At 42.7% G+C, this 123,325-nt stretch overlaps 2 protein-coding genes and 1 long non-coding RNA gene across 8 annotated transcripts; 1 reads left to right on the forward strand and 2 right to left on the reverse strand.

The window, feature by feature from the left end:
• Positions 1 to 51,218: 51,218 nt before the first annotated feature.
• On the reverse strand, positions 51,219 to 56,729 carry LOC138759218 (uncharacterized). Its single transcript, XR_011354659.1, has 2 exons — positions 56,661 to 56,729; positions 51,219 to 51,834 (listed from the first exon to the last, which is right to left on the reverse strand). It is a non-coding gene; the product is annotated as an uncharacterized lncRNA (long non-coding RNA).
• nat9 (N-acetyltransferase 9) lies at positions 56,175 to 79,495 on the forward strand. 6 transcript variants are annotated; one of them, XM_069929295.1, is made up of 9 exons: positions 56,175 to 56,238; positions 57,478 to 57,587; positions 61,352 to 61,492; positions 62,753 to 62,812; positions 64,746 to 64,840; positions 65,672 to 65,775; positions 68,895 to 68,941; positions 77,255 to 77,363; positions 78,918 to 79,004. In XM_069929295.1, the coding sequence occupies exons 2-8, from the start codon at positions 57,491 to 57,493 to the stop codon at positions 77,320 to 77,322; spliced, it is 612 nt and encodes a 203-aa protein (XP_069785396.1). In that variant the 5' UTR covers positions 56,175 to 56,238; positions 57,478 to 57,490; the 3' UTR covers positions 77,323 to 77,363; positions 78,918 to 79,004. The 6 variants fall into 6 exon arrangements, with proteins under 6 accessions (XP_069785396.1, XP_069785397.1, XP_069785394.1 ...); XM_069929291.1 differs by lacking the exon at positions 56,175 to 56,238 and adding an exon at positions 56,408 to 56,517; XM_069929296.1 differs by lacking the exons at positions 56,175 to 56,238; positions 61,352 to 61,492 and adding an exon at positions 56,404 to 56,517.
• Positions 70,169 to 113,857, reverse strand: LOC138759216 (polycystin-1-like). Its single transcript, XM_069929290.1, has 10 exons — positions 113,601 to 113,857; positions 111,648 to 111,802; positions 98,015 to 98,127; positions 97,176 to 97,317; positions 96,482 to 96,607; positions 93,083 to 93,257; positions 91,541 to 91,828; positions 84,543 to 84,677; positions 77,695 to 78,009; positions 70,169 to 73,823 (listed from the first exon to the last, which is right to left on the reverse strand). The coding sequence occupies exons 1-10, from the start codon at positions 113,700 to 113,702 to the stop codon at positions 73,116 to 73,118; spliced, it is 2,259 nt and encodes a 752-aa protein (XP_069785391.1). The 5' UTR covers positions 113,703 to 113,857; the 3' UTR covers positions 70,169 to 73,115.
• Positions 113,858 to 123,325: the final 9,468 nt, after the last annotated feature.

Genomic DNA, 123,325 nt, shown 5'->3' on the forward strand with positions numbered 1-123,325 from the left:
CCATAGGATGATGGTGGTTCCTTTCAGTCAGTTTGTGGGGTTTATACCCCTCTCCTCAGAAAGGAACAGCATATGTGTGAATGGATTTAGGTGAGTAGGGGGTTGCAGAGATCCAGACGCACCCTCTCGACATCCCCTCCAGGATCCAGTGAGTTCCAAGTCGGCTGGGGGAAGTTCTGTTGCAGTGAATAGCCAGACCAAGCTTCGATGCAAGGGATGCCCTTTCCGTGTTTCACAGCATGTGTTTGCTAGATGGCCATTGATCCCACGAGAGTGTTCGTCCGCCCTTTGACAGGCCTCGTTTTTCATCCTGCAGGGTGTCCAGCCACCCTCCGCACCAGGCAAGCCTGGTGGGTGAGCCAGTTGTCGACCACCCGACCATGCTACTGGGCTACTAGTAGCACTCCGACCAGTGAGGTGACAGAACAATGCTCAGATGGACAGTGACAAACTTTATTGGACAATAAAAATGTTTTGGACAGGGAAGAGGGTAATTGGTCATGTCAGGGAAGAAGATTTTTGGACAATGAAGATTATTGAAGAGGGATCCTATTGTAATCTCAGATTATAACAGGATCCAGATGAACTAGAAGGAGAGCTAAGGGAAAGCAAATAGAATTTAATTCAGACAAGTATGAGATGTTGCACTTTGGAAGATTAGACCAGGGCAGGACTTGCTCAGTGAATGGAGTCCATTGGAGTATGTTGTAGAAGCACAGATATTAGATTGCCGAAAGCTGCAACATAGGTCGGCAGGGCAGTGAGGAAGGCGCATGGGCCTTTGTCTGTCATAGCAATGAGGACAGGAGTAGGGACAACATGCTACAACAGTATTACGGTTCCGGCGACCTGAGTTTGAATCCGGCGATGTATGTAGGGAGTTTGTAAGTTCTCCCCTGTTTTGCGTGGGTTTTCCCCGAGTGCCCCAGTTTCGGCCTAAAAGCATACAAGGTTAATTAGGTGTAACTGGATGGCACAGGTGTCAATGGCCAGAATTGGCTTCTCCTGTGCTGTGACTAAAAACATAGATAAAAATAAAAATGAAAGAAAAATGCTGGGGAGACCACACTTGGAATATTATGCACAATTCTGGTCACCCAACTATAGGAAAGATATCATTAAGATGGAAAAGGTGCGGAAAAGATTCACAAGAATGTTACCTGGATTGGTGGGCTTCATTTATAATGAGAGGCTGGCGAGGCTGGGAATTTTATTCACGGAGTGTAAAAAGCTGAGGGGCAGCTTTGTAGAGGTCAAGTTTGGAGTATTATGTGCAGTTCTGGTCTCCAAATTATAGGAAGGATATTAATAAGGTAGAGAGGGTGCAGAGAAGATTTACTAAAATGCTGCCTGGATTGGAGTATCTTGAATACAGAGAAAGATTGAGTAGACTGGGTCTTTATTCATTGGAGTGTAGAAGGTTGAGAGGGGATTTGATAGAGGTATATAAAATTATGAAGGGAATAGATGGAATAGATATGAATAGGCTCTTTCCCCTGAGGGTAGGGGAGATTGGAATGAGAGGTCATGTTAAAGGTTAGGGGCAAAACTTTAGGAGTAATATAAGAGGAAGCTTCTTTGCTCAGAGAGTGGTGGCTGCGTGGAATGATCTACCGGTAGGGTTAGTTCTGTCATTTAAGAGAAGATTAGATGAGTACATGGATGTGAGGGGGTTGGAGGATTATGGGCAAGGAAGTGGGTAGGTGGAACCAGTGGAGTTAACATAAATCGGTGCGGACTAGAAGGGCTGATATGGCCTGTTTCGTACTGTAAATTGTTATATGGTTGTATATGTGAGGTAAATAGGCATTGTCTTTTTCCCAAGGTCAGGGAAAACTACAGATTAGAGAGAGGGGAAAAATTCCAGAGGAAGTGGTACATGCAGATATGTGATGCCTAAAAGAGGTGTAGACAGATACAAGGATTGGAAAGGTTTAGAGGGATATTGTCCAAATGCAGGCATATTTACACTGGAATAAAATCTCCAGTGTCCTGTCCTGCTCCACCTGTATGGAAGAGAAAGCCAAGTGCGTGAATGCTTATACTCTCCAGACACCTGAGGAAATTTGGCACATCACTTTACTAACTTCTACAGATGCACCCAGTGAAAATACCCTGCCCGGATATGGCAGCACAGTTGGTTAGCGCAACGTCTTCACAGTTGCTAGCGATCAGGATCACGGCTGGGGTACAAATCCCGCGCTGTCTGTAAGGAGTGTGTACATTCTCACCGTGTCTCCATTGGTTTTCCCGGGGTGTGGGTCCAGTTTTCTCCCACTGTTGGGGGGGGGGGGTGTGTTGCAGTTCAATGTGGAGTAGATAAGGTAGCATGGACTCGTGGGCCAAAATGGCCTGTACCATGCTGTATGTCTAAATTTAAAATTTAAACCTTTCCTCCCCTCCTCTCCATCTATATTTCTTGCTGCCTTGGAAAAGCATTTAATGAAGAAAAAGACTGATTACACTCTGGCCACACTTTCTTCATGTAAGATCATGCATTTATGTTTATGTAATGATATAATCATTGTATTAATCAAATGTAAGATTCAAAGGTAATTTCTTTCCTGCCATTCTCAGTCTCCATACTATATCATGTTGCTTTTGCAACTGACCCCTCTCTGCAATTCAACCCTTTTTTGTTGTACTAAGGATGTGATGTCTAGCTGGACTGCTCACAGTCTCTGCACCTGGGCACACGTGAAAATAAAGTTGGACTTGAATGTGGTTGGCACGGACAAGTTGGGCCAAAGGGCTTACTTTTGTACTGTAAAATGCAATGATTTTATTGACACCTGCTTCACGGTAATCTCAAAGCATCAGGTAAAACAGATGGTCACTTTGTGAGGTCCATAGATTTCCCTGTCCTTCAAAAGATACTTTATTGGAGCAAGATGCCTTAGGATGCCTGCTGGTGATAGCAGAAGTTATACAAGTAGACTGGCTGGTGAGCTGGCTAGTTGGCTCAGTTGGTTAGAGCGTGGTGTTAATGATGCCAAGGTTGCATGTACGATCCCCATGAGGGCCAACTAATTCTTTGGGATGGCATGCTTCCACCATTCGAAATATACTGGTGTTAATTGGGCAGCATGGGGAGGAGTCACGTGATGGAGTAGTGGCCGGTCAGGGAATTCCAGCCCTCTCCCGAAAAGTTTAAAAAAAACACACAAAGCACAAAGGTACAAAATTAAAATTTACAACAAAGTAAAAATAAAGGTGAGAAGAAAATGGCAGCGAAGAGAGAAAAGTCGAAAACAACGGGAAGAAAAGAGGAAGAAAGAACGTCGGAAGAAGAAGGTGAAGGCCTTACCTGTCCAAAGAGGCCCGCCACGGAGAGAGAAGCCCGCTCCCTCAGGTCAGTGGAAGTCCCGGGCTCGGGACTTTTACTCGAGTAAAAGTGCGCAACCGTGCATGAAAAAAAACACACTGACGATCTCCACAGCTGAGAGAGACAGCTACAACACAGCAACAGGTGCAGAACATAGAAAATAACGACAACAAGAAAGAAGAGGGTAAAAAGAAAACAAGGAAACAACAGATGGTCAATCCAGAGGAAGAAGAAGAAGAACAGAAAGAAGTGGAAGAAGAAGAGAAAGGCAAGACAATGGATGTATCTTTTTTTAAAGAATATACAGTGAAAGAATGGCAATTACAAGAATTTAATGAGATAAAAAGAAGAATTAAGAATGCAGAAGAAAAAATGAATAAAATAGAAATGGTCATGTCAGAGATAGGAAAAAGAGTGGAGAATATGGAAGAACGAGAAATAATTGTAGAAATGGAAGTAGAGGACTTAAAAGAGAAATGAGAAGAATCTAATAAAAAAGTTAAAGAGGCACATGAGCTGTTAGCTCAGAAGATAGATATAATAGAAAACTATAATAGAAGAAATAATATAAAGATAATGGGCCTTAAGGAAGATGAAAAAGGCAAGAATATGAGAGAATTTATAAAAGATTGGATCCCCAGGGTCCTAGGAAGACCAGAATTACAGGAAGAAATGGAAATAGAGAGAGCACATAGAACTTTAGCCCCGAAACCACAACCGCAGCAAAAACCAAGATCCATTTTAGTAAAATTCTTAAGATATACAACAAGAGAAAATATATTGGAGAAAGCAATGAAGAAAGTAAGAGAAGACAAAAAGCCACTGGAATATAAAGGTCAAAAATTTTTTTTCTATCCAGACATAAGTTTTGAACTCCTGAAGAGGAAGGAGTTCAATACAGCAAAAACGATCTTATGGAAAAAAGGATATAAATTAATGTTAAAGTACCCAGCGGTACTTAAAATAGTTATTCCAGGGCAACAAAACAGACTATTCTCGGATCCAGAGGAAGCAATAAAATTTGCAGAACAACTACAAAACAAGCAGAGAGATGAAGACATGTAATGAGAGTAAAAATGACCATGAACTATATGCATGTGTGTATTGGGGTATATGTGTGTATATATATATATATATATATATATATATATATATAGTGTGTATACATGAATGTATCTGTATTTAGAGGAAAATATATAGAGTATAGACAAGAATTAATAAGGGAGGGAAAGGGAATAGAGGGAATAAGGAGGAAATTAAAAGAGTGACCTTTGTTACATATGAAAATTGAAATCTTTTCCGGGGGGGCTGGGTGGGGAGGAGTTACGGTCACTGCAAAATCAGTTGACGTTTGCAAGTGAATTCGCAAATCCAAATGGAGAGGGGAGATGTGGTTGCCCGACAAGGGATAAAGGGCAACTCAGGAGGGGGAGGGGAGAATGGGGTTAAAGAAGTTTTAAATAGGAGAATAAGGAAAATGTTTGATGTTTTAGAAATGTTGTCTTATAAAGTGTTCAAAACAAGAAAGCAGAAATGGATAAGAAGGAAAGGTGATGATGGAGAAACGGAAAGGGAAGATAAACAAAGTATGAAATGGCTACGCTGAACTATATGACTAAATATTAACGGAATACATAACCAAATCAAAAGGAAGAAACTGCTAAATTTACTGAAAAAAGAAAAAAATGATATAGCATTTGTGAAAGAAATACATTTAACTGAATTGGAGCACAAGAAATTAAAGAGAGATTGGGTAGGACACGTAACAGCAGCGTCGTATAATTCAAAAGCAAGAGGAGTAGCTATATTAATTAGTAAAAATGTGCCAATTAAAATTGAAGAGGAAATAATAGATCCAGCAGGGAGATATGTAATGATAAAATGTCAGATATATTCGGAGTTTTGGAATCTACTCAATGTATATTCACCTAACGAAGAAGATCAAAAGTCTATGCAAGATATTTTTTTGAAGGTAGCAGATACGCAAGGGAACATATTAATAGGAGGGGATTTCAACCTGAATTTGGATTCAAATATGGACAAAACTGGGAAAAAAATTAACAGAAAGAACAAAGTAACCAAATTTATAATTAAATCGATGGAAGAAATGCAACTTTTGGATATATGGAGGAAACAACACCCAAATGAAAAGGAATATTCATATTATTCGGGTAGACATAAAACATACTCAAGAATAGACCTATTTTTGTTATTAGCTCGTATGCAAGATAGAGTAAGAAAAACAGAATATAAAGCTAGAATATTAACGGACCATTCACCCTTGATATTGACAATAGAGTTAGAGGACATCCCTCCAAGAATGTATAGATGGAGATTAAACTCCATGCTACTTAAAAGGCAGGATTTTAGAGAATTCATTGAAAGACAAATTAAAATGTATTTTGAAATAAATACGGAATCAGTGAAAGATAAGTTTATACTATGGGATGCAATGAAAGCGTTCATCAGAGGGCAAATAATAAGTTATGTAACCAAGATGAAGAAGGACTATAATCAGGAAACAGAGCAGTTGGAAAGGGAAATAGTAAATATAGAAAAAGAATTAGCAATGAAGGAAGATACAACTAAAAGAAGAGAATTGGCAGATAAAAAATAAAATATGAAACACTACAAACATATAAGGTGGAGAAGAACATAATGAAGACAAAACAGAAATATTATGAACTAGGGGAAAAAACGCACAAAATTTTAGCATGGCAGCTTAAGACAGAACAAGCTAAGAAAATGGTATTGGCATCAAGGAAAAAAGACAAACAAATCACATATAATCCAACGGAGATCAAGGAAAACTTTAGAGAATTCTATGAACAATTATACCAAACTGAAAACGAAGGGAAAGAAGGCAAAATAGATGAATTTTTAACTAAAATTGAACTACCAAAATTACAAATAGAGGAACAAAATAAATTAATAGAACCATTTGAAATAGTAGAAATACAAGAGATAATAAAAAAATTACCAAATAATAAAACACCAGGAGAGGATGGATTCCCAATAGAATTCTATAAAACATTTAAAGATTTATTAATTCCTCCCCTCCTGGAAGTAATCAACCAGATTGATAAAACACAAAGCTTACCAGATTCATGTAAAACAGCAATAATTACAGTAATACTAAAGCAAAGGAAAGATCCGCTCGCACCAGCATCATATAGACCAATATCATTACTTAACACAGATTATAAGATAATAGCTAAGCTATTAGCAAACAGATTAGCAGAGTATGTACCTAAAATGGTAAATCTAGACCAAACTGGATTTATTAAAAAAAGACGCACAACAGACTATATTTGTAAATTTATTAACTTAATTCATGCAGTAGAAGGGAGTAAAGCACCAACAGTAGCAGTTGCTTTAGACGCAGAGAAGGCCTTTGACAGAGTAGAATGGAATTATTTATTCAAAGTATTGCAAAAATTCAGTTTACCAGAGAAGTATATTAATTGGATTAAAGCATTATATAAGGGGCCATTGGTGAAAGTGACAGTAAATGGATATATATCAAAGCAATTTAACTTAAGCAGGTCAACACGGCAGGCATGCCCACTATCACCCTTATTGTTCGCGTTAGCTATAGAACCACTAGCAGAATTGATAAGAACAGAAAATAATATAAAAGGGATAAAAATAAAAGACAAGGAATATAAAATCAGTTTATTTGCGGATGATGTTATAGTATACTTAACAGAACCAGAACTATCAATAAAAGAATTATATAAGAAATTGAAGGAATATGGAGAAGTGTCGGGTTACAAGATTAACGTAAATAAAAGTGAAGCAATGCCAATGAATAATGCGGATTTCTCAAAATTTAAGAAGGAATCACCATTCAGATGGCAAATGCAAGCAATAAGATACCTAGGTATACAAATAAATAAAAACCTCGGCCATCTATATAAACTCAATTATTATCCACTAATGAAAAAATTACAGAACGATTTAGAGCATTGGAAAGATTTACCATTAACACTAATAGGAAGGATAAACTGTATTAAAATTAACATTTTCCCAAGTATATTATACCTATTTCAGGCATTGCCAATACACTTGACAGAGAAATTCTTCAAGGAGTTAAAGAAAATAATAAGGAAATTTTTATGGAAAGGGGGGAAACCGAGGATAGCACTAGATAAATTAACAGAATGGTATAAACAAGGAGGCTTACAACTGCCAAACTTAAAAAATTATTATAGAGCCGCACAATTAAGATACCTATCAGATTTTTATCAAACAAGGGAAAAGCCAGATTGGACTAGATTAGAACTAGATAAAATTGGGGAAAAGATACCTGAACACATATTATATAAATGGGATGAAAAATTCGTACAACGTAGGAGTTCTCCAGTATTACATCATCTACTCAATATTTGGAAAAAGATTCATGTAGAAAGGAATAAAACAAATTACCAATTACCAAAACTAATATTGATGCAAAATCAGTTAATCCCTTTTACAATAGATAACCTTTCGTTTAGAGAATAGGAGAAAAAAGGATCAAAAGAATAGAAAATTGTTTTTCAGGAAATAGATTATTATCCTTTGAACAAATGAAAGATAAATACAATATAACTCAAGATACAGTGCTGACATATTACCAATTGAGATCCTACTTGAAGGACAAATTAGGAAGCAGTCTGAGTTTACCAGAGGGAAGTAACTTTGAATATGTGATTGCAGATACAATGGTAATCAAAAGATTTATAACAAATATGTATACTAAACTGCAAGAAAAGGAGAATGAGGAAAAAAATGGTAAAACTAAACAAAAATGGGAACAAGATTTAAATATAAAGATGAAAAAGGAAACATGGAAGAAGTTATGTTCTGGAACGATGAGAAATACAATAAATACGAGGTTACGTATGATACAATATAACTGGATACACAGGCTATACATTACACCTCAAAAGTTAAATAAATGGGACCCAACAGTATCTGACAGATGTTTTCGATGTAAAAAAGAAATGGGAACAACAATTCATGCAATCTGGACATGTGAGAAAGTAGAAAAACTTTGGGAAGATCTAAACCAGATATTAAATAAAATTACAGAAAACAATATACCAAAAAATCCAGAGATCTTTCTCCTAAGTAACATAAAAAACAAAGAATTTGGAATTGATTTGGATGGTGCACAAAAAAGATTTGTTAAGATAGCTCTAGCCGTAGCAAAAAAATGTATTATGTCAACCTGGAAATTGGAAGATAATTTGAAAATACAACAATGGTATATAGAAATGAATAAATGTATTCCATTAGAAAAAAATAACATTTAGTTTAAGAAATAATATTGAAATATTTGAACAAATATGGGAGCCTTACATGAAACACAATAGAGAAAACCTACCGGGGACATTCACTACCTAAATTAACGAAAGGAGAAGGAAATGAAAAGAATTGACTCAGTGGAATTTCTTGTTTATTTTTATTGAATGACAACATTGTTTGACTGGTTTAATGTATCTTAGATTTTGTACTTTAAATGGATGGGGGGGAGGTAGGGAGGGTGGGATGGGAGGAGGGAGAGCGGGGGGATATAATGGCACTGTATATATTTGAAAAGGAAAATGTATGTATCATGCTCAATGTGGTTTATGGTGTGAAAAATAAAAAATTAAAAAAAAATTGGGCAGCATGGACAGTGCAGAGGCCTGAAATAATGACCTGGAGGCATGAATTCACCTAATAATATAAACCTATGAATAAAAGTGAATAACAACAGCCATGTTATTGTTAAAAAATGCACCTGGCAGCAATAATTGCTGGTCTTGTTAACAGTGCCAACATTGTCTGAATGAATATGAATATTTCATATAGTAAATCTTAAATTCTTCCCAATAGTCCTCTTGCAACAAGCCAGCCTACGAACCATTGACGTCAATCATATCAATTCTTCAGAAGGAATAATGCATAAAAATAATAACTTCATTATTTCAGAGAGAAGTGTCACTTCTCTCTCTGGGTGACACTTCATGTCATTAATGATGCTCATTTTATGTTCAGCCAAGATGTACTTAGCGTTGCCATGGTATTTCACTTATATGCTTAAAAATAATAATTTGAAAGCAGCTGGCTCCCTCAAAGCCATTTGTAATGGAAATGATGTAAGGCAGCCGATTGAAAGTAATGGGACTCGAAAGGTCTGCAACATTTGAGTCAGTAATGTGACCTTGTCCTTACCTCGATAGGCGTGAGGGCCCTGAGAAAACTCAACTTCTGTTGCTCCACACTGAAACAAGCAGAAGACTGATCGGGATTTGGAGACATGGGTATTTTTACCTACACCTGCATTTGCACAGTCAGTTTGTTTACAGTTCTTGATGAGTTCATCATCCGGTTGCACAAGTGCAACCTGACAAAGCAGTGTTCTCCGGTTCTCAGTACAAAGCCCACAGACACACACAGACAAGCAATATACATATGCAGGACAAATATACATCTGTGGCGGCTATACAGCTACTAAAGTAATACAGACACACATGCCAGACTAGTCAACTCAAGACTGAATTTATTCAGGTTTTACAACCCTCTTTTATACCCCGCATGTCCCGGGCTTTATGAAACAAGGTGGGATGTTGCAACTGGAATGCTATCGATCCACGGGACCGGCAGGTTTAAATTGAACCTTGTGAGTGTCCTGTGCCTTCCGGCAGGAGACTCAATGGGACAACGCGCTGTTCTCCAGCATGCAGTACCGCTCCGTTAGGTGAGTATTCACCTGTTTGTTTATTTGTTCCATGGCCCGCAGAACCTTGCCGGTGACGGTTCGCGACACATCTATAAATATATAATAATTTCAGTTTACAGTTATGGGTACAGAAATTTATCAGCCTGGCCTGCAGGAATAGAATCTCAGGGTTGTATGTGATGTCATGTATGTGCTCCGATAATAAATTCGGACTTTGAACTTTAAGGCACTGGATAAATCAATAGACAAAAATAGCATGCATGTGCTTTGACCCTGCATGTGGTAATAGTGGCCTGATTTGTTCCATGAAGAGAATAGTCTTCCAAAGGAGAGCTGCATCTTCACAGTGGACTACGACATCAGAAGCAATTCATGTCTGACGGTTTTCCAATTTTACAATGTCGATGACACACTGGGACGACATCTCCGGGCAGAGAAATAGAGTTAACGTTTCAGGCCGGAGCCTCTTCAGCAGATCTGGAAAAGTGAGGGAATGCCAGCTTTGTTTCTTGTTCCACAGATGTTGTCTGTCCTGCTCAGGTTTTTAAGTATCTGTGGCATTTCACTTAAAGTTCATCCCTCTGCTTGTGGGCACCATCCACAAGATGCACTACATTTCTTCATCAAGTCTTCACCCACAGCATTTTTTAAATCCTCAACCTTTACTGCTTTGAAGGCCAGGAGGGGCTCAGAGGCTGGTAATACAATACAGACAGTATTTTAATGCTTTAAGCGGGTCTGCAAAGATAATCAGATTGATTGACCTACGTCCTGTTGCTCCTTCATCACACCACCTGCTACCATTTACCTTCCAGTAGCACCGGCCACAATCCTTCAGCTGCCTCCCCCGTTCCACTTATCATTGGTACTTTTCACTTGCTTCATCCTGTGAGAGATGAGTAAAACTAATATGAAAATATGAGAGATGAAGAAAGCTAGTATGGATATATGTGTAATGAATAAAGCCAGTATGAATAGGATAAGGGTAGATAATAGAATGTAGGAAGTAAAGTTTTAGTCTGAAAAGGGTCTTCTAGCCTTAGAGAGAGTCAGCAAGTTCTGCATATGTAATTAGTATTAGACAGAATTAGCAAGTTCTGCATATAAGAGTTAGTAAGCCCTGAGGGTTGGGAAGGTGTGAATAAGGACAATGACATGATGGGACACAGACAGGATACCCCCTGGTCCTCCAAGTTCACAGAAACAGCACGTAGGCAGACAGGATTGCCTAATGCCAAACTCATCCAGCAGGCAGAAGAATGTAAGGGGGAGGGTGCTTCTAGACTGAAATGAACTGTATAAAAGTTGGGTGAGCCCCAGTGTGTGTGTGTGTATTCCCAGGGTAAGGGGAAGCACCCAACTTTGCATTGTTGTATAATAAATGTTCTTTGTTCTCAATTTTTGTCTCGAGCAAATTCTGTGAAGGTACTTCTGTTTCTCACAAATGGGGGCTCGTCCAGGATCCCACTCCCTCCACTGACAGAGTGCCCGACGACGGGGGTAGGTGCACCCCGGCTGATTCAGCTGGACTCACGGACGACAGGTGACTGGTCAGTGGATGAAGTGAGTGATATCCAAGAAGATGCATTGAGAACAAATGATGGGAGGACATTAAGGAAGCGCGCTAGGAATAGCTACTGGATCCTGGTAAGAGGAATTTTACTTACCTGTTAGTATGGGAGGTGTGAGTAGCAAGGGAAATAGTCCTAAGGAAGGACGGGACGATCAGATAACTAAGCAAAGTCCGTTAGGATTAATGCTATCTGATTGGGGTGCGGGGAGAACCCGCGGGAAAGACAAACAGACCATGGTCAGGTATTGCTGCCTGGAATGGGTTAAAAACCCGATAAAAGGGAATTCGGTATTTTGGCCAAAGTTCGGATCCAATGAGAACTGGATGTGTCAGGCAATGAACATCTGGCTCTATCAAAATCAAAGACATAATATTGAGAGCAGAGAATATGCAGCCTGCTGGCTCAGTGGATCGGTTGATCAACTGGTTTTGAATGAAAAGGAATGTAAGGACAAGAAGGATGAGGAACCTTTTGTCCCTGAAACACAAGGATGGGATGTGTTACATTCCCTTCCTCCACCTTATGCTCCTCCTATGCCGGCTCCTAATCTTTCCCCTCTCTCCTATGCTCTACCCTTCTTCACCTTCCCCTCCTCCCCCACAGCTAAAGAAAGGAGAAGAAAGTAGGGGTGGTATGATGACCCGTTCACAAAGTACTAGATTACCACCTCAATTGACAAGAGAGGGAGGAGACTTTGATTCAGAACAGTGTGAGACCCTCCGGGAGGGAAGGGCAGAACCCTTTGATTCATTTCCCTGAGAGCAGGAATCTAGATATTATAAAGGAGAGGATAAGCCAGAAATTAACTGGATGAGACCTTTACGGGAAGTTCCCGTGGGAAGGGGTCTCAGTTTTATAAATGTGCCCCTGACTAGTACGGAGGTGCGTAATTTTAAGAGAGAATGCCCAATAAACAGGAAGGAAAGGCTAAGATTTTGATGCAGGCAGTCAAGGAAGTCGTGGAGGGACAGCAAGGAAAGGGTAGGGGCTGTGTGCCAGCTCCTGGACATTGGGAGGAGCTCCGGGAGTGGGAGAATAGAGACCAGAGCAGGAGCAAGGATAGAGGGGAATTCTGGGGACGACGACCATTCCCGGGACCTCGTGGTAATCCCGGTAGGAATTGGGAAACAGGAGCATTAGTTTGCTACCCATTGTAAAAAGGAGGGACATTTTAAGAGAGAATGCCCAATGCGAGCCAGGGAGACGCGATCTTACGCACTGATGGAAGCAGATTATGAATTGGGGGGGGGGGTCACGGTTCTCAGTCAATACACACCGTGGGGCTGCACGGAGAACCATTGGTAAATTTAAGCATAGGACCCCACAGTGACAAGATGACCTTTTTAGTAGATTCTGGGGCAGCCCGGTCTAGTATTTTACAACCACCCGAGGGTGTTAAGATAAAGGGGACAGTGATGATTTCGGGAGTAGGAGGAAGAGATTTTACGGTCTCTGTATTAAGGGATGTAAGAATACAAATGGGAGAGAAGATAGTAACGGAGGACATTCTACTAGTTCCCCAAGCTGGAGTTTGTTTGTTAGGACGAGATTTACAGGACCAATTGGCTATTGGCACCAGACCACAGGAATCAGGTATCGGGGTTCAATTGTATGTATTAACCGAGGAGGATCGGGAACTAATAAATCCTGGAGTATGGGCAAAAAGAAGCAATAGAGGAGTGTTAGATGTTCCTCCCCAGCAAGTTATTTTAAAAGATCTTGAGCAATTAGACGAAAGCAGTATCCAATTCCGATGGCTGGCCGAAAGGGGCTGCAGCCAGTAATTGACCAGTTGGTGAAAGATGGTATACTCGAACCTTGTATGTCACCTTTTAATACCCCTACCCCTGAGGCTAACGACCAGTACATATCCAAATATTTAAAGGGACTTTCTGCCTCTCTATACGAATTAAAATGGAAGGGTTTATTAGCTTAAAACCCACCCCTGGAGCATCCTATTCATTTTATTAAATCTGTTGATTGGGTATATGTAAAAGCATGGCAAGATCACCAACTAAAACCTGTCTGGAATGGCCCCTCTTGTGTACTTTTGATTACAGACACTGCAGTGCGAATGAAAGAAAAGGGGTGGACTCACATAGAACGAATTAAACAAGCTGCTGATCCACGGACTAAAGACATTGATAATCTACCCTCCACCTGGCGTGCAGTCCTTCATCCTTCTGATCTGAAAGTTACACTACGCCGGGAAAAAGTGCTGTAATGTTGTTTTTATCATTTGCTGTTTTGTTTACTTGTTGGTTCCCAATTTTTGGGAAATCACCAAATTGCTCACAATGTATTAAGTCCTCCTGGAATAGGGGCAGCAGAGGTGACAATTATTTACCTTTAGAATGCAGACAGGGTGCAGGTATAGAGTATAGTCATAGTGGGGTATGGGTTAATATAGGATCCCAACATGGACCAGGGGAACAGAACGGCCCTAGGGGAGTATACTTGGTTTGTATTCTGGCCTCTACAGATATTAAAAAGAGGAGTTTTAAAGAGATAGCACAAAGAAGATGGTGGGACAATGCCAGACAGAATGTTAGTCAGGATTGTACATGTAGCATAGAGTGAATACATATGCTAATGTTCACAGACAGGGCTGCAACTCACAGGTTCAGTGACAGGAAACACCCCTCCCCAACTTGGTCTCCTGTAAATCATCCTTTGGGTCACACAGACATTCGGAATGTTAAGAACCACCATTGTAAGAGGAGTTCCAGTTGTAAATGACGTAAGCTGCTCCAGAACACCACAGCTGCTTGGGATTTAAATCGTTTAATCAGACTCCAGCCTGCCTTGGAGATCATCACCGAACGGACAGTGATGGCCCTGAATTTATGGGCTGAAGAAAGACGACAGATATGAGCCACAGTTCAACAAAACCGCCTGGCTCTCGATTACTCGTTGGCTCCTGAAGGCAGCGTTTGTGAAAGACTGGTTAATGACAATGCTCACAACGGTCAGGCGGTTAAAAACACTTCTTCAGGAGTTCGAAAATCTTCCCATGCCCAGGTTCAGACTTGGCAACCTTGGTCTGGTGTGGGATGGACTAGACTTTTTATTGGTAACTGGAGTCTGATACCCACAGCCCTTATAGCAGCTGGACTCGCTATTCTGGCCATTATGGTGCTCCCCTGCCTAAAGACTTGTGTGCAGTATTTAATTCAACGGACCCCTCGTCAGATCACTATAACCCAAAGGATGTATGTTTCCCAAATTCTGTCTGATGATGCTGAGACTGCAGTTCGTTTACTGACTCGCTGGGAAAAAGACCAAGTTACATTCCAGTTGAGAATTCACAAAGCGTAGCTAAAAGAAAAGTGAGGATTGTGAGAGATGAGTAAAGCTAATATGAAAATATGAGAGATGAATAAAGCCAGTATGAAAGGATAGATAATAGATAATAGAATGTAGGAAGTAAAGTTAGTCTGAATAAGATAAGGGTCTTCTAGCCTTAGACAGAATTAGCAAGTTCTGCATATAAGAAGTTAGTAAGCCCTGAGGGTCGGGAAGGTGTGAATAAGGACAAAGGCAGGTTTGTGAATAAGGACAATAAGGACAATGACATGATGGGACATCGATAGGATACCCCCTGGTCCTCCAAGTTCACAGAAACAGCACGTAGGTAGACAGGATTGCCTAATGCCAAACTCATCCAGGAGGCAGAAGAATGTAAGGGGGAGGGTACTTCTATATTGAAATAAACTGTATAAAAGTTGGGTGAGACCCAGTATGTGTGTGTATTCCCAGGGTAAAGGGAAGCACCCAACTTTGCATTGTTGTATAAGAAATGTTCTTTGTTCTCATTTTGTCTCGAGCAAATTCTGTGAAGGTACTTCTGTTTCTCACAGTGACTTTACAGACCATGGAGAATGCTATGCACATTTCTCAATTAGGTGCTAATTGAAATGATGTCATGAAATGAACAGACCATTATCTTGGAAGAACAACCGGAGTCAGGTTGTCTTTGTTGGACTTTTTTTGCAAGGCTTTTGACATCTAACCATATAATCATATAACTGTTTATGGTGCGGAAACAGGCCACGTCGGACCTTTGAGTCTGCATTGGTTCACTTGAACAACTCCACTAGCTCAGCCCTCCCACTCTCTGCCCATAACTTTCCAACCCCCTCACCTCCATGTACACACCCAACCTTCTCTTAAATGACAGAAGGGTCCCTGCCGCTATTATCTCTTTTGGAAGATCATTCCATTCTGCCACCACTTGCTGAATGAAAAAGCATCCTCTAATATTTCTCCTAAAGTTTTGTCCCCTACCCTTAACTCATGCCCTCTTGTCCCAACCTCCCCTGGCCTCAGGTGAAAGTCTGTTTATGTCTAGTCTATCATAATTTTAAATACCTCTATCAAGTCCCCTCTCAGTTGTCTATGTTCCAATGAATAAAGTCCCAATCTCCTTAATCTCTCCCTGTAATCCAGATGCTGTAAGACAGGCAACATCCTTGTAAACCTTCTCTGCACCCTCTCCACCTTATTTATATCCTTTCTATAATTTGGAGACCAGACCTGAGCACAGTACTCCAAACCAGGCCTCACCAATGCCTTAAACAGCCGCAGCATCACCTCCCAGCTCCTTTACTCTATACTATGATTTATGAAGGGCAGCATACCATATGCCTTCTTAACCACCCTGTCTACATGGGAATCCACCTTTAGTGAACTCTGTACCATAACCCCCAGGTCTCTCTGCTCCTCTGTGTGCCTCAATACCCTCCCTTTAACTGCATATGTCCTATTCTAGTTATCTTTTACCGAAATGCTGCACCTCACACTTGTCTACATTGAATTCCATCTGCCATCTTTCAGCCCACTCTTCCAAACAAACCAAATCCTTCTGTAATCCAAGAAAACCTACCTCATTATCCACCACTCCCCCTATTTTCTTATCATCTGCATATTTACTTACCCAGTTGACCACACCCTCCTCTAAATCAAATTAATATAAATGATAAACAACAAGGGACCCAGCACCGATTCCTGAGGCATCCTGCTTGTCACAGGCTTCCAACCTGACAGACATTTGTCTACAATGACTCTCTGCTGTCTATCTTACCTCTGAACACATCTCATTACCTCCCTACTAATTCCTAGTGACTGAACCTTCCTTATTAACCTTCCATGCGGAAACTTATCAAAAGCCTTACTAAAATCCAAATGGATCACATCAACCTCCCTACCTTCATCCACCTTTTTTGTCACTTCCTCAAAAAACTCAACAAGGTTCATTAAATATGATGTTCCCTTTACAACCCATGCCTGGTGCCCCTAATCAATCCCTGCCTCTCCAGATATGCGTATCTCGAAGAATACCCTCACCAATGAAGTCAAACCCACTGGCCGATAATTACTTGACCTATACCTAATGCCTTTTCTAAACAATGGAACTACATTTGCAACCCTCCAATCCTGCGGCACCACATTCTCCTCCAGTGATCATTGAAAAATCACTGTCAGTGCTCCTGCTATGTGCACCCTGGCCTCCCATAACATCCTGGGAAAAATCTCATCAGGACCAGGAGATTTATCCACCTTTATTGACCCTAGAAGCTCCAAACCCTCACTTTACTAATCCCTATCCTCTCCATAACTAAGCCCTTTGCCTCTCATCTCATATAGCTCAATGTCCCTTTCCCTCATGAAGATGGATGAGAAAAAATTGTTTAATATTTCTCCCATCTCATACGGTTCCTTACATAGTCCACCGGTCCCATCATCCAGTCGACCTATTCTATCCTTAACCCTCCTTTTACTGTTCACATATCTGAAAAAAAAACCCTTAGGATTCACCTTCACCTTATTAGCTATGGACACCTCATAACTTCTTTTTGCCTTTCTAATTTCCCTCAAGGTTCTTCCTGCAATCTCTTGTCCAGAACCAACTTCTTAATTTTACCAGAAAACCACAGCTTCCTCAAACCTTTGGTCTTTCCTTTTGGCCTGACTAGAACATAAAGATCCTGTACTCTCCAAATCTCACCCCTAAATGCCCTCCAAATTTCCTCTTCATCCTTTCCGGCAAAAAGATCAGCCCACACAATCTCATTTCTCCAAATTTAGTCTTCCCCCACTTGAAGACCTTCAACCTTGGACTTGACCTATCCCTTTCCATCATTAAGCTAAAGCTAATGGATCCATGATCACTGGATCCGAAGTTCTCTCCAACACTCACCTCCATCACCTGCCCTATTTCATTCCCAAACAACAGATCTAACACTGCTCCCCCTCTAGTGGGCATCTCAACATATTGCTGCAAGAAGCAATCCTGAACACATTGCATAAATACTAAGCCATCCTGCTCCCTTACTGACTGCGTTTCCTACTATGTTTGGAAAATTGAAATCCCCAACCAACACCACCCTATTTCTACCGCACATCTCACTTGTTTCCTTGCACATTTACTCTTCTAGTTCCCTTTCCCCATTTGGAGGCCTATAATATACCTCCATAATAGTAACCTCACCCTTCTTATTTTTTAGTTCCACCCACACTGCCTCCCTCAATGAGCCCTCCAGTCTATCTTGCCTCAGCACCGCTGTAATATCCTCCCTGACAAGTAATACCACACCTCCTCCTCTTACTCCACCAACTTTGTCACATCCAAAGCAGCGAAATCCTGGAATATTTAACTGCCAGACACAACCTTCCTTCTACCACGTCTCGCTAATGGGCACAAACATCATAATGCCACTTCTCAATCCACACCTGTAGTTCATCCAACTTCCTTACTAGGCTCCTCGCATTAAAATAAATACATCTCAGGGATCTCCTACATCCAACCTTCTGCCTATCCTCCTCTCTACCATTTTCACAGTTGTCACTACAACATCTTTTTACTACTTCCTACTGTTCCTCCCTCAAATTATTTAAACATGCCTCTTTCTTTAGTTTACAAACCCTCTCCCTGCCTAACTTGAAACTCTGTCCCCAACCATACTAGTTTAAACCCCACCCTGACAGCCCTAGCAAATGCTCCTGCCAGGAGACTGGTCCCTCTGGGATTCAGATATAACCCATCATTTTGATATAGGTCCCACCTCCCCCAAAAAAGGCCCCAGTGGTCCAAGAACCTGTCTCTTACTCCAACCCTTTAGCCATTAGTTTAACTTCCACCTGATTCTATTTCTGTCCTCACCGTCACATGGCACAGGAAGCAATCCAGAGATTACCTGCTTAGTGGTCCTCCTTTTAAGCTCCCTACCCAACTCCCTATACTCATTCTGCAGGACCATTTCCTGCTCCCTTCCAACATCATTAGTGCCAACATGTACCACACCTCAGGCTCCTTACCTTCCCCTTTTAGGATGTTCTGAATGCGCATAGTCACATCCCAGACCCTGGCACCAGGGAGGCAAACCACCATTCGGTTTTCCTTATCGCGTCCACAAAATCTTCTGTCCATCCTCCTAACCATTGAATCCCCTATGACTTTCACCCTTTTCCTTTTATCCCTACCTTTCTGGGCCATAGAGGTTGACACCACACCTCTGCGCACCTTAGTCTGACTATCCCCCTCCTCAGTACTCAAGATGGAGTACCGATTTCTGAAGATTACAGACTCGGGTGCTTGCACATGAACCTGACCCCTACCTTTCCTCCTCCTAACGGTAACCCACTGCCCCTCCTCCCGTGGTCCCTGTGCAACCACCTGCCTGTAGCTCTTGTCTACGATAGCCTAATTCCCCCAAATCAGAGTGAGGTCATCGAGCTGCAGCTCAAGTTCTCCGACTCGGTCCCTTAGACGCTGCAGCTCAGCCCACTTTGTGCATACGTGGATGTCTGGGAGACGTGAAGACTGCATGACTTCCCACATGTGACACTGAGAGCAGAAAACTGCCCTCACTCTCATCCTTCCTCCTTCTCCTCACACCTTATTAAATTAACTGTGAATATCTTACCTCAGCCTCGTCCTCAGCCTCTGCTCACCAAAGCTTCTCAAGCCAAAGCCTCAAGGACCCACTCCTTCACTGTGTTACTCACTCACTGGGTCGCTCACTCACTGGGCCGCTCACTCACTGGGCCGCTCATTCACTGGGCTGCTCACTCACTGGGCCGCTCACTCACAGGGCCGCTCACTCACTGGGCCGCTTACTCACTGGGCTGCTCACTTACTGGGCCGTTCACTCACTGGCTGCTCCCTTATACTTACCTTCCTTTTATTGGCCCCTTGACCAATTAATCCCATGTCCTCTCATAGCTCCTCCTCCTCTCTGTCGATCACCCGAGCGCAGAACCTCCGCCTCCTCTGACTCCTCACCCGAACCTGTAGCAAAGGTCATTGAGAGGTTTGTTTACCTAAAACAACAGAAGGGAGCAGAAGACTATCTCCTATTGTTTGCTGGAGAAGGTGGGGGGGGGGGCAGTTTGCAAGTGAGAGAGAGAAGGACATGTGGTTGGCATTTGGAATCTCAGATGGAGAGAGACACACAGCTGCAACAAGCCAGGAGAAGCTTGTTGGAACTGAAACAGATGCTCCAGAGTGGCAGATGGCTGGAAGTGCTATCTGTCTGATGTTTCTCTTGGAATAAGTGGAACAGAAAGGAACTCTGTGATAGCCTGAAAGGAAGAGGTTATCATCTGGAGAACCCTGATGGGGCAAGTTTCATCAGTGAGACATTGAGGTGACTAATGGGGGCACCTCACTTGTGGAAATCCTGGAACAACAAATCTCTCTCTGCAACTCTAGAAGAACCTTCCTGAGCGGTAACTATTTACCTTTTGAGCACCAAAGCCTGGTGAACTATATATATGTTAAATTCTGTGCACAGTATAAGAATTGCCTGCAACCAGAGAACTTGGAAGAACGAGAAGTGAGATTGAACTGTGAACCAAAGAACTTTTCTTAAATTTACACAAATGTTACATACACGTGCGCTTAAAATTAGAAGGGGGTTAAGTTGGGTAGTTAAGTTAATAGTGATAAGTTAAAGTTTGAATCTGTTTTCATGTTTAAAGATCATTAAAAACAACTTTTGTTTAAGTAGTTTAAGTAACCATTTGTCGTGGTGAATATCTATTGCTGCTGGGTTTTGGGGTCCTCTGGGCTTGTAACACCATTGGTAATGTTGATCCAGGGCCTACAGTAGATATTCTCAGAAGCAAGTAGAAGGGATCACTTGCTGCTTGTAGACAGAGTGTTTTGTGCCAGATGCTTGTCTTCAAATACTCTTTTCCAGTATCAGCTAAATACAATGAAGATGCATTGAAGGCAATGGGGAATTTCATCACAGTGTAAAAGATAGAGCTTCCTTGAAGATGCCCACTCCTCCCTCTAACTTCTGGGAGGAGTGGGCATGCCTGATCCATGCCTAGCCAAAGTGGGGAATGGACATTCAGGGTGGTATTCCAGACCATGCATTGCCCACACTAATTATCCACTCACCTACTCCATTCGCCATAACACATAAGCAGATGAGCCTGCAGTTCTCAAAGTGGTCTCAATAAGCATTTTAGGACCTACAAAACTGAAGTGAAATTCAGTCTTGAGGGTCTGCAGCATTATCAGGATGTGAAAGGGTAACCATTCAGGCCCAAATCGCTCTCACTGTTGGTTTTCCGATGTCAAACAGGATTGTTTTTCCAACCCAATCTATCCAGGAAGAAGTGGCATTAGGCAAAAGTATGCCGATCGCCGCCACTTTCTAGCTCCAGCACGAGGAGGGCTGCCATCTTCCGGGGACGAACATGCCACGGCATGGGCACCGCCATTATGCTCCCAGACTGCGAGTCAGTACGGGCCAGACCACAAATCGACACTGGCTTCCATGGTATTGGATCAAAACAGCCCGCATCAACAATGATGAACATCTCGGTTGATGATCAGGTGACGAGATGCCTTTTTGATGGCGGGAGCACAGAGACTTTTATCTCCCAACCCCAACACTGTGCAGCGTCACTCGCTTAAAGCAAGGCCAGTAAACTGTAAAGCCTCAAAATCCCACTCGGCTGAGATTCACAGCTGCACCACCATGACACCGACCATGTGGGGGCACGACCTACAGAGACTTTAAGCTCTTCGTCATGCCGCATCTCTGCGCGTCAGTGCTGCTGGGGTCAGACTTCCATTGCCACCTCAAAAGTGTTACGATGTGGTATGACGGTCCCCTGCCTCCCCATGATCTGCAACCCACAGTTCGCAAGCCAACCGTCCTCCTCTCCGACCAACCCCTGTTTCCCCACATCCCAAACCACACTCTCTTCCCCCCCACCACAGGCCGACATGCAGCCTCTCCACCCTCCACATCAATCCCCCCCCCACCACTGTTCACCAACCTCACCCCCAACTGTAAACCAGTCACCACAAAAGGCAGGCGATACAGTGAAGGGGACAGAGCATTTATTAAAGCTGAGGTGTGGCAGCTTTTGAATGAGGGGAAATCATCGAGGCCAGTACCAGCCCGTGGAGAGCTCAGGTAGTGGTGGTTAAGAACATTGAAGGTTGATTGATCACAGCCAGGCCATCAACCGCTATACACAGCTGGATGTGTACCCCCATCCCGTCCCCACATAGCGGATATGGTCAATCAAATCACCTAATATTGTGTGTTCTCCACGATAGACCTAAAATCAGCCTACCACCAGCTCTTTACCCATCTGGAGGACATATGGCATATGGCCGCCTCTATCATTTCCTCAGGGTCCCCTTCAGTGTTACCATGAGAGATGGACTGGAAATTGGACAAAAATGATCTGTGCATCACCTTTTCCTACCTGGATAATATTAAGATCTGCAGCCATGACCTGCAAGATCACGACGATGACCTCCAGAAATTCCCCATGACTGTCAAACACCTCAATCTAACCTACAACATGTAACTTCCCGCCTGGTGATTCTTGGCTGTGTTGTGGAGAATGGAGTCACTGGCCCCGACCCTGACCCTGACCACATGTGTGTGCCCCCTGCTAGAGCTCCCCCTTCCCCACAGCCTCAAAGCCCTGCAAAAGTGCTGCTGGGGTTGGACTTCCAATCATGCGGACAAAGCCCACACCCTCATCATGTCCACATCCTTTCCCCTGATATGTGGGGCCTGGACAGCCTTCTGTGGCATAAAAGAAGACAGAGCTAAAGTTGTAACGTATGTGGTGGATGAATCTGCCCCATTCCAAATGGAGAGCAACACGTTGATTTCACCCTGACTGCCACCCTTAATAAGGCAAGTTGGCCCATACCCTCCAGGGTCCTGAAGTCCGACACTCCTCCATCAAGAATGTGAGAGATAATAGAATATAGGAAGTAGTATGAATGAAATAAAGAATAATAGACTAGGACTAGAGGAAGTTAAGTAAGTGCTGAGTAGGGATGAATTCTGATAAGAGTGTGAGGAAGGGTTACGCAAGTACAATAGAAGAAAGGTCTTAGAAAGACTTAGCAAATTCTGCATATAGAATTAGTAAGTCCTGGGGGTTGAGATGTGTGAATAAGAACAAAGCCAGATTCATGAATAAGGACAATGACATGATGGGACCCAGACAGGATACCCCATGGTCTTTCAAGTTTACAGAGCACGTAGGCAGACAGAAATGCTAAACCAATCCAGGAGGCAGAAGAATGTTAAGGGGGGGAGGGTACCTCTACACTGAAATGAACTGTATAAAAGTTGGATGAGCCCCAGTATATGTGTGTATTCCCATGGTAAGGGGAAGCACCCAACTTTGCATTGTTGTACAATAAATGTTCTTTGTTCTCAATTTTTGTCTCGAGCAAATTCTGTGAAGGTACTTCTGTTTCTCACAAATGGGGGCTCGTCCGGGATCCCACTCCCTCCACTGACAGAGTGCCCGACGACGGGGGTAGGTGCACCCCGGCTGATTCAGCTGGACTCACGGATGGCGGGTGACTGGTCAGTGGATGAAGCGAGTGATATCCGAGAAGAGGTATTGAGAACAAACGACAGGAGGACGTTAAGGAAGCGCGCTAGGAATAGCTACTGGATCCCGGTAAGAGGAATTTATTTACCTGCTAGTATGGGAGGAGTAAGTAGCAAGGGAAACAGTCCTGGAGAAGGACGGGAAGATCAGATACCTAAACATAGTCCGTTAGGATTAATGTTATCTGATTGGGGTGCGGGGAAAACCTGTGGAAAAGATAAACAGACCATGGTCAGGTATTACTATCAGGAATGGGTTAAGAATCCGATAAAAAGGAGTTCAGTATATTGGCCAAAGTTCGGATCCGACGAGGACTGGATGTGTCAGGCATTGAACATTTGGCTCTACCAAACTCAAGGAGGTAATACCGAGAGCAGAGAACATGCAGCCTGTTGGCTCAGTGGATCGTTTGATCAAATGATTTTGAGCAAAAAGGAATGTAAGAACAAGAAGGATGAGGAACCTTCTTCCCCTGAAATACAAGGATGGGATGTGTTACATTCCCTTCCTCCACCTTATGCTCCCCCTGTGCCGGCTCCTATCTTTCCCATCTCACCTACGCTTTACCCTTCTTTACCTTCACCTCCTCCTCCACAGTTAGAGAAAGAAAAAGAAAGTAGGGGTGGTATGATGACCCGCTCACAGAGTACAAGATTACCGCCTCAATTGACACGAAAGGGAGGAGGCTTTGATTATGAGGGTCATTCAGAACCTTTGGAAGGGAAGGGCAAAACCCTTTGATTTGTCTCCCGGAGGGCAGGAACATAAACATCATAGAGGAGGGGATAAGCCAGAAATTAACTGGATGAGACCTTTACGAGAGGTTCCCTTGGGAGGGGATATGGGGGGTCTTGGGTTTGTAAATGTGCCTCTGACCAGTACGGAGGTGCGCAATTTTAAGAAGGAAATGACCTCTCTGATAGAAGACCCTCAGGGATGTGCAGAACAATTAGATCAATTTTTGGGACCTAATATATATACCTGGGATGAATTAATGTCTATCTTTAAGACTCTATTTACTTTAGATGAGCGTGGAATGATTCGCCAGGCAGGGATTAGAGTCTGGGATAGGGAACACCAAGGGGGACCAGAGGCAATACCTGGAGAAGCTAAATTTCCCCTGGTAAACCCAAATTGGGATAAGACTACTAATGATGGTCGCATGCAAATGGATGAGTACAGGGTTAATCTAGTAAAAGGAATGAAGGAGTCTGTTCCAAAAGGACAGAACTTTAAGAAGGCATTTGAGGTTCCCCAAGGTCCAGAGGAGACCCCCTCTGCATTTCTGAATAGATTGCGTGCGGCCATATAGCAATATGGGGGGTTGGATATAGGATCCCCAGCAGGTGAACAGTTGGTATTGACGGGCTTTGTTACTAATTCAGCCCCAGATATCAGGAAGAAATTACAAAAGACAGAGAATTGGCATGAACAGGGAATAACACAGCTTTTACAGATCGCACAAAGGGCATACGTCCAGAGGTCTGAAGATCAACAGAAAGGAAAGGCTAAGATTTGGATCCAGGCAGTCAAGGAAGTTGTGGAGGGACAGCAGGGAAATGTTAGGAGCTGTGTGCCAGCTCCTGGACGTTGGGAGGAGCGCCAGGGGTGGGGAAGTAGAGACCAGAGCAGAGGCAGGGGTAGAGGAGAATTCCGGGGATGACAACCATCCCCGGGACCCTGCGGAGACCCTGGTAGAAATTGGGAAACAGGAGCATTAGTTTGCTATTATTGTAAAAAGGAGGGGCACTTTAAGAAGGAATGCCCAATGTGAGCCAGGGAGACGCGATCTTATGCATTGATGGAGGCAGATTATGAATAGGGGGGTCACGGTTCTCAGTCAATACACACCGTGGGGCTGCACGGAGAACTATTGGTAAATTTAAGCATAGGACCCCACAGTGACAAGATGACTTTTCTAGTTGATTCTGGGGCAGCCGGTCTAGTATTTTACAACCACCCGAGGGTGTTAAAACAGAAGGGAGAGTGCTGGTTTCGAGAGTGGGAGGAAGAGATTTTACGGTCCCTATACTAAAGAATGTAAGGATACAAATGGGAGAAAAGATAATAACAGAGGATATTTTACTAGTTCCCCAAGCTGGAGTTTGCCTGTTGGGATGAGATTTACAAGACCAATTGGCTATCGGTGCCAGACCACAGGGATCAGGTATCGGGGTTCCATTTTATGTACTAACAGAGGAGGATCGGGAACTAATAAATCCTGGAGTATGGGCAAAAAGAGGCAATAGAGGAGGGTTAGATGTTCCTCCCCTGCAAGTTACTTTAAAAGACCCTGACCAAGTAATTAGACGAAAACAGTATCCAATTCCTATGGCTGGCCGATAGGGGCTGCAGCCAGTAATTGACCAATTGGTGAAAGGTGGTATACTCGAACCTTGTATGTCACCTCTTAATACCCCAATTTTACCTGTCCAAAAACCAGACGGTACCTATCGATTAGTGCAGGATTTGAGGGAGTTAAACAAAATCATTCTCACCCGTTATCCGGTTGTACCTAACCCCTATATGATAATGGGTAAAATTGATCCCCATAGTAAGTGGTTTAGTGTAGTTGACCTCAAAGATGCCTTCTGGACCTGTCCATTGACAATAGACAGTAGGGACATGTTTGTATTTGAGTGGGAGAATCCTTTTACAGGACGGAAAAATCAAAACCTGTGGACGGTCCTTCCCCAGGGTTTTACAGAATCCCCAAATTTGTTTGGCCAAGTTTTAGAACAGGAACTAGATGAGGCCCCTCGGAGAGAGAATTGTCAATTAATACAATATGTTGATGATTTATAAATCACGGGAAAAACGTATGATGTGGTTAAACAATACACTGTTGAATTTCCGAATTTCCTAGGGAACAAGGGTCTTAGAGTGAGCGAATCAAAGTTACAATTTGTTCAATCTGAAGTTAAATACTTAGGTCATCTGGTTAGTCAAGGAATTAGGAAGATAAGTCCAGAGAGAACATGTGGTATTCTGCAGATCCCGCCTCCAAAGAGTGCTCAAGAAATTAGAAAATTCCTTGGTTTAGTGGGATACTGTAGAATTTGGATTGAGAATTATTCTAGCCTGGTCAAATTTCTTTATGATAAACTTGCAACTCTAGGGAGTGAAACTGTTGTCTGGACGGAGGAGGAGATTAAAGATTTTACCTTGGTGAAACAGCGTCTTATTAGTGCCCCAGTTTTGGCTTTACCCGACCTAAATAAGCTATTTGATCTATATACCAATGTGAAAGACGGTGTGGCCATGGGAGTATTAACGTAAGAGAGGGCAGGCTTTAGATAACCAGTTGCCTTTCTGTCAGAAATTTTAGATCCTGTTTGTCGTGGTTGGCCAGAATGTGTGCAAGCAATTGCAGCCACTGCTATTTTAGTCGAGGAAGGACGAAAGATTACGTTTGGTGCCCCGATGTTAGTTCACACCCCTCACACAGTCTGCACCATTCTCTTACAATGTGCCGGGAGGTGGCTTACTGATTCTAGAATTTTAAAGTATGAAGCGATTCTTATGGATAGGGATGATTTGACACTGATTATAAACAAAGAACAGAATCCAGCTGCCTTCTTGGTTTCTCCAGATTCTGATTCTTTCCCAATAATTTAGAGCATGTATGTTTAGAAGTGATAGATTTACAGACAAAAATTAGAGATGATTTAAGTGATGAACCTTTACAGGAGGGTGAAAGATGGTTTATTGATGGATCTTCCCGCTGCATTGACGGCATTCGTTATAGCGGGTATAGTGTAGTGGATGGGAATGAAGGAGTTGTGATTGAAGCCGGTCATCTTCCCGGTCATTGGTCGGCACAATCCTGTGAATTATATGCCCTCTGTAGAGCTCTCCAGGGTTTAGAGGGAAAGGTGGGCACAATCTATACCAACTCAAAGTATGCTTTTGGTGTAGTGCACACCTTTGGAAAGATTTGGAAAGAGCGGGGAATGATAACTGGGAAAGGACAAAAGTTGATCCATGAAAACTTAATTGTTCAATCCTTAGATGCTCTTATGTTACCTGAGGAGATAGCTGTAGTTCATGTATGGGGCCATCAACTTATTGACAGTCCTGAAGCACAGGGGAACAGATGGGCAGATGAAGCTGCCAAACAGGCTGCATTCACAGACAAAATAGACATGCAGCTGTTACTCCCCACCCCACATGAGGTTCAAAAGACTCCCATCTTTTCACAGGAAGAGGAGGTTTATATGAAAGACCAGGGAATGTGTCAAACTGCTGACGGGTTAAGGTGGACGGCAGAGGGACTGCCGTCTGTACTGCCAAGTACTGAACAAAGCCTTGGGTCGTCAGATTATTGATCAGCTCCACCAGCAGACACATTGGGGAACACAGGCACTTGTTGATGTTTTTGTACGGTCCTTTAATTGCTCAGGAATATACACCATAGCCAAGCAAAGTACTCGGGGTTGCCCAATCTGTCTGCGAGTGAATAAGAAAGTCATGCGCCAGGTAGTGCCTGGAGGTCGCGATATAGCCGTACACCCGTTTCAATGACTACAGATTGACTTCATGGAATTACCTAAGATAGGGGTTTATAAATACCTCCTGGAGATGGTGGATCATTTTACTCGATGGGTTGAGGCTTTCCTGACCCCTAATGATCGTGCTAGCACCGTTATCTGGATATTACTAGAGTCTGTTATTCTGCGTTATGGCATTGTTCAAACCATTGACTCAGATCTTTTTTTTAAAAATTTTTTTATTTTTCACACTATAAACCACATTGATCAAGATACATACATTTTTCTTTTCAAATATATACAGTGTCGTTTTCTCCCCCCCCCCCTTCCCATCCCACACTCCCTACCTCCCCTCCCATTCATTTAAAGTTCAGAATCTAAGATACATTAAACCTGTCAAACAATGTTGTCACTCAATAAAAATAAACAAGAAGTTCCACTGAGTCAATTCTTTTCATTTCCTTCTCCTTCTGTCATTTTAGTTGGTAGATGTCCCCGGTAGGTTTTCTCTATTGTGTTTCATGTATGGCTCCCATATTTGTTCAAATATTGTAATATTATTTCTTAAATTATATATTATTTTTTCTAGTGGAATACATTTATTCATTTCTATATACTATTGTTGTATTCTCAAGTTATCTTCTAATTTCCAGGTTGACATAATACATTTTTTTGCTACAGCTAGGGCTATCATAAATCTTTTTTGTGCACCATCCAAATCAATTCCAAATTCTTTGTTTTTTATGTTACTTAGGAGGAAGATCTCTGGGTTTTTTGGTATATTGCTTTTTGTGATTTTATTTAATATCTGGTTTAGATCTTCCCAAAATTTTTTCACTTTCTCACATGTCCAGATTGCATGAATTGTTGTTCCCATTTCCTTTTTACAGCGAAAACATCTGTCAGATACTGTTGGGTCCCATTTATTTAACTTTTGAGGTGTAATGTATAGGCTGTGTATCCAGTTATATTGTATCATACGTAACCTCGTGTTTATTGTATTTCTCATCGTTCCAGAGCATAACCTCTCCCATGTTTCCTTCTTTATCTTTATGTTTAAATCTTGTTCCCATTTTTGTTTAGTTTTACCATTTGTTTCCTCATTCTCCTTTTCTTGCAGTTTAATATACATATTTGTTATAAATGTTTTGATTATCATTGTATCTGTAATCACATATTCAAAATTACTTCCCTCTGGTAAACTCAGACTGCTTCCTAATTTGTCCTTCAAGTAGGATCTCAATTGGTAATATGCCAGCACTGTATCTTGAGTTATATTGTATTTATCTTTCATTTGTTCAAAGGATAGTAATTTATTTCCTGAAAAGCAATTTTCTATTCTTTTGATCCCTTTTTTCTCCCATTCTCTAAAGGAAAGGTTATCTATTGTAAAAGGGATTAGCTGATTTTGTGTCAGTATTAGTTTTGGTAATTGGTAATTTGTTTTATTCCTTTCTACATGAATCTTCTTCCAAATATTGAGCAGATGATGTAATACTGGAGAATTCCTACGTTGCACCAATTTTTCATCCCATTTATATAATATATGTTCAGGTATCTTCTCCCCTATTTTATCTGGTTCTAATCTAGTCCAATCTGGCTTTTCCCTTGTTTGATAAAAATCTGATAGGTATCTTAATTGTGCGGCTCTATAATAATTTTTAAAGTTTGGCAGTTGTAAGCCTCCTTGTTTATACCATTCTGTTAATTTATCTAGTGCTATCCTCGGTTTCCCCCCTTTCCATAAAAATGTCCTTATTATTTTCTTTAACTCCTTGAAGAATTTCTCTGTCAAGTGTATTGGCAATGCCTGAAATAGGTATTGTATCCTTGGGAAAATGTTCATTTTAATACAGTTTATCCTTCCTATTAGTGTTAGTGGTAAGTCTTTCCAATGCTCTAAGTCATCCTGTAATTTTTTCATTAGTGGATAATAATTGAGTTTATATAGATGGCCGAGGTTTTTATTTATTTGTATACCTAGGTATCGTATTGCTTGCATTTGCCATCTGAATGGTGATTCTTTCTTAAATTTTGAGAAATCCGCATTATTCATTGGCATTGCTTCACTTTTATTTGCGTTAATCTTGTAACCCGACACTTCTCCATATTCCTTCAATTTCTTATGTAAATCTTTTATTGATATTTCTGGTTCTGTTAAGTATACTATAACGTCATCTGCAAATAAACTGGTTTTATATTCCTTGTCTTTTATTTTTATCCCTTTTATTTTATTTTCTGTTCTTATCAATTTTGCTAGTGGTTCTATAGCTAACGCGAACAATAAGGGTGATAGTGGGCATCCCTGCCTTGTTGATCTGCTTAAGTTAAATTACTTTGATATATCTCCATTTACTGTCACTTTCGCCAATGGCCCCTTATATAATGCTTTAATCCAATTAATATACTTCTCTGGTAAACTTAATTTTTGTAATACTTTGAATAAATAATTGTACTCTGTCAAAGGCCTTCTCTGCATCTAAAGCAACTGCTACTGTTGGAGCTTTATTTCCTTCTACTGCATGAATTAAGTTAATAAATTTACAAATATTGTCTGTTGTTCATCTTTTTTTAATAAATCCAGTTTGGTCTAGATTTACCATTTTCGGTACATACTCTGCTAATCTGTTTGCTAATAGTTTAGCTATTATCTTATAATCTGTGTTAAGTAAAGATATTGGTCTATATGATGCTGGTGCGAGTGGATCTTTCCCTGTCTTTGTATTACTGTAATTATTGCTGTTTTACATGAATCTCGTAAGCTTTGTGTTTTATCAATCTGGTTGATTACTTCCAGGAGGGGAGGAATTAATAAATCTTTAAATGTTTTATAGTATTCTATTGGGAATCCATCCTCTCCTGCTGTTTTATTATTTGGTAGTTTTTTTTTATTATCTCTTGTATTTCTACTATTTCAAATGGTTCTGTTAATTTATTTTGTTCCTCTATTTGTAGTTTTGGTAGTTCAATTTTAGTTAAAAATTCATCTATTTTGTCTTCTTTCCCTTCGTTTTCAGTTTGGTATAATTGTTCATAGAATTCTCTGAAGTTTTCATTAATCTCCGTTGGATTATATGTGATTTGTTTGTCTTTTTTCCTTGATGCCAATACCATTCTCTTAGTTTGTTCTGTCTTAAGCTGCCATGCTAGAATTTTGTGCATTTTTTCTCCTAGTTCATAATATTTCTGTTTTGTCTTCATTATGTTCTTCTCCACCTTATATGTTTGTAGTGTTTAATATTTTTTTTTTATCTGCCAATTCTCTTTTTTTAGTTGTGTCTTCCTTCATTGCTAATTCTTTTTCTATATTTACTATTTCCCTTTCCAACTGCTCTGTTTCCTGATTGTAGTCCTTCTTCATCTTGGTTACATAACTTATTATTTGCCCTCTGATGAACGCTTTCATTACGTCCCATAGTATAAACTTATCTTTCACTGATTCCGTATTTATTTCAAAGTACATTTTAATTTGTCTTTCAATTAATTCTCTAAAATTCTGCCTTTTAAGTAGCATGGAGTTTAACCTCCATCTATACATTCTTGGAGGGATGTCCTCTAACTCTATTGTCAATATCAGGGGTGAGTGGTCCGATAATATTCTAGCTTTATATTCTGTTTTTCTTACTCTATCTTGCATACGAGCTGATAACAGGAATAGGTCTATTCTTGAGTATGTTTTATGTCTACCCGAATAATATGAATATTCCTTTTCCTTTGGGTGTTGTTTCCTCCATATATCCAAAAGTTGCATTTGTTGCATCGATTTAATTATAAATTTGGTTACTTTGTTCTTTCTGTTAATTTTTTTCCCAGTTTTATCCATGTTTGAATCCAAATTAAGGTTGAAATCCCCTCCTATTAGTATGTTCCCTTGCGTGTCTGCTATCTTCAAAAAAATATCTTGCATAAATTTTTGATCTTCTTCGTTAGGTGAATATACATTGAATAAATTCCAAAACTCCGAATATATCTGACATTTTATTATTACATATCTCCCTGCTGGATCTATTATTTCCTCTTCTATTTTAATTGGTACATTTTTACTGATTAATATAGCTACTCCTCTAGCTTTTGAATTATATGACGCTGCTGTTACATGTCCTACCCAATCTCTCTTTAATTTCTTATGCTCCATTTCAGTTAAATGTGTTTCTTGCACAAATGCTATATCAATTTTTTCTTTTTTCAGTAAATTTAGCAGTTTCTTCCTTTTGATTTGGTTATGTATTCCATTAATATTTAAAGTCATATAGTTCAACGTAGCCATTTCATACATTGTTTATCTTTCCTTTTCGTTTCCTCATCATCACCTTTCCTTCTTATCTATTTCTGCTTTCTTGTTTTGAACACTTTATAAGACAACATTTCTAAAAAATCAAACATTTTCCTTATTCTCCTATCTAAAATTTCTTTAACCCCACTATCCCCTCCCCTTCCTGAGTTGCCCTTTATCCCTTGTCGGGCAACCACATCTCCCCTCTCAATTTGGATTTGTGAATTCACTCGCAAGCGTCAACTGATTTCGCAGTGACTGTAACTCCTCCCCACCCAGCTCCCCCCCCAGAAAAGATTTCAATTTTCATATATAAAAGGTCACTCTCTTAATTCCCTCCTTACTTCCTCTCTTCCCTTTCTTTCCCTTATTAATTCTTATCTATACTCTATATATTTTCCTTTAAATATGGATAGACTCATGTACATGATTCCATATATACATACACACACACACACACACACACACACACACACACACACACACACACACACACACACACATATATATATATATATATATATACCCATATACACACATACATATAGTTTGTGGTCATTTTTACTCTCGTTACATGTCTTCATCTCTCTGCCTGTTTTGTAGTTGTTCTGCGAATTTTCGTGCTTCCTCTGGATCCGAGAATAGTCTATTTTGCTGCCCTGGAATAACTATTTTAAGTACCGCTGGGTACTTTAGCATAAATTTATATCCTTTTTTCCATAGGATCGCTTTTGCTGTATTAAACTCCTTTCTCTTCTTCAGGAGCTCAAAACTTATGTCTGGAAGAAAAATTTTTTTTGACCTTTGTATTCCAGTGGCTTTTTGTCTTCTCTTATTTTCTTCATTGCTTTCTCCAATATATTTTCTCTTGTTGTATATCTTAAGAATTTTACTAAAATAGATCTTGGTTTTTGTTGTGGCTGTGGTTTCGGGGCTAATGTTCTATGTGCCCTTTCTATTTCCATTTCTTCCTGTAATTCTGGTCTTCCTAGGACCCTGGGGATCCAATCTTTTATAAATTCTCTCATATTCTTGCCTTTTTCATCTTCCTTAAGGCCCACTATCTTTATATTATTTCTTCTATTATAATTTCCCATTATATCTATCTTCTGAGCTAACAGCTCTTGTGTCACTTTAACTTTTTTATTAGATTCTTCTAATTTCTTTTTTAAGTCCTCTACTTCCATTTCTACGGCTGTTTCTCGTTCTTCCACCTTGTCCACTCTTTTTCCTATATCATGTTCTCTTCCTGTTGTTGTGTTGCAGCTGTCATCCTCAGCTGTGGAGATCGACTCCTCAGCTGGTCCCCCCTCCTGTCAGTGTTTTTTTTTCATGCCCGGTTGCGCACTTTTACTTGGCTCGGCGAGCCATTTTTGTAGTCCCGAGCTTGGGACTTCAACTGACCTTAGGGAGCGGGCTTCTCTCTCCGTGGCAGGCCTCCTCGGACAGGTAAGGCCTTCACCTTCTTCTTCCGACGTTCTTTCTTCTTCTCTTCTTCCTGTTGCTTTCGACTTTTCTTTCTTCGCTGCCATTTTCTTCCCACCTTTACTTTCACTTTGTTTTAATTTTTATGTTTGTGCCTTTGTGTTTTGTGTGTTTTTAAAAACTTTTCCAGAGAGGGCTGGAGTTCCCTGACCGGCCACTACTCCATCACGTGACTCCTCCCATTGACTCAGATCGAGGTACACATTTTACCTCTCAGGTATTCCAGGGTGTGTGTAAAATCCTGGGAATAGATTGGCAGTCACATACCCCATGACACCCCCAGAGTTCAGGCCGTGTTGAACGGATGAATCAGACCCTGAAAAATCAACTCACTCGACTTCATGAGGGAACTGGCCTCCCCTGGATTAAATGCTTACCCTTAGCTTTAATCAGGACTCGCACAGCTCCTCGTAAGGACCTTGCTGTCTCACCATATGAAATGATGTTTGGTCTTCCTTACATGGGATTCCACACTGATACCCCTACCCCTGAGGCTAATGACCAGTACATATCTAAATATTTACAGGGACTTTCTACTTCTCTGTATGACTTACGACAGAAGGGTTTATTAGCTCAAAACCCACCCCTGGACTATCCTATTCATTCTGTTAAACGTAATTGGGTATATGTAAAAGCGTGGCAAGACCATAAACTAAAACCGATATGGGACGGCACTTATTGTGTACTTCTGATTACAGACACTCCAGTGTGAACAAAAGAAAAGGGGTGGACTCACATACAATGCATTAAACAAGCTAACCCACGAACTAAAGACGTTGATAATACACCCTCCACCTGGCGTGCAGTCTTGCATCCTTCTGGTCTGAAAGTTACGCTACGCCGGGAAAAAGTGCTGTAATGTTATTTTTATTATTTGCTGTATTGTTTTTCTGCTGGTTCCCAATTTTTGGGAAACCACCCAATTGTACACAATGTATTAAGTCCTCCTGGAATAGGGGCAGCAGAGGTGATAATTACTTTGAGGAATGGACAAGTTTACTTTTAGAATGCAGACAGGGCACAGGTATAGAGTGTATTCATAGTGGGGTACCTTATTTAGTATGGTTTAATTTAGGATTCCAACATGGACCAGGGAAACAGAACTGCCCTAGGGGAGTGGATTGGGATGGCGTCCTGGCCTCTACAGATATTAAAGAGATGAGTGGTAAAAATATGGTACAAAGAAGATGGTGGGAAAATGATAGGCAGAAGATTAGTCAGGGCTATACCTGGAGTAGGGATAAAGGGGGTATATATGCTAATGCTCGCAGACAAGCTGCTACTCACAGGTTAGGTAACAATAAATGCTCCCCTCCAACTTGGCATCTTGTAAATCATCCTTTGGGTCACGAATACATTCGGAAGGCTAAAGGCCATCACTATAAGGGGGATTCCAGTTGTAAATGGTTCAAGCTGCTCCAGAATACCACAGCTGTTTGGCATTTAAACCGTTTAATCAGACTCCAGGCAGTTTTGGAGATTATCACCAAACAGACAGTGACGGTCTTGGATTTATTGGCTGAAGAACAACGACAGATACGAGCTACAGCTTATCAAAACCGCCTGGCTCTCGATTACTTGTTAGCTGCTGAGGGCGGTGTTTGTGGAAGATTGATTGATGACAACGGTCACAACGGTCAGGCGGTTGAACTTTTTACTGGTGACTGGAGGTGGATACACACAGCCCTTATAGCAGTTGGACTCATTACTTTAGCCATCATGATACTTCCCTGCCTAATGACTTGTGTCCAGCGTTTAATTCAACGGACCCTTCGTCAGATCACTACAACCCAAAGGATGTATGTTTCCCAAACTCCATCTGATGATACTGAGATTACAGTTTGTTTGCTGACTCGCTGGGAAAAAGACCAAGAAGTTTCCAGTTGAAAATTTACTAAGCGTAGCTAAAGAAAAAGTGTGGATTATGAGAGATAATAGAATATAGGAAGTAAAGTTAGTATGAATGAAATAAAGAATAATAGACTAGGACTAGAGGAAGTTAAGTAAGTGCTGAGTAGGGATGAATTCCGATAAGAGGTGTGAGGAAGGGTTACCCAAGTATAATAGAATAAGGGTCTTTTTGGTGAAAGAAAGAATTAGCAAGTTCTGCATATAGAATTAGTAAGTCCTGGCGGTTGAGATGTGTGAATAAGAACAAAGGCAGATTCATGAATAAGGACAATGACATGATGGGACCCAGACAGGATACCCCATGGTCTTTCAAGTTTACAGAGCACGTAGGCAGACAGAAATGCTAAACCAATCCAGGAGGCAGAAGAATGTTAAGGGGGGGAGGGTACCTCTACACTGAAATGAACTGTATAAAAGTTGGGTGAGCCCCAGTATATGTGTGTATTCCCATGGTAAGGGGAAGCACCCAACTTTGCACTGTTGTACAATAAATGTTCTTTGTTCTCAATTTTTGTCTCGAGTGAAATCTGTGAAGGTACTTCTGTTTCTCACAAGAAGGAGGCTCAAACAATAGTTGAGATGGTGTGGCACTGGAGGCATTATCTGGCTGGCAGACATTTTACCCTGCTCACAGACCAACAGGCTGAGACATTCAGTTTAACAAGCAGTGGGGAAAGATAAAGAACGACAAGATCCTGAGGTAGAGGATTGAACTCTCCACCTATAACTACAACATCTTGCACTAGTTGGGGAAGCTCAACAAGCCCCCAGAAGCCCTGTCCCAAGATAGACCGCTTGAAAACCCTCCACAATGACCTCTGCCACCCCGGAGTCACAAGACTTTTCCATTTCATTAAATCTCAAAATCTCCCATACTTCATCGGGAATGTCAGAGACATGTCTCGGGACTACCAGGTCTGCGTGGAGTGTAAAGACCATACGGCCTTTCAAATGCCTGAGCATGGACTTTGAGGGCCCCCTCCCAACTGCAACGTTATTTCCTCGTAGTCATCGATGAGTACTGTGAGAGTATATAGAGGTGTTTGGGAGATAAAATGGGAAAGGTTTGTTAGATCAGGTCACACACAAACACTTTAAAACACAGAATTTTTGCAGGAGCTTTTGCAAGTGCTCAGACTCATGATGAACTGTCATTTACAAAAGGCAACAAATGTAACAACAGGAAGTAGCAGTTTGATCCGGAAAACAGAACTTACTGTCTGGCGAGTCATGTGATCTTTGCAGGCTTAGAGCAGGAAAAAAACTGGCTTTGCTCTCAGAGAGGAGGAGAGAGAGAGAGAGAGAGAGAAAGAGAGAGAGAGAGAGAGAGGAGAGAGACACCGACATCGGTTCCTGAGGGACAAGCTGGCAAGCTTTGGAAGACGGCCTGGTCAAAGGAGAGGACTGGCTGTCCGGTGTTTCCCTTGGAATAGGAGGAACAGAAAGGAGCTCTGTGGTGACAAGAAACAAGAAAAACTCTCTCTGAAAACCAACAAGAACCCTTCTGAGTGGTAACCATTTACCTGTTAAGCACCAAAGCCTGGTGAACTTTATTAATATTAACTTCTGTGCACAGTACAAGAATTGCCTGCAACCAGTGAGATTGGACTGTGAACCAAAGAATTTTGCTGAACTTACACACACATTACACACACCTGCACTTCGAATTAGAAGGGGGTTAAGTAGGTTAAGTGAGTCAATAGAGATAAGTTAAAGTTTGATTCTATTTTCATGTTCAAAGACAATTAAAAGCAACTTTTGTTTAAGTATCCCTTTGTCGTGGTGCATATCTATTGCTGCTGGGTTTTGGGGTCCTCTGGACTCATAAAAGTACTCTCATTTCCCCTTTGCCATCCCCTGCCCAGACATGACCACTACCACAGTCATCAGGGCATTGCACAACTTGCTCACCCTGTTTGGGTACCCATCGTATATCCACAGCGAGCAGAGATCATTGTTTATTGAGTGACAAGCTGCTCCAATACCTGCTGGCCAGAGGTATCGTCACCAGCAGAACCTCAAGCTATAATCCCCGAGGGAACAGTCAGGTAGAGAGGGAGAATGCCACCATGTGGAAAGCCAACCTCCTTGCCCAGAGGACTACCACTCTTTCACTGGCAGGAGGTCCTCCCCGAAGCACTCCACATGATCAGGTCGCTTTTATGTACCACCACGAACTCTATCCCTCATGAAAGAATTTTCTCCTTTCCTAGGAAGTGCACATTGGGGACCACCCTGCCATCCTGGTTGGCATCCCCAGGGCCAGTCCTGCTGTGGAAGCACGTGAGGGGCCATAAAACTGACCCACTGGTCGGAAGGATCCAGCTCCTCCATGCAAACTCCCAATATGCATATGTGGCCTACCTGGATGTGTGCAAGAAAACTCTCTCCGTCTGGGACCTCATGTGTGAAGGGGTCCCCGATGAGTTTACCCACCAAATAACACCCCCCTCCCATGGTCATGCACTACATACCATGGCACCCTAGCCCCGTCCCCGCCCCAGTCACTCCGGTCGAGCTGCCACACCCCAGCAAGTTGACGCAGTGCTGGAGGTCCAGGACTCAACAGTGGTCCTACTAATCCCCTCATTCTCACATAATGCCAACATTTCTGTCTCTTCTTTACCTTCTCTTCCAAATTGTTTCTCCATCCACCTGTCTCTCCACTTTCCACTCCCAACATCTCTGGGCCTCTCCCTTTTATACATGTCTCACTCTTTTAATCTTAGTCCTTAGACCTGAAACATTGACTGACCATTTCAACTCATGGATTCTGTCTGACCTGCTGAATTCATCCAGCAATTCTTTGTCTGCTGTGGATGATCAAGTAGTTGGTCAAATTCAGATTTCAGATTTATTTATTTGATACATGACACCACATACAACCCTGAGATTTTTTTTTTCTGCGGGTGCAGTGGAATTACCATTTATTGGTAGTGGAAAAAAAATCTGTACACAATGCACATATGTAAACAAATAAAGAACTCTAAATGGATAATGAATGTGAACAAACGGTGCAATACAGAGAGAATAAAAAAATCAATAAAGTGCACCAGTGTCCTTAAATGAGTCCCTGATTGTGTGTGTTGTTGAGAAGTCTGATGGTTGTGTGAGTCTTGTGGCACCGATATCTCTTTCCTGATGGCAACAGTGAGAACAGAGCGTGTGCTGGGTGGTTGGTGTGGATCCTTGTTGATTGCTGCTGCCCTCTGACAGTAGCATTCCCTGTAGATGTTCTCAATAGTGGGGAGAGTTTTGCCTGTGATGTCCTGCGCTGTGTCCACTTCCTTTTGGAGGGCTTTACACTCAGGGGTATTTGTAACCCCATATCAAACTGTGATGCAGCCACTCAGCACACTTTCCACCTGACCTCTGTAGATTTTTTTTAGACATACAGCACGGTAACAGGCCATTTTCATGCTGGCCAATTTACACCCCATTAACCTACAACCCTGGTACATTTTGAATGGTGGGTGGAAACCGGAGGCCCAGGAGAAAACCCATGCAGATACAAAGATTGACCATTTCCAGAAAGATTACAGACATACCTTGGTGAATTTTATCAACCCACTGTCAATTTTCTGGAAGTCAGCTGTGATCATCTCTCAACTTCTGTAAGGAGTTTGTACATTTTTCCATGTCTGCACGTGCACCAGTTTCCCCCCACCCTTCATAAACAAACTGGGGTTGTAGGTCAATTGGTGTATTTGGGCAGCATGGATTTGTGGACCAGAAGAGCTTGTTACCATGTGTCTAAATTAAAAAAAAAATTATATTGAAAAAAAGCAAGTCAGGCATATGATGGAAAAAATGTCCACTTGCCTGGATGATTACGGCTCCAACAACATTCAATGAACCCGGGACAAAGCAGCTACCATCTATCTTGTTAACCATTCTGCTCCCCCTCCACCTTTTACAAGGTGTGCTGCTACTTCTTGTCATTGCCTTTGCATTATTTCCCAAAATTATGACTTCTCTGGCCAAGAAGACCAGGGCTGTAGGAGCATGGGAGCCATACTCCAAATTCCCTTCCAACTCGTACACTGTTCTGACATGGGAATTCTTCCTCATCACTGGGTCAACATATTTGAACTTAAGTGATAGAATGGAAGCATTTTCATTTCCAACCAATAACACTGTGGAACTCACTGACTGAATGTTCTGTGGACATCTTCAACCTCTCTCTACAACAGTCCCCACTTACTTCAAAAAGACATCCATTGTACCAGTGCCCAAGAAGATTAAGGTGATGTGCCTCAATAGCTATTGGCCAGTGGCACTGACATCTACCGTGATGAAATGCTTTGAAAGGATGGTTGTGAAGTGAATCAACTCCGATCTCAGGAAGGACCCACTCCAATTCACCAATCATCACAGCAGGCAGATATCATCTCGCTGGCCCTTCACTCTGCTATAGATCACCTGGTGCACAGGAAGCCTCAATCAGCCTGTTGGTTATTTTATTTTATTTTTTTTTAAATTTTTTATTTTTCACACCATAAATCACATTAGCCATGATATACACTATTTCTTTTTCACACATATACAGTGACTTTTTCTTCCCCCCCCACTTTCCTCCCAAACCACCCCCCCACCCCCCCCTCTCATCCATTTTAGGTATACAATCTAGGTTGCATTAAGCCAGTCAGACAATGTTGTCATTCAACAAAATTACACCAGAAATTCTACTGAGTCCATTCTTTTCTTTCCTTCTCCTTCCATCAACTTAGGTACTGTTTGTCCCCGGTAGGTTTTCGCTATTGTATTTAATGTAAGGCTCCTATACTTGCTCGAATATTTCAATATTATTTCTTAACCTATCTGTTATTTTTTCTAATGGAATACATTTATTCATTTAAATTTAGTAGTTTCTTCCTTTTAATTTGGTTATGTATTCCATTAATATTTAAAGACATATAGTTCAGCGTAGCCCTTTTATATTTTGTTTATCTTCTCTTTCCGTTTTTCCATCATTACCTTTCCTCCATTTCCATTTCTGTTTTCTTATTTTCAACTCTTTATAAGACAACATTCCTACAACATCCAACATTTTCCTTATTCTCCTATTTCTATCTTATTTATCCCCAATCTCCCCTTCACCTCCTGAGTTGTCCTTTATCCCTTGTCGGACAACCACATCTCCCCTCTCCATTTGGATTTGCGAATCCACTCGCAAGCGTCAACTGATTTTGCAGTGACCACTATTTCCCCCCACCCCGCCTCCCCCAGAAAAGATTTCACTTTTCATATGTCACAAAGGTCACTCTTTTAATTCCCTCCTTATTCTCTCTATTCCATTACCTTCCCTTATTAATTCTTGTCTATACTATCTATATTTTCCTCTAAGTACAGATACATTTATGTATGCTCATTGTCTCTATTCACTCTTATACCTCTTTACCCGCATACATATCAATCGTGATCATTTTTACTCTCATTACCCGTCTTCATCCCTCAGTCTATTTTTGTCTTTACCCACATACATATCAATCGTGATCATTTTAACTCTCATTACCCGTCTTCCTCCCTCAGTCTATTTTTGTAATTGTTCTGCAAATTTTCGTGCTTCTTCTGGATCCGAGAATAGTCTGTTTTGTTGTCCTGGAATAAATATTTTCAATACCGCTGGATGCTTTAGTATAAATTTATACCCTTTCTTCCATAAAATCGCCTTTGCTGTATTGAACTCTTTTCTCTTCTTTAGGAGTTCAAAACTTATATCTGGATAAATGAAGATTTTTTGCCCTTTATACTCCAGTGGTTTGTTGCCCTCTCTTACTTTTTCCATTGTCTTCTCCAGTACCTTTTCTCTTGTAGTATATCTTAGAAATTTTACTACAATAGATCTTGGTTTTTGTTGTGGTTGTGGTTTAGAGGCCAATACTCTATGTGCCCTTTCTATTTCCATTTCATGCTGTAGTTCTGGACATCCTAGGGTCTTAGGGATCCACTCTTTTATAAACTCCCTCATATTCTTGCCTTCTTCATCTTCCTTAAGGCCCACTATCTTTATGTTATTTCTTCTGTTATGGTTTTCCATTGTATCTATTTTTTGAGCTAGTAGTTCTTGTGTCTCTTTAGTTTTTTTATTAGATTTCTCCAATTTCTTTTTTAAGTCTTCTACCTCCATTTCTGCTGCTACTGCCCGCTCTTCCATCTTGTCCATTTTCTTTCCCATTTCTGTTAAGGTCATCTCCATTTTATTTATTTTCTCTTCTGTGTTGTTTATTCTTTTTCTTAAATCCTCAAATTCCTGTGTTTGCCATTCTTTAAATGACTCCATGTATCCTTTAATAAGAGCAAGTATATCCTTTAACTTGCCTTTCTTTTCTTCTTCTATTTCTCTGTACTCTTCCTCTTCCTCTTCTTCTTCCTCTGGGTTGGCCATCTGTTGTTTCTTTGGTGCCCTTTCCTCCTCTTCTTTCTTGTTTCTATTGTCTTCTGTGGTCTCTTCTTGCTACAGGTGTTCTGCAGCTGTCGTTGCCGGCTGTGGAGATCGACTCCCCAGCTGGTCCCCCCTCCCGTCAGTGTGTTTTTTTTCATTCGCATCGCGCACACTTTTACTCGGCTCTGCGAGCCATTTTTGTACTCCATTATTTACCGACCTGAGGGAGCGGGTTTCTCTCTCCGCAGCGGGCCTCTTCGGACAGGTAAGGCCTTCACCTTTTTCCTCCTTTGTCTTCTCTTCCTCTCTTCTTACCGTTGCTTTCGATTTTTCTTTTTTTGTCGCCATCTTCTTTCCACCTTTATACTCACTTTTCTGTAACTTTTATTTCTGTGCCTTTGTGTTTTTCTTTGTTTTTCCCGACTTTTCTGGAGAGGGCTGGAGTTCACCGTCCGGCCACTACTCCATCACGTGACTCCTCCCAGCCTGTTGGTTATTGACTGCAGCTTGGTGTTCATCCCCATCAGACCTGCAAAATGTCCAACCAAATGAAAGGATCTGGATCTCTGTCCGTCCCTCTGCCACTGTATCTTCAACCTCCTCATCGGCTGACCCCAGCCAGTGAGAATGACCTCCATTCTGATCATCACCACAGGGGCAGCCCAAGGCTGTGTGCTTAGGTCCTTATTCTACTCCAATTCAATCTACAGGTTGGTGGGCGATACCTCAGATGTTGGTGGTATAACTGAGAATGCTTAGACAGAGTACAGAACGGAGATTGTGAATCTGGTTGGGTGGTGCCAGAATAACAATAACAATAAAAACCCAATGCTAGAGAAACTCAGCAGGTCCTTTATATAGCAAAGATAAAGATGCAGAACCGACATTTTGGTCTTGAGCCCTTCATCAAGGTGTCTCAGTGTTATCAGACCAAGAAACTTACTGTTGATTTTAGGAAGGGGAGAGGCACCTGTCTGCATTGTTGGGACAGAGATGGAGAGGATTAGAAACTTCAATCTTTTGGGAGTTCATATTTCAGATGGCCTCCCCTGGAGCCAGCCCAATGAGGCAAGCGCGAAGAAGCCACACCGATGCTTCTACCTTTTAAGGAGCACGAGGAGAGTTGGCATGTCGTTGGATAAGCTATTCTACCAATGCATTGTGGGAAGTATACTGACTGGCTACATTGCAGCCTGACTTGGGAATCTGATTGTCTTGGAATGCAGAAAGCTGCAAAGGCAACAAACGTAGCCAGGTCCATCACAGGCTCCAAATTCCCATCTATGTGCAGCATTGCCTCATGACAGCCAACAAAATATACCTGTTCAACAGGTTGTGGCCTTCTCCATGTTGTTGGCTAGAAGAGCCATCTTATTCAAATGGTGAGCCTCTAGACTTCCAACAGTGTTTCAATGGTTCTTGCTTATTATGTCCTGTTTAAGTTCGGAAAAAGATTAGATATCATGTATTTGATTCACCAGTGAAATTTGGTGACCTTTTATGACTTACTTTAATTTGATGTAAATGTAGATGTACTCACTCTTCCAGATGAGAATATAGCCTTAGCTTTATTTTTTGATTCACTGTACGAATCAAAAGCGACAAAATATATGGGACCCTCAGGAAAAAGCTGCTCAGATGTTTTTTGTGAGTTGTTGGCTTTTATTAGAGTAGGTTTGGTGTTTTTTTTCAATGATTTTTTTTTACATTTTCATCCAGTGTAGTGGAGGGGACTGAGTTTATACTGTCTGAAGTTTTATATTTCTATCTATCTATATACATATATATTTGTGTGTGATATTGTTTCGTTCCCTTTTCTTCATTGTTCTGTATTTATTATAAAAACCAATAAAAAGGATTGAAAAAACACAGCCAACATCATAAAGGGCCCCCGTCGCCCTGGTCACAACCTCTTCTCACTGCCACCTTGAGGCAGAAGGTCCAGAAGCCTGAAGACTTTGGTTCAACAACAGTTTCTTTTGGACAGCACTTAGGCTCTTGAACCTCTCCTTGTTACACGAATCGACAACTGCTGTGTCATCACAAAACAATTGTCTGCAGTACTGCAGTCCCTTCTTTTTTGAACTTGGATAATTGTGGTTTTTATCTATTTTTGCATGCACTATCTTCTAATTCAATTGTATACGACTGTAAGATACATTATTATGTACCTTCCTGTCAATAGGGATGGGAAATTAATGACAGTATTGAAGGAAGAGACTCATTCCTTGAAGAATTAAATATATGTCCAGGAGAGCAACACTGGACGCTTGTGAGAGAGTTTGCTAAGAAACATGGCCCATTTCCCCTCCGCTGGTCAGCGTGCCTTTGACTTTCATGTCAGCTCTCTGCAACTTGACCAGGCATTCAACTTCATGCTCTGCCTTGGTCTCATCACTGATGATACTCCTGAATGGGTTGATTTGATATGGTGGCATTTTGCTGGGGTACATAATTTATCACTAAATGCCATGTGCAGTGAGAAGGGCTCTTTGGTGAACAGATTATCAGGCTAGCTCTAACATTTCACACAGTGGCATAAAGAGCAGAACTTCTAGCTGACCTGCAGGAAAAAGAACTTCAGGATTGTGTGTGATCTGAACTCTGACTAAAGAGTAAAGGATTACAATTAAACAGAAGATCAACTGGCATCAAGCAAGGGCAGCATAACCCTCCAACCCCCTCACATCCATGAACAAAAAAAAATTTTAACCAGCAAAAAAAAAGCAATGGCAGCATGGCAGCCATGTTATGGGGGTCCATTCAGGAGCCTGATGGTGGCATGGAAGAAACTGTCTTTAAGGCTGGTTCATGCTTTCACATTTTTAAACCTCCCTGATCGGAGGAGAGGAGAGTGCGACAGGGGTGTGGCGGGCCTTCTCCTTGATTGGAGGAGAGTAGAGTGCGACAGGGGTGTGGTGGGTCTTTCAGGAGGTTAGCTGCCTTTCCTAAGTAGTATGAGATGTAGGTGGAGTCCATGGTGGTGGGGGGGGGAGAACATAGAACTATACAGCACAGTACAGGCACTGTGGCCCTTGAAGTTGTGAAGACCCGGATGGGGAGGGATTTTCAAAGTTCAAATTTATTGTCAGACTACATCCGTGTCATGACTTACAAACCTCAGAGTCTTTTTTCCACAGGCCATGCAGAATTTCTACTGTAAATTATACTCAGGACAAAAGATAATGCATACAAAAAGAAGTAATAAATATAAATAAACTGTTTGTGCATTTAAGGCCGGGGATTGAGATCTTTACAAGAAATCCAGGTGTGACCTGCGGAAGGCCATCTCTGAAGCAAAGTGGCATTTCCGGAGGAGCTAGAGACCGAAACAGATACATGCCAGCTATGGCAGGGAGTGCAGGCCATTGCAGCCTACAAAGCGAGGGCAAACGCCATAGATGACTGAACACCTTCTATGCCTGGTTGGAGAAGAGCCAAACAGTGGCTACTAGAATCCCTGAAAAGGCTGAGGACCCTGCGATATCTGTCTCTGAGGGCTGACATCAGAACATCATTCAAGAGGGTGAACCCTCGCAAGGCGTCAGGTCCTGATGACGTACCTGACAGGGTACTGGAAATCTGCACCAACAATCTAGCTGGAGTGTTCACAGACATTTTCAACCTCTCATTGCTGCAGTCAGAGGTTCCCAGCTGATTCAAAAGGGCATCAATCATAATGGTGCCCAAGAGGAGTAGCGTGAGCTGCCTCTATGACTATTGCCCAGTAGCACTAACTTCTACTGTGATGAAATGCTTTGCGAGGCTGGTCATGGCTAGAATTAACATGTACCAAAGTAAAGATCTGGACCCACCGAAATTTGCTTATCGTCACAATCGCTCCACGGCAGATGCAATATCGCTGGCTCTCCACTCAGCTCTGGATCACCTCGAAAACAGCAGTTCACAAACATGGCTGCTCTTCATCAACTACAGCTCGGCCTTCAGTGCTGGTCAAAAAGCTACAAATTTTAGGCCTCGGTACCCCCCTCTACAACTGGATCCATGACTTTCTCATTGGAGACCACAGTCAGCACGAATTGGAAACGTCTCCTCCTCATTGATCATCAACACAGGCGCACCCCAAGGATGCGTGCTTAGCCCACTGCTCTACTTGTTATACATCCATGACTGTGTGGCCAGGCACAATTCCAATGCCATCGACAAATTTGCCGATGACACATCGGAAAAAGGTACAGGAGCCTAAAGATGAGCACTGAGCAGCACAAGGCCAGCTTCTTCCCCAAATGCCATCAGATTCCTGCCTTACTTTGATTTTTTGTGCACTGTTATTTTATAATAATGCTCTAAGATGGTTATAATATGAATGTTTGCTCTGTGACGCTGCCACAAAACACCGAATTTCAAGACTTGTTCATGACAATAAATCCTGATTCTGAAATACAGAAAAAATATTCAGTAATCAATAAAGTGCACAAATACGAGTCCTTAAATACATCCCTGATTGAGTTTGTCATTGAGGGGTCTGATGGTGGAGGGGGAGCAGCTGTTCCTGAACCTGGGGGTGCGAGTCTGTGGCACCGATACCTCTTTCCCGATGGCAGCACCGAGAACAGAGTGTGTGCTGGGCGGTGTGGATCCTTGATGATGGCTGTGGGTCCCCGATGGCAGTGTTCCGTGTAGATGTTCTCAATAGTGAAGAGGGTTTTGCCTGTGATGTCCTGGGCTGTGTCCATGGCCTTTTGTTCAGGGGTATTGGTGTCCCCACACAGGACTGAGATGCAGTCAGTCACTTTCTTCCTCCGAAAACTCCTGCATAAGTGGAGGTGCTGACATGCTTTCTTCACAATGATATTAATATGATGGGTCCAGGAAAGATCCTTCATGATAGTGACTTCCAGGAATTTAAATTTGCTCGCCCTCTCCACCTCTGATCTCCCAGGGGTAACTTTCAAGTCAAGTCACCCTTATTTATCGCTCATTCCATGCTCGCACGGTAAAGACGAGAGAGCATTTCTCCAGGACCACGGAGCCTATTTACATAAATATGTTAGAATAGAAGTTAAACACATATTAAAATATTAAGACATATACAGTAAAAGTCCATGGTACATTATCCACATATGTTCTGGGAGTTCAGGAGCCTGATGGCTTGGGGGAAAAAAAACTGTTGCCCAATCTGGACTAAGGACCCGAGTGCTGCAGTACCTCCTACCAGATGGCAGAAGGGAGAACAGTTTACATGAGGGGTGTGTGGAGTCCTTCACAATGTTTATTGCCTTTTGCCTGCATCGAGTGTTGTAAATGTCCTTCATGGTGTGAAGGGAGCCCCCAATTATCTTTTCCGTTGACTTCACTCTCCTCTGCGGTGTCTTGCGGTCCAAGGAGGTACAGCTTCCAAACCAGGTGGTGATACAGTTGTACAGGATGCTCTTGATAAATACTCTGTAGAATGTCGTGAGGATGGGGTGGGGAGGGGGGTTGGAGATAGACTTTCCTCAGCCTTTGAAGGAAGTAAAGGCGCTGCTGGGCTTTCTTGGCCAAGGAGCTGGTGTTAAGGTGAGATTCTTGCCAAGTGCACTCCAAGGAACTTGATACTCTTAATGACCTCAACAACCAATGGTCAGCGGAATGTGGTGTTCCCCCTCCCCCCGGCCTTCCTGAAGTTGACAACTGTCTCTTGTTTTTTTAAAATTGGGATGCAGGTTGTCGAATCTGCACCAGTCCGTTAACGACTGCACCTCATCTCCGTACGCTAACTCTTCATTCTTACTGATCAGGCCCACCACGGTCATGTCGTCAGCAAACTTGATGCTGTGGTCCAAACTGTGTTTAGCTGCACAGTCTTGGGCCAGCAGAGTGAACAGCAGTGGACTAAGCACGCAGCCCCGGGGGGAGGGGGCGTGCTCAGTGTTAAGGTCTTGGAAGTGATGTTACCGATCCAGACTGCCTGAGGGCTCCCCTAATTGCAGAGGGAGGCTCAACCTCATAAGGAGGTCCTGGATCATACATTTTTAGTTTTCTCTTCCTACAGTCTACAAACTTCTTGGAGGTGACAATGAGTGAGAGCTTGTTGTTAGTGCCCATTCAAACCTTGTGTTCAATCCCCCTCCTGCATGCTGACTCATCGCCCCTCTATACAGCCCACTACTCACCACAGTGGTATTGTGAGTAAATCTGTAAAAGGTGTGTTCTACTTACATTCACTATGTTCTCAAGCTTACACGAAAAGATAAGATGGATTTACTTGACTTTAATTTCTCTCAACGTTCATGTTCTTCATTGATTAACAGAATTGCAAAACTTTTGACAACATTTATTATTGTAATGAAAATTTTTAGAACATTTTATTCTTGTTATTGTAATCTATTTCAATGATTTTACTACACGCAGTTCAGTGCAGATGCTGATGGGGTACAGGCCCAAGTCAAGATTGGACCTGTTAACAAACATTTCTACGACTGATTCCACCTGCATTGAATTCGTCCATCGTTATTGAATGAAGATCTACCGGGACCAATGCCTGAAGAGGGCGCACAAAATCAGTGAACCGGTGCGGACTCGAAAGGCTAACGTGGCCTGTTTCCGCTCCGTCAATGGTTATATGGTTATATGGTTAAATGCTCTGAATATCTTTGTACAATGTAAAAAAACCAGGTATGGATCTGGTTTTACACATTGATTTTGAACTTCAATCAGACCTGTCTCACAGATTATGAGGTCACCAATGCCTATTTCCTGAAAAATATCACGAATTAGGTTTAGAGAAATGAACAAGACCGCTTGTAACAAAGGCATTCAGTGTCCAGCACATCCAATTAGTTTGTTTTGATGATGAATTAGATTAAAGATAACATCCTGTGCTCAATCTCTGGGAACTGGGCTGGTATGGCCAGGTTTAACCCAATTAGTAACCAACCAGCCACTGAATGAGTCACGAGCAAACCTCCAGAACTTTGAGACTTTCATCCACACATCCTTCGAGATGATTTCTAGATTAGGGAAAAAAAAACCCAGTCTGCATCAGATTGCTCAGTGGAAGTATTGCCAGAGAATATTCAATCCTCACATATTCTTAGGAAAGTCAAAGATTTCATTAGGCAATAAGACAATAAAACCATACGACATAGGAGCAGAAATAGGCTACTTGGTCCATCAAGTCATCCCTGCCATTTAATCATGAATTGAACCATTTCCCCACTCAGCCCCACTGCCTGGCCTTCTCCCCATAACTTTAGATGCCCTGGCTAATCAGGAACCTATCAATCTGCCCCAATGACCCAGCCTCCTCAACCACCTGTGGCAACAAAATTCCACAGATTCACCCCTCTCTGGGTGAAGAAATGACTATGAATTCTGTTTTAAGTGGCCATCCTTCAATCCTGAACTTCTGCCCTCTTCCCACCATGGGATACAACCTATGAAGATCCAGCGAAGGAAGATCTAATTTCCTTTACAATGGCTGGTTGTAAGTTCATTGTTGAACACGAAAGGCTGCAGGCATGATGATTGTACAGGGTGTCCTCGACTTCAGACCTACGCCAGTTACATCCACTCACACATATGATCAACATTTTTAAAAAATCTTCATTAAATCTACTGTACGTTTATATTTTGTATTAAAATTACAATGGCCCCCACCCGCTGTGGCAGCCTAAGGTCCCTGTTCCCCAACTTATGAGCAAAAGCCGAGTTACAACTCCCCATTACAGTTGTAAGTTGGGGACTATCTGTAGTACAATGGCCAACCATTTTAATTCCACACACCATTCCCACATTGACTTATCTATTCATGACCTCATGCACTGCCAAACATAAGACATGAAGCACTTCTACATGTAATAGCACTGAGTTTCGAAACGACCAACTGCCACCAGGGTATTATGCAAGGAGAGCAGTGGGAACATCAAATTAAAAAAAAATGTAACGCTGAGAATGTTTCCGCTGTGGAAAAAGTCATCACAGTCCAGATAATTGTTTCTTCCAAAAAGTCAAATTTACCCTATGCTACAAAGAGGGGCAGATGCCCAAAGGAAAGGGACAATAAAGCAAAAAGAGGATCACCCCAAGAAGGGAAATCAGAAGTCGAGAAATAAAACACACAAGAGGAAGGTTCTGACCAAAGTCCGAGCAACGACCCAAGTGGCTCTGAAGAGGACAAGGCGATGGAAATGATGCATGATAATGACGTGACAAACCGCAATTTGGAAATCTTGTTAACATTAACAACAAACCACTTCGGATGTGACTGGACACTGAGGCTGCATTGTCCTTAATGTCAAAGAGCTTAAAAACCAAGAGTATTACCCAATCTCAAGGTGGGACAATACAACGTGGTGTTGAAAACAATCACTGGAGAGAACATCAAAGTACTGGGAAAATGCAAGGTAGACGTCGAATATAAGGGATAGGCATCTAAAAGATTACCCATTTACATCATGGACACAAAGGGACCCTCTTTGTTTGGAAGAGATTGGATGTCACAAATCCAATTGGATTGGAAGGACATTGGGACAATAAAAACTGTACAGACTGAGCCAGAACAAAAATCCAAACTGGAGCAAGTGTTCCAAAAGTACCAGAAAGTATTTGGAAAAGACCTGGGGAAAATCCAAGGAGTCCAGGCCAGACAGCACGAAATCAGAGGCCAAGCCCAAATTCTTCAAACTAAGGACGTTCCTTTTCTGATGAAGAAGGGAATCGAAGCTGAACTTAACAGACTTCAAAACGAAGGAATCATCGAGAAACATCAATACAACGAATGGGCCGCCTGATAGTTCCTGTTAGAAAACCCAATGGTGACATTCGAATTTGTGGTGACGAAAAAGGTCACCATTAATCAAGCTCTGCAAGTACCCCAACATCTAATTCCCAGAACAGAAGACTTGGTTCAAACATTGAATGGTGGTAAGAAGTTCATGAAATTGGATTTATCACAAGCATATCAGCAAGGTGAATTGGATTCTGAGTCAAGAAAATATGTGGCAATTAATACTCACTTAGGATTGTTCATGTATACCAGAATGCCGTACGGCATATCAACAGCATCGCGATAGTTCAATCAATAGCGGATAAGTTAAGTTGTTGCATGGAATAAATGTGGGACATTATCGAGACAACGTTATTATTATTGGTCGCGATGACGCAGAGCACTTGGGAAACCTGGAAAAAAATACTAACCCAACTGAAGGAAGCCAAGGTCAGACTACGTCAAGATAAATATGTGTTTATGGTACCCTCAGTGACATATTTGGGATTTACAATCGACAGCGAAGGAGTCCGGATGAACACAGCAGGTACTGAAGCCGTCCGTAAGGCACCTTGCTCAACAAGTCAAGTGGAATTACAGCCATTCTTAGGTTTATCAAAAACATGTCCCCAACATGTCCACATTGTGCAACTTGGTTAACTAAAGAAGGATCAACAATAGTGTTGGACCACAGAAAGAGAGAAAACTTTCAAGCGGTTGAAGAAAATGCTGACCTCTAAAGATAATGTTCTCATTCAGTACGACCCAGGCAAAAAAGTGACCCTGGTGGTCGATACCGGTTCTAGAGATACCCTCGCCGTTGGGTACACAGGAGAGTGATGATCCGCCACCGGACTTCCCAATGGTAGCTACCCAATCTCCAGGGTTAGCTGTGGTACGTTTTCCTGCGAGACCGGTAGTTTCCCTGGAAAGACCAAAGGGTTCTCCTGAGAAATCGAAAAGTCCTCCAAGTCTTCCATCGCCAAGAAGATCTGAATGTAAGAAACATCCTCCATAAACATTTGAAGGCCTTTGTCCCATGATTGATTAAGAAATACCGTGCTTGACCTCCACCACCTAAAATGACAGAAGGAGAAGACAACGAAATGAACTGACTCAGTATATAAAAGTAAAAGACAAAAATTCCTTGTTTATTTTTATTAAGTGATGACATTGTTTAACAGGTTTAATGTATCTTATAGATTGAACTTTGAATAAATGGGAAGGGGGGGTGAGGGAGGGAGGGAAGGGAGGGGGAAAAAGGGGAGAAAAATGTCTGTATGTATTTTGGTCAGTATGGTTTATAGTGTGAAAAATAAAAAAATTAAAAAAAAAGAGAAATACCGTGCTTAGTAATTTACTTGTTGCCGCTGACTTATATTGTTGGTATTCTTAGTTTAGTTTTAGTTTTGTTTTGGGGGAAGAGTGTTATGGAACGTGCATGTGTGTGACATTAGATAACAGCTTTGTATTGTGGGACACAGTAGAACCATTTTAGATTAAATAAAGATCCAAAGGATTAACCTCGTCTCGTGTGAGTGGAGTAATATACGATAGGCGCCTGTCTACATTTTTCCACACCTTGATGAAGGGCTGAAGACTGAAATGTTGGTTATACATTTTTATCTTTGCTCTATAAAGGACACTGTTTGACCTGCTGAGTTTCTCCAGCATTGTGTTTAAACTTCTATAGCACCTCCCTATCCAATCATTTGTTTCCCCTGCACCCTCACCTTGCCCTCCATTACTTTTGATAAATTTAGAGAGTCAGCGCAGTAACAGGCCCTTCCGGCCCACGAGCCCAAATATTCTAATTAATCTGCAAGCCGCATGTTTTTTGAAGGGCGAGAGGAAATGGGAGCACCCAGAGGAAACCCACGCAGACACAGAGAAAACTTGCAGACAGCGCGGGATTCAAACCCGGGCCTCTGGCGCTGTGACAAGATTGTAACGACTACGATAACCGGGCAGCGCTCTTAAACTTATTCCTAAATGAGGTGTTAGGAAGGTCCCTCCGACCCTCAGAGATCCTTTTCTAAAAGGTAACCTTGATTAGAGGGAAGGGTAGATTAGATTTGGTTTTAGGGTTTTTTTGTTTCTTTTTTTCCGTTCTTTTAGATTAACTTGTTAATATGGGTTAATTATGTTTGTCATCGATCAAATCATTAAACTAGATGGAATCTACCCTTTGTTTAGACCAAGGGATTTACTTGGTTTCTATCCAGATTTATTTTTCAGAAATATTGTTAAATCAACAAATGTGAACAGGTTTATCGAGTGACATTTAGATTTAATTTGTGATGTGTATATGTGTACTTGTTGTTTGCTATATTAGAAGACTTTGTATATATTCAATAAAAATGCTTTGAAAAGAAAGGAAGCTCCCTCAGAAGACAATTAATAGCTACATCTGACAATTACCTCCATGAAGAGACAAGGGACATGTTCTGGTTGCAGGACAGGCTCCAGAGGTCAAAAAGGTCATTGGATTTGCTGCAAGGACTTGTAGATTGGTTTTGGAGCAAGAATGTGGTGGTGGGGGGTCCTGATGAAGAAGGTGAGAAGGTGTTGCGATACCAGAACTGTAAAAAGGGGTTGGTGTAGTGTGGATTGGGGAGAGTTATGTGATCTCTCCGTCTGGAACTTGGTGGAAATGTGGAATGTGAAGGGTCATGCGACCTCTCCGTCTGGAATCTAGTCACAAGTCTCATCACTTGGCAATCAAGGTGGGACTCTGCCCACCCATTAATGTACACCCGACCATTGGCCCCTTAAAATCACTTACTGATCACCTGGGCCGGACTCCCCAGCTTACTATACTTTAAAAGCCCACCATGGGCTTTGTACGTTCTCTTTGCTCTACACCAGGTTGCTTAACTGTGAACCTCACTGGAGGAGTCGTTGGTAAGGTGCGTACTACACTTAGAGAGGGACTGTAGTATTTTTTGGCAGTACTTAGCATGAGCCGTCCCTTCTGTTGGTACAGGGAATTGGGAGTGTGTGTTTGTCCCTGTCTCGTTAGTGTGCTAGGGGTGGAACTGTTGGCGTAGCATTTAGCGTGATGTTGTTACAGTGTCAGTGATCGGGACTGGGGTTCGAATCCTGTGCTGTCTGTAAGGGGTTGGTACATCCTCCCGTGTCTGCATGGGTTTTCCCTGGGGGTTTTGGTTTCCACCCACCATTCAAAACATACTAGGGGTCGAGGGCTTGTGGCAGAAATGGCTTGTTACTGTGCTGTATGTCTAAATTCAAAGTATAAAAATGTAACAGTATATTACTTAATACTGAGTTTTCACTGCAGAGGTACAGAAGAAACCAAAACTTGATTGCTTCACATGGAAGAGGCAGTGGCAATTAACTACCACCCAGCTCCTAGGCTGAGCTTTAGTAAGGCCCCCTGACCTTGCCCTACCCTTCATTTGAATAGAATAAAGTAAAATTTGTTCCATATATTAGCCTTTGGGCGTGATGCCCTCACATATCCTGAATTTATCCACCAGGTACGTGCTGGAGGAGGGTAGGAAAAACTTCATTAAAATGAAACAAAACTTAATCCTACAGAAGCCGTATGCTAGCCCTGAATAATTTGAAAAGTCTGTTAGTTACAAAAGGAAAAATAACAAGTTCTTTAAAAAAAAAGTCTTGATACAAAATAACACAAAAGGGAGAGTCTTGTTTAAGAAAGTAAACCTCCTGAGTGACGCTGACAGGAAACATTGGGATCAGTAGCATTGAGCTCCCGCTGCTGATTGACAGGTAAGCGCGGTACTTCCGCGAGCCTTAACACCCATATTGACAAGGTGTGCCCGTGGTTATGACCCTCTGGACCCCTAGGCATCAGCCTAATGGTTAATCCGCCACTGGGAAGAAGACCCATAAACTTTGAGGAGAGGAGTCCACAGCCAAAATTGTTGAGAATGGTTGTTTAATTTCTCTATTGCATATGCTCCCTAGATATACAATATATGCTGTTGTATAGGACGACCCGAGTTTCTACCCGAAATGTTTTTGAGTGATACCATTTTGTATAAGACGCCCCCCCCCCCAAAAAGAATCTGGGTTATATGGTTATATGGCCTTTCCCGCTGACCAGAGGATCTTGTTAAAGCCAAATCACAATATTTTAAATGATCATTTAAAGATTTAAATTTTGAAGATATTTTAAAATAAAGCACTCAGCTCCTATCCTTTGTCTTGGCTTCGCGGACGAAGATTTATGGAGGGGTAATGTCCACGTCAGCTGCAGGCTCGTTTGTGGCTGACAAGTCCGATGCGGGACAGGCAGACACGGTTGCAGCGGATGCACGGGAAAATTGGTTGGTTGGGGTTGGGTGTTGGGTTTTTCCTCCTTTGTCTTTTGAAAGTGAGGTGGGCTCTGCAGTCTTCTTCAAAAGAGGTTGCTGCCCGCCAAACTGTGAGGCGCCAAGGTGCATGGTTTGAGGCGATATCAGCCCACTGGCAGTGGTAAATGTGGCAGGCACCAAAAGATTTCTTTAGGCAGTCCTTGTACCTCTTCTTTGGTGCACCTCTGTCTCGGTGGCCAGTGGAGAGTTTGCCATACAACACGATCTTGGGAAGGTGATGGTCCTCCATTCTGGAGACGCGACCTACCCAGCGCAGTTGGATCTTCAGCAGCGTGGATTCGATGCTGTCGGCCTCTGCCATCTCGAGTACTTCGATGTTGGTGATGAAGTTGCTCCAATGAATGTTGAGGATGGAGCGGAGACAACGCTGGTGGAAGCGTTCTAGGAGCCATAGGTGATGCCGGTAGAGGACCCATGATTCAGAGCCGAACAGGAGTGTGGGTATGACAACGGCTCTGTATACGCTAATCTTTGTGAGGTTTTTCAGTTGGTTGTTTTCCAGACTCTTTTGTGTAGTCTTCCAAAGGCGCTATTTGCCTTGGCGAGTCTGTTGTCTATCTCGTTGTCGATCCTTGCATCTGATGAAATGGTGCAGCCGAGATAGGTAAACTGGTTGACCGTTTTGAGTTTTGTGTGCCCGATGGAGATGTGGGGGGGCTGGTAGTCATGGTGGGGAGCTGGCTGATGGAGGACCTCAGTTTTCTTCAGGCTGACTTCCAGGCCAAACATTTTGGCAGTTTCTGCAAAACAGGACGTCATGCGCTGGAGAGCTGGCTCTGAATGGGCAACTAAAGCGGCATCGTCTGCAAAGAGTAGCTCACGGACAAGTTTCTCTTGTGTCTTGGTGTGAGCTTGCAGGCGCCTCAGATTGAAGAGACTGCCATCCGTGCGGTACCGGATGTAAACAGCGTCTTCATTGTTGAGGTCTCCTATAACCAGCCGTTTAAAGCCTAGGCAGAGCCTGCTCCTAACAAACGGGCAGATGGACCAAGTGGAAAACGCTGAGGCGTCGCAAATAACTGGGCATGCGCGATAGCGTGGGAACCGGCAGAAAGATGGCGGCGGCGTTGAGACGAGAAATTTAGTCCCCTCGTATAAGACGACCCTTCATTTTAAGGTGAAATGTTTATATTTCAGACCGTCTTATACAACGGCAAAATCTGGTTTTACAATGGATACAGTGCACCATTCCACTGTATCCACTGTCTCAGAATTGCGCATGCTCACAGGTGGGAGGCGCAATTGGTTGTCGCACGGGTGGGGCGTGACGACGCCTGCTGCGCATGCGCAATGCTTCGCCGAGTTTCCGACCGCCGGGGATGCGGTTGAACGAGGACGTCGTGCTGCTGGGTCAGCTGGCGGCGCTCGTGCCCTACAGCACACGGCACGTGCCCAGGTGAGGAATGATGGCAGGAGGATCCGTGCTCGCCCACGGCCCACGGCCCGCGGGGGGGGGGGGGGGGGGCGCTCGTGTGCTGTAACCCTTTCCCCCCACCCCCCTACCCCGGGGGAAGGGGGGTGGGGAGGATCCGTGCTCACCTACGGTCTGTTCAGCGAGGGGGCCAATGCGTGTTCATGGGCCGGGGCAGGGGCCAGTTAATATGTTCTGTGCGCTGTGATAACTGGGTGTCGCGCATGTGCGGATGGAGTTGAAATTGAAGGTACTGCCCCTCTTCCTTCATCCCATTAATGAAGTCAAGGGACCTTCATTCTTGTTCTCAACATCAGCAGATGCTGTTCTGGCACAGCACAACCAAATTCTTGATCTCCATCCTTCATTTCATAGTGCACACTTATGACCTGCCGGGGTAGAAACAGGATAAAGTGAGAGCAGGGTTACATCATCTCCTACTTTCATTTATCCACTTGTGTTTGTCTGGGCTCAGGTTTTTACATGGTAGATTCTCATGCAAACTCTGCAGAAGAAACGTACGTGTTGATAGAGATTCAGAGTAATTTCTGAACCAGAATCACCAGCTGGAACTAAGCACTTAGAATCTCTCTGCAGAGACTGTTGGTGACCACAGCTTGGGTATTAGCTCTTGGTACTGTAAGTGGAGAATTAAGCTAAACATTGTTTACAGAATTACTTTACTTATCTCGTGTGGCAGAGAGTAACCTAGATTTTAGGCTATACCATAAATTTGTGCTGGAAAATTGGCCTGCTTCTCTCACATTTCTTACTAACATTTACTTCAGTGGACTGTTGTAAAATAAGCTGTTGATTCACAGTGGCTTATAACATTATTGCACATGGTAGACTGGGAGGAGAGAGCACCTTTTATGTTTCTCCACCGTTATTTGTAGTCGATGACACGTTGATTTCTGTACCTGATTGACATGTCATTGGTTACAGGTATCACCAGTGGATGAAATCAGAAGAGTTGCTAAAACTCACAGCTTCAGAGCCTCTCACCCTGGAACAGGAGTATCAGATGCAGAGAAGTTGGCAGGAGGATGATGACAGTAAGGATTTAGTAACTTGAGTTGGCTTCCTTTTGGTCATCTTTTATTTTCTATTACTGACTGTGCATATTTTTCAGAACACTACAAAATTATGTTCTGGCTGACCAATTTGAGGAATGCTGATGCTATGGAATTGCTATGCTTCCATTTCATAAACTTTTTCTATCCTGGACATGCTTGCTGATGGCAAGGCCTACATTTATTGCTCAAAGCTAATTGCTTTGTGGGCTTGTGAGCCACATTCCTTGAATCATTGCAGTTCATGTGCAGTAATCTGGATGTGGCGACCATGCTGAAAGATGGTACGATGGTTTGAGACCAAGCCATGATCATGATGAAAGGTTGCTCTAATTTTCTATGTTCTTAGGTTTGTGAACTAACTGCATGTGCTACAGTTGCCTTTCTCAGCAGTGGCGGTCACAAGTTTCCCTGTGCAGCTGGATGCTGTTGGACAGACTGCAATCAGCGAAGATGGATAACAACACACTCACACCAGCTCTCCTTAAGAATGTGTACCCTGTTCTCTACTCCCTCTACATCACACATGTCAAACTCTGGCCCGTGGGCCAAATTTGGCCCGCGATATAATTATATTTGGCCCGCAAGATCATATTAAATATATATTAGAGTTGGTCCGCTGGCCGCCGTGCCAGTATAGCGCATGCACACTGAAGGTGAAAATGAAGACGCCGGAGGTGTGGAGGGATCTCAGAGTCCCGAATCCCGGGGATCAGAGCGCCGCACTCAGCCCGCCTGGCTCCCGGACACACAGACGCAGCTGGAGTTGGGGACCATCCTCGCTGGGTCTGCGCTTCAGCAGCGACGCCGGACTGAACGTCTCGTTGGCGATGCCTTCCCCCTCGCTCCGTACGCAGCGGACCCTGCCTCCCGCTCCTTTTGTTGGAGACGAGCCCGGTGCCGTGAGATCGCAGTTTAATCCCTCTCCAACCATGAGAGGGGGGTGGGAGCAACGCGCTCTTCTCGGCCAATTCCTCCACCGCCCCGGATGCCGGCGTTTCAACGGGGGGTTCGGGTGCCTTTGTCAGGCGACCGACCTGTTGGTCCAAGACAAGGGGAGACCGTACAAACTCCACACAGACAACACCTGAACTCGGGTGAACGCGGAGCTGCGACCCCACATTCCACATCAGGACTGTGTGTAAGATTGGGAGCAGTGAGACAGAAGCTTATTTTGTTCCTGTGATTTAAGCCTTTCTTGGGGTGGGGGGGGTCCTTCTCTGACCACTTGCCTAACAATTAACCTAATCAGTTGTGGAGTTACCACAATACAACAGCTCTCAACCTTTTTCTTTCCACTCGCGTCCCTGTACCATTGGTGCTCTGTGTTTAGTAAGGGATTGCTTAAGGTGGTCTGTGGGTGGAAAGAAAAAGTTTGAAGACCACTGCTTTAATCATCCCTCATTGACTCGTCATGTGCACGGTTTCAGACGCTAAAGGAAATGGGCCAATGGCAATGACAATGAAAGAGTTTATCCAAAACTATTATTAAACATTTATTTTAATAAGAAAAAGTTTAACATTACATATGTTGAAAGAAGAGAAAACATGCAGATGTTGTTGAAAATTTTCAATAAATATTTAGTTCGGCCCTCGACTTAGTCCAAGTTTTTAATTTTGGCCCTCTGTGAATTTGAGTTTGACACCCCTGCTCTACATCCATGACTGTACAACTGTCAAATTTGCCTATTGCACCACAATAGTGGGCTGGGTATCAAATAATGGTGAGATGGTGCAGGAAAGAGATTGTAAAAACTAGTGGCATGGTGGCAAGATTACCTCTTTCTCAATATCAATAAAATGAAAGAGACGATCATTGAGCAGGAAGGCAGCTGTGTTCATGCTAATGGTGAAGTAGGGAAACAATAGATGGCTTCGAGTTGTTGGGAATCATCATGGCTCTGAAGTGGCTTATGAGTCCAATCTTGGAAAGTGGCCCACTGAGCAAAGACACCTGTGCACATATTTGTTTAACATGTACTTGATGTTGCCCTCCAAGAAGCGTATGGTACTTCACAAATCAACCAACTAGTTGCAGTGGCATGAAAGCCACGACGATTGGAGCTGATGGACTTGTTGCAACCTTCATCAACTTTCACAGCCATTGAGTTCCACCATCTCTTCCACTGTTGAGGTCTTGGTTGGATTGTCAGGGACCTCACCCTCGATCTTACCGCCATGGGTGGTCCTACCAGGAGCATAGCTCCAGACGGATTTCTCTATCACACAAACTTCTTCGTCATGACAAGGTGACAATCCACAGAGAAGTGTTAGGAATAAATATCTCCAGTGACCTGACCTGGGACAAGCACGTCGATGCTTGTTGTAGAAGACTGAGGAAGTTGGTCATGACCACTTGCTCTTTAACAACCCCTACAGGTGCACCATTGAAAGTAAGATATAGCATGGTACTGGAGCTACTCTGCTCAAGATCAGAATAAGTTACGTAGGTGCTGAATACAGCTCTGAAAGTCACGCAAACTTCCCTCCTCTCCACAGACTCCATCAGTATCTCCCGATCCTTAGGAAAGGCACTCAATATACCTATTTGACCTCCTCCAATTGGGGGAGAAAGATTAAGAGTGAAAGCACACACCTACAGGCTTAAAGATAGTTTCTGTCCGACAGCATGAGGCTTCTAAATGAATCTAATAGCAGTGCTCCTAACCCTTGTCTGGCGGTAATTGATCTTCCTTGACATTGTAATCCTGTACAATGGTTGTATATCATGCTGGAGATATCATGTTGGCTTGTTCGCAGATAAACCCTTCTCATTGTTCTGGGTGTTTTTTTTGTGATAAATTAACTTTAAAAACTTAAATTCTTCCTGAGTGGGTTTAAGAAATGGATACCTCTGTGGTGAATGAGATGTCATTCGAACTAGCTGATCACCGTTGAGCTTCCTGAGAATTGTTGGAGCTGCACTTATCCAGACAAATGGTGAGCATTCAACTGGGCTCCTGGTTTGGGCCCTGTAGATGTAAAAATGCTCCGAGAATCTGATGGTTACGCCGCAGGATGCCCAGTTTCTGACCTGCTTGTAGCAACTGCCTGGTCCAATTATGTCTTTAGTTGTTAATGGTCTCTGAAATGCGGATAGCTTTAATGCTTGTTATTTAAATGTCAAAAGAGAGCGATTAGATTTTCTCTGATCAAAAATTGTCTTTTTGTGGAATTACCAAAACAGCCCTATATGATGAGGTTTTGGGTCAACATTAGGCACATCAGGTCTGTTCTGGTGTACGCTATCTCAGGCCCAAATCAGGAAGATTCTGTATTTTCTTCTCCAATATATTATTACACATTCCAACTTTGGATCAGTTTTTCAGTTCTGTGGTTTTGTTAGAAACACACTGAGGGAGTGGTGCCAGACTTTTATTCTGGGTTTGATTTCACTTTTGCCAATGGAGATGACAGTGCAGTCTATAACTCCCTACACCAGCAGTCCCAGTTGAAACGATACAAGAAATGTGTAATTAATGTGAGTCCATCTGTAGCCACCATGGGCTATGGTCTATATCAGGGAAATGGTGCTAACAGTTTGCAATTAGCATTGAGTAAACAACAAATGTGTAGGTTAAAATTTGCTGGCTATTGTGTACTTACTGCTGTGATCCTTCAGGTAAAGTCTGATCTTGTCAGTTTATGCACAAATTTATGGTTTATGGTAAGCATGAATAAAAAAGCAAATGTGAGCACAATTTTTAGAGTATGTGAACTGATGCTCTTCATTTGTTTTGTGACAGAATGTACCTTCATTGTGTTGGACAAGATGAAATGGGAGAGTGGTTTATGCACAGAAGAGGATTGCATGGTGGGAGATGTGAATCTGTTCTTTACGGATCCTGAAGACCTCACAGTGGCTGAAATTGAAGTTATGATTGCAGGTTGGGTACCAGTTAAAATGTCACAAAGATTTTGGTTATGTAGGGCATTTTTACATTTTGGGCATAATTTGAACTGTCTAATGCAGAGGGTAATTGCACATCAGATAAGGCACACAAAAAAGAACGAATGAAGACATTTAAAATATAATTTTACACCACACATTGTCTATTATAATGAGTGGAAATAAAACTCCAGTTAATCTTTACTTTTCAGTGGTGGAGAGTTTCATTAACAATTAGCAGATTGTTACTAGAACGTCTGACCGTTAATCCACTTTAATAATAGTTCGCAATGCCTCTTTCATGAAAGTTCCTGATGCAAGCAATTCCATGGCATCTCTGCAAAGAAAAGGGCATCAGTGAATCTCCACCAGCATTTGTGGGTGCATAACTGGAAGGGGAAAAAAAATAGTGCTCAGTTGTGGGGATAAGGTGAACGAAATAAATATTGGATTTGTCTACAGTGGTAGAAATTGTTGGCAGGCAAATGAGTATCTGAGCTTGAGTCTAGAAGACCTTGAAGCTCCTCTCTAGTTCCTCTTTGAAGATCTCCAATCCAGTTGTGAAAACTGGAGTTTTATGTTCTTCCATTCTTCAATTGTATACTTGGTTAAATTCTCACAGTGAACTGTCATCCGTAACACCTGACTTCAGCCGTCAAGCGTTATTCTGAAGAGATAATGAGACCAGAAGACATAGGAGCAGAATTAAGCCATTTTGCCCCTCAAATCTGCTCTAATTTTCAAGTCATAGCTGATAGATTTTTTCCTCTCCACTCCAATCTTCTGCCCCCCCACCCCCACGCGAGCTCTGTGAAGATCGTTAACTAACAATAGCTGTTGCTGCAGTATTGGGGCCCCGCAATATGTTTAGCTGGAGGCTGTGGTCATTATTGGGAAAGGTAGTAGCACACTGACTTGCATCAATATCCAAGCATCTGTTTTTGAATTCAGCCTTTAGTTGAGTCCACTTGATCTGTGTAAAACATTTTGAGATGGTGCCTTTCCGGGGGCTGCGTCAGGAGAACAGCTTTTTGACTGTTCTAATGCTGGGAGAATGGTTTGGAAACTGTCAGGATGCAGCATTCACATCTTCCTCAGGGTCCCTTCTGGGCCGCTGTGGCAGTTTTAACAATAGGCTTTATGCTCTGTCACAGATTTTAGTTGTACTGGCGCACTCTGCTCTCCACTTGGTGTTTGGACCAGTGCCAATATTGTCTGTATTGCACGTGGTAATATTACATATTCTGTTTATTTTTAGAGCCTAGTTTCAGAGGAAAGGGGTTTGGTAAAGAAGTGACAATGTTGATGATGTATTTTGGTAAGAATCTGCACCCACCAATTTTATTCTCATCCCTTACAGTTGATTAACATTTAAGATTGATTTACAACATGATGGAAGCTGATTCTAGTTATTGAAACTCCTGTTACCCAATTGATCTACCCTATGTTTTTGGAACGTGGGAGGAAACTTGAGTTCCTGGAGTAAACCAACACAGGTCACAGGGTAAACATACCAACTCCTTACAGAGCTGGATTTGAACCCTGGTGCTGTAATAGCATTGCATTAATCGTGCTGATCTTGAAACTTTAAATAAATTCATTATATTTCAATGAAAGCAAATGTGAATGTCGGAATCAGGAGACTGATGAATTGATGAGTAGAAAAGAATCAATTTTATGATGTGATGTTCAGAAGGAGAGATGGTGAGGGAAATGATCTTTTGATGACCTGGGATAAATGCATTCACTGCAAAGCTGTACTTTAATGACTATTCATTTTAAACATACCCCAGCATGTCCCATTGATCTGTACAGACAACATTAACACAACATAAGAAATAGGAGCAGGAATAGTCCATCTGGCTTGTCCAGCCATTCAACAAGGTCATGAGATCAGAGGCCTTCACGTCTACAGTTCTGACCAGCTGACACCCATCCTTTCACTCTTGATGCTTCCTAGTCATCTGCATGACCGTGATCTTTATCAGAGCCATATCCATCTTCTACATCTGTGTACACTCACTCACTCTCTCTCTCTCTCTCTCTCTCTCTCTCTCTCTCTCTCGTTCCCTAGCTTGACTACCTTTACATCTCAACTCATTTTCCACAGTAATTTGTGCATGCGCTGATATTAAATATGAGTTCTCATTATTAATTTTGCAGGAACCTCATTAAATCCAGGAGAATATTATTTTCACCCAAAACCAAAGACCATTGACCACAAATTTCAAGGTTCACAACTTTTCAAACAACTTTGAACATCTAGTACTGTTCAATCTGTCTGTAATGAGAACTTGTAATAATGCCGGAAAATCCCGAAAGGCAGGAGCAACCCCACACTCTTCTCCAACACAAAGCATTGTTTCTGGCTCCACCTCCATCACTCCTCATCTTTCTGCAAGTAAAGCAAAGGGACATGTTTCCTCATGTATGCTCCCATTCCCACAGCCACTCCACATTTTCTGTGATAGGATGTGCACCATCAGTTCTGAGCTATCCACAGGATAAAACAAAAACAAAGTGCTGGAGGGACTCCGGTCAGACAGGATCCACTGAGGGAAATGACAGTCAACATTTGGGCTAAAACCCTGCTTCAGCATGTAAATGTGAAAATTAGACACATAACACGATAACAGCCCCTACTAGCCCATGATCCCTTGCCACCTACATATACCAATTAACCTATCAACCTTGTACTTTTTTGGAGTGCGGGAGGAAACTGGAGCACCCGGAGGAAACTCGCACAAGCAAGGGGAGAATGTACAAACTCCTTACAGACAGTATCCAATTTGAATGCTGGATGCTGTAATAATGTTGCGCTAACTGCTATGCCAACTAGGCTGCCTTGATTTTTTTTGCCTTCTGTTTTAATTCTTTAAATCTTTAACTATCTTGTGCCTGCACCTCTTTTCAATTTGAATAAAATTATTTTAACTCCCCTTAACACCAGTGATCTCATTCCTACCAACATGGGTCACCTCCAAAGTGACTCAGGGCTTTGGTCCTTTCTGCAGAATATCTGTATTTCCTCTCAGCCACATCGGTGTTAAGTACAGCAACAGAATCCAGCTCCTTGCACATGTAAATTATTTGTCTGACGAGCAAGTTCTGACCATTCTGAAATTCCTATAGGTCGGGTCTTAGTCTTCTACTGCGAATGAGGCTTGATGCTTTTGTAAAGCCAAAAATACCTGTCAAATGATAGTTGAATGCTAGATATTTAATTCAGTATTGTTTTACTCCTTTTCCAGGAGTGACTAAACTGCGAATAACAAAATTCCAAGCCAAAATCAGCCTGGAAAATCCAATCAGCATTGCCATGTTTCGAAATCTGCATTTTGAAGAGGTACTACACATTTTTCATGTTATCATGCCACACCAGCAAACCAACTGCGTTGAATTTGTTAGATGGCATGCATGTGCTCCTCTCACTGATAGAATCTGTATACAAATCTTGGATGCCATATATTCCTTGTTTATAATTTTAGTTCAGTTATATGAATCATAATGTGGAGCTTTCCAGCTCGTTTTAGTTTTCTGGTCTGTCTCTGAGAAGTTGAACTTCTTGATCCTACTCTTGTCCTTGCTGAATATTTCTGCAATAGGCCATTTTATGTGCACGAGCCTTAGCCATAAGCTTTTAGATTGAGGCAATGACCCTGACAGAGGGGAGCTTCTCCTTTCCACAGAGTAGACATCAGGAGTGAAAACCCTGTCTAATTAATCTTGTCTCAAATCAAGGAATGAGACAAAAATTCGAGTCCTCCACAACCTAACTTGGCATAGATAATTAAATCCTCTAATTTAGGCTGAACTTACACTGGAAGTATTTAATGGGATAATTAAGTTTTTAAAAAATTTAGACATACAGAACAGTAATAGGCCCTTTCGGCCCACGAGCCCACGTTGTTCAGTTACACCCTATTAACCTACAACCCTGGTATGTTTTGATCAGTGGGAGGAAACCCATGCATAAACGGAGAGAGCGTACAAACTCCTTACAGACAGTGTGGGATTCAAACCCCACTCCCGATCGCTGGCGCTGTAACAGGCGTTGCGCTAACTGCTGCACTAACTGTGCCCCATAGTGAACTATTAGTGGAGGGGTGACTCCTCTTTGTACCACTTTAACAATATTGTGTTGGTTTCCACGTTTTGCTCTGACTTCTTTCAATAGGTTTCCATCAGTGATGTCTTCCAGGAAATGACACTCTGGTTGATCGTGGATGATTGCAGGAAGAAGTGGCTGCTTGAACAAATGAATCGGGTGAAACAGGACAGGTACAGTGAAACTAAGCAGCGACTGGAAGGAATACAAGAGAATCTTCAAGAGGCTTTTGAGTAATAAGGACTGAAAACCGTCTGAGCATATTCTTCCTGAACCAGCGGGATTTTGATTTTAGGATGTGGCTGGGAACTGCAGTGATGTAGCATAAGTTTAAAATACAAATAATGAGATGCAGACGGGAAAGGTCGCGACACTCTGATTGTAGAGCAGTACACAAAAATGCTGAGGAATCTCAGCAGGTCACTAAGTATCTTTTTGCTCATACTGTGATGAAGGGCTTAGGCCCAAAACATTCTTAAGAGATGCTGTATTTTTCCAGCATTTTTGTGTATGGTAATGAGGTGATGGAGAAACCTCGAGGTGGGGCAACATTTTAGTCTGGGGCCCCCAAGGTGCCTGTCGTAAAATATCTATTCACTTTGATGCCCTATCTGGCTGTGGTAAAATGAAGCAAGTCAGCAGAACCTATATAAAAATATAAAGTGCATTGTTCTACTACAGTTGCTACAACCAACCTCCTTCCCCAAAGGGTCATCTCCAAATGACATGGCTAGGAAGGTTGTGGCTATGACACCTGTATTGCATAAGATTCCTGGAGCAGTAAGAGGATGATTCACAAGGTCTTTCCAGCTCCTCTGTTCAAACCCTGGTGGAACCCTGATGCAATTTCCACAGTAAATACACTGAGGTTGCGTGGGTATCAGGAGACTGTCAGTGGCTAGACCTGGCAAATCACCATTTTCATCCAAAAAGAAGCAGGAACTGTATTACCTTGATTGACTTCTTAATGCTTTTGTCAAGCTCCACTGCTGTACAATGGGGCATTGCTCCTGTGTAATGCACGAGGTGTTATTGTGAACACAGGCAATAATGAGCATTGTTTGCAGGTCATTTAATGGATGTAAATCCCTCTTTTGTGTTGAATTTGTATTCCTGTATGATCATTACATATATTTTTCAGTTGTATGAAACTTTCAGAACTCATTCAATAAATTGGATAACAAAATGACTCTCAGCAAATAACCATAGAATATTATAACATAGAAACAGGCCCCTTCAGCCCTTCTAGTCTGTGCCGAACTATTAATCTGTTTAGTCCCACTGACCTGCACCCAGTCCATAGACCTCCATACCCCACCCATCCATGTACCTGTCCAATTTCATCTTAAATGTGAAATTTGAGATTAACGAGAGATTAAAATTTAAACAAGTACTTCCTTCAAGTGTTCCTTCCTCATAGCTGTGTACTTAGCAAAGCTGTTGACCTATTCATACTCACAGTATGTATCCCATTAACTGTTTAACCCCAATTGCAGGATGAAGTGTGTTCTAAACATCTGGTTATTTCTATAGATTCCTGTCCTGCCCCTACTTGCTAAAGCTCCAAATTTCTCTGATGACCTTAGTGTCAGCTTTGTAATTTGTTCACCTCTTTGCTACTTGCATCAGGTTTAACAGTCTCACCCTCCTAATGCACTAAACACTTAAATATATATATTTTAATTTATAAAGAGTAAAAGAGATACAAAAGTAGATATCGGATTGATAGAAAACAACGCTGAGAAATAGCAATGGGAGACAAAGAGATGGCAGAGGAACTGGATGAATATTTTGGATCAGTCTTCAAGGTAGAGGATGTTAGTAGCTGACCAGACTCTCAAGGATCTCTGAGAGTGCAGTCAAGATCATGAGAGAGAAGGTACTTGGGAAGCTGAATGGTCTAAGAATAGATAGGCCTCTGAACTGGATGAATGCACCCTCTGATTCTGAAGGAGGTTGCTGCAGAGATTGTGGAAGCATTGGTAATGATCTTTCAGGAATCTATGGATTCTGGCATGGTTCCGGAAGACTGGAGAATCATGAGTGTCACTCCACTGTTTAAGAATGGAGAGAAGCAGCAGAAAGGAAATTACAGATCTATTAGCTTGACGTCAGTGGTTGGGAAACTGTTGGACTCTATTGTCAAGGATAAAGTTACGGATTACCTGCATGAAAAAATAGGTCCACGTCAGCATGAATTCCTTAAAGGAAAATCATACCTGACAAACATATTGCAAATTTTGGAAGAGATCACAAGTAGGAGAGACAGGGGAGATGCAGTGGATGTTGTGAATTTGGACTTCGACAAGGTGCCACATATGAGGCTGTTGAACATGATGGGAGCCCTTTGGAAATGCAGGAAGGATATTAGCATGTTAGAGCATTCGCTGATTGGCAGGAAACTGAGTGGGAGTAAAGGGATCGTGTTCTTGTGGTCTATTAACCAATAGACCAGTGGTGTTCCGCAGGTTAGGTGTTGGGGCCACTTTGTTTTATGTTGGATTTAAATGATTTGCATTATGGAATAGATGGCTTTGTGGCTAAATTTGCAGATGTTACCAAAATATGTGGTAGGGTGGGTGGTACTGAGGAGAGACTTGAATAGATTAAGAGGATGGGCAAAGAGGAGGCAGATGAAATACAATGTTGGAAAGTATCTGGTCATACACTCTGGTGGAAGAAATAGACGGGCAGACTATCATTTAGATGGAGAGAAAATTTAAAATTCTGAAGAAGGTTGAAGAATTTGGACAGAACTTTATCAGGAAGCATCTGATAAACTGAAAGGCATTTTATGTCACCTGATTGAGTCACCTGATTTTGAAAAGCCATTTTCTTTAGCAGTGGATGCTGGTGATGACACTGCAGGAGCAATGTCATTACAAAGGAAGGGTGGTGATGATACTGACTTATCCAAGAAATTCAGTGATCATCAAGAAAATTATTCTACCATAGAGAAAGATTTATTTTCCCTTGGCTTTGCAGCATTTTGACGTTACATCTGTACAGCTCAGATGCATACTTGTGTATGCTGACCATAATCCCTCAGTGTCCTTGAGTAAAATGAAAAACAAAAAAATAGATGATTGTTAAACTGGAGTTTAATTCTGCAGGAATATGATTTAATAATAACTCATTCAAGGCAAGGATAATGTAATTGCTGATTGCCTTACACAATGTTAAGTTTGCAGCATTGCTCAAAATATAATGTTATATTTGTTTGTATTATGTAACAATAGTGAATGTAATGTTTCAAACATTGTAGGATGCAGTTAAACTTTTGCTCTTGCAGCTCAAAATTTTCTTTGTTGGGGAGAGGTATTACAAGATCCTGTTTAGGTGAGTGCAACCATTCAGTTTTCACAACATTTACAGACTGCCTGGCACCATGACGTCCAAACTACAAACATTCATTGGTGCCAAGGGACTTGGGAATCCTTGTGCAGAATATCCTAAAGGTCAACCTCCAGGTTTAGTCAGTGGTGAAGAGGCGAACGCATTGTTGGCATTCATTTCTAGAGGAATAGCATAAGAGTAGGGATGTAACATTGAAACTATAGGCCACTAGTGAGACCTCACTTGGAGTACTGTGTACTGTTTTAAGCTACTTGTTTGAGAAAAGACATGCTAGCGTTGGAGAGGGTTCAGAGAAGAGTTACTAGAATGATGTCAAGAATAAAAGGGGAACATTTGTTGGCTCTTGGACTGTACGTTGGGAGTACAGAAGGATGGGGGGGGGACCTCTTGGAAATATTTCAAATGCTGAGTCCTGGCCAGAGTAGATGCAGCAAGGTTGTTTCCCATGGTAGGGGAGTCTCGGACAGGAGGGCACAGCTTCAGGATCAAAGAGTGCCATTTTAAAACAGAGATGCAGAAAAATCTCTTTAGCCAGAGGGTCGTGGGACTGTGGAACTTATTGGCACAGTTGGCTGTGGAAGTGAGGTTGTTGGGTTTATTTAAGGCAGAGATTAGTCAGGCCATCAAGTGTTAAGGGGAGAAGGCTGGTAAGTGAGAGGATAAATCATGATAGAATGGCAGAGCAGACTCGATGGGCCGATTGGCTTACCTCTGCTTCTTTATCTTGTGAAATATATGCCCACTTTTATAATCCATTGCAGTTCTATTGTTAGAATTCTGTCCTTGTGTGGTGCCTCAACATTTTTCGATGTTCTCCTTGGAAATACATTGGATTGGGGGAGAGAAAACACTATTTGTGTGCATAGTCTGTGTCAAAAGCATTTTGCATATTTTGAAATGCATTCATTTTCAGTGATGACACCTGCTGGGAAATTTCCTGTCATGATTCACCCAACCACAGCAGTCCTTTTCCTGTTGTACTTTGTGTTAGTCAGACTGCCAAAAATGGGAACAAAACATCATGCCCTCTTACTTTTATTCTTCACTCACAGTTAAAATAAAAAGTATGTCACACAAAACTAGGAACTACATGTGAATCATCACTGTTGACTCCTGCACTGGCTGTTCTCGGGTAACTGATGAAGATCAGAGCTTGGCATTTCTACCTCGTTCCCTGTTCTTCCCCCCACCCCCCCCCCCCCCCCCCATTACTGTTCTGGCTGGCCACAGTTCTAGTATTGCCCACTTACCTGCATTTTCTTGCATCTCTTTAGCATTCCTGATAGCTCCAATTACTCGACACTATTGCAGTTGTTTCTCTAGCCTTTGCAACTGAATCTTGAATACAGTGAAGAATGGTTAATTCCTTGTGCATGCTCCAATTCACTAAGTCAGACCATCTTAAGAGTACAAAGATCTGTGTCCTGCACATACCCACTCCAAAGTACTGTACTCACATAAACAAGACTGGCATGGGGGGGTAGGGATAGGGGGCACACTCAGGAACCAGAATGTGTGGGCATGAATAGGACAGATGATACACAAGTAGTTGCAGCCTGTAGTGACATGGTGAGCATAACAGGCAGTTGATAGGGTAACTGTAAGATTAAGGATTTGTCGTACTTTGGGGACAAAATTGAAATGGGAGATGAATACTGTATCTCATTAGTGAGGGCATCAAGGGATATGGGGAAAAGGCTGGAAATTGGAACTAGTGTAGAGTAGCTTCGTGTAGATTTATGGAACAGACTCGATGAGCCTAGTGGCCTGCTTCCATTCCTTGGTCTTGTGATCTTGTGAGCACTGAAGGTCTAGTTAAATGCCTGCAGTACAAGAAATAAGGTTGATGATTTGTAATTGTAGCTAGAAATTGTCAGGTATGATGTGGTTGGCATCACTGAGTTGTAACTAAAAGAAAATCACAGCTGGAACTAAACATCCAAGGACAGTCTCAGAAGGATGGGCAGGCATGCTGGTGGATTGGGATGGTTTTCTTTTGTAAAAATGGAATCACATCTTTGGAAAGAGGAGCCATTGGATTGGAAGATACAGAATCCCTGTGGGGTAGAATTAAGAAATTGTAAGGGTAAAAAGACCATGATGCGAGTTGTATACAGGCTTCCAAACTGTAGTCAGGATGTAGCAGGCAAACTGCAGAGGGAGATAGAAAAGGTGTGCAAAAAGGGCAAATGTTGCAATAATCAATATGCAAGTCAATTGAGGAAAACTAGGTTGGTGCTGGTTCCCAAGAGGAAATTTATAGAATGCCTTCAGAAATGCTTTTTAGAACAGCTTGTGGCAATTCTGAATTGGGTGTGTGTAATGAGCTGAAGGTAAGGGAACCCTTAGGAGGCAGTAATCATAATATAATAGAGTTCACCCTGCAGTTTGAGAGGGAGAAACTAAAATCTGAAGCGTCAGTACACCAGTGGACTCTTACCTCACACTTCTGTCCAATGTTGATTGGAAGTGGGCACTAGCTGGGATGACAGTAAAGCAGCAGTGGCTGGAGTTTCTGAGATTAATTGGGAAGGCACAGGACATATTTATCCTAAGGATGAAGTGATTTAAGGAGAGGGTGAGGCAACTGGCTGGCAAGGGGATTCCATGACAGCATAAAAGCAAAATATGGCAAAAATTAGTGGGAAGCAAGAGGATTGGGAAGATTTTAAAAGCTAACAGACAACTGAACCAGCAATTTAAGAGGATGTGAAAAGTTTCTTCAAGTACATAAAGAGCAGGAGAGGTGATGGTGGACATTGGACCACTGGAAATCTGCACTGGGGAGAGAGTAATAGAGGTCAAACCTAATATGTATTTTGTGTCTTCACTGTGGAAGACACCAGCACTGTACCAGAGATTAGAGTCAAGGGGCAGAAATATGTGTAGTTGATATTACCAAAGAGAAGGTGCTTGGAAAGTTGAAAGGTCTGAAGGTGAATAAATCACCTGGACCAGATGAAAGTGTTTTGAAAGTGGCAGCTGAAGAAGGCATTGACAGTTATCTTTCAGGAATTGCTAGATTCTGGAATGGTTCTGGATTGGAAAATTGCAAATGTTGCTCTTTAAGAAAGGAGGGAAACGAAAGACAGGAAATTATAGGCTGGCCAGCCTAACTTCAGTGGTTAGTAAGATGTTATTGAGGAAGTTTCAGTGCACTTGGAGACACGGCAAAATAAATCGAAGGTTTATGGTATCCTGAAGGGGAAATCTTGTCTAACAAACCTGTTGGAATTCTTTTAGGAAGTACCTGGATTTTCAAAAGGCCTTTGAGGTTGCTCGGCAAGATGAGAGCCCATGCACAGAAGATTGGTTGACTGGGAGGAGGCAGAGAATGGGGATAAAAGGGGCTTTTCTTGTTGGCTGCTGGTGACCAGTAGTGTTCCACAGGACTCAGTGCTGGGGCCACTTCTTTTCATGTCAATAATTGCTTTGTGGCCCAGTTTGTAGATGATAGAAAGATTGGAGGAGTGGCAGGTAGTGTTGAGGAAGCACCGAGTCTTCAGGACTTGGCTTGAGCAAGGAAATGGCAGATGGTGTACAGTGTAGAGAGGTGCACTTTTGTAGAAGGAATAAAGGCATAGACTATTTTCCAAGTAAGTTCAGAAATCAGAGGGGCAGAGGGATTTGGGAGTCCTCATGCAAGGAGGGCCCAGGCTCAATACAAATGCATCCTTTTAGAACAGGGATCAGGAGGAAATTCTTCACCTGGAAGGTGAGAAATTGTGGAATTTGTTGTCATGGACGCTGTGGAGGCCATCATTGGGTATATTTAAGGTGGAGGTCAATATGTTCTTGATCAGGATGGAAATTAAGGGTTATAGGGAGAAGGCAGGAGACTTGATGGGTTAAATGGACTAATTTTATTCCTGTGTCCTTATGATCTTAGGGTCTTAAATCATAATAGATTTTTTACAATTATTAACTTGAACAGAATTATTAAATAACTGAAATCCTATCATTAATTATGCTGTTTATAATATGTTGCATCTAGGTCATTTACATAATGTGGGATTCCCTCTGCTATGCAAAATAAACTGTTAGCTGGGTCTTGCTTTTGGTCCATGAAAGGATGTTTTACAACGAACCTGTTCCAAATGCTGTCTTTAAATATTCTCTGAACTGTTCTGCTTTCACTGTGTAATCACTGATGGCTTCAATCTGCACTTTCATTATGCCATGCTCTCCTCTTTACTGGTGCCAGCAGTCTACCAAATCCTTGATCCTGCTCTTCACCTCTGGGTCTGGGTTTTGAAGCTAGCCCTGAGCTCAGTAGTGACCTCTGGCCAATGCCTGCTGACAGTGGCAGCCCAGATGGCCAGGCTTTTTGACTGGATGCATTGCAAGGCTTGTCTCCCATAGACAGGTCCTTGTGAATTGACCTGACTACTTCACAACCTAGTCCTCTGCCTGGCTGGTGGCTGGAGACTGTCATTTCGGAAATTGCACTGTATGTCCTCAACCAGAGGAGGTGCGTGCTTGATGGAGGGATGGACCTTTTCTCAGCAGTACTCTTTGCTTTCATGCCTTGTCCCCATCTCTTCTTATTAATTCTATCCTGCAATTTCTCCAAATCAGTCTCAATACGATACAAGTCTTCGGTGACTTTATTGACACGGTCAAACTGATCGAGGAGACTGTTGATGCTGGGTAGCAATCGATCCAGATAGATTTCGATGTCATGCACCTCTGCAGTCGGACTCTCCGTAAGATTCGTGTCCTCGGATCGCACAGAGCCAGACAATGTGGTGCAATCAGAAGCTTGGGACTCAGTGCTTGCAGATGGCAACCGGGAAAATCTGGAAGTTTGGGAAATGCCTGTTGGCAGAGACTCCACTCCTTCAAACTTCACTTTGTGCCGGAACTAGAATCAAATGAATAAAAGGTTGCTGAAAGCAAAGGTTAAATGACACACTATGTTTAGCTGGATCGCAAACTAGTGAGGCCAAAGGGTTCAAAGGTTGATTGGTGCAATTAATTCCAATATTAATTGTTAATGTTCACCAAACAGGTACCATCTCCCCTTTTTAGGGCCAATAAGTAAAATCCACAGTTAGGAATGTCAAACTTTTTCTTAACTTTTTTATTCTTTAGCTCAGAATTTAACTTTGTCGAGTGCAAGCTGATGAATTTTGGCAAATCAAATCCGCACAGGATTTATACAGTAAATATGTTGTGGAGAAAGGGGAGACTCTTGGGTAAAAGTTCTCTGAAAGTGGTGGCACAGGAAGGCAGGGTGGTGAAGAAGCATTGCCATCTTGCCTTCATCAGTAAGGGCATCGAGTGCATGAGTTAAGATGTTACGATTGTAGAATATGTATTTGCAGAACTGTGTGCAGGTCTGGTCACCTAATTATAGAAAAGATGTAATTAAAATGGAAAGGGTGCACAAAAGATTCACAAAGTTGTCTGGACTTCAGGGCTTTAGTTACAAGGAGAGATTAGATTGACTGGGACTCTTTCAGGATCCTAGGAGATTGAGGCATGATAAATTATGAGGGGAAATAAGTAATTGAAATGTTGTTTTTTCCTAGGGCAGAGGAATCTACTGTGAGGGGGCACAGATTTAAAGGGGGGGGGAGAGAGAGGAAAGATTTAAAAGGGACTCGAGGGGCACCTTCTTCATAGAAAGGTGCTGGGTATGTGGAATGAACTGCCAGAGGAACTGGTAGTTATGGGTACGATCGCAATGTTTAAAAGGCATTTAGTCAGATACATGGATAGGAAAGGTTTAGAGTGATATTGGAGAAATGCAGGCAATGGGAGTAGCTCAAATAGACAACTTGGTTGATGGGGACGTTCAGCCAAAGGCCTGTTTCTGTACAGTAAAATTTTACACCTTCATGAATTAAACAGATACAGTGATCTTGTTTCAAAATACCTCGGAGTCTTGGAGTACCATTTCCTGAGCATATTAAATAGCACAGACAAAAAATAGGTGACAAATATTGGAGTGAATGTATCTGCCTTATAACTTACTGAAGGAGTACAGGTTCGAGACATGCATGAGGTTTTAGACAAGTCACTGTAGTTTTCATAAGATCAGGAAATTTTATTTTGTTGATTTGCACGCAGATGAAAAGAATGTGGGATGAGAAAAATATGGGAATGCATACAAAAGGTGGCAGAAGGCTTGGAACAAGTGGGTGGTAAAATAAAAAGAATACAAAACCACGTCACGCATGAGGGAGCCTGGAGTCAGAAAGAGAAAGATGCAACCAGGATGGACTGAGGTTGGGGGAAGTCTTCAGTTAGACAGAGCGGAGTGCAGTGATGAGATCGGAGAGGGAAGCCTGGTGAGTGGCATGGAGACAATGAAGGGGAGAAACCATATACAAATTTGCCTATGACACCACAGTAGTGAGTGATGAGTCATCATACTCGAGGGAGATTGGAAAAAAACGACTGAATGGTGAAATACAAACCTCTCATTCAATGTCACCAAAACCACCAAGGAACTGATGGTAGACAATAGGAAGGGAATATCAGAGGTGAACAATCCAGTGATCATTGGAGACTCCGAGGTGGAAAGGGTGAGCAAATTTAAATTCCTGGGAGTCACTATCTTGGAGAACCACTTCCTCATGAATTTGTGGAGGTTCGGTATGATACTGGAAACCTTGGGAAATGTCTACAGATGTGTAGCGAAGAGTGCTGACTGACTGTATCATGACCTGGTGAGGTGGCACCAATTCTCCAGAGCGGGAAGCCTTGGAAAAGGAGTGGACGCAACCCAATTCATCACAGGCATACTCTCTCCACCATCGAGAAATTTAAGTGGAACGCTGCCGTTGGGGAGCAGCAGCAATCATCAAGGATCCACACCACCCTGCCCACGCTCAGTTCTCTTGCTGCTACCATTTGGAAAGAGGTACAGGTGCCGCAAGGCTCACACCACCAGGTTCAGGAACAGCTTCTACCCCCTCCACTGTCAGACTCCTCAACAACAAACTCTTAACTGCATATTATTTATTACTGAACTTTTTTTTCCTGTATTTGCAGTCAGTTTGTTTATATTTCTTTCTTTGTTTACATTTCTCTTTTATAATGATCTTTTTCTTGAGTACAGTTTAAACTACCAAAAAGTATAAATTCTGCCTGGCTCGCAGGAAAAAGAATCTCGGGGTTATATGTGGTGTCGTGTACATACTCTGACAATAAATTTGTACTTTGATTGCAGTTGATGAGGGTCAGGAGTGGAGCAGCACTGGACAGACCTTAGCAGGTGGGAATGACTGGCTTGCACATAGATTGAGTGAAAGCACCATTCACCACATGGACTTGTGAATTGTATACTGCCAGTCACTACCCTGACTCTCCCTGACACTTGCCAGAAAGTAAATCCAAATTCAATTTTCCCAGTCATACAGAAATTAACAAAGGAAACAGAAGCAAGAACAGTTTATGCCTCAGACGTGATTTATTGTCAGAGTATCTACACGACTTCACATACAACCCTAACTTTTTTTTCCCCTCAGTGGACCAGGCAGAATTACCACCCGTGGGTAGTGCCAAAAAAACTGTACACATGTAAGCAAATAAATGTGAACAATGAGCGCCTGATTGAGTTTGTTGTTGAGGGGTTTGATGGAGGAGGGGTAGCAGCTGTTCCTGAACCTGGTGGTGCGAGTCTTGTGGCACTTAGACCTCTTTCCAGAGGGCAGCAGTGAGAACAGAGCATGTGGTATGGATCCTTGATGATCGCTGCTGTTCTCCGATGGCAGCGTTTCCTGTAGATTTTTTTGATAGTGGGGAGGGTTTTGCCTGTGATGACCGGGGCTGTGTCCAATACCTTTTGCAGGGCTTTATGTTTCGGGGTATTGGAGTTCCCAGACCAGACCGTGATGCAGCCGGTCAGCACACACGTCTGTAGAAATTTGCCAGGTGTCGTACCAAACCTCCTCAAACTCCTGAGGAAGTAGAGGCGCTGATGTGGTTTCTTCATGATGCCATTAGTATGTTTCTGCAGGAAATATCTGCTAAGATAGTGACTCCCAAGAACTTAAATTTGCTCACCTTCTCTTGCTCAGCAATTCAAGAACAACATGGCGGATCCTATGAAAACCAAAAAAAAATCTCAGAACGTGGTAGAAACTGGAAAACAGAAAGTGTGGGATATGTTTAGCAGGTCAGGCAGTAAGCCTGGAAAGAAGAATTAAAATTTAATTCTGGGACTTTTATTCTAACCTTGTAACCCTGAGTTCCTAGACTAGCCAGCGAGGGGGAACATCATCCCAACATCATCTCTGTCAAGAATTTTGTATGTTTCAGTGCGATCACTTCTCTAAATTCTAGAGAGTGGATCCAGTCTACTTGATCTTTCCCCAGTGAAAAGAATCTCAACCCAGGAATCAATCTGGTAAACCTTCAATGCATCATCTCCTATGCAATATAGCCTCTGAAGGTAAGGAGACCAACGTACAATGTTCCAGGTCAAACCTCATCAGGGATCTATATACTTTCAGTATGAAGTCGTTTCTCTTGTAATCAAATCCTCTTGCTTTAAACGTACCATTTGTCTAATTGCTCACTGGTTTTTGACATTAATAATTGGTGTACAAGGACATTCAGCTCCTGATGCCTTTCAATTAAAAACACACTGCCTTCCTGCCACATATGATCCATTTTATACTTCATCAGTGATGTCCCCAACCGCATTGGCATTTTTATGTTGTTGGTCACTTTTAAAACTCCACTGCAACTGGAGAGTGGCCCTGACCAATTTCTATATTTACCTCCTTTGCTTTGGCTAATCCAATCCAGAGTTTGAACCTCTTAATGAAGAACTCAACCATTTCGTAATCTTGAGGCTCAATGGCAGGACGATACATTTCTGCTCTGATGTGCTTGTAATTCTGAATGGCGATGGCACAGAAGAGGTTTTTAACAATCCACACCAGGCACAGTAGGTAGCTGATGAAGTAAATGGATGCAGTGATAGGATATTGTTGAATTGCATGCTTCAATGCCACGGCTCCTCTGGACAGGGCGACCAAAGACAGCATAGCACGAGTGAATGATTGAAAGCCTTCCAGAGCTGGAGAGAAGATCTGCAGGGAACACAAGGAGTAACAGTTGGAGCAGTTCCTTCTAAAAATAATCATACGGTGGAGATTACAACATGAAGAAGATGGTGGTGCGAACTTTGGGAGGGCAGGGAGTGGAGGCACAGTGCTCCTCTGAAGGGTTCTACTGCCCAGTCCAATTACCAACAGCCCCATGCAGGCTTTAAACAGCCTGTTAAAGAAGCTGACTGTTTTACTTTAAAATCCTGCAACCCTGGGGTCTGGGCACAAGATGGCGCCACCCATGCTAGCAGCAGCCTTGAGGCATTACAGGCTCCAAGGAAGCAGAACTGCCACAGGGCTCTAGAGGAGAAGGTGAGGAGGTGGCTCCAAGGATGGTGACCACTGTGTCAGGCCAGTTAGGGGCTCTGTGCCTGAAGTACACACAGCTGTTATCAATGCGAGGACCCCACACAGGCTATGGTCTGCTGGCGACCTGTGGTCAAAGGACTCAGAACAGGCTGCGACTGCTGTAGACGAGCTTGAAACTGGCTGAAAGGGTAACAGGTATCTTGGAACTGCGATCAGAGAGGATGCCGAGGACGGGAGGGGCTCCCGAGGGGTCTAGGCGCTGAAAGCTTCCTAATCATGTCGGCTGGAGGCGAATCCGCAGACTGAAGGAACTCTTTCACTTTTTCTATGATTGTAAGGGCCACCAGGCAATTTCTGCAGATTGTGAATCTTTGTCTGCCTTAAATGCAACATTGTGTAATGTTACATCTGTTTTATTACATGACAATGAAAGAATCTTGACTCTTGAGAATCTTGAAATCTTGAAAATCTAGCTGTCCTCCAGAATTCATCCCAGTCCCATGTATTTGTTCAGTTCTCACATTTTTTTTATTTTATCAATCATTTACTGAAATACTCTTAATTTTTTTTCTGATGTACAGTATAAAGAGTAAAAGAGAGGCAAGAGTGGACTTTGGACCTCCGGAAAAAGACACTGGAGAAGTGGTGAAGTAACAAAGAAATAGCCAAATTTTTATCAGTCTTCATTGTGGAAGACACCACTGACACACCAGAAATTTGAGAGCATCGGGGTAGAAGTGAGTGTCACTATTACTGTGGAGAAGGTGCCTGAGAAACTGAAGGGGCTAGAAGTGGATAAGTCACCTGGAACAGGCGGACTACACCCCAGGATTCTGAAAGAGGGAGCTGGAGAGATGGTGAACCTCCAGTAATTGCTGGAGTTAGGAATGGTTCCATTGGACAAAAAATTGCAAATGCTACTCCACTCATTAAGAAGGGAAAGATGCAAAAGGCAAGAAATAAAAAAAAACTTATCTTTTTAGATTAACTTAAACATGGGTTTAAATCTGGTTGTCATGGATCATATAAATTAAGACAGAATTTACCCTTTGTTTAAATAAAGGGATTGTTTAATATAGTCTATCTAGTACTATATTGGATTATATTATGATAAAGAGATGAAGTTAATTACCAGATTGATAGAATTTGCTGTTTTAAAGAAATATTGTTTAAAAATAAACAATTATGGACAGGTTTTCAATTTGCATTTATATTAATTTGTAATGTATATGATATGACCTGTTTGTTATATGAGAAGACTTTGTATGTATGTTAAATTCAATAAAAATATTTTCAAAAGCAAAAGCATGAAATTATAAGCTGGTTAGTCTAACTTCAGAAGTTGGCAAGATTCTGTCTGTTAAGGATGAGGTTTCAGGGTACTTCAAACCACAAGATAAAGTACACCAAAGTCAGCATGGCTTCCTTTAGGGGAGATGCCTAACAAAGCTGTTGGAATTATTTGAAGTAGCATGCAGGACAGACACAGGGGAACAGTGGATGTTTAGGAGCCCATGGTGTTAAGGGAAAGGTACTTAGACATACAGCTTGGTAACAGGTGCTTTCGGCCCATGAGCCCACGCCACTCTCTTACACCTGATTGACCTATGCCACTGATATGTTTTTTTTTTTGAAAGGTGGGAGGAAGCGAGAGCACCCACGAAAACTCATTCAGGCATGGGGAGAATGTACAAACTCCTTACAGACAGTGCAGGATTCAAATCCCGATTGCTGGCGCTGTAACAGTGTGGCACTCTCTGCTATGCTAACCCTGCCATGCAAAATTAGCATGGAGAGAAAATTGGCTGACTGATAGAAGGCAAGGAGTGGGAATAAAGAGGGCCTCTTCTGGCTGGCTGGCTGCCGATAACTAGTGACATCCCGCAGGGCTCAAAGCTGGTTCTGCTACTTTTCATGCTGTATCTAGATGATGTGGATGATAGAATTGATGGCTTTGTGGCCAGGTTTGTGTACTGACAACAACTACACCAGCAGTGCGAGTATAAGACAGCTTTAATAAACTAATATGTACACTAAGAGGTCTTGTCTCTCTGCAAGACAAACCTGGAAGGCTAGACTGTAGCTCTGGACTGCTTTGTAGATAAGGTCACTGGGATGACTCCTGTGGTAATTACATATCACCACAATTTGCATATGATAGAAAGAAAGGTGGAGGGGTGGGTGGTAAGGAAGAAGTAGGGAGTCTGCAGGGGGAAAGGTTGGCAAAAAAAAGTGGCAGATGGAGTACAGCAATACACAAAATGATGGAGAAACAGCATCCACAGGAACAGAAAGGCAGTGACTAGTTTGGGCCTGAGCCTTTTGTCAGGAATGTGGAAAAACAGGTCGACCCCTCAATAAAAAAATCAAGTCAAATTTATTGTCATCTGATTGCACAAATACAACCTGACGAAACAGCATTCTCCAGTCCTTGGTGTAAAACATGCCAATGCACATCCACACATAAAGTCAAACAATATAAGCAAAAGATGGAATACAGTGATGGGAAGAGTATGGTCATGTACTTTGGTAGAAGGAATAAAGAAGTAGACTATTTTCTAAATGGGGAGAGAAGTCAAAAAGATGAGATTCAAAGGAACTTTGTGCAGGATTCCAGTAAAGTTAACTTGCAGATTGAGTCAGTCGTAAGGATGGCAAAGCAATGTTAACATATAAAAACAAAGATGTAATGTTGAGGCTTCACAAGGCGTTGGCCAGAATATTGTGAGCAGTTTGAGGCCCCATATCTAAGGATAGATATGCTGGTGTTGGAGAGGGACTGAAGAAGGTTTCAGACAATGATCCCAGGGACGAGAGGGTTTATATGAGGAGCATTTGATGGTTCTGGGCCTGTACTTGCTGGAGTTTAGAAAAAAAAGTTTTTGGGGAGGGGGTCTTATCAAAAGATATCAAATATAGAGGAGCGGATGTGGAAATGTTTCCGGTAGTGGGAGAGTCTGGGAACAGTGGGCACAGCCTCAGAGTAAAAGGATGTCCATTTGGACCAGAGACGAGAAGAAATTTGAGCCAGAGGGTGGTAAATCTGTGGAGGCCAAAGCAGAGATCAATAGGTTCTTGATTAAGGTGTCAAAGGTAGGACAGGAGAAGGCAGTAAAATACATCAGCTATGAATGGCACAGCAGACTCGAAGGGCTGAATGGCCTAATTATGCTCCTATGTCTTATTAAATGGTGACCTTACTTGGGTCATTGGTTCCAATATAACTCTTCAAGTCTTTCAAACCTCCAAATATAATTTCTGACATTTAATGTTCTATTTATCTCCATTCCAGGCTCTTCAACCACAGAAAGGTGTTTCTTTTGCTTCTACCATTATTCCTCATAGTTCAATTACATCTATCAAATCCTCCTTGAATTTCATTTGTCCTAATCTCTTTCTCCATGCTTGCATCTTTTCATTGCTGGCAGCATCACTCAAGTGACAACTTGATATTGGAATGAACTTTCTCCACAGATGATGTCTGAGTTTCAATGGAAACCAAATGACCTTCACTTCGAGTAAATGTTAGCACTAGCATTAATACACTAATAATCAGCCAGAAGAGAATAAAATGACCTCATGACCTCACATCCTACTCTACTTACCCAACTGCACTAAAGATAACTCGTGTCTGATTGAATTCTTGCTCCAATTGCTTCAGTGGTTTCCTGCAACATCCCTATATATTTCTTGAGAGCATTACAATTCAAGAACTCAGACCTTACACGAGAATGCAAACTTTCTATCAGCACTTTTCCATTGCGTGGGAATTCTGAATCCTGAAGGAACCGTGGAGATGGAGCAGCACAGAACCAGGTACTTCGGCTCAACTCATCCATGCCTGACCAAATTGACGTTCTGGGCTAGTCCCATTTGCTTGTATTAGTTCCATCACATTCTAAACCCCTCCAATCCACATATCTGTCCAAATGCATATTAAATATTGTAATTCTACCCACTTATATAGTGTCCTCTAGCAGCTCGTTCCAAATTTGGACCGTCCTCTGAGCCCTCACCACTATTTTCCCTCAATCATCAATCCTGGGATAAAGACCGCAAGCATTCTCTTTATTCATGCCCTGAGTGATTTTATAAATCTTCACAAGGTCACCCTTCACCCTACACTCTCGAGAATAAAGACCCAACCCATACAACTTCTCTGTCTAACTCAACCCCTCCAGTCCCTACAAGATTCTGGTGAATCTCCTTTGTGCCCCTTCCAACTTCCTGACATCTCTCCTGTCACTAAGCAACCAGTACTGCACACAGTACTCTGTGCAGCCTCACCAATGGCCTTGGGCAGCTGTGTCATGAGGTCCACAAACTTTGCAGCCAATATCCTGCCCAATGAAGACAAGTATGCCAAATTCTGTCTTCAAGACCCTCTCCACATCACTTGCCATTTTCATGGAGCTATGCACCTGTACTCCTCAGTCTCTCTGTTCTCTGACACTGTGCCAATCCTGCCCTGGATTGAGATACTAAAGTACAGCACCTCACACGTCAGAGTTCAATTCCATTGGCCATTGGCCTGCCTTCCCAATCGATCAAGATTCTGTTGTAATCTTAAATACCCCTCCATAGACCCCCAGATTTGGTGTCACCTGCAAACGGACTAATGTTCACTGCATTGTCATCTTTATTAACAGTTTGGATGGCAAATAGCAGGAGATTCAGCACCAACTCCTGCACACTGGGCATATTGGCACACTGGGCTCCAATCAGAAAAGTATCCTTCCACTACAACCCTCCCAGATCTTTCCACTAAGCTAGTTTAGAATCCAATTGGCCGGCTCACATTGGATCCCAAGTGATTTCACCTTCTAGTTTAACCTGCCATGTGGGATCTTGTCCAAGTCCTTGCGAAAACCCTTACATGCAACATCAGTATGCTGGCCTCATCAATCCTCTTGGTCATCTCTTCCAGAGATTTATCAGATCTGTGAGGCAGATCTCACTCACAAAGTCATGCTGACTACCTCTAATTGGTCCCTGCCTGTGCAAATGCCACTAGATCCTATCCCTCAGAGTCTCCTCCATTAAATTTCTAACCGTGGAAGTCCGGCTCACTAGACTGTGGATTTCTGGCACATCTTTGCTGCTCTTTTTAAATAACAACTCAACATTAATCTCCAGTCTTGCACCACTTCATGCAAGGCCAAAGATTATGTAAATATCTCTGCAAGGGTATCTGCACTTTCCTAGACACCACAAGGTGTGAGGATGCAGTTGACCAGGCCCTGGGGATTTGTCAACTGCACACAAGCCCCTAGGGTGGGTTTGGTGAGTTTCCTGGCACCTTTCCACCTACTTCCCCACCTTCAGACCCTTCCGCCTTGTATCTTGTTAACCAAGATTGGTTTATTTCTTTGAGCCACTTCCTCTCTGCGGCAGCTGAAGTGTGAGACTGCTCTGGAGGGTGTCTTTAAATGCCGATGCCCTCTCTGAATACTGAGTGGTGGTGTTAGGAGATGTACCACAGTATCTGAGGAATTTTCTGGATCCCATTTACCACGTATTTCTGTAAGTGATGATGCACAAACATTTTAAAACAGATTTTAAGGTCACCCTTCACCCTTCAGCCTAAGCATTTTACACTGAACCTGGTTAGTTGTGAGCATTAAATGCGGCCATCTTCTGTGCACCAAAAATAAGTACAATCCTATTTCAAGCATGAGTGACCCAAACTGTGGTCCTGTCACGTCTCCTGCCCTGCACTTAGGTTTCTGGCCCTCATTTCAGGTGTCCTGCACAGCACATCCTGACCTTTTGCATCCAGTCCTGCACTATGCATCTCACCCTTCACCTCAACGCCCTCTTGTTCTGTGTTCTGACCCATCAACACTGGTGTAGTGCACTGGGTGCCCTGATCCTTTGCCTCATTAGTCTTGGCCTTTCACTTCACTAGTTTCTAGCATCTTTTTAAATTAATTCCTAGATTGTTAAAGCCACTGGCAATGCCAGCATTTATGACCCATTCCAAGTTAGCCCTGAAGGGGTAACTAAAAGTCGATCACATTAATGGGTTTGGAATCACGTACAGATTTCCTTCTGTCACTGACCACCTTGGCAAGGACTTCACAACACAGCCTGAACCTTCCCTCAAATAAAATTCCTCCAGAGGAACACTTAAAGTTACCCTGCGCTCTGCCCTGCTGTACTGCAGTTTCGTCTCTCACGGTACGGTAAAGGTTCCCAATACCCACCACATATCCACATAGTGCATAGGCCACGATAAGTAGGAAGAAGATCAAGGTGGCAGCTGTCAGTTCTTGGAACATATGCTGGAATGTCTTCCCAAACACACACCACCTCCGGAAAAAACGGAGCTGTCCTACAATCTAGAGAAAAGAGAAACACATTAAGTGCTTGACTAATGTTCTCACTGGCTTCGGTTTGGTGTCACCAGTAAAACCCACTCAACAATCTAATCGAGTGGTTCTCAGCCAGTGGGGCATGGTTGCCTTTGCCTTGAAAATATTGCTCAGACATTGCCACAGGTGGACCTTGGCATGTTAGGCCGGAAGACAGGTAGGCCTGAGAGATGAGAACCATTGATTAAACTTTCTCTACCTTACACACATATCCCTCCATTTTCCTGCACCTGGTCACTGCTCCCTTGATGTCTGCAACCCCTTGTGGCCGCTGACAAGCACAGGCATTGCCATCTTGGACACAGTCCTCTGTTGTTGCGGGATTTTACTGACAAACACCATCAGCTCCTTTAACAAGCCATTTAAAGCCTATGGTGAGCTGCGGGCATTAGGACTAGGTGGTTTAAACCTTCGGAGCAACGCTACGTCTCCACTGTTGGGTCTGCACCAATTCAGAACTTTGGTGAGAAGTTTGTTCACTGGTAAATATTTAGAAATTTCTACCCGAGTGATCTGTGGAGGTTTAGTCACCAAGTATATACAAAATGGAGGGCAACAGGGGAATGTACAGGAAAGTAGCATAAATGTCAAAGACCAGCCATGATTTTATTGAATGGTAAAGAAAGCACAAGGAACCGATTAGACATACATCAGACCTTTATCCTTAAGGGTGTTATAAAATATATTTTGAAATGACAAGTACAGTGCAGGACATTGATAGGACGCAAAACTGGGCTGAGAAGTGGCAGATGGAGTTCAACCCAGATAAGTGTGAAGTGGTTCATTTTGGTAGCTCAAATATGACAGAATATAGTTTTAGTGGTAGTGGCTTCCTTCAACAATTCTTATTGAGTACTTAGATATTTCAGTTTTTAATAAAGCAAACACTCCATTGTTCTTGAATAATTAAGAACCACTTCAAATCCATTAGCTCTGTCTTCCCAAGATGCTGTGACTCTGAATATAAACTTTCTTCTGAGTACAATGGTTCTCTGTTAATGTGCTGTGACCTGTGTGTGACCCTGTACCAGCCCACAACTCACTAAGAATACAGTAAATTGTGGAGTTAAAATATTGTATCTAAGACATTTCTATATATGAGAAATATAGTTTAATATTAATCTAAGATCAACCCAAATCTATTACAATACAATTTGAATAAACTTTGCCACAGTTGTGCATCGGGTTTTTGCTAACAAATCAGAATTGTACTGCACAGAATAATCTCTCTCAGTCCACCTGCTCAAAGACGATCTGCACAAATCCCATTTGACTGCTCTCGCCATTGCTCTTTACAGTTTTCCTTTCCAAGTACCTGAACAAATGCCTTTTATATGTGGAAATTATTTATGCTCATTGCAGCTATTCTCCAACCTCTGTGTGCAAAATCTACTCCTCAGATCTCTTTTAAGCTTCTCTGCTCTCATCTTAAAACTGTGCCCTCTAATTCTGGACTAGGCTTACCCACAACGGGCAAGGCTATTGGCCCCCATCTTGGCAACTTTTTACAGGAACACAATTGAATGTTCTGTCTGGCTGCATCATTGTGTGAGATGATAGCTGCAAAGCATTGGACTGAAGTCAAGACAAAGGATTATCAAAAAGGCCAAGAAGATCACTGGGGGTCTCCTTTTCCTCTGTCAGTGACATTTACCAGGAGCATTGCTGAAATAGGGCTCAAAGAATTATAAAAGACCCTTCACTACGATCAAGAAGGAGACACAGGAGCATCAAAATCAGGAGCGTCAGGCTGGAAATAGCTTCTTCCCACAGGCTGCGACATTGATGAACCAAATATCCTGAAACCAAATCTCTCTTTCTCTCTTTCTAAGCAAAGCAGCAATTACCATTGATTTCTATGGGAAAAACTTTTGACTGTTCCCAGACCCAAAAGATAGCCCACCAAATCATACCAAATAACATGCAAAACCTAAAATTAACATTTATTAAAAGCAGGAATGATATGATAAATACACAGTAGAAATAATGTATGCACAGTGTAGTTGGGCCGAGTCTTTGGAGGTTGGGGTGGTGGGAGGTACAGGAGACTGGGATGTAGGAGAGAGAGAAAGAGCTGCTCGGCTGCTTGCGCAACCTCTATAATGGCTCGTTGCTTTTGCCACATTTTTTCATAAAAGCGAAAATCCTTTTTTAAAAGCGAACACAGGTTTCTTAGTAAAGGCATATTTGCAAACATATACCACATACATACATACATACACACACATAGATATACACACATATACATACATATCTACACACATATGCACACATATTCATACATATATATACACACACACATATACACACATACATATATACACATACATACATACACATACAAACATATACATACATATAAAAGCATATATAAATATACATACTTATAGACACACATACATAAATATACACATTGATACACACATGCATACATATACACACATAAAAAATATTATTCAAAATTATATCTTTATACATGTGGTTATGATATAGTGAGTATTGTGTGTCCATGTTTGTGCACTGTGGTCCAGAGAAATGCAATTTTGTTGGATAATATATGTATAGTCAGATGATAATAAACTTGACCTTGACACTGACTACCTATCCCATCTGTATCCCTAATGATATTATCACCCTAAATAAGGTCACCCTTCAGCCTCCTGAAACTCAGTGGGAATAAACCCAGCCAATCCAATCTCTCCTTTTAATTATGGCCCTTCATTCCAAAACAACATGTTGGTGAGTCTCATCTGCACTCTCTCTATTGCTACCACATTCTTCCCATAGTGCGGTGACCAAAACTGTACACTAAAATTTTATTCAGGTTTGGTCAATTTCTATTCCTTAAAATCTGCTGTAAAGGCAGTACTGCCACTGGTGCGGACCCGGGATAGCGAGGAACAGAGTCAGCGCTGTTCTGCAGGGTCCTATTGCCTGGGCCTAATGTCGATGGCACTGTACTGGCCTGATAAAAGTGTTTTCTTTTAAAAACAAAATCCAGCAACAGCAGATCTGTCGTCAAGATGCAGAGCTTTTGCTGGGCTGTGGATCACGAGGGGTTGCAAACTCCAGGGAAGCAGTGGACCAGTGCAGAGCACCAGTAATGGGGAGAGCACCCTCCACCCCTGTTGAGAAGGAGAAGCATAGGAGACGACCCTACAGGACTGACCATGCCAGTGAACCAGCAGCTAAAGGACCCATATGGACAACGGGCTGTTGTTAACTTGTGCTTGAAGGATCCACACAGGCGAAGCAATGCCAATGAATAATGCGGATTTCTCAAAGTTTAAGAAAGAATCACCATTTAGATGGCAAACACAAGCAATGCGATACCTAGGTATACAACTAAATAAAAATCTCGGCCATCTATATAAACTCAATTATCATCCATTAATGAAAAAATTACAAGATGACTTAGAGCATTGGAAAAACTTACCACTAACACTGATAGGAAGGATAAACTGTATTAAAATGAACATTTCCCCAAGGATACAATACCTATTTCAGTCATTACCAATTCACCTAACAGAGAAATTCTTCAAGGAGGTAAAGAAAATAATAAGGAAATTCTTATGGAAAGGGGGGAAACTGAGGATAGCACTAGATAAATTAACAGAATGGTACAAACAAGGAGGCTTACAACTACCAAACTTTAAGAATTATTATAGAGCCGCACAATTAAGATACCTATCAGATTTTTATCAAACAAGGGAAAAACCAGATTGGACCAGATTAGAACTAGATAAAATAGGGGAGAAAATACCTGAACATATACTATATAAATGGGATGAAAAATTGGTGCAACGTAGGAATTCACCGGTATTGCATCATCTGCTCAACATTTAGAAGAAGATTCACGTAGAAAGGAATAAAACAAATTATCAACTAGCAAAACTAATATTGACGCAAAATCAACTAATCCCTTTCACAATAGATAACCTTTCCTTCAGAGAATGGGAGAAAAAAGGGATCAAAAGAATAGAAAATTGTTTTTCAGGAAATAAATTATTATCCTTTGACAAATGAAGGATAAATATAATATAACTCATGATACAATGTTTGCATACCACCAACTGAAAACCTACTTGAAGGACAAATTGGGAAGCAGTCTGAGGTTACCAGAAGGAAGCAATTTTGAAAATGTAATTACAGACACAATGATAATTAAAAAATTTATAACAAACATGTACATCAAACTGCAAGAAAAGGAGAACGAGGAAACAAACAGTAAACCTAAACAAAAATGGGAACAAGATCTAAACATAAAGATAAAGAATGAAACATGGGAAAAGCTATGCTCCAGAACTATGAGAAATACAATAAACACGAGGTTACGCATGATACAATATAACTGGATACACAGGCTATACATCATACCTCAAAAGTTAAATAAATGGGACCCAACAGTATCAGACAGATGTTTTCGCTGTAAAAAGGAAACGGGAACAACAATTCATGCAATTTGGACATGTGAGAAAGTGAAAAAATTTTGGGAAGATCTAAACCAGATAGTAAGTAAAATCACAAAAAGCAATATACCAAAAAACCCAGAGATCTTCCTCCTAAGTAATATAAGAAATAAAGAATTTGGAGTCGATTTGGATGGAGCACAAAAAAGATTTGTTATGATAGCCCTAGCTGTAGCAAAAAAATGTATTATGTCAACCTGGAAATTAGAAGACAACTTGAGAATACAAGAAATAAATAGAAATGAATAAATGTATTCCATTAGAAAAAATAACATATAATTTAAGAAATAACATCACAATATTCGAACAAATATGGGAGCCATACATGAAATACAATAGAGAAATCCTACCATGGACTTCCACCACCTAAAATGACGGAAGGAGAAGACAACGAAAAGAATGACTCAGTAAAATTTCTTGTTTATTTTTATTGTGATAACATCGTTTAACGGGTTTAATGTATCTTATAGATTGAACAAATAAATGGGAAAGGGGGTGAGGAAGGGAGGGGGGGAAAAGGGGGAGAAAATGACTGTATATATTCAAGAGAAAAAATGTCTGTATGTATTTTGGTCAATATGGTTTATAGTGTGAAAAATAAAAAATTTAAAAAAAAGGATCCACACAGGCAGTGGACTTCCTGAGACTGACTCACAGGAACCAAGTATTTAAAGGGATCTGAGGCAACAAGGACACCCAAAGGTCCTTGGGAGCTGAAAGCTCCCTGATCTCATTGGAGCTTGTGTTGGCAATATGTGGCTGCAGAGGCTGCAGGAGGGCTGGAGGCAAATCCACGGACACTCAGCGTCTCTGAAGGGACTCTCTTTTGCTTCTCTTTCTCCTATTGTTAGGGGTGCTGGTCAATGTTCACGGTGACTCTTTGCCTTAGGGTGGCAAAAGCTGAAGTATATCATGTATATTACATTCCTAATGTATTATTACGTGACAATAAACCTTTGAACCTTTTTCCTCTGGCATCTCATTTTATACAGCCACCACCCTCTGTGTAAAGGAAGTGCTGCTTGGACCCCTTGTAAATATTTTACTTTCATCTTAAATCTTGCCCTCTCATTTCAGATTCCTCTCACCTGGGAAAAAGGCTCCAACTATTTACCATATCTACGCACCTCATAATTTTATAAACATCTAGAAGGTCACCCCTCAGCTTCCTATACTGAGAAAAGTCCCAACCTAAAGAGCCTCTCCTAATAGTTCAAGCCTTCCAGTCCTGGTAACATCCTTGTGAATCTTTTCTGCACCTTTTCCATCTCAATTATGCCATTCCTGGAGCTGGATGGCCACATCTGTGTCCAATACTCCAGTCCTAAATTGCCTGACAAAGGCAGCTTTAACATGTTTAAGTGATATCAAAAGTGACATCAGTGCCGTTTTCCTCCACCTTTTAGCTCTGCTCTGTACGCATTCACACGTTGAGTGGCCGAGGAGCTCCTTGTGGCTAATGGACTCATGTCTTAGCTCCCCCTCGCATCTTGCTGACCAGAGTGACACTGAGATCTCTGAGAGGGAAGGCTTGCTCTATCACAGTATAGTTTGCCTTTTCAAGGAACATGCATGTAGAGTCTCGTAAAATCAGCAGCATGAATTTTGGCTTTCTTGTCTCGCAACTATTTATATTTTGTATAACTATTTTTGATGGGTTTGGGAGAGGGTTAGGGATGGTTTTCCAGAGAATGAAAGACTTCGGTCCCAAGGTGAAGCTAAAGAAGAGGTTGTTCTCTTGAGAGATGAGAAAAAGGTTAAAAATTTTGAAATCTTCTGATAAGGAGAAAGTCACTTGCAGAGGCCGGAGGTGAGCGAGCAGATTTTAAGCAGAGAGTCGCTGGGATACACAGCTGAAAGGTTGGAATAATCAGATTCAAGAATAGCTTTCCAAAGGGAACTGGAAGTATTTCCCATCCTATGGTGGTACAATTGGTGGAGCTGCTGTCTCATTGCACTGGAGACCTGGGTTCAATCCTGGAGTTTGGCTATTCTCTCAGCGATCGTATGGGCTCCCCCTGGTTTCCTCTGTGTCCAAGGGACTTGTGGGCTTGCAAGTGATTTGGCCACCCCCAATGTCTGGGTGAGTGGTAGAATCTGGAGGAAGTTGATGGGAATGTGGGGAGATTGAAATAGGTCAGCGCAGGATTAGTGCGAACGCAACACAGACGATGGGCTGAAAGGCCCGTTTCTGCACTGTATAACTCTGAGAATTAATCTTGGAGTGAGATTGGGTGCATAAACCTTTCAAAAGCTGGCACAGGCTCATGGGCCTTTTCGATTGCAGTCCCTTTGATTGAGGAGCTTCTGCTCTCATTTGTGAACAGGCTCCCTCAGCCTAAGTGTGGTTCGCTTGCCTACCTGCACAGTGAGAAGGGTGAGCAGCAAGGCAGCAAGGCCTGTGACTGTTTCAGACAGCAGGGCCACATGGTGGAAGCTGGTGAAACCCCGGCGGTTCCTCATGTAACGGTCAAGCTGCACGTCTGCCACTCTGAGACGTCTGAAGTGGAAGGTTGGAACGAGGATGGAGAGAAGGATGACCAAAGGCTGGAGGCACCTTTGGCCTGTTCTGAAATAAGGCAGACCCTCACTGCGTAGGGCAACAGCTTCAACGCACAGGAAAATGAGGCCGAAGAAGAGAAGCAGCACCTGCACAAAGACAACACGTTCATTTCCGTCCTGAAAATGGTTGACCATTCCCTGAGCTTCTCAGCGGTTTGTTTTATACTCCAGAATTCCAGCATCTTCAGTCCCCTAACCTAGTGCTGCGTCACAGGGACTTAACCAATACCACAGGCCTGAGCTCAGATCCAGGGAGGCTTGACTGTAGGGTGGCATGGTAAGCACAGCTCCAGTTTGGAGTATTGTGTGCAGTTCTGGTCTCCAAATTATAGGAAGGATGTCAATAAGGTAGAGAGGGGGCAGAGAAGGTTTACTAAAATGTTGCCTGGATCACAGTATCTAGAATATGGAGAAAGATTGAGTAGACGGGGACTTTATTCATTGGAGCGTAGAAGGTTGAGGGGGGATTTTATAGGGGTATTTAAACTTATGAGGGGAATAGACAGAGTAGATGTGAATAGGCTCTTTCCCCCGAGGGTAGGGGAGATTGGTACAAGAGGCCATAAGTTAAGGGTTAAGGGGCAAAACTTTAAAGGTAGTATAAGAGGAAGCTTCTTCACTCAGAGAGTGGTGGCTGAGTGGAATGACCTTCCAGAAGAGGTAGTTGTGGCAGGGTCAATTCTGTCATTTAAGAAGAGATTAGATGAGTTCATGGATGTGGGGGGCGGGGGGCGTTGGAGGGTTATGGGCAGGGAGCAGGTAGGTGGAACTAGTTGGAATTTCACGTAAATTGGTGCGGACTAGAAGGGCCGATATGACCTGTTTCCGTACTGTAATTGTTAAATGGTTATATGGTGTCTGTAAGGAGTCTGTTCGTTCCCCCCGTGTCTGTGTGGGTTTCCCCCGGGGGCTCTGGTTCCTCCCACCATTCGAAACGTACTGGGAGTTGTAGGTTAATTGAGTGTAAATTGGGCAGCCCGGACTCGTGCGCTGAAATGGCCTGTTATCGTGCTGTATGTCTCAATTCAAAATTTAAATTCAAGTTGTTCTGGAATGCTGGAGACATGCCACATTTCTTTAAAATTTAAATTCTGGGGAAGTAGAGGTGTCCTTTCTAATTTGATGTGGTGTGGACCAGGACAAGTCAATGGAGAGGTTTATAACAAGGAACTTAAAAAATGCCCACCATCTCCACCTCAGCACCGCAACATCTGATACATAAATAAGACTGGAGGGGGGACTGATCTAACTTGACCTCTCTTAAGAAGAGTCTGTGACTGGTGTTGGCCGCAGGTTGAAAATGTAGAATCCATGCAAGTGCTTTGTCGTACGAAGGCTTACCATAAACAAGAGCAATGGATCCAAGCCCTGGCTTGAACGCAAGAGAGAGAAAAGTTTAATATCGATGGTTGGTGCTACAGGAATCGCACGCTGGAATTCAACAGCTAACTTCACCGCTGCGTACAAATTCACATCCTGGCTATACTGGGTGAACTCGATAAACAAGGCCTGTGTCCTGTGATGAGGAAGGAAGGAGAACATAAGACATTAAACTCAACAGGGATTTCAGCAGAAACTATGCACAGAGAACGAGTATGTGGAAATCATGGACGCAGGAAATAGTAAACTAGCTGTACACACAAAGGACCCGCTAACAGGATTCGAGGGAAAAGAATGGGAAGAAGGTTTCGTGGAATACAAACACCACCGCAGGTCAGCTGACTCTGCTTCATTGTATTCAAAACACGGAGATGCCAGGGGAACTCAGCCGGCCATAGGAGTTAAAGACAGAAAACTGATGTTTTGGGCCTGTGCTCTTCCTCAAGGTGTGAGTGAAAAAATACAGTACAAATTAAAGTCTGGTGAAAGGGGGAAGAATAGACAGGGGAAGGAGTCCAGACCAACAGACAAAAGACATTAATTGGATATGATGAGGAAAACTGAGGATTGATTTTGGCTCTGTGAAAGGAAACAGAGGGAAAAGGGAAGAGAGAAAGAGAGAGAGAGAGAGAGAGAGAGAGAGAGAGAGAGAGAACTAGAGGAAAGGAGATTGGGGGAAGAAGATGGAGATGGATGGTTTCTAATGGAAAATGGAGGTCGAAATTAACACCATTTGGTTGGAGGGGGCCCAGATGGAAGAAGAGGTGTTGTTCCTCCAATTCAGTCTGGTAATACATGAGACCATGGACAGACATGTCAGCAAGGGATTGGGGCAAGGAACTGAGAGATTCACGCTATTGTGGCGACAGAGCTGAGGTGCTCAAGCTTCACTATAATTCTATGCAAGAGCATAATGATACTGGAAACTTACTCCACACTTAGAACAACATAGAAACATGACATTCATCCCATTAGGTCTTTGCCATCCCCCAGGGAGACAATTGTGAGTGCACCTCTGTGTGGTATGGTGGCTGCAAAGTGTCAGTTCAGTATTCAATACAGATGATCATTAAAATGGCCACAAAAGATCATTGGGGTCTCCCGTTCCTCTATCAATGACATTCACCAGGAGTGTTGCTTAAATAGGGCTCAAAGAATTATTGAGGACCCTTTCCATCCAGCACACAGTATCTTTGACTGACTACCATCAGGAAGTAGGTACAGTATCATCAAAATCGGGACCATCCAGCTGGGAAATAACTTCTTCCCACAGGCCGTGAGAATGATAATCAGAATCCAGTAACTGAGTAAATCACTCCAAAATATTGATGTCTACTTATGTTATATCTTTGTGTTCCTTTCTTTGGCTTGGCTTCGCGGACGAAGATTTATGGAGGGGGTAAATGTCCACGTCAGCTGCAGGCTCGTTTGTGGCTGACAAGTCCGATGCGGGATAGGCAGACACGGTTGCAGCGGTTGCAGGGGAAAATTGGTTGGTTGGGGTTGGGTGTTGGGTTTTTCCTCCTTTGCCTTTTGTCAGTGAGGTGTGCTCTGCGGTCTTCTTCAAAGGAGGTTGCTGCCCGCCGAACTGTGAGGCGCCAAGATGCACGGTTTGAGGCGATAGCAGCCCACTGGCGGTGGTCAATGTGGCAGGCACCAAGAGATTTCTTTAGGCAGTCCTTGTACCTTTTCTTTGGTGCACCTCTGTCACGGTGGCCAGTGGAGAGCTCGCCATATGACACGATCTTGGGAAGGCGATGGTCCTCCATTCTGGAGACGTGACCCACCCAGCGCAGCTGGATCTTCAGCAGCGTGGACTCGATGCTGTCGACCTCTGCCATCTCGAGTACTTCGACGTTAGGGATGAAAGCGCTCCAATGAATGTTGAGGATGGAGCGGAGACAACGCTGGTGGATGCGTTCTAGGAGCCGTAGGTGATGCCGGTAGAGGACCCATGATTCGGAGCCGAACAGGAGTGTGGGTATGACAATGGCTCTGTATACGCTTATCTTCGTGAGGTTTTTCAGTTGGTTGTTTTTCCAGACTCTTTTGTGTAGTCTTCCAAAGGCACTATTTGCCTTGGCGAGTCTGTTGTCTATCTCGTTGTCGATCCTTGCATCTAATGAAATGGTGCAGCCGAGATAGGTCAACCAGTATCTTTGTGTAGATGAGTGTTAATTACATGCTATGTATTGTTGCACCGAAGTCTGGTGAAACGCTGCTTTATTGGATGTATTATGCACAGTCAGATGATAATAAACTTGAACTTGAATCCCATCTGCCCTATTGCTCCTCTCCCTATTTCCCTGCGGCTCTGGAAGTTATTCTCTCTCACGTCCCTTCAATTGTTTTTGTCACTAACTGACGCGGAAGGGTTCTGGTGAAAAGTCAATGTCTTTGGGCTGGAGAAAGCACCTGAAGCACCGGAAGAAATGTGCAAACTCCACCCAAGGCCAATCCCAGAGTCCTCAGGTTGGCAGGTGGCAGCGTCGACTGCTGTGTCGCCCAGCCAGCTCACACTGAGCCAAATGATGTGCTTGGAGCCATATAGTACTGATCATTTACAAACTGAGCTACTTTTTAAAAGGAAGGTCATTGCCTTCTGGCAGATATGCCACAGGCCTAAGTGAATGAGGGGACTCAAGCAGGTGAAATCTTTGAATGAATGGCTCAAGGAATGGCCAGCCCAAAGGGAGCCTCGTGAGGAGCTGGGCATGCTCCTGTTTTGGTCAGAGAAGGCCTGCTCCACAACATCAGAATGAAGATTTTGATCGCTCCACAGACTTGAGATGCAAATAAAATTGGTCAGAGGGGTTGAGTTCAAGAGTCGTGAGGTAATATTGCAGTTCAATAAAACTCTGGTTAGACCACACTTGGAGTATTGCGTTCAGTTCTGATTGTCTCATTGCAGGAAGGACGTTTTTGAGGGGGGGCAAAGGAGATTTACAAGGATGTTGCCTGAATTGGATAACATGTCATATGAAGCAAGGTTGAGTGAGCTAGGGAGCGATGAAGGATAAGCGTTGACTTATAGAGTTACATAGAATTATGAGAGGCTCAGATAGGGTGGCCAGGCAGAATCTTTTTCCTGGGGAAACAATACCAAAAACAAGAGGACATCTGTTTAAGTTCTGGGGAGATCTCAGAGTTCCAAAAGGGACTAGCTCTGGTACACAACCTGGTCGACATGAGGAGTTGGGCTGAGGAGCCTGTATCCCTGGGCCTGCGACTATGACTCCCATTTCCCCTGTCACAATCATACTCTTATACTGTCAGAGTGTCACATTCCTCTGCTCTTCTCAATTTACACCCTAGTTGCTGCTTATCCCTTTAATTAAGATGGATTAATGAGTTACTCACATTGCATCTATCCAGCCATTCTGGTCCAAGTCCCTCAAAATTGCACTGCTTCTTTCGGAGTTATTCCCAAGCTCCAGCGTATATGGGCCGCTGGTGTGGATTGCCATCTCTCCGGTGTGCTTTCCACTGCAGAGAGCAGGAACAGGCATTCCCTTCATTGCTTGTTTTCAGCTGACGCTTTATAACTTATTGTCCGCCGGAGTTTACAACGCCACATATTGCCGTGACTAACGTTTACTGAGTTCTTATTTTACAGTCGCGTTGTAACACCGACTTCTTGAGGGATATGTGAAGCAACTTTTCAGAATAACCGTGCTTAGGAAGACACTGTACAAAACTCCCTCATTATATGTATTTCACCCATTTTTAAATATTTAACAAAATTTTGCTTAATTAAATTTATTGTCATTTTAGTGTTACAGGCTCTTCTGGCTCCACACGGCCCGAATACACCCAGGCCACCATTTACCCTTCTAACTCTCTTCGTCTTTGGAACATCGGAGGAAACCGGAGCACCCAGAGGAAACCCATGCAGACACGAGGGAGAAGGTACAAACTCTTGTAGGCGGAAGCAAATTTGAATCTGGGCCACTGGCACTGTGAGAGCATTGCCCCAACTGCTACACCTAAGATTATGTAATCAGAAAATACAGCTGAAACATGCTGAACCATCAGCAGTAATATTGGCTCTTACTCCGCAAAGTCATCTAATGAATATGGCCAAGTGTGATCGGTCCTCCTGGACACCGAACGGTTGCTCAGTGAGTTGTACAGGCTGCAGATAATGTCAGGATCAGTACTGGAGAATAGCCTGTAAACTCCTGAGGAACAATGTCCTGAAATAGATACAAAATAGACATGGTTTTTAATGTAATTTATAGCAATGTGATGATGCCTCCAAACAACGAATTTCGTGACACGTTTATGACCATAAATGTTGACTCTGCTGAGGAACATTTGACAGCTCTTGGACTATTCAGAAGAATGAGGGGGACCTCAAAGAAGCCTTTCAAACATAGTAGATGTGCCCATGGTGGGGGTGTCTAGGACAAGATGGCACAACTTCATGATTTTAGAGTGCCCATTTAAAACAGAGATGCAGGAATTTCTTTAGCCAGATGCTGGTCAACCTTTGAAATTTGGTGCTGTGGGTAGCTGTGGAGGCCAACTCATTTAAGGTAGAGATCGAGAAGTTTAGAATAGTCAGTGTATTATGGATTACAGGGAGGAGACAAGAGAGTGGGAGAAACGGATCAGCTCATGATAGAATGGAAGAGCAGACTCGGTGGGCCGAGTGGTCTATCTCCGCTCCTCTACCTTACAGTCCCCATGAAAAGTACCCCAGGCCATGAGGTTGTAGCAACATCCCCAATATTCCAATCTTTGCCATACGGGAAATGCCTAACAGCTTCAACTTCAAATGTGGCGAGCTGGAGTGTGTGCACTGGTGTCTAACGGCAATACATCGCTCAGCCCAAGCCCTACCGGCTGGTCTTGGAAATGACAGATTCTTCTCACTGTGAGTGTTCCCACCTTCCTTGGACCGGACTTGTTGTAGCTGTGGTACTCCAAGCAGTGTCAGCCTTGAATTATTGTACAAGTGAGGTAATAATGTCGTCTCCATCCATTGCCAGGTATCAGTTGGCCTGTGAACAACATCTATTTACATTAAACTGGAGCAGGAATAAGCATCTTGTTCTTAAACCAACGAGTATAGGATTAACTTGCTCAATGTTTCTTCACACATTACCCATTTCATTCCTCGAATCAACTTGAACTTTCTCTGCACTGCCTCCAATGTAAGTACAGCACTTCCTTCCTTAAATATGAAGACCCCAACTGAATGTAATACTCCAGGTGTCATCTCGCTAGTGCCCTGCAATATTCTATCAGTATTCCTTATCACCCTTGGACCTGCAAATTACCAGAACTCCCTGGTCACTTTATTTCTCTTGTCTCTTTTTTTTTAGAAAATACTTTACTTACAAATTTTAAACCACGATAATGAATACATTACATTCAATTCAAAAGTTATTTCAAAAAGTTAAACATGCTGTATATAAACTTCACCCTTCCCACCTCCCCTCCCCCCAAACCCATAGAAAGAGAAAGGGAAAAGAAGAAACTAAGAAAGAAAGACTGGAGAATGCAAAGGGAATAAAACATTTATATCATAAAGTCTAATATTGGAGGTTCCCAAGAAATGAGGTCCTCAGAGTTTATTCAACATACAACCCCATATTTTGTAAATATGGGTGCTAAATTTTCCAAAATACACAATACAGAGAAACCTCGTTAGAACACAATTCGTTAATCCACGGAATCGCTTACAGCGCGGGTGTCTGTGGACCTCAAACATTGATTTTAGGATGCCAGGCTAACAGTAGCTAACACCCATAAACTCAAAAATGGACTTTTATGACTCATTTACAAGATGTGTATGTTAATATGTGGAGTTTAAAGGTCTTAAAGGTCTTATTATAGGGTTTGAGTCACAGTTTTCTGTTTTCCTGCTTTCTGAATCATAACATATATGCATCTGTTCCGCATCTTGGCTGTTAAGCGGTATGAAATCTTGGACCCCCAACTACCTTGTTCTAATGAGGTTTTACTGTATTTGTTTTGTAAACTGTAAGAAATTTTCTCTAACAGCTACGAAGTTCTGCATGCCGTCTTTCCATACCCAAATCTGTATCTGACTTCCATGAGATAGCTATACATTTCCTAGAACCTGCTAAGGCAATTTGTACAAATTCAATTTGATACACAGTTAATTTTAATTTAGGTCTTATAGGCTTAATATTACCCAACAAAAATAGCATCGGATCCTGTGGGAACTTAACCTCATCACTCTCGGACCTGCAAGTTCCAGAACTCCCTGGTCACTTTATTTCTCCTTTCTCAAGTGGGCATTTTCCTACATCACACTTGCCTACTCATTTAATGTGCCCATATCCCTCTGCAGGCTCTATATCCTTCTTCATCCACCCATCTTTGAATTAGAACACTACAGCACAGTATAGGCTCTTCAGTCCGCGATTTTGTGCCAACCCATATATTTCTTTAAAAAATTACTAAACCCACCCTACCCTGTAACCCTCGATTTTTCTTCCATCCATGTGCTTGTCTGAGATTCTCTTAAATGCTCCTAACATTCCAGCCTCCACCACCACACCACTGCTGGCAAGGCATTCCAGGCCCCCACAACTCTCTGCATAAAAAACTTACCCTTGATGTCTCCCCCAAACTTCCCTCCATTCACTTTGTACAGACATCCTTTGGTGTTTGCTATTCCTGCCCTGGGGAAAAAAAAAGTGCTGGCCATCCACCCTGTCTACGCCTCTCATAATCTTGTCACTTCTATTAAGTCTCCTCTCATCCTTCTACGCTCCAAAGAGAAAAGTCCCAGCTCTGCTAACTTTGCCTCGTGAGACTTATTTTCCAATCCAGGCAACATCTTGGTCAATCTCTTCTGCCCCCTCTCCATAGCTTCCTCATCCTTCCTGTAATGAGGTGACCAGAAGTGAATTATTGTTCGTTTATATCATCTGACTGTACATGTTCTGGTGAGTGTCGAGAGGTGTGTTTTGATTCAGAGTGTTTATAAGTAAAGTGGGCAGCGATTGGTTGGCGTTTGTGCTACAGATAGAGGCAGCAGCAAATAAAAAAAGAGAAGCTCAAGTGGAGCGCCCATTGTTTGAGTGGTCCATTGTAGGAGTGGACAGCTAAAGACTTTGGATCACGAGGCATTGGCAAGCAGAGGCTGAGGACGAGCTACAGGTACAGGGAAAGTCGATCTTTCCTTAGTAACCCAGAGTAGGTAATGGAAATGGCAGCTCCATTTTCAGGATGTGGGAAATTTGGGATAGCATAAGTGTCTCTAATGACTAGGCTTGCAAGTGATGCATCCAGCTGCAGCTCCTTACATTAGGGAGCTAGAGCTTGATGAATTCCAGATCATTGGGGAGCCAAAGGGAGTAATAGACAGAAGCTAAAAGGAGACAGTCACACCTCAGAGGCAGGTAACTGAGTTAATGTTAGGAGATGAAATGGGAATTGGCAGTCGGTGCAGAGCACCTGAGTGACCTTTCTCCTCAGAATCAAGTATATCTCTTTGGATACTGCTGGGGATGGGATGGGGGGGGGGGGGTGGGGGTGGGGGGTGGAAATGACCTATCTGAGTTAGGCAGCAGTCAGTCCAATAGCACTGTGGTCAGCTCTGAGCTTCAGAAGGGAAGGGTGAAGTTAATCAGAGCAATAGCCATAGGGGGGGCTTGATGGGGAACCAATAGCCATAGGGGGGGCTTGATGGGGAACCAATAGCCATAGGGGGGGCTTGATGGGGAACCAATAGCCATAGGGGGGGCTTGATGGGGAACCAATAGCCATAGGGGGGGCTTGATGGGGAACCAATAGCCATAGGGGGGGCTTGATGTGGAACCAATAGCCATAGGGGGGGCTTGATGGGGAACCAATAGCCATAGGGGGGGCTTGATGGGGAACCAATAGCCATAGGGGGGGCTTGATGGGGAACCAATAGAAGATTCTGCAGCCACAAAAGAGACTCCAGAATAATGTGTTTCCTCCCCGGTGCTTGGGCCCAGGATGTCTCTGAGTGGGTTCAGAATATTCTTGAGGAGATGGTGATCAGCCAGAGGTCATGGTACATATTGGTAGGAGTAGAGGTTCTGCAAATTAAGTTTAGGGAGTTAGGAAAGGTATTGAAAAGTGGTCATCTCTGGATTACTCCTGGTGCCACGAGCTAGGGAAGGTCAGAACAGGAAGATAGTGCAGACAAATGAGTGGCTGATAAGATGGGCAGGGTTTCTTGGATCACTGGACCCTTTTCTGGAGAAGGGGTGACCTGTACAAGTGGGACGGGTTGCGACTGAACTGGAGGAGAACCAACATTCTGGCAGGGGGGTTCACTATTGCTCTTTGGGGAGGGAGGGGGTGGTTCAACTAGATTTGTGGAGGGAGGTGGGGGTGGAACCAAAGTGAAGAGGCAGAGGAAGAGGTGGTTGGTGCACAGGTACGGATAGCTGGTAGGGAGTTTGTGTGGAAGGACAGGCAGAGAGGGCAAAATTCCAGCCACAGGGATGCGTTTCAATGCAGCTGGGACACAGAGTCGATAAAAGTATCAAATGCAAGCTTAAATATTTTGTATTTAAATGTAAGCAGCATTAGAAATAAACAAGGGAGACCTTGTAGTACAGCCACCCATTGGCAGGAATGATGTCGTGGCTAATGGATGGCTGTCATGGGAGCTGAATGTCCAAAGATACATAGTGTATTGGAAAGAATAGGCAGGTAAGCGGAGGGGTGGCTCTGTTGGTAAGGAACACAATTAAATCATTAGAAAGTGAGATCTCTTTCAGAGATAATAGAATTGTTGTGGATTGAGTTAAGAAATAGCAAGGGTAAAAGGACACTGTTGGCTGTTATATACAGGCCTCCATGCAGTAACCGATCAACAATTTGCAACAGCAAATAGAAAAGAATTGTCAGAAGGGCAATGTTATGCTAGTCATGGGGGAATTTAACAGGCAAGTAGATTGGGAAAACCGCGTTGGGACTGGGTCTCAAGAGAGGGAATTTGGAAGATGTCAATGAAATAGCTTTTTAGAGCAGCTTGTTGATGAGCCTACGAGGGGATCCGCTGAACTGGATTGGGTGTTGTGAAATACACCAGAGGTGGTAAGAGAGCTTATGGTAAGGGAACCATTAGGGGACAGTGATCACAGTATGATTGAGTTCAATTTGACATTTAACAAGGAGAAACTAAAGTCAGGTGTATCGGTATTTCAGTGAGTAAAGGGAATTACCCTAATGAGAAAGGGACTGGTCGAAGTAGATTGGAAGGGGAGCACTAGTAGGGAAGACGGCAGAGCAGGAAATGGGTTGAGTTTCTGCGAGAAATGGGGAAGGTGCAGGATAAATACACATCTGAAAAGAGGAAACATTGGAATGGAAAATTATCACAGGGAAGTCAAAGCCAAATGTAAAAGCAAAGAGAGGCCATACAAGGAAGCAAAAATTAGTGGGAAGACAGAGGACTGGAAAGTTTTTAAAAACTTGCAGAAGGTATCCAGAAAACTCAGGAGGATATAAAAGATGAAGTATAAAAGTAGGATAGCAAATAATATCGAAGAGGACATAAAAAGCTTCTTCAAGTACATAAAGAGTAAAAGAGAGGTGAGAGTAGATAAAGAACGACTAGATAATGAGTCTGGAGAAGGAAACGAGATGGCAGAGGAACTAAATGAGTATTTTGCACGAGTTTTCACTGTGGAAGACATTAGCAGTGTGGCGGATATCAAAGGGATTCAGGGAAGGTAAGTGAGAGCAATTACTATTTCAAGGGAAAAGGAGCTCAGAAAGCTGAATGGTCGAAATCTCCCAGACAAGATGGATCGCACCCTTGTGTCCTGAAAGAGGTAGCGGTAGAGATTGTGGAGAAAGGGAAAAAAGGGAGGGGGAGGGGAGGGAAAGGGAGGGGGAGGGGAGGGAAGGGAAAGGAAGGGGGGGGGAGGGAAAGGGGGGAGAAAAAGGGGGAAAAAAGGGGAGACAGGCAGTACAGAATACCCCCTGTGACTGTTCCCCTCAACCACAAGTATACTGCTGTTGGTGGGGTGGGAGGGGTCGATCTGCAGGGGACGTCATGGAGGTCAGGTCTCTGGCACAGGGGCTGAAGCGTTGCCTCAGAAGGGAAGGGGGAAAAGGAGTAGGACTCGTAGTTGGGGACTTGCTGGTTAGGGAAGCAGAAAGGAGGTTTGGTGGATGAGATCGGGGATCCTGGTTGGTATATTGCCTCCCAGGTGCCAGGGTCAGGGATGTTTCTGATTGAGCCCACGGCATTCTGGAGGGGGAGGGTGAGCAGCCAGAAGTTGTGGCCCTCGTGGGGACCAATGACATAGATAGGAGAAGAGATGAGGACCTGAAGAGGGATTACATAGAGTTAAGGAAGAAGTTGAAAAGCAGGACCTCGAGGGTGGCGATCTCGGGATTGCTGCCTCTGCCTGTGCCACGGGCTAGTGAGGATAGAAATAGGAAGTTGTGGAGGATGGGGCAGGGGTTTAGATTTCTGGATCAATGGGATCTCTTCTGGGGCAAGTCTGACCTGTACAAAAGGGACAAGCTGCACTTGGACTGGAGGGGGAAGCTGTTGGGGAGGGTTTAAACTAGTTTGGCAGGAGGGTGGGAATCAGAATGAGAGTATTTAGAAATAAGGTTAGTGAACTAGAGGCGCAAATCGGTATCTATGATTTGGTAGCCATCACGGAAACATGGCTACAAGGTGACCCTAAATGGGAATTAAATTTTCAAGGGTATCAGGTGGTGCAAAGAGATAGACAGGATGGTAAAGGAGGTGGAGTTGCATTCTTAATCAAAGATGAGCTCCAGGCAGTAGTGAGGGATGATATGATCTAAAGAGCATAATGTTGAGTCCATTTGGGTAGAGATAAAGAATAACAAAGGGAAAAAATTATTGGTGGGTGTTATCTATCGCCCACCAAATAACAATAGTTTAGTGGCATAGGAAATAAATAGAGAGATAAGTGAGGCATGTAATAATGATACAGCAGTAGTCATGGGGGACTTTAACTTCCACATAGATTGGGAAAATCAAGTTTGTCGTGGGTGTCTAGAAGAGGACTTCATAGAATGCATCCGCGATAGCTTTCTTGAACAGCATGTTAAGGAACCCACAAGAGAAAATGCTCTCCTGGATCTAGTGTTGTGCAATGAGATAGGTAGAGTAAATGATGTAATAGTCAGAGACCATCTGGGAAATAGCGCTCATAGTATGATTGAATTTCTCATTCAGATGGAAGGGGAAATAGTTAGATCTAAAACTAATATATTATGCTTAAACAGGGGTGACTACCATAGGATGAGGGAGGAATTGGGCAGTGTGGACTGGGATCACAGGCTAATTGATGAAACAGTTGAGGAACAGTGGAAGATTTTCAAAGAAATATTTTGTAATGCTCAACAAAAATATATTCTGGTCAGGAAAAAGGGCAGCAAGAGAGGGAAAAATCAACCTTGGTTAACAAAGGAAATAAAGGAGAGTATAAAATTGAAGGCGCAGGTGTACAAAGCTGCAAAGAGCAGTGGGAAACTGGAAGATTGGGATAACTTTAAGAGACAACAAAGGGTTACAAAGTGGGTTATAAGAAATGGGAAAAAGGATTATGAAAGTAAATTGGCACAAAATATAAAAACAGAAAGCAAAACATTTTATAAATATATAAAATGGAAGAGGGTGGCCAGAGTTAACATAGGACCCTTGGAGGATGAGAAACAAAAACTGGTAGCAAAAAATGAGGAAATGGCTGAGGCATTGAACAAATATTTTGTGTCAGTCTTCACGGTGGAAGACACGTCCAGCATGACCAAGTTCAGAGTTAAGGATGCGAATGTTGGGGAGGGCCTTGATAAAATAGTTGTTACAAAGGAAGTAGTGATGGAGAAACTAATGTGACTAAAGCCAGACAAATCACCTGGTCCTGATGATATGCATCCAAGGGTTCTGAAGGAAATGGCAGAAGTTATAGTTGATGCATTGGTGGCCATATACCAAAATTCCTTGGATTCTGGGCAGGTCCCGGGAGACTGGAAGACAGCAAATGTCACGCCACTTTTTAAGAAGGGATGTAGGCAGAAGACTGGAAATTATTGGCCAATTAGCTTGACATCTGTAGTTGGAAAAATACTTGAAGCCGTCATTAAAGATGAAATAGTGAAACTTTTGGAACGTAAGGGTTCAATCAGGCAGACGCAGCATGGTTTTAGAAAGGGAAGATCTTGTTTAACAAACTTGTTAGGATTCTTTGAGGATATAATGAAAGTGGAGTCTGGGGAAGTCTATTGGCCTGGATTGAAAATTGGTTGTCTGACAAGAGGCAGAGAGTCGGGATAAATGGGAGTTTTTCAGGTTGGCAGAGAGTGGTAAGTGGGGTGCCGCAGGGGTCAGTGTTAGGCCCACAACTGTTCATCATTTACATTGATGACTTGGAGGAGGGGACAAAATGTGGTGTAGCCAAGTTTGCGGATGACACCAAATTGAGTGGAAGAGCAAATTGTAATGAGGATATGGAGAGTCTGCAGAGGGATATAGTTAAGCTGGATGAGTGGGCAAAGGTCTGGCAGATGGAGTACAATGTTAGTAAGTGTGAGGTCATCCACTTTGGCAAGAAACATAAAAGAGCTGAATATTATTTAAAGGGTGAAAAACTACAGCATGCTGTTGTGCAGAGGGACTTGGGAGTGCTTGTGCATGAATCACAAAAAGTTAGGTTGCAGGTGCAGCAGGTTATTAAGAAGACAAATGGAATGTTGGCCTTCATCGCTAGAGGAATTGAATTCAGGAGTAGGGAGGTAATGTTGCAACTGTATAAGGTACTGGTGAGACCGCACCTGAAGTACTGTGTCCAGTTCTGGTCTCCATATTTGAGGAAGGATATACTGGCTTTGGAGACGGTCCAGAGAAGGTTTACTAGGTTGATCCCTGGGATGAAGGGGTTGACTTATGATGAAAGATTAAATCATCTACGATTGTATTCACTCGAGTTTAGAAGAATGAGAGGAGATCTTAGAGAAACATATAGGATTATGAAGGGTATGGATAGGATAGATGTAGGAAGGTTTTTTGAGCTGGCCAGGGAAACTAAAACGCGAGGACACAGTCTCAAGATTCGGGGGAGTAGATTTAGGACAGAGATGAGGAAAAATAGTTTTTCCCAGAGAGTAGTGAATGTTTGGAATTCTCTAACCAGGGAAGTGGTTGAGGCTGCTTCATTAAACATATTTAAAATTCGGTTAGATAAATTTTTACATGACAGAGGAATTAGGGGATATGGGGAGAAGGCAGGTAGGTGGAGTTAGGTCATAAATTAGATCAGCCATGATCTTATTGAATGGCAGAGCAGGCTCGATGGGCCATTTTTGGCCTACTCCTGTTCCTACTTCCTATGTTCCTATGGAGGAAGAGCATCTAGATTGGAAGGAGGGGAGGGAACACAATGTAAAAATAAATGAAGGAGGGAAAAAGGAAAAGGTAGTTGGTAACAAAAGGAGTATATGTGGTGGACATTCTCTCAAGTGGATGTATTTTAATGCAAGGAGCATTGTAAATAAGGAGGATGGATCGACACATGGAAATACAACATTGTGGCCATCAGTGAAAGTTGGGTTGCAGGAAGGGCATGTTTGGCAGTAAAATATTCCAGAATTCCATTGTTTTAGGCACAATAGAACAGGGAGGAGTTGCATTGCTTATTAGAGAGAACATTACACCAGTGCTGTGGCAGGATGGTTTGGTAGGATTGTCCAGCGAGGCTACTTGGGTAGAATTGAGGAATGGCAGAAATGTGAATACATTAATGGGAGTGTATTATAGATTACCAAATAGGCTAAGGGAATTAGAGGAGCAAATTTGTAAGGAGATTGCGTATATGTGTGATAAACATAATGTGGTAGTTGTAGGAGATTTCAACTTTCCGAACATTAATTGGGACATCCGTACAGTAAGAGGGACGGATGGGATAGACTTTGTTAATTGTGTTCAGGAAAGGTTTCTTAATCAATACGTAGAAGAACCAACTTGAGAGGGGGCAGTATTGGATCTCCTATTAGGACATGAGATAGGTCAGGTGACAGAGGTTTGTGATGGGGAACACTTTGGGTCTAGTGATCATAATACTATTAGTTTTAGGCTAGTAATGGAAAAGAATAGAGATGGGCCAAAGGTTAAGATTCTTGATTTGAAGAAAGGAAATTTCGAGGGGATAAGAAAAGATTTGGAGGGTGTGGATTGGAATAAGATATTTGCAGGGAAGAATGTTGCAGATAAATGGAGGATATTCAAAGGAGAAGTTCTGAGAGCGCAGAGTTGGTGTGACCCCGTGAGGGTTAAAGGAAAGGTTAGGAACTGTAGGGAGGTTGGGGGGGGGGGGTAGCCTCCTTAAAAAGCCAGAGGAGATGGGAGAAATTTTAAATGTTTTTTTTTCTTCAGTATTCACGAAGGAAAAGAATATTGAGTTCGATGAAGTGAATAAATATGGTCAGGAGCTCATGGATAATATAAGGATTAATGAGGAGGAGGTATTGGCTCTATTAAAAAAAGATCAAGGTGGATAAATCTCCAGGTCCTGAAAAAATATTCCCTTGGACCCTGGGAAAGGTTAGTGAACAAATAGTGGGGGCATTGACAGAAATACTTAAAATGTCACTGGCCACAGGGGAACTGGAAGGCGGCTCATGTTGTTCCGCTGTTCAAAAAAAGATCCAAAAATAAACCTGGTAATTATGGTGGTGGGTGGGTAAATTAATAGAAAGTGTTCTTAGAGATGGTATATACAACTATTTGGAAAGACAGGGATTGATTTGGAGTAGTCAGCATGGTTTTGTACATGAGAAAAAAACTTGTAGAGTTTTTTGAGGAAATTACTAAAAAGGTTGATGAGGCGAAGGCTGTGGATGTTGTCTGTTTGGACTTCAGTGAGGTTCTTGATGAGGTTCCCCATAAGATGTTAGTAAGGAAGGTGGAAACATTAGGTATTAATGATGAAGTTGTAAAATGGATTCAGCAATGGTTGGATGGGAGATGCCAAAGAGCAGTGGTGGAAAATTGTGTGTCGAATTGGAGGCCATTGATGAGAGGTGTGCCTCAGGGATCGGTACTGGGTCCACTGCTGTTTGTCATAATATATTAACGATCTAGATTGCAAATTGGATTAGTAAATTTGTAGATGATACAGAGGTTGGTGGCGTTGTGGTCAGTGAGGAAGATTATCAAAGCTTACAGAGTGATATAGGACAGTTAGAAGAGTGGGCTGAAAGATGGCAGATGGAGTTTAATACTGATGAATTTGAGTTGCAACATTTTGGGGAGGACTAATCAAAATAGGTCATACATGTTCAATAGTAGACAATTGAGGAGTGCAGTGGAACAAAGGGATTTAGGAATCATGATACATAATTCTCTGAAAGTTGAATCACATGTGGATGGGGTGGTGAAGAATACATTTAGTATGTTGGCTTTCATAAATCAGAGTATAGAATACAGGAGTTGGGATGTTATGTTGAAATTGTATAAGACATTGGTGAGGCTAAATTTGGAATATTGTGTGCAGTTTTGGTCGCCGAATTACAGGAAGGATACAAACAGTATAGAGAGAGAGTGCAGAGGAGGTTTACGAGAATGTTGCTGGGATTTCAGGGTTTGAGTTACAGGGAATGGTTGAGCAGGCTGGGACTTTATTCCCTGGAGCGTAGAAGGTTGAGGGATGATTTGATAGAGGTATTCAAAATTATAAGGGGGACGGATAGAGTCAACGTGGACAGGCTTTTTCCAGAGTGGGGGAGATTCAAACAAGAAGGCATGGATTGAGAGTGAAAGGGGAAAAGTTTAAGTGAAACATAGGAGGAATTTCTTCACGCAGAGGGCGGTGGGGGTATGGAATGAACTTCCAGCAGTGGTGGTAGAATCGAGATCGATGTTAATATTTAAGGAAAGGTTATGGATGGGAGAGGTATGGAGGGTTGTGGGCCAAATGCAGATCAGTGGGACTAGGTGGGAGAAGATGTTCAGAAAGGATTAGTAGGGCCAAACTGGCCTGTTTCTGTGCTGTAAATGGTTATATGGCTTATACGGATGTTGTGTATTTGGATTTTCAGGAGACCTTTGACAAGTGTCGTACATGAGGCTACTTAACAAGATAAGACCCCATGGTATAACTAGTGTATAGCATTGACTAATTGGCAGGAAGCAGAGAGTGACATTCAGGGGTCTGTTCTGATTGGCTGCCAGTTTTTTGCTGCTGGTGTTCCACAGAGGTCTGTGTTAGGGCCACTTCTTTTCATGTTGTATATTAATGATTTGGATTATGGAATGAATGGTTTTGTGGCCAAGTTTGCAGATGATACGAAGGTCAGTGGAGGAGCAGGTAGTATTGAGAAAATGAAAAGGCTGCAGAAGGACTTGGACCGATTAGGAGAATGGGCAGAGAAGCGGCAAATCAAATACAAGGTCAGAAAGTGGACGGTCGTGCACTTTTGGTAGAAAAAAATAAACGGACAGACTACTTTCTAAATGGGGAGAATGTTGAAAATTCCCAGATGCAAAGGGACCTGGGAGTCCTTGTGCAAGACGGCCTGAAGGTAAACTTGCAGGTTGAGTCAGCGGTGAAGAAAGTGAATTCAATGCTGGCATTTATTTCAAGAGGAATAGAATATAAGAGAAAGGATGTTATATTGAGTTCTTTAAGGCACTGGTGAAACCTCATTTGGGGCACTGTGAGCAGTTTTGGGTTCCTCATTTAAGAAAGGGGATACTGACCTCAGAGTGGATTCAGAGGAGAGTCACAAGGATGGGCCCTTCCCTCCTAATGGTGGAATGGGTTCAAAAATAAAATTGTTATCATATGAGAAATGTTTGGTGGCTCCTGGCCTGTACTTGTTGGAATTCAGGAGAATATGGGGGTGGGGGGGTGGGGGGTGGAAATCTCATTGAAACGTTTTGAGTGTTGAAAGGCATGGAGAGAGTTGATGCAGAAAGATTGTTTTCCCCTTGGTGGGAGTGTCTATGACCAGATGGCACAACTTCAGGCCAAAGGGTGTCCATTTAGAACAGATGTGGAGGAATTTCTTTTGCATGAGACTGGTGAGTTTCTGGAATTTGCTGCCATGGCAGCTGTGGAGGCCAAGACTTGGGTGTATTTAAGGCAGAGATTGATAGGTACCTACATAGGGATTCAGGGGTTCAAAGGTAACAGGGAGAAGGCCGGGGAGTGGGGCTGAGTGGAAAAATAGATCAGCTCATGATTAAATGCAGTAATCTTGTAGCTGGAAATGTTTTGAAAAATACAAATGTATTGCCACTTGGCTATTTCACAATATTATTATCAAACTAATAATTTAAGGGATCAAAGTTTACTTTCTACCTTTTGATAACCTGACTGTTTTTATGTTATTTACTAATTTATCCTCTTAAACCTTTGGTTACCCTTTGCCAATTTTTCAATCCCCTTGCCTACCAATAAACAAGCAAGTGATGTAACCAAATTAGCATTCTCAATGAACCAAACTGAATGGAGTCCTCACACCTCTGTCTATACATAGAAGGATGGTTTAAAACAAAAGCGACATGACTGGCTCAGAGAAGCACATATGGTGAGAACCACCACTATATGGAAAAGTGACAGACTCGTGTCACCTGGCAGAGATGCACATTCATGTACAAGAGATGGAGGTTTATTCTGTCTCCAAATTATGTTGTACACAATTGGTGACAATTTCAGGCTCCCAATTCGGAGTTAAAAACAAACCAAACAAATAGTCCTTGGTCTTGTGCTCCTTTGTTTTTATCAACCCTGACGACGAACTTGTGCAATGAACAAAGCAGCACATGTTATTTTGAGCCAAAAGTGCACTCTGAGTCTTGGAGGGTATTGTGTGTGGAGGAAACGTGACCTCCCTGCCTGTCTGGAATGTGAGTGTTGTGGGTGGTCATGTGTTCTCCTGGTCTGAAACTTATTCGGAAGTCACTTCACCTGTCAGTCAAGGTTGGCCACTAATTAGTGCATATCTCACTATTGGCTAATTTAAATCACCTCGGGTCATTCATTGGATAGCAATACAGGTTAGCACTGTAATTAGTGCATTCGCTCTCTCTGCCTCGTAGTCCAAGTCCTGATCGCTTCATTGCCAGGTCACTACTGTGGACATCACTGGAAGGGTGCACTACATTGAAGTTGAGCCATAGTATTGTGATAGATCAATATTTGCAGTAGAGCCTGATTAGGGAACCAGGAGTGTGTGTAAGAGTCCCTGTTTATAGTGTGAGCGGGGTCAAATATAGGTTTCCTGTTGTCGGAGTCCAACTGATGCCTGAGGTCAACATCGATAACGTCGCTAAAGTGAGACAGTGTGTGTCGTGTGGGGGTGGGGTTGAATATAGGTTTACCATTATCAGATCAAACTGATGTGTGAGGTGAATGTCTGAATCTTCTCTTGCTTGAATTAGTAATTGTGTACTGTTTAACGTTATCCCCTGTGTTTCCCGTGTGTTAATAAAAGTTACACTTGTGTCCAGACTCATCTCTCTATGAACCAAACCAGACACTCTTCTCAAGACAACAGTGTGCTACAGGTCACTGACCTCTGAATAACAGCCACGATGGAGGCATGTGGATTCCTGCCAGCAACTGACCTCCGAATGGCGGTCTGCAGAAGCCATGCATTGGTTTTCCTGGAGCATCCCTGGTAGTTGATAATGAGCACCACCAGCAGAAAGAGCGTGGACACAATGCAGTTCTGGAGAACAACCCAGTCACAGGCTGAGCACATCGAATGGAGACATAGAATACAGTACAATGTTGTGCTTACCTCTGCAAACCTACTCCACACCATCTAACCCTTCCCTACCTCGCACCCACAACCCTCTATTTTTATTACATCCTTGTGTCTGTCTAAGAGTTTATTTAATGTCCCTATTGTACCAGTCTCCGTCATCATCCCCAGAAATGCTTTCCAGGCACTCTGAGTAAAAACCTTACCTCTGATATCTCCCCTAAACTTTCCTGCCTTCACCTTAAACAGATATGCTCTGGTATTTGCTGTTGACATTATAATACTTTTCCATTAATCCATCCAAGGCCCAGCCTTCCTATCTATGGGGCATGTCTATGCAATTACTCCCTATTCCAATTCTGTGGTCTTCCTTCCATTGTGATTGCCCCTACAATATGAAGCTTTGCTTCATTCCTCCTGCTTCCCAGATTCTCCATGAAGGTCCTTTTTCTAACCCATCCTTTTAGCTCAACCCCAAATGTCTCAGGAATTTTCAGCGCTTTGCAAGTGCCAAGTAATTCTCAATTACTCCTGGCCTTCGGCTAACTCTTGGACGTGGCTGATGGTTACATCCAATGGTTAAGAGCTTAAAGTCCTAGGAATAGCAACTTGTGTCATCTTGCCCTGAAGAGGCAGCGGTTGGGGTGACTCTCACTGTAACAGCTCCTAGATCCAACTGTGACATTACCCAGGCCAAAAGCAGAGATGCTGCATCAGGCCCCCTTATGCAAGAGACCAAAGGATCATGATGGGACCATTCGGTTGGATGGATGTTCTGTATCCTAACCCCAAATAGCAGCTTAGCCCTCATCCTCAATGGCATTGCTTAACAATAGCCTGTCAATTTCAGTTTGCAAGCTTCCAATAATCCACAATCCCATGAGGATTTGGTCAAGGGTATTCTAGATTTTCACTATTCATTAAAAGGATATAAGGGTCTAAGGAGCAGGCCATTCTTCCCCTCTTGCCTGCTCTGATAATCACATCACTTTTAGCAGTTACCCCATCGATTTAAAAACTTTATCTTGAATATACAGTACTTCAGCGACAGAGTTTCTAGAACACTCTACTGATGGGAGAATGAATTTCTTCTCGTCACTGTTCTTGTCCTTTTCTGCCGGACAGTGGCCCCTGATTCCAGATATCAGTCATCATCCTTTTGCCTACTCTGCCTTGGAAGCATTGTATACATTTCAACACGATCATTTCTCCTTCTAAACACTGGAGTTAAGGTTTCATCTCTTCCCGCCATCACAAGAATGCTCTTCTGCGATCAGGCAGATCGGACCTGCGGACAGGTGAACTCACCAGGACCCACCCTAATTTCAGCAAGACGCCTTTATCCTGGTACTCAAATCCTGTTGCAATAAATCCATTGATTTTCCTATATTTCCACACATCAACAATTCTTGAGAAAGGCCTGCCAAGAGTCTCTTATCACCAATAACTAACTCTTTCATGATTTAAAACATTAAAAAAGAAAATAGATGACCTCACACTTTTCCCCAAAACATCCGATTTACTACGTCGTTGCCCATATATGAACCTCTTTTTGATTTGTTCAAGAGCAGGAACAGACCAGCTGGCCCTTCATTATTAAAGTTGATCTTCCACCTTCGCTTCACTTTCTCTACATCTCGATATGCTGAATGACAAAAATATTTCTTCCTTCTGGAACATGCTCAGTAGATGTCTATACCAATGAGCCCTGCTGCCTCGAGAGTTGAATTGTGCCCTTGAGTGGGAATAGCAAAGCTTGTACCTTCATCAGTGCGTATAATGCTCTCACTTTTCGTGCCTCCTCTTTGGCTTGGAGGAGACTGTAGCCGTAAGGGGCTCGAACTTTACCAATTCTTTCAGACATTTTCTTAACTAAAGGTTCTTCCACCAATTTATCATCTTCATCAGAATCCACTGGCTTGGTGAAGAGAGCAAGGATCAGAGCTTCACACAACACCTAGATGGGTTTCAATCACAGGAAGTCAAATCAGGATTCACTGGTTAAAACAATCTGATGGTTCTCCATGTCCAATACAAACTACACTGTATGAGATGGACAACCTGTACCACAAGAACACACAAAATACAAGAGCAAAGGTCAGCCAATTGGCCCGTCGGGTCTACCATGAGCTGATCCTTATTCCACTTCCTGGCCTTCTCCCCGTAACCCTTGATGCCCTGACTAATCAAACACCTGTCAATTTCTGCCTTAAAATACCCCCAAAGACCTCATTTCCACTGCCACCAGTGGCCACAAGATCTACAGACTCACGATCCTCTGGATGAAGAAATTTCTCCGCATCTCAGTTTTAAATTAAAGCCCTTTTATTCTGAAATTGTGGTCTCTTGTCGCTGACCGTGGGAAACAACTTTGTCACATCCACTCTGTCCAGGCCTTGCAGCATTCAAAATGTCTCTATGGGGTTTTGCCCCTCATCCTTCTGTACTTCATCGAGTAAAGTCCGAGTGCTGACAAACGTCCCTCATTTGCTAACCATTTCATTCCTGGCATCATTTTAGTAAATCTTCTCTGAACCCGCTCCAACGCCAGACCATCCTTCCTCAAATAAGGCGCCCAGAACTGTACCCAGTATTCCAAGTGAGGTCTCACCAGTGCTCTATAGAGTCTCAACATCACATCCCTGCTCTCGTTTGCTATTCCTCTGGAAATAAATGCCACCTCTATTCCCATTGAAACTTTAATTTAGTTCACATTGGATCCCTGCGGGTAACAGTGCAGAGACCTTTCTCCATACCAGGTTGCACTGTGCCCCAAGTTAAATCCCTACAAGGATTACTTCCCAACCTTTTGGAGTTTTTCAGACCTGGAATAGCTTACCTTTAGAGGTTCCAGGAAGAAAAATGAAGTCAGGAAGGAGAAAGAAGCAGAAATCAACCACGTGAGCACCACATGGTTGGGGAATAGTGACCCATAGGAGATGGTCAGACTGATGCATGCAGCAATGAGGAGAAAGTACAGGATGTAGGTCACGTAAAGGGCAGAATGAGGGAAGAGCCATTTCCCTGGGCCCTTGGAGATTCCTGTAATAAATAAAAATCAAGAGTTGGAACATCAGATCGAGCCAATGCAGACAGCTTCTCTGTAAACCTACAATGGCTGGTGCATTCATTCCCAGCGATCCCACCCACCGAGTGCAGCCCATGATGCAAAATGCACTGGCCAATTGGGATAAACTTTCAGAATCAGTGATGCACCATTGATAAATCCCAAAGACTGGAAGTTATGCAAAACTGATAGACATTTATTTGCGATAAATAGAGACACGTCATGCTTGTCGACTGTCCTGAACTGAGGAGGGGGCTGTGGGACAGTCACCTTTACTCAGGAGGCTGTGGGAGGAGCTATAGGTACAGTCAGCCAATGGGTGAGCCCAGAGAGTTAAATATACAAATGATGGTTTACCACATTTAGTAGAGGAGCAGAACTGTCCTTGTGTGCACACCAAGCCAGGTTTACAGCACAATCACAAAACAAATCACCAGGAGAAAACCAGAGCTAGTGGTGCTCTGGTGACCAAGCAGAGAAAGGTACTGGCTACAGAGAAACAATGATGGGATCTGAATCCATGCAGTACATTGTGCAGAAGGGTAACGGGTCCCTTTAAGGGTCAGTGTGTGTCTGTCTATGTGTGGACCCACCGGGTCAGGTTTTGAATGAATACTTCTCATTTTTATTTGCCACGGAGAAGGAGATTCAGGAAAGCGAGTTGTGATGCCGTAAAACAGAATAACATTGTGGCAGATTCCTGGGATGCATAAATGTGGGCACACCCCCGAGGCCTGATCATATATTTCATAGAATGTCAGTGGAAGCAATGAAAGGAATTGCTGAGGCCTGGCAGACACCTTTGCATCTTCCTTAGCCATTCTCCTGGATGTTACCAGGACTGGAGACCTTGAGATACAAGGAGAGTCTGGACAGGCTGGGACTATTTTCTCTGGAGAAGGAGGCAGGGGGTGACTTTATAGAGGTTTACGAAATCATGATGGGCGATGATGATATTGATTGTCACAGCCTTTATCTTAGATGAGGGGAATCTAAGATTTGAGGGAAGAGGACTATCAGAGCTAACACCACCAGGCTGAGGAACAGCTTCTTCCCATGGGTAGTGAGAACACTGAACGACCAAAGGAACTGCTCATACAAACCATCCGAGACTCGATATTTATTTATTTGTTTAGATAAAATACTTGTCCTGCATATGTATTGCTTGTCTGTCTGTGTGTTATGTCTGGTTGTGTGTCTGCGTGTTTTGCACCGAGGACCAGAGAACACTGTTTTGTCAGGTTGTACTTGTACAGTCAGAAGACAATAAACTTGACTTGACAAAGGGTCAAGATGGGAGGGCAAAGACTTAAAGGGGATTTGAGAGACAACTTTTTCCACACATAGGGTGGTGGGTGTTTGTAACAAGCTGCCAGAGGAAGTGGTAGCGGCAGGAATAATTATAACATTTAAAAGACATTTAGACAGTTATATGGATAGGAGAGGTTTAGAGGGAGATCAAGACTAGTTCAGAAGACACTTCAGGCTGAAGGGTCTTATCCCATGGCGTGCAACTCTATTCTCATGAAATGGAGGGAAGTATAAAGGAAAGAATTTGGAGCCAGTTAGTTTGACTTCGGTGTTGGGTTTCAATCCAAGGGATGACATGAACCTTCATCCAAAAGACGTAGCTAATCAGAGACAGTCAGCGTGGCCTTGGTAACGATGAAGCAGTGATTTTGTAACTGGTAAGTCATTGCCAATGGGGTTGCACAGCTCAGTCCTCGAACACTCAGCTTCCATACTATAGGCTGAAACCAAAGGAGGAATGATACTTGAGAACCTGAAGAAAAGCTCAGTTCCTAAACGTCAACTGGCTATTGCAATTCTATCGATGCTGCAGGACCTGCTGAGTTTCTCCAGCTCTTTTGCGTGTTGCACACGACCCCAGCATCTGCTGACTTCTCGCTTACCACCACGAGATGATAAACGATGGATAATACTTGCATCATGAAGCGGCAGGTCCAGCTGCTGCACTGTATCCCTAAATTTAAATTAATAAACCAACATGCTTGAAAAAGATTAAATCTAAAACCAACCATATAAATGAGCTGAGAGAAGAAATGATTGTTTGGGATGTACCAAAGTTACAAGGAAAAGTAACTCCAGCTAAAAGTTTCTGTGAGCCACCAAATTACGTGTTCGTGAATGGTATGAGGAAACATTATTGTTTCAATCAGTGCTTTCTGCAAAACTGTGCAATGGAGGGCAGGGATAGGCAGCAGCGCTCTTACCGATACGAGTGGAAACGGCAGAGCCCAGTATGGGGGTTGGATCCAGGCTGGGCAATAAACTGCTGGCTATTCTTCTTGATGGACTGGGCGAGGATGACTGGTGTGGCTCCTTCTCTCCAAAGTCAGACCAGGTACTGAGAGAGCTCTCCAAACTATGGTAAGGTAAAAGACAATCTGCATTAGCAAACATTGGTACCCATGACTTTGCCAATCTTGCCACTGACCTGTACTGGCCCAAGCACCAGTACTACGCTACATTTCTCTTAACCCCTCATTCCAGTGACAACAGCTGGTTTGCCTGAAGATACAGCGAGGAACACAAGGCTTATTCCTTCATCCTGAACTCCTGATGTGATCTGCTGATCAGAAGGATTGGCTGTCCCATGTACACACTTAATAGATGATGTCATTTCACACCGGGGATTAACCACCTTGACCCCTACTCATATCCCCGGGTTTTGCTGATAAAACCAGTGGAAAAGGGGCAGCAGAAACTCACCCGTTTCCAGTTGAAGGGAGAATACTCCAATCCCCAGGGATGAGTGTGTTCAGTGGGAAAGCAATTGGTGCCCCAGTTACGGGTGGCCCAGTGGAAACAGCACAAAAAGCTTCCTATTCTGGGGCACTGCACAGCTAATTCACTGGGATTCCAGTGGGCAAGGGACGACTGAAACCATCAGAAACGAAATGGGATGTTGGCCTTGTGTGCAAGATGACTTGAATGCAAGGGCTTGGATGTTTGGCTCCCATTATAAAGGAAGCTGATAAAACACCTGGATGTTTGTGTATAGGCCTCATCTCCCATTCCAAGGAAGGACAGATTTACAACTGAGGGCAAAGGTTCACCAAATTGAAATTTTGTGGTAAGAGGGGAGATTAAGCTTGTGCTTTCGAGTTTAGATAAGGTGATTTAACTGAATTCTAAAGATATTCTCCCAGGGTTGAACAGGGTGAGTGCAAGGATGATGTTATTCCAGAGTGGAGCATCTAGAATAAGGGGGTCAAAAAAGCAGCCAGCCATTCTGGACAGCGAGGAGAAGAAAAGTCTTCAAGCAGAATTCTTCACCTCAGAGAACAATGGAGGCTGAGGGTATAGACCAATTTTATCCTTTTAGATATTGTTGGAACCAAGGGGTTAAGTAATCATGGAAAATATGCCTATGTACTATTCATTATGTATTCATTAATCCATTACTATGTAACAATTTACTATTTACTTCAATTATATGGTTTAAGGGAAATATTAATGCAATTAAGTTACAGCCACAGTATGTAGAAAAGTTGGCTGATTATAGTATGTGTAGAATTTGCTGCCTCCAAATACAAAGAGAGAGAATACTTTCATCTCCAAGGTTACACTGCTAATTGTAAAGCACACATGGGAGAAACAGGATAGTAGATAGGAGAAGTTAGACAGGATGAGGTTGGAGGAACTATAGGGACAGTGATTTATTCTGAAACAGGCCAGGGACAGGAAGATAAGTATATTGCAAGGATAAGTGATAAGAGTACCATGACTGAGAATGTCAGAGACAAATAAAATAAATAAACCACTTGCGTAGGAATGAGGAGTCATAAGGGTACATGGAAGGTGTTGATTAAAACAACAGAATGTTCTTGCCTTGGGGATTAAGATAGGAGGTCTACACCATAGATCATTGCAGAGCAGGAAATTGCTTGAGATAAATCTTAGACAAGGAGCCTATCAAAGAAAGCCAACTTTTGTTCAGTGTAACAATGTTGATCTATATAAACAGAAGAGTCTGGACGGTAAGAGACAGTCTGGGGGAATAGCTCACTGAGCAGGTGACCTATGAACTAACGACTGAACCAGAGCTCTGTTAAGCTTTATTCTTGTACTATGTAATAAACTGATTGTGAAACCGAATACCTTCTCCTATCACTTCATTCAACGAGCACGCTGGACTCAGACGACACATAGACCAAATTGAGGGGAGGGTAAAGCCAGAGTTTGACAATATCAAGGGATATCTGGTCTGTGTAGAAAAGTAGTTTAAACATAGAACATTAGAAATAGGAGCAGGAGTCAGCCATCCGGCCCATCGAGCCTGATCATTGGTTCAACTCCACCCACCTGCCTTTTCCCCATATCCCTTAATTCCTCTTTTATATAGAAATCTATCTAACTGAACCTTAAATATGTTTAATGAATTTGTCTCAACTGCTTCCCTGGGCAGAGAATTCCACAGATTTATGACTCTTTGGGCAAAACAGTTTTTTTTCATCTTCGTCTTAAATTGACTCCCCTGAATCTTGAGGCTGTGTCCCCATAGTTCTGGTCTCACCTACCAGTGAAAACAATTTTCTTGCCTTGATCTTATCTATCCCTTTCATAATTTTAGATGTTTCCATAAGATATCCTCTCATTCTTCTGAATTCGAGTGAGTATAATCCCAGATGATTTAGTCTCTCCTCGTAGGTCAACCTCCTCAACTCCAGGATCAACCTGACGAACCTCCTCTGGACTGCCTCCAAGGCCAGTATACCCTTCCTCAAGTATGGAGCCCAGAACTGCACACAGTACTCCAGGTGTGGCCTCGCCAGTACCTTGTATAATTACTGCATGACCTTCCTGCTCTTGAATTCAATTCCTGTAGCAATGAAGGCCAATGTTCCATTTGCCTTCTTAATAACCTGTTGTACCTGCAACCCAACTTCTTGCAAGTCCTTCTGCATGACAGCATGCTGCAGTTTTTCACCATTTAGATAATAATCTACTCTTCTATTTTTCCTACCAAAGTGGATGGCCTGGCATTTACTAACGTTGTTCTCCATCTGCCAGACCTTTGCCCACTCGCCTACCTTAACTAGATCCTTCTGCAGCCTCTCCACATCCACTGTACAATTTGGTTTCCCACTCAATTTAGTATCATCTGCAAACTTGTCTACACGACACTCTGCCCCCTCTTCCAAATAATCAATGTAATTGGTGACCAGCTGCGGGCCCAGCACCGACCCCTGCGGCCCCCCCACTTACCACTGTCTGTCAATCAGAAAAACACCCATTTATCCCGACCCTCTGCCTTCTGTCAGTTAACCAATCCTCAATCCACGCCAATGTACTTCCCCCAACTCCATTCATCTGTATCTTATCGATAAGTCTCTTGTGAGGCATCTTATCAAACGCCTTCTGGAAATCCAAATAGGCAACGTCAACCCCTCTATCTACCACACCCATTATATCCTTAAAGAACTCTAGCAAGTTTGTCAAACAAGACCTCCCCTTTCTGAATCCATGCTGCGCCTGCCTGATGGAACCCATTCGTTCTAAATGTCTCACTATTTCATCTTTAATGACAGCTTTAAGCATTTTCCTGACTACAGACGTTAAACTAACTGACCGATAGTTACCCCTCTCCTGCCTACATCCCTTTTTAAAAAGTGGTGTGACATTTGCTATCCTCCAATCTGCCGGGGCCTGCCGAGAATCCAGAGAATTTTGGTGAATGACAACCATTGTGTCGACTATAACTCCTGCCATTTCCTTTAGTCCTCTGGGATGCATCCCATCAGGACCAGGGGATTTGGCAGCTTTCAGGTCCCATTAGTTTGCTCAACATTATCAATTATTTTGTTGAAGCCCTCGCCTCCCTTCGCATCCCTATCACCACGCTTTGGCATGCTGGACATGTCTTCCACCGTGGAGACTGACACAAAATACCTGTTCAATGCCTTGGCCATTTCCTCACTACTCAATGTCAATCTCCGTCTCTCATCGTCCAAGGGACCCATGCACCCTCTTCTATATATTTATAAAATTTTTTGCTATGTTTTTATATTTTTCGCTAATTTACCTTCATCATCTTTCTTCCCTTTCCTTATTTCCCATTCTATCGCTTTTTAAAGTTTTCCCGATCCAGTTTCCCACCACTCTTGGTGACTTTGTACATATGAGCTTTTAATTTTATACTTTCCTCAGTTAACCAAGGCTGGATCTTCCCTCTCTTACTGCCCTTGTTTTTAAACGGGAATATATTTTTGTTGAGCACTGTGAAAAAGCTCTTTGAAAGTCTTCCACTGTTCCTCAACTGTTCTGCCAACTAGCCTGTGCTCCCAGTCCACGCTGACCAATCCCTCCCTCAAACTGTTGTCCCCTGTTCAAGCATAATACACTAGTTTCAGATCTAACAATTGTATGGAGGGAGCAATTGCACTTTTTCCAAGAGGGTCCCTATCTACTAGATCGTTAATTTTACCTATCTCATAGATCTATATAGTGTTCTCCCTTGTTGCTATATTTTCATTGAATGGCAGAGTAGATATGAAGGGCCAAATAGCAGATTTCTATTCATGAGCAACTTGATCAGTGCTGATGATGTGATACACACTTCTCAGAAACAAGGTCCATCTCTGCCCTCGGAGAGACACAACCGCTGTCAGATGTAATCTGGTCTGAAGACTCCTCAATACATTGTGTCTCAACTGCAATGCTCCTCATGAGATCTTCATCTGGGAATGAAAAACAAGATGAGAGTCAGGATCTATGGCAACTGGGTGTAATTTCACTGCAAGATAACAAAGCGATTCACGACTGGGTGTACAGAGGTTGCCCACGTCATCCTGATGGTTCATGGTTCATGTCCTGATCTAACCTGTGTTCTGGGAGCAAGCGGCAAAGTTTAGAAATGGCCAGTCAATCGCCCCTTTTACACCTGGGTCCCACTAAATCGGCTGTTCAGTGACTTGGGATAGGAATGGCGTTTTTGCTGTTCACACTTGACCACTCTTAATTGGGGCACTGAACATTCACGCTTGCAAGGAGCCATCCAGGATTAGGACTGTTCTACCTTCTACCGGTGACGTATCGTGCGATGGTGGACCTGCCCTAAATCCTAATCAATGTATTATAATCTTATATTTGAACAAAATTGATCATGCCTAATTATAACATAATTAAACTTTATGTACAGCAAAGTATGAGCCCTTCAGCCCTTGTTGTTGTGCCGACCTATATAAACCTCTATAAGGGACCATGGAAAAGTGCAATAAATAGCAATAACAGATCATTTTTAAACAGCATGGGGAGAGTTGATAGTGCTATTGTGTACAATTTATAAATACCGTGGGAAAAAGCAATGGCGGTGCTCCCTCCCAGAATGCTGTGCGGCAGAGAAAGGGCTGTATGCACGGCTTCATGCATGGAGCACTCATGGAGGGGTTTCTCTGCTGCACAGCATTCTGGGAAGTCAGGTTCGCCATCACTTCTTCCCACAGTCTTTATAAACTGTGCAATATAGCACTTCTAACTTCCCCAACCTGTTTAAAAATGATCCGCTATTGCTATTTATTTCCTCTCTCTCCCACTGCGACTTTCTCATGGCAAAGTTTATGCCTTCATTTTAATCTTTTCTTTCTTCACGTTCCTGCACTCACGCAAAAAAAAACTTGGGTAATTTCTATCCCAGAATGCAATTGCCCATTCTACACTTGCCAGTTTGCAAAGTTGGCACCTGCAGGCACTGGGAATTGTACCAGGGGTCGAGGCCGACAATCCCCGGCACGAGATGACATTTTCTCACGCCAGCATTGAGAAGATTTTCCTTTCCTTGGCTTTTTTAAAGCCAAATGACTGTTAATTCCTGGGACCACTTGCAAGTGTGAAAGGGGCTATTGTTTCATGCTGGGACCCTTTCTGCACATGGATGCCGGCTGACCCATTGTGCTCCTCCAGCAGGTTTCCTGGTGCTGCACAGTCAAACAAGGAGGAACCTTCATATTACATCACTGACAATTCAATCCACTCACAGTTGTCATCTATTTATTTAATTCCATTGAGTTTAGTGGGGAGAGATGCTGTTTTATATGATCAGCTCTGCACAACTGCACAGTCAAAATGATCCCTGTTGTGAAGGAGACAAAAAAAAGAGAAATAGAGAAAGAAAGAGGGAGAGTAATTACAATAAAAAGAGAAGACTTTGCCTCCATGCAGATTATTGATCCTGTGGCAGGGAATCAGACCTCTCTGTGAATGCCATTTTAGGAGAAAGATAGGCAGCACCAGAAGCTGCAACCTCCCAGTAGTTAGAGCTCTGGAGGATTTATCTACCCAACATGAACCCTCCCGATCATCGATGAAGTGACCTCCCTCTGTTCCTTACCTGATGCTGTCAAGAGATTGCGTTTCAAACTCCTGCTGTCATAGGAGTCTGAAACAGAAACAGAGAG

The sequence above is a fragment of the Narcine bancroftii genome, chromosome 3, assembly GCF_036971445.1.
Source record: "Narcine bancroftii isolate sNarBan1 chromosome 3, sNarBan1.hap1, whole genome shotgun sequence".
NCBI lineage: Eukaryota > Metazoa > Chordata > Chondrichthyes > Torpediniformes > Narcinidae > Narcine > Narcine bancroftii.

Excerpts from the sequence above, each read along its gene's own strand:
- nat9 (XM_069929291.1), top strand. The coding sequence starts at position 56,441 with ATGCGGTTGAACGAGGACGTCGTGCTGCTGGGTCAGCTGGCGGCGCTC. Across the intron at positions 56,518-57,477 it reads AGCACACGGCACGTGCCCAG|GTATCACCAGTGGATGAAAT; the intron begins GTGAGGAATGAT and ends CATTGGTTACAG. Across the intron at positions 64,841-65,671 it reads GAAATCTGCATTTTGAAGAG|GTTTCCATCAGTGATGTCTT; the intron begins GTACTACACATT and ends TTCTTTCAATAG.
- LOC138759216 (XM_069929290.1), bottom strand. The coding sequence starts at position 113,702 with ATGTCTGAAAGAATTGGTAAAGTTCGAGCCCCTTACGGCTACAGTCTC. Across the intron at positions 91,829-93,082 it reads ATCCATTGCTCTTGTTTATG|GTGCTGCTTCTCTTCTTCGG; the intron begins GTAAGCCTTCGT and ends GTCTTTGTGCAG. Across the intron at positions 78,010-84,542 it reads ATGCACTATGTGGATATGTG|ATCTTCTCTCCAGCTCTGGA; the intron begins GTGGGTATTGGG and ends TGTTCCCTGCAG.